At 38.0% G+C, this 130,591-nt stretch overlaps 1 protein-coding gene across 1 annotated transcript; it reads right to left on the reverse strand.

The window, feature by feature from the left end:
• Positions 1–26,225: 26,225 nt before the first annotated feature.
• NEK7 (NIMA related kinase 7) lies at positions 26,226–100,444 on the reverse strand. The gene is made up of 10 exons (XM_005140958.3): positions 100,262–100,444; positions 87,272–87,356; positions 81,505–81,645; positions 70,971–71,033; positions 70,321–70,431; positions 55,881–55,989; positions 53,462–53,569; positions 45,196–45,290; positions 40,561–40,674; positions 26,226–34,310 (listed from the first exon to the last, which is right to left on the reverse strand). Exons 2-10 carry the CDS (start codon positions 87,326–87,328, stop codon positions 34,200–34,202), a joined length of 909 nt encoding a protein of 302 aa, XP_005141015.1. The 5' UTR covers positions 87,329–87,356; positions 100,262–100,444; the 3' UTR covers positions 26,226–34,199.
• Between the last annotated feature and the right edge of the window lie 30,147 nt (positions 100,445–130,591).

Below are 130,591 nucleotides of genomic sequence, written 5' to 3' on the forward strand. Positions count from 1 at the left end.
CCTTGCTTTTACTGCAGAAAAAAAGCAAACAGAACCAGGCCCTGTATATGCCTGCACCCCATGGAAACTGGGATCCAACTCCAGATCTTTACTCCTTGTTGTCTCATGACTGCAAGCCTCTCACTCACAGCCAGCTGCAGCCATCCTCCTTCTCTCAGTCTCCAGCCCCCCTGAAAGACGGCTGCATCTCCAGGCTCTTTATTTGAACCAGTGCCACAATCTATAACATTTCCATTACCTCAATTAACGTGCAACTGTAAGAGTTACCAAGACTCAGAATAAAAACTACTTTCCATGCACTGACAAAGCTGCATTCAACTGTGATAAAGGACTTGTCCTTTCTTATGCTCTGTGAACTCCATGTGCAGCTTCCCATGCCCTTCTCTGCTGTGGCACATGACATACTTTCATAACACCCCAAAGTCCAACAAACAGAGCAAAAAAAAAAAAAAACCTGTAGGCACAACGGAAGAAAGGAGTGGCTTTGGAGAGGCCAGACTGGCCTGGTTATGAACAGACATGACAGAGAGTTCCACAGAAACTACTCATGATGACAGGTATGCTGTTCCAATGAGCTAAATGTAAATAATACCAAGAAGTTTCCAGCTGCAGCATGTTTCATACAGCTCTGCTGGCTCAGCCAGGAGAGGGTTCCCTTTGTCTGACAGAGGAAAAAGCTATCTGCAGAGCACAAGTATCCCATGAACAGCCTTAGCAGCACCAGTTTGCTGCACAAGCTTGAGAAGAAAGTCACTGGGTAAGAGCTGATTACATCCACCTATGTGTCTGCTTCCTTGAAGGCTAAAGCCAATCAAAAGGTCACTACAGCTGAGCTAAGAGAATATGTTGGGGCAGAACCCTGCTTTTCTTCTGTTTTCATCATCTCATACAGAGGCTGCAGGAGAAGACTGCAGCCAGTAAATAAAAAGTAAAGAAGCTCCTCTAGATTGGCCACTCTGTCCAAGTTCAGTTCAAGTTGCTCCTTGCAATAATTAAACAAAAAGTACAACTCTTTCCTCATGGAGGCAAGAGCTTTACAGAGTCCATCACAAGGTACAGAATATTACCTATGTACATAAAGACCAACCATACCTGGTCAGATGAGAGGCTGACCTCTTCTATAACTGACCTTTGTGCCCTTTCATTTAAGAGCCTTTAATGAAGTTTTCTTTCACCATTGTGCCCAGTCTCTTTCCAAGTCCATACAAACTTTCCATACCCACCACTAGATATCCACCCATTCCAGAATCATGATGCTCATTTAGGATATCTGTTGCTTTCCTAACAAACCATATAAAATAGCACAAAGTACAGGAACTGTTCCCACAGCCAGAAGGTTCCACATCTTGAACTCGTCTTATTAAAAAGCCTATGGAGAAAACATTAATTCTATTTTTTAAATGCTCAATAACCTCCTTTTGTATATTTTTTAAATTCTCCTGTATTCTTCCAGGGTGAAAGGAGCATTCCCTATTCAAGGATTTCTGTGCACAGAATTTGCCTAGCCAAAAGAAGCCCTGTGTCTCCCCTCCCTCTGACACACTTTATGTGGGAGCTCACTGTCATGGGCCTTTCATGCCCTGAATACAGGCTTTCAAGAAAGGTTATACCTGATCTTTTTAACAGCTAGTATGGATAGATTATATTCAGGTACAGTCTATGTCCAGTAAGGCACAAAGGCTTCCCCAACAACTGTTACTAAGGCCTGTATCCTTAGGGCCAAACAGTCATGCTGATTTCAGTGTGCTCCAGAATCTGCTTATTTAAGGGAGAAAAGGACTAAAAATCCAAACTAAATGTTTCTCTGTATTTACAAAGGGAATTTGCTCTTTGAACTAGATCTATATCTGCTCTGGTTGTCTTCCCAGGATTTACCTCTGATTTACAGCATGTTGAAGATGAAACCATCCATCTGACTCTAGTTATCAAAAAAAGCAATACTGATCCTCCTGGGCATCAGAGAGGGAATTACAAAGGAGGGAAGGGGATGCCCCAGCTGACTGGACACACCTCAAGATCCTTTCCTTTCCTTTCTGCATCCAGCATTTGCTTTTTGTTAAAGCAAAAAATAATAATGCAGTGTTTACTCAGTGCACAGGGTAGCTGTAAAATTTAATTAATCACTGTAACTTAGCTTGCTGAGATTTTTAAATGAAAAGCCCTATAAAAACGCAATGTTCATATAAAGAAAAACCCTCAAAATTGCCTAACTTCCAAACAGCTTTTGTATTATACCTTATGGGATCAGTGGATGGACACTGCGAATAGCCTTGATTCAGCAAATTACTTGGAAGTAAACATATACCCCAGGCAATGGACACCAAAGTACGCATTGATTCAGTTGACTAGAGAGGGACTTAAATTGGTGCCCTACAGACTGTCTCCTTCCCTATTTCCCATCCCCCCTCTGAGGGCATCCAAATTATCAATGGAGACTTCCTTTCTCACTCAGAGATTTCCAAATGCAGCTCTAGTCAAAGTATGAGCCCCTGTTTAATAGTACCTTACTTCATGAATATCCCTATGGGTCTGAATGAGCACACTTATTTCGAAGTATGCTATTGTGAAAAATAATTACATCTAGGATTGCTGATCTAGAAAAAGCAAGATTTCCACCCCCCAACAGCACTTGCTTGGGATTTGCCCCAAGGTGTAACACATGAATGCACATTGGTGGTAGAAAAGATGAACACTGTATTCTCAAGTGTTTCTTTTGTCTTCTGGGTAATTCAGTTTCATCATATGAATATATACTGTTACAAGCTGATAATCCCCACAGATCTCCTTTCTTCTAAATCAGATACGCTAGAACAGAGCAAATACTCTTTTTTGCCCTAATTTACAGCCTCTAATAAAGACTAGGACGTAAGGATGGGATGAGCACAGAATGCTTTCTCCCCCTACAGACATATTATTTTCACTGTTCCAATCTCAACAAAAAACTCTCATGGGTTAATTTTTTCAGTTACAGGGAAAAGCAGAAAAGGAAGAGGGCCCCTAGTGAGGTATAATAACACGTGCAGGTTTTCTTGGATCAATTGCCAACATTGACACTGTATCCTTCAGCTAGCAGTCTGTGATGAATAGTACCCAGTAGCATTGGAGAGAGCAACAGCAGCCAGGCAGCATGGGTGACTGCACGCCTTCCTAACCGGCTGATGAATCAGGAAACTCAAGAGAGACTCAGAGTGTGGGAGCCAGAGTGGTAAATGTTTTCATCTTTTTCTTTTATGATCTTCCCTTCTCCATTTATATAGGACATTTTAGAGATTGAGCTTTGTTACAAACTATTAGCCCAAGGCAGTGGGTTGGCGAAGTGAGATTTCATGGAAAGACAGAGCACAAGAACATGTGAACAACTGGAACTACATGTGATATTAGTGGTTTGTTGTTGAAGGAATTTCTGTTTGGATTGTAGTTCAGACAGTTGCCTTGATGCACTGGAATGAAAATCAGCACCCAACGTGCCTAGAGACAAATCGCAGAACTGTCAAAAAAGAAAAGCCACTCTCCTTTTTATCTCCCAGAATCCTGAATTCAAAATGAAAAGTCCACAATCACCCACAGCACAAAAAAAAAATCACAGTACTGTGCTACAGAAAACAAGAAAAGCAACTCCCCCCAGAAAGCGTCAAAGTGAGATACTGGTGCATCCCATTGCCCAGATATACTCTGGTGTAATGGGACACTGGTGAATCCTATTGCCCAGATACACTCTGTCTCACTCCATAGTACAGAACCTAACTTTAAGCCATTTCACCTCTGGTCATAACCAAGAGTGAGGGAAGCACCCATTCAGATTGACCAGGTATCAATCTAGGACAATTCTACTGAATTCAATTTTTATTCCTCATGTTCTTCCATTCAGTAGGAAAAAATATAGTATTCACTAAGAATATTGTGATGCATATATGAGCAAGGCTATAATCTCTGTGTGATCATTTTGTTCACATGTGTTGCAGGTTCAGCTGGTGTAAGGTCTCTATCCTCCATGGATCCACACCGGCTGAAGGCACATCTTTGAGTGCTATGAATTCCTCTGGTCTCTTACCTAGGTACAGCTCTTAATTACCAAGATGAGAAAGCTGGAGCAATGAAAACAATGTCTTTCCTAGCAGTGTGTGCTTCGGATGGTAACACAGAGGCTCCTGAAAAACAAACACACAAAAGAACACATGAGGAGTCTATACAGGGAAAGGAATATCCAGGGACAGCCCAGAAACACTTGATTTCTCTGACAGTAAGGCAACCTCGCTCAGATGTTTCAATTTAACTGAAGGTGAGTAATGACGCAATGCTATGAGGTATGCATGGTATTTGCTTGGGTTTACTGCTAACACGTCAAGGTGGGAGCCACCCTTGTGAGTTAATTCCATGGGCACATTACAGAACTGCATTAGATGGCTGAGTAATATTGCAGGAGCTCCATCACTGACCAAAATTCAAAATATTGTCTACAGCTTGTTAAAACAGTCCTTTTTGTCCCTTTACTGAGAGGATTTGTTGTGAGACTTCCTTGCTGTCAAATAAATGGTGCATTTCCCACTTGGAGGGAAACCAAACTGCCTACTGGGAGAGCCCTGCAATGGAAATGGCTGGGGAACAGAAATCCCAGCTGTGAGGAACTGAGGGCTTTAACCAAAGGGAAATGTTGTTTTCCTTATTAATCAGTTTACAAAATATGAGATCATGGAAGGGAAGGGGAGTTCCTCTTGTTAAATATTTACCATTAAATCTCTGCAGGGACTCCTACCACAAGTCAGGAATTAAAGAACAAGAGAATTAAAGTAATTTATTTCCTGCACCATGGTATACACAATGCCTGTAGGATGGAATAAAAACCACCCTCAAGGAGAAGCATTAAAGATGGAACTGCCTTCTCCCTCCAAGTACACCTTTGATGGTTACTCTCATCTTTTGCACTCCTTAATTTTTATTAAATTACTTCATATGAAAACTTAAGATCTTCAGACAAACGTATTCAGTTTCCAGTCTTAATGACAGGAAATTGAATACTTACATTTAAATACATAACTTGATTTTCAAAAGCATAGGCTACAATTAATGGATTTACAAACCCAACTTTAACTTCTATTAAAGTTGCTTTTTAAATGCTTTTTAATTTTGAGAGTATTATGTAGAACCATTTCATATTTTGTTTGTCTTTGCTTTTACAGAAGAGGGAAATTTTGAGTTAGCCACACACAAGTGACTTCCAGGTCCTTCAAGCAGATGGAATGGAACATGCATGTTCTACAAAAAAAAAAAACCCAAAACCAAACTAAACCCAGAAAACCCCACAAACAAAAACACAAAGGAAAAATCACTGTTTTCACACTTAGATAAAGATTTGAAAAATTGATATAGGAAATCTCCAGACAAAAAAGGGGGTTGCTGGAAACTTAAACAACAATAAAAAGTCTTCCCTAGACTACCACAGCCATTAGAACATTTTCCCATCACCTTCCTAACTCAATGCAAAGAACCTATCATCCAACGTCATTCATCCAGGGGAGCAGAAAGAAGGAGGAACCAAGACATCAGGGAACACAACAGAGAATGACTACAAAATCCAATAGCTTGGCCTGACAAATTACATGCCAGGCTGTGTTGAACAGGCCCATATTCTAACTGGTGTGGGTCATGCTAAGCAAGTGTCATTATTTTGTTTATTTCTACAGGAAAATAATGGAACAGAGGAAGAAGTGTCAGAGGAGGCTGACAGAGGAACCCAGCAAGAGTGATGAATGTTTTGGTTACAGTTGCAGGTCGCTCTAGCAACCACAGTTGATTCCACAAATGCTTTCACCTAGCTCTTGCACATAACAAAGCCTAAACTTGTCTGGAATATGTTTAGGTTTCATATAGTTCAGACACACCTCATTTGTAAATAGTCTGTGTCACTTTTAATAGAAATTCTTTTTTCCAAAAGAAGCCTAAATAAGGTTGTCAGAATGACTTCATTAAGGAAAATCAAGACTTCCCATAATTCTAGTAAATGGTGAATTTCTGTAGCCTTCAGCCCTCAGTCTGGTCCCAAAAGCAAGTCCCAGTACTGCAGCATTAGAACAATGGAGGTAGCTGTCAATGGTTGCATCCTGAATTATTCCAACAGCCAGAATGCATTGTGTATAATGTGAGCATGAGAATCAGTGCAGGACCTGACCTAACTCCACTAATCTGACTCGTGGTATCCTATCTACTGGTTCAGTTTAGGAACAAGGTAGAGTCCATTTCTCCATTAACTAACAAGAAGGCACCAGTGGGAGGGAAGAGGGTAAATCATTCCCATTGTCCTTGTGGATCTCTCTGCTACTGTGGTACAAAACCTGAAAAGATTAGGATCAAAACACAACATCAAACAAGTGTATCTTCTGGCCTTCAGTTTCAGTCATGCAAGAGCTACCTTTTCACTTGCAGGTCTCCATGATTTCAGGCCACAGAAGCCTGTTGTTGCCACTCAAGTGGTGCTAAATGGAGTGGACAGAAATTCATACTGAGCAAAGCCTGCATGCAGAACAACTGCTTGTCCTCCCAGCTTAGAGACCCAACATGCTGTGGACAGGGTAAATACAATGACATCCTTAAAGAGCCTCAAAGGCTGATTCTTCCAAAACAAGTATGAGGCAGACTGAAAAATGAGTACTCGCTATATTATAATAGCCAAAAGATATCAGACCTGGTCCTGTCAATCCTGCATCATTCCAAAGCACTTGGAGCTCCTTTTTTGCTGTATCTCAATAAAGACAAACTTCCAGAATTAGCCCCTAAATTTACATGGCAATGAAAGACAGGAAAAGACATATGTTTATTGATATAACTTAGGAAAGGTAAAATGATGTAACTGAGAATCAATCACTGTTAAAAGTAAAACAGAAAAGTTAAATAAAAGGACCTCACCTGCTTTTAATTTGAACCCACAACACAAAGGAGAAGTTAAAACTCAAACAGGTACATAGGTTCCTTTGAAAGGCTAGGTCTGTGCCTCAACAAAAGAAAGAGGCTTTTCACTTACCTCCTGTGGTATCAAAGAGCCCATTAAAAACCTATAAAATATTATGAAGCTTTTCCCTTTGTGAAAAAGTGCAATTAATATCCTTCAGCAGATGATTATTGATTTTTATAAAGCAATTTACAGGCTTCTAAAGTCATGATTATTCAACCCTCTGGGTGCCAGAAAGGAAGAGTTTTCAGAAGTAGGACTCACATTCTCATTTCCACATCAGCACAGCCAGAATTTACAGACTTCTGATTATTTCTTTGCCCCCAGGATATTTTTGTTGTTGATGTTGCAGTGCTGCAGCACAGGATTAACCCTTCTATTCCCTCCCACCTGAGACAGATTTTTTTCATGACCTGCTCTCGAAGTATATTGCCTGTCAGATATTTATCTGCTACTCACGGCTGGCGGGTTGGATGCTCAGCAGAGTAGACTTCATGTCAGAAAATACGCAGCTGCTCATATATCACACTGGTCATTAGTAGAGGATCATTCCGGACCTTTGCCCACAGCACCTTGCTATGGCAAGAGAAAGGCTATAAAACCCTAGGCCCTGTCAGCTGTTGTCATTTAGGTGAGAATTTATCAGGTCTCAGAGTGCCCTCTGACTGGATTATTATGAATAATGAATGAAGCTTTATGCCACACTGAGGCATTAATAAGACTGGGTTGACTGGGAGAAATTCAGTACAACATCATAGCAGTAACTTTCTCCAAGCAAGTACACAGCTGGTGGGCTTGCTGGATTTAAACTTATGTTAGGTACTGCAACTGAAATTAGGAACTCATTTAATTATTAGGCAAGTAGCACAATGCCTTCGGTTTAGCTTATGGGTGGTATTACTGACCTATTCATGGAAAGCTTGCAACAAAAGGCTTTATACCCTCTAACAAAACTCATTTTCTGCTCTTAGGGAGCTGAATCAGCAAACCACTCTCTCCCTCCAAAACCCAATGAATGTTAATCTCCATATTTACTTTTAATCAAAATTTTCTGAAAGGATACATAAAAGCAACCAGTTAACACCCTAACGTCTCCTAACACAAGTTGTCTAACCTGTTCGTGATGCTCTAGGGATATGAGTCAGAATCAGTGATTTTCTTCCTTATTTTTCCTCGGTTCATTCAACATGTATCCCTGCAGCGCACAAACGGGAAGCAGAGACTGAAGGAGACAAAAAGGCAGCCACTGACCTAAGCAGGGAGAAGCAGCAACAACAAAAAAAAGCAGATGCACAGCAGAGACTATTGGCAATAATTAACCTCTTGGTGCTGCAGTTCCAGCTGCACTCCAGAGCACTGAGCCCATGAAGCTGACAAGCACTCGAGGCTGTCATTTATCTTGGTACCAGCTTCACTGGGAAAATTATTTGATAGAGCTGGACACACTTTTACAGACTTCTCTGTGTCTTAGATGCATAATATCATTAAAACCTTATGCTCTTGGCATCTCACATCACCCTGTTCTCAGCAAAACCAAAACCTGCATTGTATCTTCCAAATAAACGTGTCACCTCTATACTATTTTTTTTTTACTTTTCCCCTTTAATTTGGCATGCAGTCCTCAGCAAATTTGATAATATTAGGCCAGATCTTAGTCCATCCAAATGGCCCTGAATAAGGAGGCAGCGAAGCAGGACCCAGCCTGAAGAGCGGCAACTGGAGACACCATGTCTCAGAAACACAACTCTTTCTCAGACAGAAACCCATGGAGAATATTGCAAGCTATTACTCATGCAAGCAGGCAGTCCTAGGACTTGGCCTAACTCTCACATCAACCTCTCAATTAATGGCTTTTACAGCAGAGCCACTGATGCACAGCCAAATGATGAACAGTGAGAATCTTCATCTTTTTAAAAGGGAATATGCCTTATTGGAAGGGCTGGACATAGGAAACACCCATCTGAAAAGGTTCAGTTTTCAGCTTATTCATACAGTCAGAACTGGAAAACTGAAGAGCTTGTGAACCACAGCTAATAGCAAACTGAAGGCAAAACATTGATCTGGTGTCCTTCAAGGACAGAGACAGACTTGGGCACACATTCACAGTGTTCACAACAGGCAATCATGTCAGAGAGGTTTAAGAAGCTTTTCTCTAAAATATTAATCAAATTCATTTAAATTAATTAATTGTACCTGGGTACAAAATTAATGTTACAAGTTCATAAATACAGTCTCACTCTAGCAACCCCCAAAATGACTATTAAGTAAATTAAAAGTCTTTGACTTGTCCCATCTCAGTTTCTGCTTTTTGGTCCTAATTCCTTGGACTTTACCCTCAGACAGAACACATTTTCTAGTTCAATATTCAAGATCTTTGATTATGTAAGAAAACAACTATCAAGAAAAAGACAGAAATATAACCCACCATAAACCTCAGACTTTTCTGAACACGCAAGTAAAGTGCTTAGCACAGCAAATTTCATTCTAATAAAGGAAGGCAGAACAAACACTGATCTGCAGTGACAATATGGCTCTTTTTCCATACTTTTGCTACTTTTCTGAGAAAAGGAAATGATAAAGAGGATGACAGACCCTTCATTCCTTTAGTACCTACAAGTAATGTAAAATTATTCCCTTTCATTATTTCAGTGCTAGACACCTCTATAATTAACAGAGAACTTAGCGTAATCTAGAACTCTGAAACCATACTGTACAACTCCTACTAATGCAAAAAGATTCCTACAGAATTCTCCTTTCACTGGATTTAAAATATTTATCATTAATATCACTCACTGTATATTTTGTGGATAATAATATCTTCATATTTCTATTGCTTTGATCTAGAATGCCTCATATTTGTATCCTGCCAGGTTTGCTATGTATAGGGAATTTAAAGGTGACAGAGTAGCCATGTATCGCTTTTGAACTTCATGATCTTTTCATATGTGTCCTTCTCACAATGAGTCAGGACTGTAAATAATCTATGCTTGATTCCACATTGGTGAAACAAGCTTTCAAAAGGTGCTTAGAAAGATAGGGAAAGAAACCCAAGTTTGCTCTTTTTTATTTAATAACTTTATGCCTTTAGATGGTTTTCATGACAGAACATCTTTATGCTCACAGCGTTTCTTCTGTAAGAACCTCTTCATTTGCTAATAACAGACACGGCCCCATTTTGGACAAACAGCAGCAAGAGTGGGAGTAAATCACAGAGACCCATAATTAATTGAAGCAAAATGGTTACAGGCTTGGGGTGTTTGGGTTTTTTTAAGGGGTCTATGGGAATCTGGCTGACAACAGCAAATGGGTGCTCACCGCACTTGAGTTTCCCACCTGTATCACATAACCCTGCTGAGGCTAAGCCCTGTTTGTAACACTGATGTTTGATAACCTTCTTTCGATCCATGTCTGCTGAGGGTTTTCCCCATTACTGCCTTCTCTGATGGAGCTTCCCCACAGGCAGTTTGGGGACAGCCAGTGCTGCTTAGCCCATTTCAGACATGACATCCACATCCCTCCCAATTAGAGGGGTTCCCAGTGCTGCAGGGGGGCTTAATCATAGTCTCTACATCATGATGCTCTGTACAGATTACATGAAAATTAACACAGTATCCCTGATACCACTCCATCCACTGCACCTCCTTGTGCCTCCCTTGGCTCACAACACACCCTGCTTTTCTAACATTCTATTTCTACAGTACAACAAACTCTATGCACGTGATTATTTCCACTACAATATTTAGAGGCAAGCCTACAAATGCACTGCCCACCCAGCGCAAGGACTGTTTTGCAGGGACAGGTGCCGCTTTGCTGAGGGGACAGTCATGGGCTGGGGCACCAACATCACACCCAGCTTTTCTGAGCTTGTTAAAAGACAAAGGAAAGTGGCACTTCAGATACCAAGTGTTTGATTAGAGCTTATTTATAAATGAAGTTACGTAACCTTAAAAAGACAATCCTTTAAACAGTGGTATAGGACTGGAAGAAACCCAGACAGTCTTGGCAGTGTGAATCCTCCTCATCTCACAAATAATACACCAGAGATCTGTGGATCAGATTTGTACACCAGACGTCAGTAGAACTGGCATGAGGTTGATGCTGGTTTCATCTTTGTTTTTAACTAACCATTCAGAACTTAAGGTCCTTTCCAATCCTAACTATTCTAAGATTCTGTGATTTCTGATCTCTTGCTGCAAATTATCATTGTCAGCAACACCTAAAAAGTGAGAAATCAATGAAACATAACCACATCTCCCCACCCCCCCTTTTTTTTTTTCTGTTTTAAGTCATTGCTCTGAGGTAGGTGAGAGTTTACCCATGCACTTGTTCCTGAGCAATTGCAATGTTTCAAGTTGCTTTCATGTTTAAAAAGTGATGACCACAATTCACCGAAAAATGATATTCAGAGGCAAACCCGCTCTAGGGGTCTCAATGGCCAGGACTTACACAAAGCAGAACAGACTGATTCTTGAGGAGACAAGGAAAAAAAAGTCTGTGACCAGTGAATAATGGCAAAAATAGAGCTTTGGAGCCATTGGTACAATGAATTCAGCTGTGTTTTGACTACTGAAAACAACCAAACACATATTTTAACATAAAAGTTAAAGTTGCCTCTTTGTGCAGTGCTGATTTTTCACATAGGAACTTACATTTTTTCTGATGTACCATTATAACGGAGCAGATACCTTTGGAAAAACCCAAAACCTCTCAACAGAACCCCCTAGATCAGTCCATGCTCACAGAGAAAGCACATCATACGTACACAGTAGGACACCTTTCATTTATTTGAGCTAACCAAGATTTTACAGTGCCTGTGAGCATCAGGGCAGAGTTGATATTGCCACACATTCAACATCCCCTTGGAAAACAGTATCCACTAGTGAAACTGAGACAGATTCAGGAAACACACCTTCCTCATCACCCCTCATCCCTTCACACAAAACATTAGGTACCTTATAGTTGAGGTGTCACATTTTCTGGCTCACTCCAGAGCTAGTTTTTGCTGTCAGTAGGGTTCTGTATCGCTCCACAGGGAGTTTTGGAGGTCTCCTTCCCTATTCTGGGCCAAAAGAAGTAAGAGAGATCAAGTCCAGTTGAGTTTCTCATTGCAGAAGTCTTTCAAGTCTTTCAGCAGAAAGCACAGTTACAAACTCTTATCCCAGAAGGAAATGCAGAAATCCCTACAGAACCACTGCAGTAGAAGAGCTAAAAGTCTGAATTTATTTTAATTTTTGAGCATTTCGAACTTTAATCCATTTTCTCCTGCTTGCTGCAGCTATTTCCCTTTCTTTAGTACTTCAAATGCTGATTAAGCTGAATTTCCCTGAGATCTGTTTTTAGGCACACACTCCACTTGCTTCGGATGAAAGCTACAGGCAGCCAGACTCACAGCTCTCATTTTAAATGAGACTGCTCATGCAGGGAGACAACACTATATGCTTTTATTTTTAGGCTGCATAACCTAGGAACATTGGTATAACAGCCAATCAAACTGCCCTAATGGAAGCATCTAAGAACACAAACACTGGCTTACTGATTTTATTATCAGCAATAACGAGTAGCAACCCATTAATTTTTAAAGTCAGGGTATACAGTGTAAAGTTAGTACGAACCTGGAGTCAATTTAAATTAAAACAATTAGGGTATTTTATTGATATTTCATCTGCCTTTTATCTGCAGCAATTTTGTGGCAAATACCACACTGTTCTTGTAGCTTCCATGGAATATCATTTCCATTTAAAAACTGCATTTACTTTATCATGATTGAGCAAAACATGCTGTTTAAAAAAAAAATCTCTGGTTTACTCTTACATTCATCTAACCTAGGCCATTTACTCTGTCTTGTGAAGCTTAAAACCATTTTTCAGGCTTAAAATGTCTTAAAACTTGGATTAGTAGACTCTGGGATAGGTAGAAGAAAATAATAGTCTTAACCAGCCTATATTTTGTATGTGTTAATTCAAGGTTCTCTTCTGGAGAACTTTGTTTTTTCTCCTAAATTTATTTCCAACTACTTTTGTTTTCCTTGAGGGACCTTTGAAACTCTATATTGCTACTTTTCATGTTTTTTATTTGCCCTCTGGAACAATAAAGGCTCAAAGGTTCATAAATATGCATTCTGTAAATGTATTATGCTGACAAAGTGTTGCTCAGATAGCTGCTCTTGCCTTTAGGGAATGAATAAGTTTACAGCATGCTTAAACAACAGTGTAAGGGGGAACAGAGAGAAGGAGAGAGCTGTGTCAGCGTGTGGGCTGGAAATGGAACAAAAGAGTTATCCTGAATGCACCAAGAAAACAGAAAAAAATGAAGTTAAATAAGACACCACAGGTAGGAGCTTGCAATAAGCAGGGGTGGGGATTTCAGGGTGTTACCCACCAGTAATGTGCTTGAAAAGACATCATACATTGTCTTCCAGGAAAGGCAGGCAGCCAAGCCATCATAAAATACCAAACTTCATTTGCTAATTCTGGCTCATGAATCAGGATAACTCCTTTGCTCCTCCCAGAACACTTGGGTCTTTGCCCTGATTAATTCTCATCATATCAGACACAGACCTAGTTCTGCTTTGCTCATCTCTGTCCCGCTGGAAGCTTAGGGCTGATGTTTATCAATACACACACTTTTGGCAGGAAGAAAGCATCTAGCAAATTAAAAAAAAAAAAAAAAAACATTTAAACACATACCCCCAAGTTGGCATATTAATTATGTTGATGGGACAGTAAATTTTGACAGATAAGCCTCAGGACCAGTGATTGGGTTTGCATGGTGAGGTTTCAGTAGTGGGAAGGTTACAGGGGGCTTCTGTGAGAAGCTCCCAGAAGCTTCTCTTTGTCCAATTCCATTACATTCTTTGTAACAGGCATTTCTTAAATGCTGGAAGTTCACGCCCAGGTTTAGGACCAAGGGCAGCAGAGAGGCACATCACAAATAGCAAAATGTCACATATTTTATTACACATCAAAGTGCAATAAACCTGCAGATAGCAGCATATCACAGTGATGTTTCTCCAGTTATGAGCAGCCAATACAGAGCCAGTCCAACTCAACCTGCTTCCATTCCCACATGACAGAATATGTGAATTCACAGACCTGGTACACCTCTGCTCTTCACAGGACAATGACTTCTCCAGAAAGCAGTATCTTATGGTTAAACAAACATGCCAGTATTGTGAGGCTACAGATGATCTCTTAGACCTACAAATCAGAAGTCACTCACATTTTGTACGGATAAAGTCCAAAGGGACAATGTAGCCCACCAGTTGCTACCTCCAATTTTTCCATTACCTTTGCACTATTGGCTAAATGTCTCCAAGTCAAATATATTTTGCTACTTCATCACCTAGGCTTGTGTTTGGTCAGCAGGTGTTTTGGGATCACCTATCATATATATCAATACTGGATACTAAAATTATTCTTTGTGGACCGAGATTATCCTCAAACTAACTTGGTCTTTCAAAAGACCTGCACCTTTCCTGGTCTCTTTCACTCCATTCTTCCATTTTATGTTCCATCTCTCTTAGGCCAGGATTCATATCTAAAGCTTCTTGATATTTATGTCCTAATAATTTTTTTTCCATTCTCATTTTAATTCCTCTTATCAATCGTAAGCAAAAGCAACTTCCACCTGAAGAATTAAAGGAGACTTTAATTCTTTCTAGCCATATAAACAATCAACAATGCTTGCAAAAAACAAAACATCAACAGACTGAGAAACCCCCTTCAAATTATGTTATATTGTATTATACTATAATTATACTCAAAAATAACCCCCTAAATTGAATCCAAGTTAAAAATCTTGTATAAACTATGTACCATGAAGTAAAATTATAGTTTCTAATCTTAAGTTGTTCCCTTCAGAGAAGGCAAATCTTTGCAATAATAATCATCAAGCTATGCCTCATCAATAACTTCTCCAACTCCTGCAAAAAAAGCATTGCAAAATATATTTCCTGATAACAGACTCTCGAGATACACAAGCCTGCTTTGCTGTCTGGTGTTCAGTGAAGCCCCAGACACTGCTCAGGGTAAGTTTGGGTGTTTGAGAACACAGGGTCTTCATTTAGTCATCTGATTATCTACAAGACTTACCCACGAGGGAGAGCCTGAATTCAGTTTACTTCACAGATCCCAAACTGGGGTGAATGATGCACATCCAGCTCTAAGTCTGGAAGGGTATCTCTGCTAGGCACAAAAGGACTCAAAGGGAGTGGTGAAGGCTGAGAGGTTTGCCCCAAGAACAAGGATGAAGAGGCAGTCAAATAATCACATCTTCTCTTGTGAAGATGTGAATTGATGTTCCGACTTCCCCCCTCTCACACAAAGCTTTCCACGTGAAGCAGCAGGGGTCTAACAGCCTACGAAGACTCAGTTTTAACCAGAACAGCTGAAACTCTCTGACAGGCATGTAAAGCTTAAAACAGAAAATATAATTATTTCTCTGGTCCTCTCTGTTCTAATAACTCCACTGTGAGCTGGTACAGCTCTAGCAGCATGCAGCCAAACCCCAAATCCTGAGGGGTTTTTTCTTCCTAATCTCTGTCTCAGGTCAATATATTACTGCACGTTCCCTGACACTTCTGCCATTCCAATTTTGCTTTGCTGAGAAGCACTTCATCTGCTTCAGCACATATTTATTTCCACAAAGTTCATTTTTTTCTTAGTTAAAAATGATCAAAATCGCAGTCTTTGATGTACACTGTGCTCATAGCTAAAACTGAAATGTTTGCCCAGTTATTTCTCAGCTCTTCCCAGGCAGTGACTCCGGATTTAATATAAAACAAACTCACAAACAAAAGCCTACTTGCAGAGCACAGAATTAAAAAGGATTTTCCTTGCTTAAGCATGGAGCAGTCTCCCCCCTTTCCCAGTAGTACAGGATCAGTAAGTTTTCTTAAAAGTTTATCTCAGAGCAATTAAGAGATTAACTTGTAAAAACAGAGCAGTGCATTCCAGAAGTAAATCTGGGGCAAAAGATTTACAGAACTCCCTATAAATATATTACAATATTATTAAGCATAAGGGAGCTTTACGTTTTCAGACCAAATCTCAACACACATTCAACTGGCAAATTAACTTAGTACTTCCTAAACTCTTGTGTAACTCTTGTGACTTAGACCTAAAAACAGCTGTTGCATTGATAGTGTCATATTGACACTACGTAGGGGGCTTTTTGCTATAAGCCCTGAATTGTGTCAGGCATTTACCCTGAGCTTTGTCTGTAGTCACAGACAACATCAGCTGAGCATCTCTGCATGATTGCATGCAATCTATTTCCCTGAAATGGCACTGACTGCAAGTGAGTGAATAAAGTTAAATTCTCGGCTGCTAGTTCAAATCATGCCCCTTGCTAGTGAAATTTTCCTGGTATGGGCCAGGCTAGGTATTACACTGATACTGTATGGAATAAATCTTTGATAGTCAATCGAAGATGAGGGAAAGGGGGATATAACAATCTGACTACAAGCCAGGTTGCTTGGTGTGCGAGCAATCAGTGGCACAAGAAAGGGGAGAGTCCTAGAACGAAGTGGGGGGTTGCGGGTAAGAAATAGGCTTCTGGGCTATTCAAGACAGACAGACATACTGTGAGGGTTTCCAACAGAAAGATAACAGATCAAGACAGGGGATACAGATGCACACATATTCTGCATCTCCCCCATAGATCCAGTTAAATAAAGCACAATTGATGATCATTTTTTCTTTTCTTTTTTTAATCTATTATTAGGTTTTTCAAGTGTGTAAGTGTTTCTTAATCAAAAGAACAGTTCCATACAGCCCTTGACATCAAAGGAGAGCAGTTCCAAAGCTATTACAGTATCAAAGTAATATTCTGTGCAGAATCTAAGGTGAACCATTGGAATAATCCTTCTGGGACAGAGATAAAAAAAAGTGCTGCATTCAATGTTGCCCAGAAGCATCCAAAGCGATCTATCAAAAAAGCCATAAAAATACTGGGCCACACTTTACTTGATGCATGTACTCACCACTACTATTATTTTCCTCCATTTTCTCTTTCTCTGGTTAGCCACTAATCTTACCTTTGTCTGAAAGTTCCTGCTGTATATATGAAAGTACCGGAGCTGATTAGTGAGTCACAGGAGGAAATGACCTCTGATGTGCTTCAAATCCATATACCTTTTATGTAGTTGAATCATTAGGGAAAAAAGCATTATGGCAAAAATAGCAGCATTGAAGCAGCACTAAGGTGAGACTGCCTGATATCAGCAATCCTTTTCATGTGCCCTTAACAGATTTATACTATGTCAAAGTCAGTTACTAGTGACTTCTCTTCTGCTTATTGAACATGCATTTAACAGTAACTCTATTTAACAACAGAAGTTTAGTTTGATAATCCATTTTGATAGATGACTCTGGTCACCCAACCAACCTGCAACATAATTATGCACACTATACAATACATAGACTTTTCCCTTCACCCATGTGAGTGAAACAGTGGCTTATTTGCAGAAGGGATGGACAGTTTGGTAGCAGCTGTGGTTAAATGAACCAAGGAGGTGGCAGAAGAAAGGGAGAGAAGGCAAGGAAAAGCTACCAAACAGGAAAAGCTGTTCCATCTGACAACAGTTGTTAACTTGCTCCTTGAACTCAACATCTGGCAGCATTTTCATCTTCTGTAAACTTGTAAAACATTATGGTACTTTAGACAGTGGGAGTTCATTTCCAAAAGAAAATTTTAACAGTACAAAGAGACTACAAAATCCATTTCTTAGTGGGACATAGGGTTTTCTAGCTATGGGGCTGGGGAGAAGAGGGGAAGAAACACCTTCCCACTCCATCTGAAGGGTTCACATTCTCCTGCCACTACAGTAGAGAGGCAGATGGAGTGGGATGCTCTGCCCTTCAGTGAATGCAAAACAAAGCCAAAGAAATGAAGCCTCTTAGAGGTTATCCCATCCTAATCATTCTTCCCTAAGAGTACTGCTAAAGCTATACTGGAGACTGAACTAGGGGTTAAATGAAGCCAGCAAAGGTATCAAATGAGCTTTAAAGAAACTTCAACACTGCCAATATGCAAGCAGCATAGAGTCACTCAGCCACAAAGACTCAGACCCACCGTGTGTGTTGCCAAAACTTTTCAATACCAAGCTTCACTTAAAAACACAAATGAAAAATACCCCTTTCAAATGGTTTCTTTCTTACATACTCATATATTGCTGCATGATGGCTGCCCCCAGCACATGGAATTAACACCTACTCCTTCTGGGAAAGCATACATTTTAAAATGAAAAATATGTGATTAGGTGAGGATGCCTTGATGACTGCTGAGTAGCTGCAGTGGCAGTGAGCACTGCATTTGCCACTCTTTAAATCAGTACCATTCCAAAGCATCAAATGATCATTAAACCAAAATGCAATCCAAGCCTCCTGTAACCCAAAATAAACATTCCTTCCTCAGTCTCTAATGAGATAGCATGTAATAAACAGCAAACCTGGAACAAATACTAGGCTTTTGTATAAATTCTACTGTAATTAAAATGAGGTTGAAGTACTTGCAAATACTACAAATTCATTAATAACTGTCAAGACTGGAGAAAACCGGGGCCAACTGCAAAATTAATTTATCAAAAGGAAACAATTTTTCACTACAAACACAAGATAATGCACTATAGGAAAAAGTATGGAAAGTGTAACATTTTTCTTGCTAGATTACATTTGTCCCAAAATTTGTCATAAATTAACTGTAGAAGCAGACATACCTGCAGATGGGTCTTAAAACATTAAGCTCCTACCTCAGATAAAGGAAGTTCCAGAACAAAGGAGCCAGACTGCAGTTTTAACAATGAAGAAGCAATCTGGAAGACACTGATCCTGATCAACCTCAAGCACCAAGCTTAAGTGCACTTAACCCGTGAGGCTGTCAGAAGATGAACAACACCTTTTGAAACAATGTTCATCAAACTCAGAATCAAACCAATCTTTGGGAAGTTCATCTGTTTGCTACACAAAGGACTCCAAGGAAATCCCTTCTGAACCGGGCACTCCTTTTTCTCATCATAACTGTATTTTCCTTAACCTGGAAGAGGTTAGCAACCTCTTCCACAACTGGGGATGGATCCTCTGCTGCAGACCCTAGGAGCATCCAGAAGAGGATGCAGCTGAGCAGCTCACAACATGAGAAAGAGCTGCTTTGAACCTGCAGTGAGCTTTCCGAGGGAGCTAAATTAGTGATGCTATTACTTCGTAGGACTTATTAAACTTGCATTTGCCTCTTCACTCATGCCTGCTGTGCACATACAGGGGAAGAGCATACTGCATATTTTCGGAGGCAGGTGAAGAAATAACACAGGCTGCACCTCCAACTCTTATTCTATGGCTTGTGATGGATTTAATAAAGCTTTTGTAGATCTCTAAACTTCAGGAAAAACAGAATATCTGAGGGAGAAATGGACTACGTAGTTGTCACCATGCTGTCCTAGAGGGATCACAATTTGAGAAACATGCTCATATAGCTCCTCCTTAAATCCATGCATGAAAATTGGTGCTTCTAAACAATTTGATGAATTATTGAGGCCTCTGCCTGAAACAAAGTGAATAATCCTATGTGGTCAAAAACCAAGCAATTACTATGAAATCACAGTGAACTAAGTAGTACTTTATAGCAAGATATGTGCTTACATACATTGCATTTAGCATAGACCATAACACTAAAAATCATAATTTATATCTTTACTGCCTTTAATGGCTTCTTACTTTCACTACAGAAAGCAAGCAAGAATCTTAACAGAAGTGAAATTGCACATGGAACTATTTATTACAGGTAAAATGTTTCACATACTCACAATACACTAAATACGGTGCAGATAAAAGAGCACAAGAAACTGAACTGCTCTGGGAACAGGATGGAGGAAGGCAGTTAAAGGAAAAGATTTCCAGCCTATGGAAAATGTCTTTTTTTTTTGTCTGCATATTTAAGACTCATGTATTCTCTTATTTCCTCTGCCTCACTTGTCTACAAGATGACAAGTGATGCCCAGCTACTTTGGCATATCATACTGCATTATGTCATTCCACCACCTGCCAATGTCAGTGGTCCATCAAGCCTGAGAAATCAAAAGAAGCAATTTCTTAGAAACCAGGAAAAGGGGGGTTGGGGGAATTTCCACATTTTAGCCAAAAATAGAAACAGACCTTTTGTATCAATAAACGACCATGAAGTTCTGATCTACAAAAGCAAGCATGAGTAATGTAAGTATCAATCTCATAGGCAGATTCAAGATTTAATGGCATTTCAGTATTTGTGTATTGATAACTGTGTGGAAGACAACATCTATCTCAGAACAAATACAATCCTGTGAAACACTGCTACTCTTTATACTTTCCTTTAAGGGTGGTAGATCTTCTGATGAAAGAAAAGCTAAAGAAACTAGAAGCTTGTTGTTTTGCTTTTACAAATGTTATGGAACTCCAAGCAAACATGCAGTTACCTTTGCTGGCAACAACAAAAGCGTTCTTTTAAATATCACTGCCTGGATCCTCATTTGTTCCTGAGGGTTAGTGCTGTATCACAGAGAAGTACATTTGTTATACAATTACAGAGAAATCCTTCATTTTCATACAGCCCACATCTATCAACAAAACAGTCTTAATAAAAAAATGCCTAAAAACCCCACTATTTGCTTCGCTCTGCAGTGAATACCAAAAGACAAAATAGAGAAAATGGCAAGTTTACCGGTACTAGCCAAATCACTTCAAAAGGTGCAGTCCTTTGGGTAATTGTTTTACTTGCAACGCTACACAAGTACTATTCATAAGAGTGTTTGCTTAAGACCTAATCCTACTCTACACCAAGCACTACTCGAGCTCTCCAGTCAGATAACTTTTTTTCCCCTCAAAATCCTGCATACTGTGGCCTCTCAATTTTCTTGATAGCCGTCATGTGCAAATTATGTTTTGCAATGAATCCTTTGTGAACAACGTAAGTAACACAAAGCCTGCTCAGAGACTCCTGCTCCAACTTCTGCATAACTGGGACTGCAAAGCAGTTCGCAATGTTATCAGATTCTCAGAATAGAAAGGGATTTGAATGTCCCACTAGGGACATGGGGAAAGAAACCACAAAAGCAATCTCTTCCTCCAGTCACAGCAGAAGCACATGAGAAAGCAAGCACAAAATTACTTGGAGAATGAGAGAAGTACAAGGTTACCGAGCCAGATGCTGTGAAAAGTGCGTAACATTAAAAAGAAAGATTCTCAAAGCACAGAACCACAGAATACAGCAAAGCTAAAAGGTAAAAGGCAGAACTGAGAGCTAAGCCTGGTGTGAAATGCAGGCTCCCACAGAAATTTGGGATCCTAAAAAAAGGCCAGAAACACTGAAGGAACTGGCTACACTTCAGAAAAAGAATTGAAACCAGAGCTACAAATATACAAGAGGAGCGCAGAAGTTGAGGTTTGCATGCTGCTCCAAAGTTGCTGGACTCCTCTAGGACTCCTGCTCACTTACACAGTTTGTTATGAAGTATTATGCCTGAGAACATCTGTCTGTACACGATAGAAACCCATACTGTGCAAGTTGCATGGAAAAGCAGAATGGAAACAGAGACGTAACTGGGGCCAGCCTGTACACTCAGGGTCATTATGGTAGGAAGTGTGCCATGCTTTTCCGTATTGAGCAGCAATTAGGGCTTTTCAATAGCAGTAAAATGATTTTTCAAACATTCAGTTTAAAAGCATCTATGATACCCACCGCCATGTAATAAATACTTAGTACATGTAAGTGCATCAAGTTCCTTTATAGCACCCAAAGACGGGTGTCCATTGGCAAAGTTCAACAGAATAGATATCCCTATGCCATACATCTTGAAGAGGAGGCACTATCATGATAAAATAATTTTTGGCCTGTTCTTTCTTAGCTAGGAGAAAAATAATTTGACTAACATGAGTGTGGGCAGAGGTGTACAGGAAGCACACATGGCCAAAGGAATGATTTACTGTGCTTTTTTAAGGAGTTCTAGATGCAGAAATTTCTTGCACAAATGGGTACTATAGCCATTAGCTAATTCCAATAAAGATGACTGCTAGATATGCTCACTCATTTTGGTAAGACTGGTAATAACCAACATATGAATAAATTGAGCACAGTGAAGTAGGCCACAACATCAGTCATTCAGTTATAACAGCTGGATGCATATGCAAGACAGCCTTAATTCACTAAACTAATGCTACAGTGCATGTAACACTGTACTAGCAGGTAAGCATGTGGTTACAGGCTACACATGCCAAGTAGCTGCCATTGGGTGTGTTCCTAACATAGCCTCCTTTGGATAGCTTGTTCAAGGGTCAGTATTCTCCTTGCAGGTGAACAAACAGTAACACTGACAGTAGAGATGGCCAGACCTACTGTACCTTAATTTATCTGGACAGACTGAGCTGAAAAGTATCACTTTATTCACCTACAAACTAAACAAAACACTACACAAATGAGACTAGCCAGAGATACGATGTTAGGTCATGCAATCATTATCTGTTAGAGTCTGACACTGAACTTTCTTCAAAAAGAAAAATATTATGTCAACAAAAATAGGCCCATAACTATGACAACTTATTTGTTATATGACAGTTATATAAACCAATTTCAAATGAGACGTGTATATGTTTTCTATTTATGTCCTATAGCAGAGCAAAAATGATTCTGATAAACCTCCAGCAGTGTGTGTTCACTTTAGGTTACACATAAAGTATTTGCAGGGGATAATACATCTCTGAAGACATTTTCATGGACTAAATGTCAGGAATGAAATACTGCATTTCAACTTAGTTAGGACCTTAAAGAATGTACATAAAAACAATTATTGAGAGGTCTGAAGAACACAATTGATTTCTTTGCAATTTCAACTCTGAGGCACTTTATGCACTCAAGCAAAAATAATGTCTCTATTTCAGGCTTTCATTACCTAAAATTATGAAGTTATGTAAAGATGTAACACTGACCATATTTTAAGTTTAGGAGAGTACTGCAGAATATCCAGAATATCTGATTTAGAAGAAAGTTGTGATGTAGGACTGCATTTTAAGCACAAAATTTTAGACTCAATTACTGTGAAATAAATCAAAATTATGATCTACAGTTCTCTTTGCAGTAGCTTGATGGTCCTATGCAACATCAGAAATTAAAAATCAGGATGAAATAAAAAGGCCAAATTCCAACAAGAGCCCCATAAAGCAGGCAGAAGTTACACATTTGGAAAGTACTTTGCTGCAGGCAAATGAAGGCCAGTATTCCAAATCAACATGTGAGGCAGCTTACTGCTAAAGTTTGGTTAATCAGATGACAGACTGTACTTAATACAGATAATATTCTCACATAGATGCACTATTTAGTTACAATGGGATTTTGATCATTCTTATGGCAATTGGCTACTACTCTAATAACAAAATCATACCATGTCTAATTTAGATTTCTTACATAAAATAAATACAACTCATTGCAAAATTCTCATAGCACACCATATTAGAATACCTATACTGTCCTTAAAAAAAGCTTGTGGCAATTTTCAGAGCTATCAGCACTGTTTAAGGAAAGCATTCAATGCTGAAAATAATAAATGAGGAAAATATTTTATCTATGAGAAGCAGCATGTTCCATTTCATGGATATTAATCGTAGAATCATACCTCACCTGTTCTTCTCCATTTGGGTCCACTGTCATCTACCTGTGCTCTTTCAGAAAATGAAAAATAAAGCAATTTTCAAATAAAATATTATAAAGAGATTACTTAATATAAACTTTTCATTACTAAATAGGCAGAACTTTCTTTTTTAAAGTATTATAGCTCAAAATAATCATCACCTTTTTGTATCATGACAGCTTTAAAAAATGACACCTTTCTGAATACTGCATTGGTGGAGTTTCATATGGTCTTCTTGGGATCTGTGACACTGTAAGGGATGGCCAAATGTCACAGCAACAGAATGCCAACAACAGATAAGGGTCAACTGCATGATCCTTTGCCCTTTTAGCTGAAGCTGACAATTCACATCCAACTGCCCACTGCTTCTAAACTCCAGGCAAGTGGGTCATTTCTTCCAATTGGTTATCCCCAGAGAGAAGTAAGAGATGGGGGAGGAAATACTGTGGCCCAGAGGCCCTGTACTGGCTGTTGGATCCACAGCCAGTGTCAGCAGGCTTCTATTTAATGATGCTCAAACCAGCGCCAGCCTTGCTAACGGCCATACTCACCACTGATATCCACACGCAGGAAACAGGGCTCTGGAAAGACCAAATAATTGCCTCATTCTGCAACATGCTGATTTTTTTTTTAAAGGTGTACAACTTGCACTTTATGTTCACTGGATAGCTCCTCAGATTTTAACAAAGAAACATGCTCACACTCACAACAGTGCAATGTGACAGTCAAGGGCAGCAAGTAAATCTGGGTGACTATGGATCAATTTACAAACTTTTGCTAAAAGAATGCTTTATGTAAGCCTTGCTTATGTATTTTTATATATATAACATATATAAATCATTACTTCATATATATGGAACATTTTTAAATTATAATTTTAAGGTGAAAAGCGTTTGACTAGCCAAAAGCCATGAAAAAATAATAGTCACCAACAAAAACACAGCAGGAAAACACAAAAGCAAAATAGGGGAATACTTGTCCTATTTCTGCTAAGAGGACTGAGTTGTTGAAGTCATCTCCATACCCACATATAAATTACAAAAACAAGATGACTGCACATGGTTCTTCAAGTTACTGGTTATAGTTACTGGATATTCCATGCAAACTATCCACAGACTATCTCTCCCACCCAAGGCAGGATTTTTCAACCAGACTGTTTCAGTCCCCAAACATACAGTACAGATCTCAGCTAAAGGAGGAACGACAAGCAGCCTTTTCACTGAAATCAGCCTAGGGCATACTGCAGCTGCAGATACCCAGATTTTCAAAGCCTATCACAACATTACAAAGACATTTCAAGACCCCTTCTTCCTTGCAAACTCACTAAACTTTTTAAGGTGTCCTCAGAAAACTTATGTCTGTCTAGAAGAGCTTCTGTCATAGAGAAAACCCTTTCCAGCTACAGGTGGAAGCATTGCAGCTGCTCGGAACAGACTCAAACAAGAAGTCGTTTCTTTGGGGGTTGAAATCAGTGCAACTCTAGTTGGCTCTCCCTGTGCTTCTGAAAACAAACTTTGAATTTCTCCCAGTCAGTGAGGAAAAGCTTAGCAAAAATAATTTTAGTCCTAACAGATCACAGTTTGGAAAAATCATATTCCAAAATAATTCTTTGGCTTAGAATAAGCAAAAATAATTATTGTTAAAAATGCATACTGAAACCTGCAAAACTAAATTTACCTTTTAAGGCATTCTTCCACAAAAGTAAAAGCTCTGAATCATTTGCAGCTCCTTTTGTGTGTTGGTTTATATTAAGTCCTTACAAATGACTGAAAATCAGAAGAAATTCTACCCTGGTGAACTTGACATGTGGTTTACGCAGTACCTCTAACTTTCTTGTTTCCCAGCATCAGAGGGTCTGACCAACAGGGCTGATGCTGGGAAGCAGAACAGAGCAGCATGCATAGCTTCACTCTGTGCCAGTACCTGCTTGGAAGCAAATGCTACAGGAGGCACTGTAGCTGTCTGTGCTGCACTGATGTGGAATGAGGCAAAGGACCCCAGCTGCCAGACAGCTGTGATATCCCATGAGCAGGTCTAGTGAAACTCATGCCTTGTAAAAGCCATAGTACAAAAATCATACAGCACCACTAGATCAATAACTGTTAAATGATAAAATATCAGTATTGCTGGTTTAATGAAATTGTCTCATAAGGTTGAATTTCTGACAAATTTGGAACTGAAGATATTTGTCATATTCTTTATTTGATTCCAGTAAATTTGTGGTCAGAAGTTTCAAATTTTGAGGTCTCATTTAACACATGGAAAATGTAAAGAAACGAACTAATACTCTGGAAACTGACTCCTGTCTTCCCTCCACCCCCCATCATTTTCCTCCTACACTCAGTTTTAATAAATATCTCTAGGCAAGTTTCCATGAGTACATCAGAGTAAAAGTAGAGTTTTCATAACCACCAGTTATTCTGATGCCTGTTAGCTTCTTTCCTATCTGATACCTGGAAGTAAGCTACCTTCTCTCAAGGCAGGCTCCAGAAGACTGGAACACAAAGTTGTGTTCAGGATCCAAACCTCCCTGCTTCACCAAGGCAAGCAGAACTGTGCTGTCAGGAAGCATCTAGTAGATTTAAAAGGTAACACTGAGAACATCCAGGCCATAAAAATCACAGAACTTCTAAATCAGGTTTTACTGCCAAAAACTTTATTTTACACTCAAGTAGTAAATGAATATAGTGCGCATATCATACAGAGTGCAGAAATACTACACAAACATTTATTCATTTGCAACAACAGTTTCAGAAAATGAAACAAGTTCTGTTTGTTTCAGTATTTCACTTACCTTTCTTGCAATAAAAGGACATCTGAGGAGTGGCAGGAGGAAAAAAAGCAATGGCATAATTTGTAACTGAGGAGTTTATGGCTGAAAACAAAGCAAGCGAGGTTTACAGTGAAGCTAGCTAAGCACTGGTGGAGGCTGACCAGAGAAACTGCACAACCTCTATCCCTAGAAGTTTTCAAGAACCAGCTGGGTGAAGCCCTGAGGCCTGGTCTGAATTCAGCATGGACTCTGCTCTCAGCAGGACATTGGACTACAGACCTCTCTCAAGGTCCTTTCCAACCTGAATGAGTCTACCATGCGATCCAAGCACAATACACAGCCAAATTCAAACAAAACAATGAACACTTCCTCCATTCTTCCCTGTCCCAACAAAACCTGACCAGAAAATGCAATACTCATCTTTAATGATCACCAGACCAGTGTGACTGAAATCAAAGAAATAACCAGCAAATGAAGTGTACAGAAGAGTTCCAACACCACATTAAAAAGCAAACTAAGAGCCTTTGTGTGATTTAAAATTCTCTTTGTAAGAGCAAATGCATCTTTAATGCCAAATATGTAAAGAGCAATTAACAACTGTGTAACAATACCAAAGATCTTTCTAGTAATTTTTAAATGGGAGATTTCCTATTCATACTGAGAAAGGACACTACAGGAACATAAGCAAGGTAGCATCACCATTTTGCTTTCTAAGTATCTATAAGCCCTCAATATACTGGCAGTGCTATGTCCCCAGCAAGTTCCTCAGGGAAGCCAGAGAATGAGGGGCTAGGAGTTGGAGAACAAGCAGCAAACCCCAAAATATCTCTAGCTTGGGGGCCATTTCTGTCCAGTTTTAGACCTCTTTCTATTTCTAGTATTTAAATGTAAGGCAAGCGAACTACCAGGAAGGACTCAATGCACTCAATTTATTAATTTATTTTTATTTCTTCATTTATTTTTATTTCCATATGAACAGAAGAGTTCAATCAGACCAAAGGTGCAAGGCCTCCACTCATCATTAAGGCAGTTGAAGAACACGCTAACTAATGGTATGACATGGTATAAACTGGCAACAAAACCCAAACATAAAACCTGAAAAGTACTGAAAAAAAAGTCTTGTTTTGTGCCAACAAGCAACTGATCCTCTATAAGAAACAAATTATTCTGGTGAAAATAAACAGTGATTAACTGCATGTATACCCACACACACCACCAAATAATCTGACATTCAGCTCTACATCCTACAGTCCCAAAACCCCAAACTTCCTAGGCTATGGAGAATTTTGCTTCTCGGTATCAACATATATATGAAGATAATTAAGAGCAGTCAAAGGTCAGACATTTATCAAGAGTTCACCTCTGCAAGCATACAGTCTTCCAAATCTGAAAGCCTCCTACAACTGTGAAGTCAGTTTAGTACACCTATATAGAAAACTATGCAGTGCACCACACATGCAGATCTGATTTGGCTTTAAATTAGGGTATCATAGACAGAGAAGCAGCACAGCACAGAGCTCAGTTCTAGACCTAGCACAGCACAGAGCTCAGTTCTAGACCTAGGACTTATTCTACAAGACAAGTAAAGATTGTGCTGTTCATAAGAACTTGCAGTACTGCCTTGTTTACTGCTGGCTCAACTGTATCTACACTACCCTGCAGTGTAATACAGCATATCTTCAGTTAAGCAAGATACAGAGAACAGCAAATTAGAGAAGCCAGTGCAATGGTAGAACAGTAACAAAAAGGATCATTGCGCCTAACACTCTGGATCCGTCAGTGAAGCTCTTAAGCACATTCTTATTTCAATCAATGTAAAAGCACTGAAATCAAGTTGCTGTAACAAGAAAACAAGTGAGAACTGTATGTGCAGAAACAAGACAAGGCAAAGTTGTACACAGTAAATACAAACAAATGAAGGGCAAGAACTTTGTATCTGAAGCTACAGAAAACTAATCAAAGCCCAAACAGAATCTAATCCAGCCCTACCAAATTTGGTAACAGGCTCAAGTCTCTCAAAACCAAACCAAATAGTAATTTGGTGGCATTCCTCCTTCAGCACATGAAACAGCTAAAGCCCAATGACAGCTAGTCCTGTCAACTTTGAAGGGAGAAAAGATGTCAAAATTACATAGATTAAAAAAAGTGAAGATAAAAGATAAGAAAGAACACAGTGAAGAGGGCTAGAATCTGATACGACATTTGATATGCAGGAATGGGAGCTGTGTCAGATATAGAAAGGTTGCAGCCTTGGAAAACAGGCAAGTAAAATTGTCAGGGATGCTAAAAAACAGTCTTACAGAAAGTCAGGAAGAAGAATTAAATTTCTGAATCTTAACAGGTCTAAGACTGTAATTGGATACTCAAGGAATTGTGCAGAGACAGAATTATGGAAGAAATAAACTGCAAAAGGAAGCACTAGATTTTGGGGCCATTCAAATTACAGTGTAAAGCCAAAAACTTGGAAGCAAACTGGAATGAACACATTCAGTTACATGAAATTAGTGGATGACAAACAGAGACTAGAAGGGCAAAGAATTAAAAAGAGAATTGGCTGACAGGTGCCATTCCCTTCAAGACAGAGGAAACAGAAACTTGATTGCTAATGAAGGAAATAAGAGGAGGCTTTAAAGATGAAGAAATTGTTCAATTTAAGGTATGAGAGGCATAAAAGATACAGAAATAGAAAAGGCAAACCTGTACATACAAGAGGGAAAGAAGCCCAATTCAGAAACAGATTCTGATAATGAAAAACAGTTTGTAAAAGGATCTAGCACGCAAAGTATCAGGTTTGGTTTTGAAGATACATTTTGTATCAAGAATGAATAGAGTACCAAAATGAACAGCAAATCCACAAGCAAGCTCAACAAGAGAAAGGAAGTGGGATAAAAATGGTTAAAAGTCCATTTGGAAAGAGAATCAGAACAGGTTAAGCAAAGCTGAGTCCAAAGCTGTGTGGGCTGACATATTCTTTAGGGATATTCAGAAAGGCAGGAATGGAAATTCATAAATTAAAAGAAAAAATGTCTGGGGACAGGAATGGAGACAGGACAATGTGAAACACAACCAAAGAAACCATGTATAGAGAAGCAGACAGAGATGAAAATAAAGACCAATGAGTCAAAGGAAGTAAGCCCAATGAAGGAAGGAGGCAGCTGAGAAGAGTGAAGGAGTCAGAAAGGTTAATAGACAGGAGATCCCAAAAGGAGTGAGTGACAGGGTAGAGAAAAGAGAAAGACAGATAAGCTGAAAGAGAGCAGGTAGTGATCAGAGAAAGGGAATTTAGAAATGAGAGATAATAAAGTGAACAGTATTTAGTAAAGACAAGGTCATGGGAATGATAGAAGCAGTGAGAGAAATCTGTCTAAAACTAGAAATCAAAGGCATCAGACTGGAAAAACAGAATGAAGAACAATGGAGTTAAAGTAGTTATTGGGGCTTGGGGGGAAATAGGGATTGCCCATGGTGACGGATAAAATTTGAGAAGACACAAATGGGCTGAGTTTAGCAAAGTCACAAAGTAGTAAACTAATGGTGACTAGGAAAACTAGTGAGGACAGCAGACAACAGGAGTGATGAAACAGATGACAGGAATCACAGAACTCCAGAACTGAAAGTGAAACAATTTTTTAAAAGCATCAGCTCTTAAAAAAAGGTTCAGGGAAGGATGTGAAGTTCAAACAAGAACCTTTAAAATTAATATTGCAGTTTGGAAACATAAGTAACACTTCAATGGGCATGCTCAGCACCTGCATTTCCTTCTTTGGTATTACTAGCCAGAAATGTTTAGTTCTTCACCCAGATCAAAACAGAGATCAGAAATTCAGAAGACCAGCACTGCCACTGGCTAGATGATACAGGGATACAGCAGACTTGGAAAAACTTTTGACTGTTAAAGAACATTAAAAATTATATGAAATCTGTGATTTGAACTCTGTTATCCAGCACCTCTACTTCCAGATTAAATTAACTGTCCACAGTGAAGGCCTTCAATGACTCTCCTTCACATCAAGCTCCTGCTCCTAGGAGCTCAAATACCTGACACAGCATTCGCCACCAGCATTCAAATTCAGCCATTAAGATTCCCACCTTGCTTTATAGTGGCAAAGACAGAGACTAAGTGGACAGATTGTTGAAAACAAACGTCACAGTGATTTTAGGTCCCATGCAGAGGTATCTGAGAATCACTGGCATAAGAAGTCCTTTCTTTCCAAGTCTCTGTCAAGAATTTGACTTTGTGGCTTTCTTAGATGCTTCTAATACTATATTTCATCTTCTGGTAGATTGGCATGTTCTTAGTTTCTGTTAATTACAAAAAGATTACATACTTCTATTGCCCGCTTGTACAACTGGTAGCTGGATCATTAGAGTGCAACAGAAGAGGGGAAAAAAAAATCCCATTATTCCCTGCTACCAAACCACTGACACAAAGCAAGTATAAAAAATGAGGTGAGCACATAATTTCTGTACACCCTACTAATTACTATTTATTCGTGTTCATACACCAGGTTCACTCAAAATTACTGAAGTTACATAAAAACAACCTACCTATAAACAAAAGTTCACAGGACTGGGGCCATACTGGGAGCTCTTTATTATTCTCATGGGTTTCAGATATTATTGTATGTTTTGAAAATAACTAGATTTTGAAATTTAAGATGCCAAGAACCCAACTCTTTTGGGTTAACTGTGACTATATGTGAATGCTCCATCCCTGGCGCTGTTCAAGGCTAGGCTGGACAGAGCCTTGAGTGACATGGTTTAGTGGGAGGTGTCCCTGCTCACAGCAGGGGGGTTGGAACTGAATGATTTTAAGGTCCTTTCCAACCCTAACTATTCTATGATTGTATATCTAATGTAGTTTTTTAGATAATTTTTTTACAAATAGTATGAACAAGATTTTTTTAATGTACTATCTTTTCTTACAGTCAAGAAAACTCACCTATAATCAACTACCAGAAGCAGTAAACTGTTCACAAAATGGGTAGTATATACTGTAACATAGATATTTATCTGTAACAAGTTTGAAAGTATCATAGAAGTACTATATCTTTACAGTATATTTAATATCTGTGTATTTTATTTCTATTAGACTACTGCACAGCAGGGAAGCTTTCAAGACAAGGCAAAGATTTTATGCAATGTCATTCAAAGCACGAAGTTCACTCATGAAGCAAGTTAATACTGTAACATTACTGAAATAAAAGGAGGAACTAGTCAGACATTTTGAGTAGAAACATAACACATTCTCTTTGAAGAAAATAAGCATGTAATGCCATAGCCCAAAATAAATAGTGTAAATGTCATCAACAACATATGAAAAAGCAAATGGTGTTTTATACAAGAAAATATTTTATAAGTGTATCACACACATGGGAGTGTTATAACAGACTTATTCTCATGTTACCAGGTGGTTTACTTAATGGATAGATTCTACAATCCCCAGTTACACAAGCAGTTCTACTAACCTGTACAGGCTTCTTCATTATAAAGTTTGGTACCAGAGTCAGCTGTACCATTCCCTTTACAGATTTTCAGACAGGAACAACTTTTCCTCAGCACAAAATTTAATCATGAATACTAAAAAACCAGCAACAACATTTAAATGCTAAAGTATGTACATCTGTTAAATCTTGACTCTATTTCGTTACTCAATGTATCCTTCAAGACAGTAGGAGTAATAATAATAATAATAATAATAATAATAAGCTATTAGATTTCTTTTAGGGAAAGTTCAATACTTGATGCAAAGATTAATGCAAATAGCCTGACTGTGATGGGGTTTTTTTTCAGTGATTTTTATAGTGGTTTTATATTTCAGAAAAAGAAAAAAAATTAGTTTGAGTACTTGTGCATATTAAGAGCTAATCCTGTCAGTCAAGCGAGTATTGTCCTACCTTTTCCAATACAAACCATTTTGTTCTATGATATAGGGACTACTATTATAGAATATAACCGTAATTTTTAAAATTCAATAATCAGATAATAAGTGAAAGCAAATCTAAAGGCTACTAGACACAAACCAAGGTTTCTCAAATAATTCCTCCTACAAATTGTTCCACCGAAGTCCTGCAAGATTAAGTATACACAGAAGCTAGAAAAAAAAACCCTAAAGATCCATTCTACAAAATCTGGAAACACAAAGAAATGTTTTATAAAAGTATTACGGAAAGCTGATGATCTGGCACATACTATTTAAAAACCCCTCTATTTTGCCAAACACAGTTTCCATAGTATTTGCAGTTTTAAAAATATAAAACCAGAAAAAACCCTCATCAAGCTTGAACATTTCATCCACAAACCCCGCAGCTGGATTTTTATTTTTTGAGCACTATAGCAAATCAAAAATGAAAGCTGCACAGAGAAAGAAAAAACAAAACAAAACTGAGAATGCAGGGACTGATTGCATACACAATTTATACTACTGCTTCTGTTTGAACTAACTTCTTTTTCCCACATAAGAGAAAAGATTTAACTAACAGCTTCTTAACAATATCACTGGTTATAATTATGCGTTAATAGTTCTGTATAAAACATTCAGTCTTGAAACTCAAGAAATTTCAATCCATTATCCATATTTACCACATTTAAAAACAAGGCACCTTCCTTAACAATAAAAATATTATTTAAGCATATCCAAAAAGATCCAACAAAAATATTTTGTATTTCCTTTTCAACCAATAATGTATTTATAAAACATTTTGCATACTTATTTCTCAAATAAAGAAGTGGCAACTTTCTCTTCAACATAAAAGCTAAAAATTACTTCTGCTAAATAGAAAACTAATGATCAGGTTACAGTATACAAAACCACATATTCATGAAGAATATAATTTGTTATACTACTACACTATAATATTTTTTTCAAAATATTTGTGTATTTAAGAAAAAAAAATTAAATATAACTAAAGGTCATTCATATTATTTTAAACACAAAAATCTACAAACAGTGACATATATATATAAACAGTTGGGAAGCTGTAAAAGACCATGTCTTTTAATCCAACCTTCTCACAAACGATAGCCTCAAAAGAATCTTATTTGCTTCAAGAAGCATCTGCATGGTTTTAAGACGTAACTATGCAGACTCCTATTGCCCCAGGGAAGTGCTGCACAAGCCTATTGAAAGCGATCAGATCGCAGAATCAACACCTCAAATTTTCCCAGAAAACCTCCAACAAATGTTTTATGTGCATTATGAGAGAAAAACAAAATAAAAAGGGATGTTCCAAAAATATCAGCATGGCATTTTTCCTAAAACTATTTTCCCCATCACATTTGGCAAGCAGAATCCTATCACCTGTCTACTCTTACACTGAGAACTGAAAACTACAATTCAATATAAAATACAATAACCCTCTATAATAAACATGTTCCTCTTAGAACAAAGATTAAAAATCAAGATAACTGGGCTGATTCATACCTTCCATAAATTACTAAAAAGGAGAGAGATTCAGACATTTTGCTTCTGGATAATAAGCCTAATATCTGTATCATGTGCAAAAGTGCAACTGTGTTTTAGAACTGAGGCCAAACCGAATACAATTTTGTTATTAAAGAAAATTACCTTGAACCCACTTAACATGGAAAACAGTGGCTCTTGATATCTTTTAAAGTTACTTTTTACATATTTAAACCTGTTGTATACCTGCAAGTTAGTAAAAAATAAAAAAAAACAGAAATCAACAGAAAACAACAAAGCTTGTATATAAATTTACAATTCAAAGCACAACAGTAAGCTTCAAATAATTACGTTTGTGTAGCACAAAGAGGTGGGATGATTTGTTTAAAGTACTTGGTTATTTCTGCTGTTTTCTTCATGATCTGATGTCTGTTTAGCTGCTCGCAGTGTGTGCATGCATACGTTTCGCTACATCATAGACATAGGTTATGTCTGGTCGCTTCTCTGGATCCGGGTTGATGCACATATTAACTAATTGTCGCAGCTAGGAAAGGAAAATAACATGACAGGATCGTTGGCCTTCTTACAAGCAGTATTTGTGTGTTATCAAACTCAAATTAATCAGACTGACAAAAATTAGCCAAACAGCAATTCTGCATAAACACACACTCAACCCTCCCTCTCTCAACACACACTGCCCAGTTTTATGCAAGCATGAATGAATGCAGCATACTCCCGCCACTTTTACATTTTGTACTGTTGCACAAACTGATGAGCAAACTTAAGTTCTAATAATTTTAGTATACAATTTTAGACATGCATTTAGTCCCATTACACATAGTTTTCTCTGCTTTTGGAGGGCTACACCTGCAAACCCTAGAAGGCTGAAACTAGTATGGAAAGAAGGTAAATTAGGACTGCTTGCTCCTTCACACCTGACACAAGAGTTAGCCAGCAGTAAGTGGCATTGCTGTGTGACAGGTTCCAACAAACAAAAGGCAACAATTCGCCTTATAACACAAAGTTAACCTGCAGGACTCCCTGCTGCTAGAAGCTACCAGTGCACACACACTAAAAAAGCAACTGAAAAATTAAACCCATTTAGGGTATTTAATATAAAGACTCCATATTTGAGGAAATATCTGAACTAAAAACTGGAAGCCAGAAAAGTATTTTGGGGAAATACCACATTATGCTGGCCCCATGTTGCCCACATTACCCTTGCCCAGTGTTGGAGACATGATACTGAATAAACAACTTTTTGTCTATGCCCCTATATCTATTCTTAGCATTAGATCAGTGATTTTTTTTTCTTTATGGAAAGAAGCACATAATTAACAAACATGTTCACAGAAACCTCTATCTGGGAATAAACAAAGCACTTTGACTAGAAAGCCCCATGCTCCCACAAGCACCATAATTTTTTGGGCCTTCTATAATGCACATATTCAGCAGAAGCAATCCCAAAGAGCTTCCACACTACCTGGATACTTCTCACTGCCTTCACAAACTGGCAGAACAGTTGCAGGGTTTTCTTCCTCCCTTGATATGCCTAAAAAACTTATGACATTAGAACTTAATATACTGTCTGGAGAACCTTTTGATGGGGCATCTCCTTTCAACAGTATTAATCTCCTAAGCACTTTTCAACATGGAATACATCTGCTTCATGTTGACTTGTTAAAATTTTTACCATCCTTTGCAAAAGCAACTTAACTCTGAAACTCTTCCTTTATGCTTTTTAGTAGCTTTGACAAATACTCCTCTATCTCCTTATAGCACTGGGGAGGGCAGATGTGCACAAGCAAACAATAAAACACCTTGCCAGCCACCCTTCTATGAAAAAAATGTAAAGTTTGGCTCAGTCTCCCTCCCAATATTATTAAGTATGATGATTGAAAAAAAATCAATAATTACTGCAACTAACACAGAGCGACCTCATCATTATCATTACTCAAAAGTAACATATCCTGCATATTCAAACCTGCCATTAGAGAGCTTCCTTCCTGCTTTTTATAAAGGACCGAGAAGGATTTTCAATTATAATTACATTCCTTTCACTTTTCAGAAGATTAATTTAAATGCACAGGAAGTCCAGAAGTAAAAAATAGTGTCTTCCACTATTGATAACTTCCTCCATTAGCCCTTCCAGAAGCATTATGAACTGCATACAGTGCACAGGCTTTCACATTTAACAATATAAAAATGATATGACTAGACATCCACCTTCTTTGAGAAGAGCTCAATATTTAAAAATGAGATCATTAATTCTGAAGATAGCAGTCAGATTGCTGGATTTAAAAGAAACACCAAATCAAAATAATCTGTAACACACTTGCTATTTGAATCTTAAACATACTATGCCTATTTTGACTAATGGAGTTATAAAAGCCATCATATTGCTGCTGGCAGCAGCAATAAATAAAATACAATATCACTGACAGAAAAAACTATTAGCCTGTACTAACTCCTAAATATCTGGAGACTAGAACACTGGAAAGCATGAACTACTCTAAGGAATAATTATTTCCTACATGTATACAAACATGCAAAGCAAAACTACTGTAGAAAAAGCAGGTGGGCCACAGTGCAAGCACAGGCACAATGTACTAACAGATGAGCAGCTTGCTATTGCAACAACTTAGCCTGCACAGAAAAACAATGTCCAAAGAACATGTAAAAACTTCAAGTCTGGAATTAGACTTAAATAAGTGAACTTTTTGTAAAAAAAAAGAATACCAGTGTAATTTATCTGCAGAATACGCTCAGAAGTACATGTCCTATTAATCCCTGCAAGTACACTTGCAAAAATCATTCACCTATGTGGCTTCTCAACTGTGGCTTTTTGCAGCTTCTTATTTCTTATTCTTGCTAAAATGCATATACAGCTATATGTAGCTACCTTTGTTAGGATATAAGAAAGGATATACAAGTGTATGTTTACATTAAGGCACAGTCAGTGAAGCAGTTTACTCAGAAATTCTCTTCCCAACATAGTGCAAGTGGTGAGAACAATTAGCAACAAACCTTCACTATGAGTGTAATAAAACAAAGCAGAATGTCATAGACCTCTTTTGCATATGAGTCTTAACATTTAAGTGTTAGCCACTGCTATTGCTGCAAAATCTCCTTCCCCATCCCCAGTCCAGAATCTCAGTTGTAAGGCAGGAATGCTGAGCTGACTATGCCTGGGACACTGCACAGTGACAGTGCAGATTCCAGAGTAACCTCAAAATCCTGAATGAACTCTTTTGACCCTTGTTATTGAACAGCAAACCTTCAGGAAAAGGTGAATTAATTTTGCTGTACAGTTTGAAAACAATTATGCAGGAAGACAGTCTTTTAGGACTGAAACTGGGACTACGATGGATACTAATTCTTGGTTACAGTACTATTCCTTTAACTCCTACAGGAGTATCCATTTCAATAAACCTGGAATCCATTTGCCAAGCCTTCTAGTATTAATAACATTTCGAATGTAGCAGAAGAGCCCAACAGTACCATGGGAAGAGGCACTGGGATTCTGAAGTCAGACTATCATTAGAGTTAAAGTAATTTTTATTATCTGGTACAGACTGGCCAACAGGCAGAGTAGACTTATGACTGAGCTGGAGGGACCTCTGGTTGCATCCCCAGGCTGCAAACTTCTTTGGCTGCTTGTTGTTCATAACCTCCTCAGTGTACTTAGCACAAGGAGTGCCTTTAGCCTGGAGCTTGGCCTGACATCGGAGCAGTGGGACACACTTACTTTAACTCTAGCAGGTTTGTCAGCTATGGAATAAATAATTATCACTTGAGTCAGGAGAAGGAGGGAGAAAGACAGAAATAGGACAGGCAAGTACATTGTATTGTTAGCCAGCTGAAAAAGAAACTTTTAGATATGAAATTTTGGATGAGAAAAAAGCCCTATTCTGACTTTTAGTAGGAGACATTCTTGAAGCCTGTCCTCAGTGTTATTCTCAAGACCTTCTGCTGGCAACTAACACTGCCATTGTGAACTTGCTGGCTCATTCAGCTTTCACATCTGGGTGGGAGGTTGGCTATGGACTTCAGAAGTGCACCTCAATCACAGGAAGATTTAAAAACTTCATTTGTTATGAAAGCAACATGATATTGGCTGACAAGATTTTAAGAGTATTGACTGCGGGTGGCAAGGAAGCCCCAGCTTTTAATTACCTAAAGCAGAACAGCTTTCAGTAAATGCTGAGCACTCACCTAAATACCTGAGATGCCCAAAGTTGTAAAACATTTGAAAAGCTTGGCCTGTGACTCTAATGCTGAAGCAACAGTTTGTGAAAGTAGGATTTCTAATCAAAGGTTCTTAAAAAAATATCCATCTGTCCATCGATGTTAAGGTACATCTTTCTATCACTCTATCCTCTGATGGCACAGATGTAATACACTACTAAAAGGCTGGTCTTACAGAGAGTTCAAAATTCATAAACAGTCATATCTTAAAACTCATTAAAATTTACCTACGAAGTTTCTCTAAAAAGCACTTGTCCTGTATTTTTGTGAGTAAAGTATTGACACCCCTATAGAGGATGCAGAGATCAACACTCAGTGAAATTCTTCATTCAGAAAATTCTTTGTTATAAAATACAAAATGAGTTTTGCTGTTCAGTGATCTCTGTTCTTTACTGCTCACTGAGTGTGCTTCTAATCCGGTCAAAGGCTTGATACCTAAATTGCCAATAAAGGTGAAACATTAGATAACAGATAACACTTCGTTTGCCTATTATTTTTTATTTTTTTTATTTTTCAGTTCATGCCAGCACAGTATTTTTTCATACAAGTAAAAAGTGTATTTTAGGTCTATTTTGGTGCAATAACTAATAAACATATCTGTCTTTCCATTTACCTTAGAAGACACATAAAAAAAGCATAAAAATGATTAGAGACTCCATAGTTGATTACTCCTTTCAAGTAACTATTTTCATACCTACCATAGCTCTGATCCTGTCATGTTTTAAAGTAACTTACACGTATTTTGTAAATAGCTGTTTATCCAAGGTGTCTGCTTTGAAATCAAGAAAAATATAGTATGTTTTGCTTTGAATCTGTTCTCAACACTAGAAATTATGTGGATGCAAGTAGAAGGTGGAATCTCTTCCCCCATTCAAACCTTCTATCTGGGCCAGAATGCGATATTTGCCCCTTGGCTGGGAATCCACATACCTAACTTCACACTTAGCTGCAGTGAAGTAGCCCTGCAGGCAGGACAACTTCAACGAACCACTAGTGGTATCATCATTAAAATCCTGCTGAAGGTCACCATGGAAACCGCCTGCTGAGGCTTCGCTACTGCACTCTGCATCTCCTAATCAGCTACCATGTGAAATGCAAATTCAGACAGTCTGAAAATTAGTCAAGAAGAATAGAGGATGAGGATGCAGATATGTGAAATATTCATGCGCTTCATGGAAAAAGGAAGACAGCATGAATGACACAACAAAGAACGGCCCCTGACATTCTTGCTATCATTTTGCATTATTGTTCACACCCTACTGTATTTCTAGGCCTCCGGTTCTGAAGTTGGTTATGTGAACTGCCATATTTATAGTCTACAATAAATAATAATTAAAAACGGCCAAAGTAAAATGACTAATTGGAAAATCCACAAAGAGGTATAGCATATAAATTGCACAACAGATCATTATTTCATCCTTTGCAAGATCACCGAATTATCTTTTTAAGTCCACTTTGTTCCATAAAAGGGGAAAAACTGTCACTATAAATACAAAACAAAACACTGGGCAGTAATGTTTTATTAATAGTCCAATCACTGTCTTTGAATGCAAAAAAAAATTAAGGTGGAGAATTACAACCCCTATTCAATAACTGAAATTGCACAACACGTTATGTTTATTAAAAGTATTTCACTGCTTGTGCTTATTTGTGTTTTCAAATTAATCTTTAATTCATGTAGGCTGAATTCAATTAGAATTGGTTACTAATAGGTGTTCGTTGGTTTACAGCTTCTAGCCATCTGCCCTATTCTTTTCAAAGTGGGAAAGTATTTCAAAACTGGCATCTCAGAACATTAACAAGCAAGCATTTATATTTTTCTTTCCATTACACTAAGAAAAATATTGATTTTTATTTAGTTTCTTTTCATTTTAGGGCTAAAAAAGAGCAAGCACCCCTTTTACATGTATTAATGATAGTAAAGAACTGCTACCTCTCCACTTAAAACACTGCTGCGATATGCATGAGTATACTGTTCAAATTCAATTACACTATGTCTGCCTATATTTCTCTGAAATTTACGATTAGCGTTGTCAAGAACCACTCTCTTGCAAAAGAACTGCCCCCCAGCTGTATCAAACAGCATATCCCAGTTTTACAATGCAGAAAAATAGGAACTAAACAATTCATTTTTACTAGTGAGTTACATTATACCTATTTTAATGCAACCCCCTAGAGAAATGAGGCTAGTGAGCTAATTTATTGTGCAACATAAGCTTGCATAGTTGTGCTTTTAGAGAAGCACACTATAGATGGAAGACTCAATCCCATTCTGGCACGTGCATTCTAGGAAAGCATTCTGTCATACTTGCAAGGAAGCTCAATGAAATTAAGTAGCTAACGGTATGAGGTTTCCGCCATTAAACCCCCCGAATATAAAATCTTATCAGAGAGTTGTTTTGACAGGAACATTTGAGTGAGTTCAACAAGCAAACACGGGCATAATCTGGAAATAACATAAAATCACACAAGTTCATTTACTTCCCTGGCAGTGTGCCAGCTTAGATAAACCAAAGATCTAGCCCACGAAAAGGGGAATTACTTACTTCCTCTGAATAGTGATCTGAAGGGAGAGGTGGGTAGTCACACTGTTCTATCTTCTTGCACAAGGAGTACAAGTTCATTTTATCACCATAAAAGGGACTCTGCAGTGCAGCCATCTGTTGAAGGAAAATGTACAGTTTTCTTTTGTGGTTTTAAGTAAACCTGTTTTGTCATAAAATCTGTAATAGTAGCAAATAAAAAGTGACTTTTAACAACTTTCAACTCCCTGCTTAGAAGTGTCAGTGCTAAAAAGAGAACTCACAAAACTGTAACTGTGTGTACTTATTCTGTGTCATGCAGCTGTACCTGTCACAAATCCAAATGTTGCAATATTTGAATTTTATACCAATAGAGTTTTATTAATAGAGTATGAAGAAAAATTAAATAGTTTCTGATACTGCTGTAGGAGTAGAGGACCCGCTCACCACAAGAGAGACAAACCAAAACAAAATCCACAATGGAATTTTCCTCTGAAGACCCTTTGGAAAAGAAGCATATACCTTATTTGAAACCATTATCTGATCTAAAGCAATAATTTATGTTGAAAATGCTGGATAACAGTGGAAGATTTTGTAAACTTCCATAGCTATTACACTAGACTTCTTAAAGCAAGACAACTAAAGCTAACATCTACACTTCCAAAAAAAACCCAAACCCAAAAACTTTGCAATTCAGTACATTATTTGAAAATAATTAAAAAAAATAAATCCTAAAACATCATCAGAAGAGCAGAACTGGCACTTATGACTGTGATTTACAATTGTAATACAAAAATAAGAATATGTTGGAGAGCTCTTGTGTACGTGATCAGCTTAAACCCAGCATTAGTAAACCTACACTTTATTTCAGACTATGTTAGAACCTGACATTTAAGGTGGAAACAAATGCTATGGTTAGCAGCATTACAAATTTAAAAATTCATTTAAAATCTCTCCATTCTGTTCAAAGCCTTCTAAGTCTTTGAACCGCAGCAGCACGAACGCTGCTTTGAGTGCAGTGCTGCCCCAAAGTCAGTCACCCTTTTCTACATGTGCTAATAAGTTTGATTTTGGAAGGACAATGTGTACATTCCCCAGACAGGCAGAGTGTGTGTGAAACATGCTAGTCCATGCTGTGCTACTCAGTGAGCTTCAGCAGGGACAGGACAAGCTGAAAATGGCTCTCATCTGTCTTGTGGTCTTCCATATAGCAGTTTAACTCTTTCATGTCTAAGCACCAATACCATGGGGGGAAACATATGAAGAAAATTACCAAAATGCCCTTACATTTACTTTATATCTGATAAAAATGCTCTTAAATAGCTCAGTACTTTTTCCTATTACCTTCAAGTAAGGATAAGTAATTTTAAAGCTCCCAATACAAATATCATACTATAGTTCCATCTTACACTCCTCCCAAAAATTCTGTATTACCAAAACAATGTTAATTTTTGGATTTACACAACATAGTCCCTTACGTTAAAAAGAATGTTAAAAATGCAAGCTAAAGACCAAAAAAGAAAAGAAAAGAAAAAGAAACACCAACTGCAGGGTGTGTACACATGCAGAAATGCTAAATAAATGCACAGATACTCATTTTCGTACTCTAGGTGTTCATTAAAAAGTACTTTTGTTTGAATGCTGCCAACTGTTAAAAAAATGCCGAATGTCCCCTAAGGAGTTAAAATAGGAATACTATATTTTCATGCATCTCCTGCTTTGACAGATGAAAAATGTCAACTGTCCTGTTTTTATTTTCAAGCTTTTGCACTATTCATCTGGTTCATTAGTGCACTGCGCTGCTGCCCCTGACAGCTGCTCGCCCTCTCCTCCCAGCAGCTGAATTTTTCAGGCTAATTTGATCCTCCACACTGAGACGCTCGCTGGAATGATTGACTTGCTCCCTGACCTCCAGGGTCTGACTTTCCTGATTAGTATTCTGGGGGTGTCTGAGGGACGAAAGCCCACTGTCTGTCTTCAGGGCTGGTGGCAGCTCCCTCACTCTTTTTTTTTTTCCCCTTCCCCCCCCCCCTTTTTTTTTTTTGAACTGTAAGCCACCAACCTACAACCCTGTAAGGATGCAATTGCTACGCTGAACAATAAAAGGAAATGTGTAAGACCTACTTTTCCATGTTAAGGTCCATGTAGCAAAAGCACAGCATCTTGATTTTAATTAGTAAAGTCTACTTTGTTGCATATCAATTAAAACTCCAGTGGCAGTGTTTTTTGAGGTTTCAGAAATACCTGGGGCTCTAAGAAAAACAGACTTTAAATTATACTTCTGAAAAATCTCACTGGCCACATAGTTAGCACTGAATAATAGGTTAGAAATCATTATTTTTAAAGACAACATGTATTATAGCAAATTAGTATAAACTTAAATTAAAACATAACTGAAAAGAGTTTAGCATTAATTAAGCATTTGTTGAGCAGTGATAAACATGCCACAGCTTTTCTCCATTAAGCTGGAGAGAATCCAGAGCACATATGAGCACAGATCAACATGAAATCAATAGAATAAAACATGCCAAAATGCATATCACAAAAAGACACCCAGCACAAAACTGCACGGGTAATAAAAATAGCATGCATTAGTCCACACATCCTGAAGAACCTTAAGTAACCACTTTCAAATAATTTAATACCAAAATAATAAAATGCTAAGTATATATTTTGAGTTTACTATGCTTAAGATTTCAAAATTACATCTCAATACTAAAAAAACCCAAAACCTCACTACAAACAGTGTAGAATTAACTAAAAGAGATAAATGTGCCTCAAAAAAATTCATGCTATAGTTAAAGACACTGCCATAGATAATATGTATAATAATACTGTATACAATAAGTATCATAATAATTATCTTTTTTGTACAATAAAAACCACACACACAACACCTTATCAGTTTAAATACCATCCTTGTAAGACTTCTAAAATAAATAAAAAGAGAATGATATTTAAAGCTGCTGAGTTAATCAATGGAATTAAGGTATTTCACTACTTTGGAATTATTTACCAGATCAAAGAAAATCTTAATATTCAAATAGTTATTCAATGTACTGTACGAGCATCAAAGCAGCAAGCTAAAAAATCTTTTATAGGAAAGTGCTACTGATTTCTATCCAAAAATTCCATATAACATAGAAGAGAAATTAACCTTCAAACATGCTTATTTTATATATTATTTAGTTATTCAGCGGGTTTGTTTGTTATTCCCAAATGTAAAAAAACCTCAAGAAAATTAATGTGGGGAAAAGAAGTAATAATACTGACAAATCCCCATCTACCTTTATGCTATCTTTAGGCTCCTGCTTGTGCAAGTGCGTGAAGTAGAGCATTGAAATTGATGGCAGTTGCCATGGTCAGTACTAAGGAATCCCAATACAGGATTAAGTTTCAGTTCAGGATTTAAGCTTCTAAATGCTTGCTATCAGGTATCAGAATTCACTCCTGTGAATTGTCCCCAAGATTTAGAATCAAGAGCTATACATAGATCTGTAAACTGTGTGGAATTGCAATACAGCTATTTGCCCTTTCTATATTTAAAGCAACATGTTAGTAACAGAAAGTAAACTAATACTACTGGAGACAATTCACCAAGTAGTAACATATACCTTTAACAGGGTGACAATGTTTTCTACAAAATCCTAAAGTAACAGGAGGTGCCAAACCTCTTGAGTATGTGTTTAATGCATTCTGCTGACTCACTGAGGCAGGTAGCTTGTACATATGTGAAAAGTGAGTTGTGTATATTAGTTTTTATCCAAAACGTGACTAGAAAGACTTCACTGCAACTGCTGATGGAATTAAGTTTTTCTGCAGCATCCTTCAACACAAGTGTTTAGTCTCTTGATCAACAAATGATATCCCAAGAACTTCGAAGACACAGTTGCTTTAGAATTCTACCTGCTCTTCACACCTTCATTCACCTCCATTGCTACTTGTCCTAAATCTGTATTTTCTCAAAACATAATATTTAAAATTATGTGCCACTTCCCAATCTTGACTGTATGAATACAGAAATTAACCAACAATTATAGCAAGCCATTTGGAGGTGAAGAAAAAGTAGATAAATAAAATAGGTCAGTGCAGCAGAAGTCATTATCTTGAAAGTTAACCCCAGCTAGTAGTAATAGGTACATAGTAGCTCATTTTCTTTATTGTTTTACTTGTCAATAATTGTAAATAAACTTGTATTACAATTACTATATTACAGTTTTTGCAATATAGTTGTATCCTCAAGTCAGTCCTACTATTTCTCAATGTATTTATTACCAAAATCATTAATCAGGATAGGCCACTAAAATGCCGTGAACAATTTTTTTTACCAGTGTTTGCCATTATTCATCCATTAATCCTGCAGTTATGCCCAATCTTTAACAAATTGCTTTAAAAATCTTCATAACAAGCCCAGTAAAAGGCAAGTGTTGAATAACAAACAAAAGTATTTCATATGTATGCTGAAGTTACATAAGAGTTCTTATGGCAATATTAAAGACAGACATGTAATAGAGGAAAAGTAGCTTTTCCACAACACTACAAATTTCCCTAAACAACAAAAATATAGCAAACATTACTTAATACACTGGGGGGGGTGGGGTGGGGGGCCAAGGAGAAACACAACAGTGTTATTACGTTCACTGTATATATCAACATTACCTCATACAGCAGACAGCCTAGAGACCAGATGTCAGATTTGAAGTTGTAACCATTTTCATGTATTCTCTCTGGAGACATATAATAGGGTGTACCAACTGCAATAAATACAGAAGCATTTTCGAATGAGAATTTCTCTTATACAGTAGTAAAAGTACAGATTTCCTGGCTGAAAAACTTTTTCATCTTCTATATGTCTCATTTTTACACATATAATTTCGATCTGTAAGTACGAGTCTTCAGTTTGATAAAAATACACGAATTAGATATCCATTTTTTCTAATGCAGCTTTGTTTTCACTACTGATATCTAATTACCAGAATTATTCAGTTGTAGAATACTTCCACTTCCAAAACAAAATTTTTGCTTTTAGAGAAGCTCAAAAGTAATTATTTTCTTCTGAAAAGAACCAAGGGAACACAGTACATGCACATGCATACAAGTCCTCACTCCTTTACAAACTGTTACCACTGTGGCTGGAAATATCAACAGCTAGAAATTCTTTTTGTGGCTTAGTATTAGTATTATTAGTAGTATTATTTTTGAAATTAGCTGTCTGTTCTTCCTTTTGAGACTATGCCAATCTGGAAAAGCTGCTTTCAAAACTGATAAACACAACTTAGTTTGAATAACTGAAGCTAAAATTGAGCCTGAAATCCAGAATCTTCAGCTTCCCAGAGAGGAAGGCAGGAAAACCTCCTAGCCCAACAGAAGCTGAGGTTCCTACAAGCAATTCAGCCATCTGCTGCAGGACTAGACTCTGCACAGGCTTTTCAGCTCCCAGATCCGTGGCTATCCTAGCTTAATCCTGCCTCAGAGCTGTGGACTCTGGAGACGTTTGCTCTTCAAAAGCAGCACTTACTAGCACTGTCCCAGAGCAAACTGAAGTTGGATACTGCAGGACATCTCTTCCCTTGATTTTAATCAGACACTACCCATCTGTATTGCAAGTTACTTGGAAGCGAGGAATTGTGAAAGATGATTAAGATCTGTGAAAAAAAGCCACTTAAAATGGTACCCGAGAGATGGGTTCATATGTGACAGATCAACAAAACCAAAAGTTATAGAAAATAACAGGAGTGGCAATTTTGGTGCATTGTCTGAACTTTCTCCCCATATTCCCCTAAAATGAACTGCCTAATAGCAAAAAGTCACAGCTATATATAGAATTTTACTTCAGTTTTGTGTGGACAAATATTTTCTTTAGCACTGAATCCTCAGGATGAAAATCGCCTGAATCCTGTCAATTCAACAAGAGTTAACCTTATTTCAAACCTAAAAATCTTGCTGCGTAGCCAGAAATTAACATCAGCACTCTCACTGCAAATTATGACCCTCACACTGTTTTATTTAACACAGAGATCTGTTATTACTTCCACACTTCAGAATTAGCCTCACCTATTCAGAGTTATCTCTGTATGAAAACTGGAAACAGATATAGTGAATATGTAAGTAATTCCAAATCTGAATAATCAAGTTAATGGTTTTAATTTATCAAATTATTAATTTTACTCTAATCACTTCCCAAAGTCAAGGGTTTTGCTTTGACAATGTACCCTATCTTTTAGAAGAGCTGACATCCCAAACTATGTCATACTTTCTTAGGGAGGGGTAGAATATTTTCCTACTTGCAAGACCCACCTTAGAATGGGAAACCCAGTACCACCTTATAGCAGGTCAGGCCACTACTGCTGGTAACCCATAATTTCAACTGACCTCCTTCTTAGAAAACAATATTGAAAAAAATATTCCAAACCCATATAAACTAAGAATATGCTTCTCTAACAGATGAAGTCCCGTATCACACCCTACAATAGTTTTGTTCCCCTATATATTTCAGGGGAGGACTCTCACCCCCAGGTTCCACAGCCCCTGTCCCCAGAGGCTCCCTTAGCACAAGCCTGAAGAACCACTGCAGCTCTGAACTGAAACTGAAAGAGATTAAGAGCTTAAAGGAGAAAATGCTAGAGAAAGGCAACTCAAAATGATGGAGTATTGTGAAACCGTTTCTCTCATGGGATGTTCATATTCACCCATAACAGAGAAAAGAGTAAGAGGAATGATCTTTTCCCCGTAAAACAATAGGCATGCAGATTGGTGGTCTGCAACACTGAAATAGCTACCAGAATATATAGAAGCAACTCTGTTATTCTGATTTATCAACAGCAGTAATTTAATGGGCACTTAATGACAGCTGTCTTAAAATTGGAAACTGTAATTAAACAACACTTGGCATAACAGAGCTCTCATACCTTTACTACCGTTATTGTTGGACTCCCCCCTCCAATTTTATTTTATTTACTTCCCAAGGATTTACAAGCTTGGACACCTCTGAAAACTTTCAGCTGGATTTTGCATCCATTAATTACTGCACCAGCTTAGTATATTCTGACATTTTGTTGTCAGAATTCATCTAACAATGAAAAAAGTAAGTTCAAGCATAATCTGATTCTTAACTGGTTACAGCAGCACTGCCTTTGCTGCTCTGAGACATCACACAAGTAGCTGGCAGTGAGTAATGTGCCTGAAAGAGGCTTCACAGAATCCGCAGGGGGCAGCTGAAAACACAGAGGTTTGAAGGTTCATAGTTTACCAAAAGCAAAGGTAATTTTAACCAGTAGCTCTGGGAAGCCTGCTGATACACTAGGGGTCTGATATGACTGTGAAAGATTGATGATAGTGAAAGGGAAGAAAAAATGCTATCATTTTACAGCATTTAGTCTGGCGTAACACCTTAACTGCAATACAACCTGAAGCCCCAAATGACGAACAAATGAAAGGAACTGAAATTAGTTATGTTAGTTATCAAATCACAAAAGCAACCTAAAGATCTAGACATCATTACTACTTGTAAACTTTTTAACAGATCATGACAGGAAAGATTCATTATTCTGACATTCAGGAACTACTAATGGCATTGCAACTATTCTTTAGAACAGGGAGCAATCCTGCTCTCATCAGACCTCACTTGGGAGTATTGTGTGCAGTTCTGGTGTCCTCAACATAAAAAGAACATGGAACTGTTGGAACAAGTCCAGAGAAGGCCATGAGGATGACCAGGGGACTGGAGCATCTCCTGTATGAAGACAGGATGAGAAAGTTGGGGCTGTTCAGCCTGGAGAAGGCTGCGTGGAGACCTCATAGCAGCCTTCCAGTATCTGAACAGGGCCTATAGGGATGCTGGGGAGGGACTATTCATTAGGGACTGTAGTGATAGTTCAAGGAGTAATGGGTTAAAACTTAAACAGCAGAGGTTTAGATTGAATATAAGGAAGAAATTCTTTACTGTTAGGGTGGTGAGGTACTGGAATGGGTTGCCCAGAGAGGCTGTGAATGCTCCATCCCTGGCGGTGTTCAAGACCAGGTTGGATGAAGCCCTGGTTGACATGGTTTAGTGTGAGGTGTGCCTGCTCACAGCGGGGGGGTTGGAACTAGATGATCTTAAGGTCCTGTCCAATCCTAACTATTCTATGGTACTATGATTCTATGAATCTGGATCCATAGCTGTATGCTGCAATCAATTACCACATGCTATTATACATTATGGAGGGTTTTTTCCTGTTCAGCAAAACAGCACCACAATACTACAAAGACATGCGACTTTCTTTACTCATCTGAGGACTTGGAAGTGAGATAATACAAGACAGAGACATAAAAACATTAAGATGCCTATTTTTTTAAGAATAAAATTTGTAACTTTAACATTCTGTTCACTGCATTTGCATTATCTCTGATAACCTGCAGGTCTGAACGGTAATCTCCTTGAAAATGACCTGGGTCAAATAAACTGCTTCCTCACAGTCTGCTGCTGCTCTGCAGCTCCCTCCATTTAAAGATGCTGCAAATCAAGAAAGCGGTGTTTCTTTGCGCACACCTTCTGTTATTGGGACAGGCAGCAGACATTATGAAAATGGTGGTTGTTAGGGGGCAGGAAGCTGGATCTTAAGTATCTTAAGAGGCAAAGAAAGTAATATGAAGAAAGAAGTTATGATATAAACAGCCCATCTTATTAAATACATAAACACATCCCATTGCAGCTGAGTTAAAAGAGTGTATTCACTTAGAAACCAACAATGCATTGAGGAGCTGCACACAGCACAGTAACTAGCTCTGAATACAAGCATTTTTGAGCTACAAGAAAAATCTACCAGGCAAATGTTAATACTACTCATACAAAACAATGTAATAGCTGATCCAGAGATGCTTAATAGACTAGTTTTCAAAAAAGCCATGTAATTTTTACTGACATTCCATGCATGGGAACACAATTATCTGAGGTCAGGAAGCAAGCTAAAAGCACTTCAGGAAGTCTTCTTTTTCAAAGAATTCCAAAACAAGACTTCAGTTAAAAAAAAAAAAAAAAAAGGCCAAATTTAAGTAATCTAACAATACAGTTTATAAATAAGTCCATGTCCATGACGAATTTTACAATGCAGGGCTCAACACATGCAAGTGTTTAACAAGATGAATTGTTCATGCTGAAGACAAACTAAGATGCAGTATGGAACACCGAGGGTAACAAACCACTGACAACAGATTCTCCATTTTTTTCTTTTTTTGTTACTCCTTTATTTTAATACAGGTGTAGGAGATTTCTAAGCCATAGGCTCATCTTCAGCAACAGATACAGGACCTAAAATACTGCAATCATCCAAAGTAATCTGCAACCTAAGTACATGATGCAAATAGTTTACTGCAGAAACCAATCTGCAACTCTCTAACAACCATACTATAGAACCAAAGTGATTTTTTTTTGTAATTGAAACTCTAAAATACTGAAGGACTAACTTAAGGACTACCCTTAAATCCACTGAATGACTAACAAAGATGGGAAAATGCACATTTCCATGAGCTAGCCTCAGAACGATTATTTCAGAGAGCATAAGGCCTAGCATTCAGAAATCAGAAAAAAAACAGGACAAAACTCAAAAACAGATCCCTCCCACACGGTCATAGAGAAAGGAATAAGAAGCCTTTTGTGGATCATCTTCCCCTTTTTAATATAGTCTTCTGAAAACGAGATTTTGTCAAGTTTAATTGTATCAACAATGCCAAATGCCTCCACTTCTGCATTTGTGGAGAAGATATTTTCTATTTTCAAAAAGGTACATACATGGCATAACTGAAAATTCTACTGTTTTGATAAAGCTGTAGAGAAAGAATTAAGAGCATCAAAAAAACCCTGACCAGTGCAGTATTACCAGTTGTTTCAAATGGACCATCAGCAAGTATTCTAATTAAATCAGTATTATTCATAATTAGCAGTTAGAAGCTGTAGCTAATAAAATTTTTAGTACATTTCTTTATCTCTGAAAGCCTGAATTTAGTTTGCTACTGAAATTTTTATAAAGCCTGCAAACAAGTATAAATTGCTGCATATATGTTTGTACTTCACTGGGTTTTGTACACCAAAGGTTTATGGAATCATAAAAAGATACAGATTTGAAAGATACAACAGGAAAACCAGTATCAGAAACTGTAAGAAAACCTCATTTTAAAAAAGTGGTCCCTGCTAGTGACATGATAAATCAGGATGCCACTGCCTTCAGTGTAGCCTAAATTAACAGCTAAACAAAGCTTTTTTCATACGCTGAATTCTGACATTAGGTTGTAAGTAAGAGGGAATGGGAGAAAAGGAGATTGGGGAAAATAAAAAATAACAGCTCCTCTACCAAGTCACAGCATCCAACATTAGAAACAAAGCTTCCATCTCCCTATCCCCCACTCTCTGGTTGACTCTTGTAAGAGACGAAGTTAAAAGGCTTGAGGTTTTTACACTGTTCCTAACTCTAGCTCAGTCTTCAGTCCCCTGGCAACCATTCCCCTACAACAAGCAAAAATAATCCAGAGCTGAAGCAGTTTCTTCCTCTAACTTCCCTATTTCTGCCTCAGAACTCTAGCTCTTCTACTCTCACAACCGACTTTTGCCTTCTTTGTGCAGTCCCACCCACAGATCAGAATTTAGAGCTTCCTCTTCACACTCCTCATTTACATTCTTCTTCCATTCGCAGGCAGTAGCAGGACCCAGCTACAAAGATCACCACAGTGCTACCACAGATGGCCACTGGGCTACTTCAGCAGAGCAGAGAGCAGCACTTTTAAGTACACCATGCCATGAAGTATTATCATCTGATAATCTGTAGGGTTATATCTGAACTTCAGTATGGAACTCAAACCTATTTCCAGTCTGGTCTCACTGCTTCTCCTCTGTCCCTTTCACTTTTTCATTAATGAAAGACTGTAGATCCATGCCCAAGTTTTACCTCACTCCTATTAAGATTACAGCATTTACTCATGGTTTTGATTATACCAGTATCAGTATGCACCAAACATGATAAAAAAAAAAAGCAGAAATGCACAAAAGCATGATTAAAGGCTTTCTGGAAGACAGGGAAGTAAGGATTTTATCAAAAATTTACTTACAAAAATAGGCTTTTGGGCCTGTTAACACTAGGATCACCCACACCTCATATGATATAAACATACTGCACATCAATCCTCTCTTTTTCCACACTGTACTGAAAACCAGGACTATCTTGAGTAAGTTAAACTAAGAGGTGATGATACAATGAACATATTTTAATCCAAAAAGTCTGATATTTCTTCGTCTAATTAGAAACAGAACCATCTGAGCAAATACAATTCTTTGTGTGTCCTCCCACGGCCTGAAGACAGGGACTGTATTACTTAACCATTCTTGGCTTTCTTAGATACTATCTTCCTTACAGTGCACTCTTATCAAACATATGAAAATAACTAAATGCCTAATTACAGAATTGTCACTGTCATTTGTGAAAGATTCTCACTGACAGCATTTGAATTAATTTTACCTACCTGTATATTCAAGTACCACTAAGGTATTCTGCCTGCCTCAATACCCTTTATAAGGAACAGGAGACAATTCTAGATGCTGCCATCAATGGCTCTACTCTTGAGGGGTCCAAAAGTTCATTTCACAGCCTTTGCAGTCAGTGAACAGGCTTGAATGCAGCAACCATTAAACACAGCCACTTCAGCAGGGAAAAAAGGTTTCTTTCTTAACTAAAAAGCCACAGCTTTACCATAAACACTAATTCTTACACCTCTCTTTAAAGCAGATGCCACTCTATTTATAAAGCTTTTCTCTTTTAGGGAGATCCTCTTAGATTCTGTCATTTGTCCATTCCCTACATTTAAACTTAAAATAGCTGCCAAACTTTTACTTATTCCTCTTTAAAGGCCATTTAATCATCTCAGTCTCCACATGATACTCAAAAAATGAAAATTAAATGAAAATTTCATTTGGAAATAGATGATGTGCCCCAGTTTATTATTTTTTTTGTTAATAATGTTATTTTTGTAATGTGCTAGCAAAAAAAATCCAGTATTTCAAAAAGTTTTCCGTGATTCATGTGGTTTGCTTTGGGTTTTTTTTTTTTGTTTGGTTTCTGAATTCTTTATGGTTGATAAAGCCCAGTTCTGATCTCTCCTTGATTTACTCAGCTTATACTGAGAAACTCTACCTTAAAACTGGGAAGCTCCTCTGTATAGCTTTTTAGAAGTATATAATCAACATGTCTTCAGTTCTACTCACACTGGCACATTGAATTACTTTATTTCCAATAGTGATTAAAGCTCAAATGAAGTTAAGAAAATGCATATCTTATAGAATCATGGAATAGTTTTGGTTGGAAGGGACCTTCAGAGATCATCTAGTTCAACTCCCCTGCAATAAGCAGGGACATCTTGAACTAGATCAGGTTGCCTGGAACTACATTCAGCCTAGCCTTGAATGTCTCCAGGAATGGTGCATCTATCATTTCTCTGGTCAACGTATGCCAGTGCTTTACCACCACCATGTAAAAAACTTTTTCCTCACATTCAGCATTAATATCCCCTCTTTTAGTTTAAAACCATTTACCCTCATCCTATCTCATTTTCTCCTAGTGTTTCTAGAAAACAGTACTATCATTAAGACTTGTTTTGATCTAAGAATGAACATTAAATGATTCAAACAAGTCATTGCGGAGTGGAGGGGCAGGAATAACAGACCAAACCATGCGCTGTACAACTGAAAAGTGTTACAGCTTCTCTGTATTTGTCTATGGTGCTGACCATTACTTTCTTTTTAAATATATATGTAATTACATATATATTATAGAAATTTCTTTATTATAAAAAAGCTTTAGCTGGACCAAACCTTCTTCTTCCACCCCATGAGTGTGCATAGTATTTTCACCATGTAAAAAAAATATACCTTCCCAAAACCTCTACTTCAGAGAAGGCTTACCCAAAGAATGTGCAGCTGTTGTTTTGGAGCTGAAAAATCGACCAAGTCCAAGGTCTCCAAGCTTTACTACACCTGTAGCTGTAATGAATACATTGGCTGGCTTTATATCTGGGGGAAGAAAAAAATAATAAACTTAAAAGTCACAATGAGATTGCAAAACCAGCTACTGTTCTATTAATAATAGACTGAAAGAGGCTTTTATTTACAGCTAATCCTAATAAAATTTGATTGTGCTGCTCAGAAAGAGGAGTCTGGGATTCAGAATTTCAAAGTAACTATTTTACTAGCATAACCATCACTCAAAAACAGAAAATCAAGAGCTGTGGAAAGTGTTTAAAAGAAAAAAAAAAAAACAAAAAACAAAACAAACAAAACCACAAGCAAACAAACAATAACATCAAAACACCAGCACTCACCCCACACCCAAAGCAGCTTATAAAGGGAGTTCATTACAACTTTATATAAGCTACATATAAGGTCTTCCATTAGAACTAGGTTAAGTCTTAAGTAACAGACCAAAAATGTTTAAGAACTGTAAAACATTTTTCATCACTTTTGCTGATCAGATTACTCACAATGGCGTGATGTTATTTATTTGACATAGGTAACTGATTCTCTTCAACAGCAGACATTGAAAAAAAGAAACAAGTTTAACTCATGAGAATGGTTATTTGAATTGAATGGAATTGAGCTAATCGAGTAGAAACAAAGAAAAATAATTATGTATATCTAGAGTTATTTTTCACAAGTAACACTCAGTGTTAATCCAAACCTGTAGAGATAACAGCAAAGATTTTCATTTTATTTTCAACAAGGTACCTGTCCCATTAGTCTTCCAAACAAACTGACCTGGTATTTGCTTAGCAAGTGTGCGTGCTTAAGGTGTTACTCAGCTCAACAGCAATGCACTGTTGTTTGAACTTAAAAAGCAAATCTCTTAACTTGGGCAAGAGGGGGTTACTGTTTGCGTAAGATATGGGTACAGTAAAAGGAATGGTTAACAACCCTTCACACACCAGAATTCTCAGGTTTCCAATAAAAAGTTACAAAAGCTTATAAGCCTAACAGAGGAATACAGAAACAATTATGTTATGCAGCTATTTGACCTACTTTTCAGGAGTTTGTATCACCTTTGTTTAACAGTCAAATACTGATAAACAGCTAAACTTAAAAATAGATTCAGTTGTCATTGGCTTTGGTGTGTAACCATGGAACTGTCAGATTTGCCAGAAGCTCTGAAGACTGTATTTCAGTTTAAGGAGTTTAAATTAATTCTGTTTTTTAAAGAAAATATACTGAAATAAGCCAGTTTAGTTATAAAAGCATTAAAGGAAGATACCTATACCCTATGGAAAGAATTTGTAATTTTATGTCCTTGTCTTTGGGTATTTTGCAATTGCAGATACATGTACAAACGGGCAAAGGAGAAGAAAAAGGAAAAAAGAATCGCAAGAGGAAGCTACTAGCAAGGGCAGAGGCATCTAAATTGATCTCCTGAAGACTGCAATATCTCTGGTTGCAAATGACAAAGCTCAGCAGAGATAGATGACTTTTGTTTTCAGACAGCTATTAACATCCCAGCAGAAGGAAGTCACCAACCTAAGACACAATTTCACCTGAACCCAAAGAGATAGCCCATATACAGCTTGAAACTCACAGCCAGAGGGATTTCCAGAGCAAAAGAAATGGTACATGTGAGAAGCAGCTACGCCATGATCTGTTTTATTTGACTCTGTTACAAGGTAAAACGAAGACAGCATACAGAGGAGACAGCAGTAGAGAGGTTTAAAATGAGTAAAAGAGATTTAGTACCTGACAGATTAGCTGGCATCTACAAGGGCTGTTGGGACACAGGTACTTGACACAGATTGGAAATAGCAGAGGGAAGCAGAGAAGGGGAGAAAATTCTCATAGCTGGACATAAGCCAGTAGATAAGGGAATGGGAGATGGGCCTATACATCACCAAAAAGCATGGCAGGAGGCAAATACTTTCATAAGAAAAAAAGGTGCAAAAGGTGAGAAGAATAGATGGATAGCTTTGCAAGAATGCAGGCAATGGGAAAGAGAATGGGAAAACACAGAAGAACAGGACAGAAAATCAGAGCCAGAAAATTAATTGACCAAGCAAAGAGGTAGCAGTGCAGGGTCTCCATCACAGTACTATGACTTATTTTGAAACCTTGGTATCACAAGCCATTGCTGCAAACAAATGCACAAATCCACAACAAATGCAGAACCAAGAACTTCTGTCACACTTTTCCACTGCTTATAAAAAGGTTACAAAAAAAAACATACAATGTGTCAGCTGCCAAAATCAATTCCAGTATGATGTTATTTGCTGTCAGTGGCATTGAAACAGCTTAATTCTCACAAAGTAAAAAGTTTAGTTAAGACAAATTATCATTGATCCTATATTACCTCTATGCATAACACGACGAGAATGCATATGTTCCAAGGCACTGCAAAGCTGAACAAAGTACTTCCAAACTGTTCTTTCAGGAATCAACCTCTTCTGTTTCTTAAAATGCTTAAAGAAAAAAGGATGGACACTGAATATTAAAAGTTAAAACTTACACAAAACATATGAAAAAGATAGAAAATCCTTTATGTAAAACAATAGAGGCTTCCAAGCTAATGAGAAAAGTTTAACAAAAATTCTTGACATAAAGCTTCTCCCTTAAATACTAACACATGTATCATCAGTGTATGTGCTTGTCAACACAGAGACACGCATGACATTAATGAAATCAAGCTGCTACCCCAAAAGAAATATTTATATGCCATTTAGCAATCCTCAGTGCAGGATTAACTCGGTCAGAACAGTCTAGCATAGAGTAAGCAGCTACAGAACAGAGGTCAGATACAATGGTATGTGCCACAGAGCTTCCCCAATTACATACTTTCTTACACCAACATGGATTTCCATGCATTTATTTTCTAAATAGAAATAAGAAACAGTAGTGACCCACAAGCACAAAGATCATGTAAGAAGAGTTGATCCGGTTAGTCTTGGAAATTTCTGCTATATATAAAACGGCACTAAAGAAACTATGATTTCTGACAATTTCACAGTTAGCTAACTCCTGCTCAAATATCTTCCATCCTGTATGAATGACCATTCCCAATTAATGGTCACAGTCCAATGGCCTGTTAAAGCCTGCATTAAACACAATTATGCTCTGCTATACACATCTCCTTCAAATACTACATTCAGGCACTGAAATGACACAGTCCTCCAAAAATACCTACTGAAAACCCAGAATTCAGCCAATACTAAAACATTCAAGTGTGATCACTAAATTTTTCAGCTAAAGGTAAGACAACTGAAAAACTGCTGCTCATTTAATCTTTTCTTTTAAAAAAATCCCATTTTGACAGATTTTTAAATTAAACATACTAAGGAAATACAACATTAATACTAGAAAAATTTTAGATGGAAAGAAAAACACATCTATTTTAGCAGCATATGTACACACACATACGCTTCACATGAACACCCTAAGAAAGTTCATATAGCAAGCATTTATTATGCTGGAAAAATAAAAATATTTTCATATACTATATTAAAGTGTGCAACTGAGAAGTTGACAGATGCATCTATGAATTAGAGACACATGCAGGAGTAGGAAAAAGATGTTTTTAAGCTAAACATAGCCAAATGTATCAGTCATACAAAGGATCATAACATTTCACCGAAATGTGTTTAGTTATAGCAATTATTTCAAAATGCATTTTCATTTAAATGAGGCAAAGCATATAAATTACTTCTTTAAATATAATTCTCCTGCAGTGTTGGACTGAATCCAAACAAACCCTGTGTATCTGTTCTCCCCATAGCTGGATTTGCATATCAGAGGATTGTTTGATGTCAACAGGAAGATGGAGACCAGGTTTCTTTTCATTTAAAAATAAATACACAATACATGTAAGTATGTGCACATGAAAGCAGAGTTCCTTGATTTAAAATGCATTCTGAAATCATCATAATTATAACTAGGTACTTTATTTAAACATTCTGATTTAATTTTTTTAAATCTAAGCACAGTGATGAGGCACCATTCACAAAATGTCTGAAACAGGAAGATTTTCCATTACAAATTTCCATTTCAATGTACCTAAAGTACATCAACATCCTTTTAAAGTATTTATGTACAAGCATTCTTTTGACATTTTATTCATTTGCCATCTATAACACTGTAGCCGACTGTACACTAGAAGAATCGGCTTCAGTTCTTACAGTGCAAGCATGAAGTATAACAGATTTTTAAATGTAGTCTCACTCTACTGAAGGCATTAATAATTTTGCATAACAACTCTTTCCTGACTAAAAGCATAGATATTAATCCTGTAGAATTTATCCAACTAAAGAGGATGCAAAAAAAGAGCTGCTAGATTTGCTAACAACGTTTAAACTAAACAAGAAATAGGTACCATTTTCTCTTGTATAGGTTTGAAAACAATTACCCCTAAAATAAACTCAGCGAAAATTGTTTTTTGTACTAATTACACTACATCCTTCCATCAAAATATATATTCTCAATGTTTTCTTGAGCTGCTGTCCACCAACAGCCAAAGCAGTGATGAAAAGACCGATTTTGCAGAACTAGCTCTTGAAACAAGTTATATGTTTCTAAGAAACAGTCCAGCAGGCAGAGTTAATTCTGAGAAAAGTCAATAAGGAAAAGGAATCCCATTCCTGATTAGAACTTCTGACAAGAAATATAGATCAAATGGAAAGGATGGTCAAACCTATTTTATGCCAAACAGCGTAACTAAATTTATATATATAGCACATATTAACTGTATTGAAAGCAAGATCCTTTTCACCCTCCTTCATTTTTAAATAGTCCACAATGCAAAATGCAGTTCTAACGGTTGTGGGGTTTGCCCCTCCCTATGGGGAAGCCAAAGTGCAGATGACGATGCCAAAACAATAATTTTTAACCTCCGCTGTAGCAGTGTAGCAGCACCACAAACTGTTAATGCTGAAACTAATTCTCTGCCTAATGCTTTAATGTCTCAAGCATCCTAAAGTCTACATAATCAAGCAAACTTATTAGTCACCTTCCACTGTATAAGAGTTGCTATTACCTGCTCAAATTTGACCTCCACGGAATACAGCCTGACAGTATTTCTATATATACAGCTTTCTGCAGCACTCTCATCTTCAACATTTCACTATCCTGCTTCTTCCACCTGTCCTGATGTTCCTCAAACCACTGACCTCCTAGGGTGCAACATTAAAAAAAAAAAACAAGACATACTCCTGTTACAGATGAAGCATCATTCTCAACATACTTGAAACTGGGCAAAAAAGGAACTGTTTGTACATGTGCATTAAAAATTTCGGCAGTGTTGCAAGCTAGTGTTTTATCAGGTAAACAGAGAATACCAGACATGCTCAAGCAGCAGACTATCTCCTAGCAAGAATTATTTGTTTCAAAAGACATATCCCACAAAGTTTCTGTCTCTGTCTTTAAGAATGGAATCTCAAAAAAATATTTTGAAGAGTTTTCACAATGGCACCACAGAGGAAACTGCAATTCAGTCATTTAATGCAACTGGAAATTTTTGTGGTCATAAATCTGCTATTCAAACACCTTAAAAAGCTTCAAGGTAGGCAGGTTATATCACCAGTTTGTCTTTTTGTCCTTTTTCACAGAATGACTGAACAGCTTGTTTATAGGAAAATAGAATTCTCCTGGGCTTCTCCAATGAATTATAAAAAGAAAAGTTAAATATTCTCCAAATGTTTCCATCCCAGTTCAGTTAAATATAGTTGCCCTGCACCTAAACAGCACATGCCATTCAGCTTCTGGGAGGGATAAAAAAAAAGTAAAAGGTAGACAGGGAAAAAAAGTTTTATATCAATATAAAAGCATAGAATGATATTATACTGAACTCCTAAAGATGATGCCTTAAAGGTCGAATTCTAAAAGCAAAAGTGACAGCAATTAGCAAATGGTCTTATCTAGGCTTAACAAGCACAGTCCAGAGAATACTCTTAAAGGACTATGTTTCACTTTTGTAAGAAAATTAAGGATTTCCTGCTGATGAGTAAAGAACAGTGAGGATGGATGATTTCAGTGCAATTGGAGACCTCAGTGAATGGAGAGGGGGGAGGAACATACTTTTATGAAAAAAAAAAAAAAAAAAAAACAAAAATAAAGAGAGGATTTGGAGGAAAAGTAAAATAAGAATGATCATTGCCTTGCTTTATTTAGATTCCTTTTACTTTCTTTCATGGTTTGATGAGAAACTCGATTGCATCTGTCTATTCCCATTACTTCACTTCCAGCTTATAAAAATATAGTGTTCTGCTTTGGTTTTAAGATGGGGGTGGTTTTGGGGGTTTTTGGCAGTTTTGTTGTTTAGTTGTTTTGGTTTTTTAAACAAACTTGTTAGAATAAATCCGAACGTCATCAAGAGGTAAGCAACACAGAAAGGATTATTACAAGGAACTCCCAAATAACACACAATGAAGTTCTGGGACACTTCTGCTTGTGTTTTCTTGGGAGTCATTTTTAATGTGGTCTAGCAGAAAAAAAAGAGGAATGAGTAGGTCAGGCAGCTGCAATAGGAAATTACAGAAGTGTGAGCAAGAGTTCTCATTGTGAATACAACAAAAACAAAGCAGAACTGGCAATGGAACACAGGGTCAAAAGATAGACCAGTGAAAATGGACCTCAACATCTCTGCATTTTGAAGATCAGAGACTCATGTATATAGAAATTAAGTTTCTACATGGCAATTCCTATTTAAAAGGTGCTATAATTCTAATAGGAATGCAGTGTCCCTGGAGTTTTGCCTGGCTCTGTGTATTCATGAATTCAAGCTGCCCACCTCTTTAGACCATTCTAAGTTTTCTGCTATTTTTTCTTGCTTTCTATGCAAAAACACAAATAGAACTTTTCACCACATCTTGATTCATTCATCCAGTCTGATCACAAATTTGCCTACATTTGAAGAGTAGCATCTGTCTCTTAACTGTAAAAATAGAAGAAATATTTTAAAAATCCAAATTATTTGTCATCTACCAACTGAACACACAGAAACTAAGAAGTACTTGACCAATAAAGAGACTAAAAAATTAATTAAAAACAAACCGGATGTTTTTCCACTTTTGATTTACAGTTGCTTATGTTACAGTTTTCTCTTCCAGAATCCATCAAAAAATGCATTTTTTAAAAAATAAAGAATAAATTCAGTCTTTCTCTGTTAGTGGTCTTAGTATATGCCAAATAACTTGATTAAATCAATTGCACAAAAGCGTAAGACATAGTACAAAACCTAATGCACAAAATAATCGTGCTAACAGAAGTACCTACTAGCATCAGAAGGATACTAGTAGAATTACACTATGGTCTTCCCTAAACTAACTAAAAAAACCACCACAAACGCACCAAAGAATCGAGATGGAAACATCTTCTCAAACACAATCTTCTTTCACACATAATCAAAATAAAGACATCTACGTATAAGAAATAGAAAGCCTTGTAAGAAAACCCAAGTCAAAATTCTTGTATTTTCCTCTTCTAGTATATTCTTTCATGCTAATAATCTATTAATGGGACTGTTAATAAGACTCCTGATTAAATGCAGATTTCTCAGAAAGCTCTGAACAAAGTCACTTATTTATACATATTTTTATCCAACTGCTTTTGTAGGGATTCATTTTATTTTTCCCTTCCAAGTAGTTAACCTACAGCCACTCTGTCCCACCTAATATTTTTGCCCATGCAAAAAAGAGCATCCAGTGTTCGGAGATGAAGATCACCTACTGAAATCAGATCTACTTGCTGAGCCACTAAAATAAAATTTTCAGTACTGCACCATTCTCATTGTCTCTGCTGTCACCCATGAATGGGGCTTCTTAAAACTCACAGCCATATGTTTAAATTCAACAGTATTTATTTACGTGCATCTCTCTCCAATAAACCCCCTTGGGAAAACTGGTACAGCATAAAGAGCTGAAACTCGTGCTTGAATCATTAACCCTACTTCCAAATAAAAAGCAACAGCATGACACAGTAAATACAGAGGCTACCATCTTAACCTGTTTGTCTTTTTTCTACAAATAAAGCAGACAAATTCTTCTCTCTTCCATCTCACCAAGTTATTTATGTAGCACAAACACTGACACTGCAGGTTTTCCAAAAACAGTTGTGTGAAAAACCTCCAAGTATTGTTAGCAGGGCATTTGTAAAAAGAAAAGCCCATAGAACTATTACTTCCAAGATTTTTCCATTCTCCCTGCTCTTTTAGGGTTTATGGAGTGAAACAATTCTAGCACCAGTGGGCAAAATGGAGATGAAATACCCCAAGCATTTCTGCCCTTAATTAGAGCTATTTGAACAGTCTGTGTAATACTTAAATGAAGTTCAACTATTACACACTATTACATCAAGTTAATTTTTCATAGCTGACTGATACCACTACTCTCTGCAAGCACAACCAGTCAGCTTACACAATAGTTTCAAGCGTGACATCTGTGAAGGGGACTGCCCACGAGACAAAACAGTGTTGATAGTCTAATTATTTTAACAAAAAATCTGCCCACTTACTCTCATTGTTCCAGTGGCAGACACAGCCAGTCACTGATTCACAGAAAAAATAAGGTGGCTGCCTGACACTTACCCAGTCCAATTACCCCACTGGTCATATACTGCAGGACCAGTCAGCTTCCTTTCCACCAGCACATGTACCTAACTTGCAAATGGCAAATCACTGCCACTGCTCTCATTCCAGTTAGCTGTGGTTGAAAGCAAAGGTGACAGTAAAGCACCAGTCAGACCCCTCAGTAACACACATATATGGGCAGCAAAAGCTTACCAGAACCAGCTCTCCCAGCTTGGCAGGGCTCTAGACCTTGGCTTTTTTTTTTTTTAAGGACTTCACAGCTCCATCGGCAGCGGGGCCATTTCCCCTGTGAACATTCAGCCTTCCCTTTTTATCTGCTACACAGTTGGCATATACACAAAGTTGAATCAGGATGCACTATTTTTTTAGTTACAAGAGATAAAAAAGTTAAAGAAGAAGATTCTTAGCAGCTTTAATAAAGGCTAGTGGCAAAATTTAGCCTGACTGATTCAAAGCCCCTGGTTTCTCCTTTAGGAAAAGGCACATAAAAATAATTCAGCTTTGATCTGTAATTAGCACATACTGTGTTACAGTATCCTATTATACCACATGCTTCTTGAAGCTACACGCTATCTTTTGAAAGTCTTTTCAAAAATGAGGACACAAAAAAGCTAAAAGTAAAGGTGATACAGAATGTGAAAAAAAATTGAGAAAAAATATTTTGACGCTTTTAACATTTATCAATGATGTAGCTTCAGCAAGGTGCCAAGCTGTTCTGTTATAAAACATAACCATATGCTAAACAAAAGGAGTATGAGTCAGGAGGCTTGGTACTGGGGTGGGGGTAGTGGGCTTTTTTGTTCTTTAAATAAAATCTAGCAGTCATGGGAAAAAGAAAAGAGCGCAAGTGAGACACAGATACTGCTGAAAGCCAAAAGAACCACATTCCTCATTTTAAAACTGGCATTTACAGACATGGATAAGTCAGTATCATGAAAAGAAAACGCACAAACATGCAAAAAAACCCTACTTTAAAAATACTTTCTCCACAAACCTGATGTCAACTGTTTGGATATAAATACACATATAAGAAAGATCTCAGAACTAAAGCCACCATAAGTTCTTCCCCTTCAGAGTGTGTGCCCATGCATGCAGTTTTCAATTCAGTGTTCTTCGTGTCAAAGGACCCCTTTCTCATTCATTCATGACACTCAGCTAATGAGCAGCTTGAAAATGTCTCTAGGCTTTATTTATGGTGCACTATTCGAAACCTATTATTAAATATAATTTCAGGGAGGGGTCTGGCTTCCTAGTATGTATAATTGGAATATCAAATTAATAAAATAAATTCGGCAAAGTTTATCTTCACAAACAGCCTTAGAAACAATGAGGTAGTATTATCCCCATTTTACAGATTAGAATGGGGGCAAGGAATTAAGATCAAAAGCATTAATTAATTCTAGCACTAATTTAAGCACCTCGTACTTATGCTGCTTTATGAAACAGTTCATCTTCAAAGCACAGTTTCCACTCAGAACAGATGAAGCTGTGAACATTCAATACTTCTACAAATCAAACCCTAGAGTTTTAGCCCTGATATCAAAAATACAGAACAAGCAATTAAAATTCCCACTGAAAAACAGTGACTGAAGTGCTTTATACAGTATCTCTTCGGAACAGTACCACAAACAGTAAGAAAGAACTGTCTTCAGGAGACAATTCAACTGTATTAACCATGAAACCTTTACCTTTCTTGAACTCCCCACCTTGAAAACAGCCACTGCAGCAAAGAAGGCATCACAGATGCAACAAATGGTAGTGCATGTACTGCATCATGATTTCTACCCAGAATAGTTGCACCATTAACACGAAATAGATCCGTGGTTCTTCAAAGAAGACAGAAACCTGTAATTTGCTGGAGTTCAAGACACTTGGCTGTAGGAATTTCTAGCCTTTGAATGCTTGGTTTTGCAGATTCAGTGTTGCTTCCTTAGGTTATAAGCAATTCCCTAGATTCAAAAAAAAAAAAATACCTGCAGGAATTCAGGCTATGCACAGCTTACCAAACCTAGCACTTTTAGAGCCACAGCTAGTATTGCAACTAAGTAACTTGCACAACAGAGTACCATCCTTCAAGCAGGTAATGGATGGGTACTGCCAGTGGACTTCATTCCCATTTGCCAACAGCAGCAGAACAGCAACACTCTTGAACCTTGAGTCCCATTCCACACTCAATGTGGCAGCATGCTACTGGACACATTCTTCATTGTGTGTAGGAAGAAATGATTTTCTGTGAGAGTAGTGAGACACTGGAGCTGGTTGCCTAGAAAAGTTGTGGCTGCCTCATCCCTGGAACTGTTCCAGGCCAAGCTGTATGAGGCTTTGAGCAACCTGGTCTAGTGGAAGGTGTCCCTGCCTGTGACAAAGAGGTTGGAACAGGATGATGTTTAAGGTCCCTTCCAGCCCTAACCATTCTATGATTTCCTCTGTATTTGATCTGTAACTTCTACACAACCTGCCTCTTATGCGCCCCCATCCCAGACCTGTTCCTTTCCTACCTCTGTCACTTAATCCCATTTTTGCAATAGCAACCTGTTCCTAGCCGGTCTGAGTTATCCCATCCAGGCTCCCTCCTTGCTGGCAGACAGTTTGTCTGTCTCTAATACCCTTGCCCAATCTGTCTTGTTCTCTGGCAACACACCAACTTTTCTCTATTCTCACTGTGCTCAAGTCCAGTACTGGGACTCGCATTCCATAGTTTCCCAATCCATTACTTTTATACGCATTCTTTTACAACACAAGGCAGTAAAGGCTGAGGAGTAAGATTTCCCAGTCTACCTTCTGTCAAAAACTGCTAACCAGCAATCCACTTGTCTTCCCTATTCCCAATCAGATGTTTCTCTTCCCCCTTAAGGATCACTTAGCTGCTTGTCCCAGCCTACTCTTCTGGCTACCTAGCCTTTTGTCTTCTCTACATTAATCTCAGAGTACTCCCTTCCTTGTGTTGCTAAAAAGAATAAATACCCCCTGAGAGACAGGAAAGCTTCAGCCCACCCAAAGCATCCAGAAAAAGCTATTTCAAGCAAAGCCATTTGAATCACCTGTACTATAGGTCAAAGCACTCATAGTCACTCATGTAGTATACAGTGCTGTCAGCACGAGGAGATGCAAGAGGTTCATGCAGCTCTATATGTACAGAAATTTTCTACTTTGACTGCTGTGCTCCAGCAATTTCTCTTAATCACCTATGAACTCTTGTGTTAGAAGAATTTAATTTTAGGTGAGTTTTCACAGCCATTATTGTAAGAAAAACCCCTTTTCCAAGTTTTAAGCCTGTTTCAAAGCACAAGCAGCTTTCAATATTTCAGATACAAGGGTTGTTATATTTTAAAATAAATAAACAGAATGAAAAACATACATCTCAAAACATCATCATATTTTTCCTAAGCAGCCTACTAAATCATACAAGATTTTTGGAAACACACACCCTCAAGCAGACAGCTGTCATGCAGCATTTCATGTTGTATTTTTGTATTTTATACCTAATTGTTGTATTTTAACAAACATTCTTACACAGCTAAATCTTTGCTTCCCCAACAGCAAGCAGTGTTTCTGTCATGCTGTACACGTGTGCACAGCAGAACACAGCTTCTCCAACACTGCTGTTCAAACTACATTGGAGACATTATAATTGTCCCACCAGCCTTCCAAACATGAATGGCACCTATCTCCTATGATTGATAAAGTTGTAAATCAGTATATTGTATAATAAAGAAACAGTTTGAAAACACAAGTTTCCGTTCCCAGCAACATGGCCAGCTTCACTGCACTGAAAATGGTGAATCATGGACCATTAGCATTCAGCAATCCAGTGCAGCTAGTTCAGACAGAAAAAGTAGCTTTCGTAGCAATAGGTGCACCCTCCAACTCTGCCATGCTGTAAGAACAGAGGGGCAAGCAGCACTGCTAAGGAACACAGAAGCAACTCATGCTGGAGTTTCTGACCTGCAGTTTATCACCACCTGAGTTCAGAATGATGTGAATAACTCTCCATCCAGTGCTGTCCATTCTCACAAACACCACTGAACACTTAAGATAGGTCAGACTGTAATAACTACCAAGTGCCCCTATGCTCCTTCCAAATCCACCTCCATTGCAACATGTCTATAAATCCCCAAAGGCCACCTCACACAGTTAACACACTCGGGATGCAGTCACAGGGATCCTGCAACAGAGTTATGGTTGCTTCATACAGGTGGGAACAGCACCCTAGGCTGACAAAGCTGCCAATGGCTGACGCTACAATTGCTTCCACGCTTAAAAAAATGGTGGGCTATTCCATAATGCAGCACAGCAAGTTAAGTCAACCCTGGAGTACTGCAAATAAGTTCCAAAACAAAAATCACTGCTAATGTATTTTAGCATGGGGAGAAGAGGAAGGGTCTGCATCCCAGATCATGCAGAGAGGAGAAATTGTCTGATGCAATTTCACATAGTGAAGCCCAAAATATTCACCACTGGTGAAACCTGAGAATGCTAATCAATGAGATTTCAAACAAGTCTAAACAGAGCTCCAGCTACTGCAACAAGCAATTTAGATATGTGCCAGCTGCTTGGAAAGAAGTTACTATCCCTGTATTTTAACTGTACTATAAAAGCCAAGCATGTTTAAGGACACAGAATTCACTGTTCCCAACTACAGAAACCTGAGATACCAATATGAACTTCATATTGATGAGATGTTTTAAAGTATTTGTCTTATTTTACAGAGCTATCTATAGGTTTGTTTGGGTTGTTGTTTTGTTTGGATTTTTTTTAATACACACAAAAAGTATTCTCTGAAGAGCAGGTGAAGTGGGTAGGTGACATTTTGTAGAATTCACATTATTTGCTATTCATGTTAAGAGCACTGTAAAGATATTCCTGACTTCACATGAAAGCTTCCATGCTTGTTCCCAAAACATTATTATTTTTAAGATCTGTATGCCATATTCACTTTAAAATGTGCAGGGCTTTGTGTGGTAAGATTATTTGCCAAAAAAAATATATCTGCAGAAATTAAGTAGATCTAGAATTGCTGATTAAGAAAAAAAGCCCACCACACATTTTTGTATCGATAACACCCCTTCTTATAAGCCTAATAACTTCATAGTTAATCATAATAATATACTAATTATCCTGCAAAATAGTTCTTATTCTCTTGTATCAACATCTTCAGCACAGACTTGACTAACCAGTTGTTTTTACTGAATCATCTGCTTATTACAGAACAATTTTTGCTTTGTGGTGGTGAACCACAACTAATAAGAAAAAGAATCAATCTCTAAACCTGCCTTTCAATGCATTTTTGTATTGCAAAAGGAGGTAGTATTACAAGGTAACAACAGGACTTCTCACGAACAACCGTCAACCTTAATAGCCACGTACTATCACTATGGTCCATAGCAGAGACCACAGATTCCAGCAAAAAGGCCATAAGCAACAGGGAACTAGCACAGTAGTTACTAATCATTTACTTGTAAAATCTTTGATGTAACAGTATTCAGCAGCCACAGATACAGAAAATCAATAATTTTTCCTTCTTTCACCATCCCTACACAGCATTTACACAGTACTGAGGCACATATTCCAGTGCAAAACCAAGTGCAATTCAAATGCAAGTATTTCCCCCTCACTGATCATGTTTCCCATTCAGTATTACTGACATGCCATGAACCAAAAATTCTACCACACCATTAAAAGCTGTGAGATAAGGAATCCTCAATTTGGGATCCCCTCACTTCTGCAAATGGAGGCTGTACTGAAATATCTCCCTGTGACAAGGAAAAAGAAAACATTAAAGTGAAACGAATTCAAACTGTGTATGTACATACATAAAGACACAGAACACATCAGATAGAATGAAATCAGAGGCATCTGTAAATGGCAATGCACAGCTGCTTTTTCTTCCCTTCTTTTTTTAAATCAACAGATTCTATGAATTCTGTTAGAATCCATATGAATGCATCAAGTGATTTTCCTCAGCTGTTTACTCAATAGGGACAAAGAGAGTATTATTCACAGGTAACAAGAGGGATGGTACAAAAGCTGGGCAGCAAGTATGTGGTTCATTAAGGCAAGAACTAAAGAATTCATTAAGGTGCACTGTGAGGTACAGCAGCTTTGTAAGTATTCTTTGATGTGCCAATAACATCATAACAAATACCTAAGTAAACTAGTTAAGTAGTTTTCCCTCACATTAACATTGGTTTCAGTGTCACTCAAGCTGTGGTCACCTACAAATTAAAAAGTATGCTTGATCTTTTCTACAAATCACAAACAAGCCTGGCACCCAGACACTCCTCTGGGGATACCTCTGCATCTTCCACCAAACTCAGAACAGCATTCTAGCAAGAATGCTATAGCCATAGCATGGTTTGTTTGTTTTAACAACAAAACATAGTTACTTGTCTTAGTAGTGTGACAGGCAGCCATTCTGCTAGGAAGTTTCCACATATCATTTATTTTTCAGGCAGTTTTTAGAATACCTCTTTACAAAATGCAATATAACTGATACATCCCACATTTCAAATCATACCATCCAAGCAGTCTACCAAGCCATTTCCTCCACCAGCAGCATGAAGACAGAGTGCATTGTGACACCTCATACATATTTAATAATAGCCTGATAGGCTGTCATTAACATCAAACAGCAATCTAAGTTTGCTACATTAAACATGATCCCTGTGTTAGGAGGACAATCACAAAGTGCCTCCAAGATTGAGGCTGTAAGAAATACCCACTGACTTGGACAATGAGGCCAACCGCACTGAAGAAGCCATTATTCACACATTGGATTTAAAAGGGGGAAAATAAAAAGAAAAAAAAATGCAGAGGAAAAAACCCAAGAAAGCAAAGGGGAAAGGGAATAAAAAAAGCAGAGGAAAAAGATAAAGCTTCAATGGGTCACAAGACCAGACATACCATAAGGCAATCTGTCACACAGTACTCATATTAATAACTGTTGTGTCAAAACTGAACATTCAAAAGAAAAGACAAACCTTCCTTCATGTTTTATGAAATGTAAGCCCACAGAATAATAAAAAATATCAGATTTGGGTATAAATATTAACAGAATGCTGTCAACCTGTTAAGAATCAAATTTTTACTGTCCTGCCTCACAATTATCCATCTGAAAGGGAATATTCTTCAAAAGCTAAAAATAAAAAAAAAAAGAAACAAGAAACCCAATCAGTATGTAAGTCATTAATGAAGAAATTAACATTCTCCATTCATGTACATCCTAAGCAAAACAGCATAACTCCATCCTGTGCCTGGCTGCTGGTGAGTGAATGCTAATCGACAGGCAATATTTGTTCTCAGAGTTACCCTGCATTGACAACAATAACATTGGTGTGAACACAGAAGAGCACACCAAAGGGACATAGTTAAACCAAGACACCAAGACCCAGTGCAAAACGGGGTAGGCAAAGAGAGCAGTAGTTGTCAGATGACAGATAACTAAAAGTTAGTGTAAGTTTCAGAATACAAAGCTTTTACACTGGCACTTGGATAAATTTTCACGATTAACTAGAACACAAACACTTAAGAACTGTAAAAGAAAGCAACTAACCCATAATGCACAACCACATTTTGTTTAAGTTCACTGCGTGCGACTTCAACCAAATATGAAATGTATTTTCAGAATGCTTGTTAGTCTCAAGATAAAGAAATATTCAACTAGACCTATAAAATAATGCAGTTCTTTTCATTTTAATCTTTGTTGCTAAAGTGGTTAGCAGTTGAAGTTCAAGATCTAGAAGAAACTTCTACCTTATGAAGCCAGCCCTCCTCTGCTTTCACTATCATTAAAGGGGATAGCATATTGGAAGACAAAACAGAGTTGTGCTGAAAATCAGGAAGGCAGTCAAAATGCACTGATTTAAAAGGTGGTGACAGTACTTTTCTTTACAAGTTTGGGTTTTTTTCTGGATGGGTTTTCTTGTTGTTTATTCAGGGCTTTTTGTTTTCCTTTTGGGTTTTCTTTCCCCTTCTCCCCAGCAGTGATATCATTTTGGTCTATTTATGTCTCCATCTGCACTTACATTTGGGGCAACAGTGTTAAAAAATACTTACATAAGCATCAACACTGGGGACACACAAAAGTCAGTTTAAACACTCCACTTTTCTCCACAGTTCCTGACATTTTCACTGCATTTCATCCAGTGTTGAGCACACAGAATGACAATCCAAGGAAGTTGAACACTACAGGCTTTAATTTTTTCAAGTTAACACCTACCTTTATCATTCTAGAAAGATCTCCAGCATCTGCTAATTCCAACACTATGTTCAGTTCATTGTCTTCAATGAATGAGGCATAATATTTGATTACATTTGGATGATTCAGTTGCTAAGAAAGCAGAATAATAATGCACAGTTTAGTGCAGAGCATTCCTTATCTATCTGACAAAAAGAAACATTCTCACTTAGGCAAAGCCCTCCCCCTTCAATCTATTTCAGTGTGACACAAAAAGTGGATGTTTATGAGAATCATTTACTGATTAAGTACTTTTGCAAGAACATGATGGCATTTTAGAGTCAACATCATGACTGAACCTTCAATTTTAGAAGGATTTTGCTTCAATGTATCTATTCAATAGTATGCTTCACTGTTACTTGAAAGGCAAAGCCAACTTTTAAAATCAGTACTTTACTGTACACAGAACAGAGTTATTTACAACACTGTGGGTTTCAGCAGAAGCTTCTACTTTAGGAGTCATCCATTTTTTTCTATAGGATTTACTTCGTAATGTTAACTTTTAAAGCTATAAATGTTACAAAATTCCTTAAGTGAAATGTATCAAAACCCTACAAGTGGACACCTCCAGTATATCTATGAAAAATAATGTGCTTATATGATGGCCGCAAATTTTTAAACAAATCTTTTACCTTAAGAAGATCTATTTCTTTGATGCAGTCAGCACGGGCTTTGGCATCCATTAAATCAAATATCTATGCACAAGAGAGAAGACATTTTTATTCAGTGAAAAAACAGAGCAAATAGAACAATCATTATCATTATTCCATAGCATACAGAAAGCAATCAGAGTTATGCGTATCATGGGCAAGGCATACCATTGCTATAAGAAATACCCCTAATGCTCTGATGTACTGATTTACTGCTAGATCAATTATTTTAGCCCCCTCACAGGAAACAAGTCCAATATAAGTACAAGTTTCCCAATGACTAATTGCCACCTCTGCATATCTGTTCAAACATACTGCAATAATTCAGCACATTTCCTTCTTCAAGTTGTTTTTAACCCAAAACTCAGCAATCTCTCCTATTCCTGCCACACCATTATCACAAACTGATTCTTTTTAGTTACTGAGCATACCTTTTTTCACTGTTCTCTTGCTATAGTCTTCTTTTTCTATTCTAAATAATGCATATTTTCACTCACCTCTCTCAGGATCAAAATTGCATTGTCACCTCCAATTCTTTCTCTCCCATTTCCTTCCCTTCAGCAAGCAAAGTGACTTGGTTTCTGTAATTTGTTTACTACTGCACTTTTTTCTAAGCCCTCATCTGTCACCTTGACTTTTACAGCCTTTTACAGTTGGATATCTCTGCTCTTCATTTTTTTCTGCCTTCCATCTGCTCCAAATTACTTTGCAATGTATCTCGTTTTTGCCTCCTCCAGTTAACCACATTACATTCCACTAATTTCATATTTGGAGTAATTTTTTCTTGCTATTATTCCTTGTCCACATTCTACAAATTTATATTTAATTGACTATTTTTAGTCCCTTTTTTTACCCACCTTTGGGCTTCCTTCCCACTTCACTTGCTCAGATGTATACTGCCACCAACTAATTCCCTTAGAAATGACCAAAATGTTACTTCTTCAAGGAGGCCTTCTCCTGTCATTTCAAATTACTTTCTGAATAAATAAATCTTAAAAGAAACAAAACAAACCATCAAGTCCTGCGTGGTCTGCATAATATTACATTTCAAGATATCCATTTCCAGAGAAGAGTAAGAGACACGTACTGTGAGTTTTAGTAATTGCCGTTACATTTATGAAATTACTTTTTCCAGTTGTATCTTTTTAATGCACTTTTCTTTCTAAGATAGTCTCAAGGAAAAGATGTATTATGTGCTGTGAAGATTATTGATAACTGGTTCCATCAGCTCAAAATGATCAAAAGCTCAACAGCTGACAACTTCTATTTCATATATTCCCACCAACTCCAGAAACAAAAATAAGGCTTCACAGCACTGAGTACTCAATGTCTGCAAAGAGGTCACCTTTGAAACTGATTGCATAACTGCCCATGTAACCCACACCTTCTTCCACCCTCCCCTAAAAGATCAAACAAAACAGGAAGTTCCTATATGATCTGCTAAACCTCATCTTCATTTTCTATGCCACTATTTACAGTAAGCTTGTCATTCTCCTCCTCGAAGTCAGAGTCTAGGGATTCCATGCGTGGAGTACAGTCCTTAAAGAACACACATGTGCTAGCCACTACTTCCTTTCAGACATCCAATCTTCTGTCTTCAAAGCCAGCATAAGAAAAAACGGCCTGACTGGATACAAGATTCACTTTGGGGAAAAGACAAGTCAAAGTCAAAAACTGAAATGCCAAGCTTGTAAATAGTACGAAGAAAAAGGGGATGAGGAAAGAAAATAAAGCAACCTAACAAGAAAGGGAGTAAACCATTCCACAACTACTGGTATATTAGCACCAGGATGATGGGAAGTAAACAGAAGCAATTATTCAAGAAGATTGTAGATAACATAAACACGTAAGCCTGAGAAACACAGCAGGGTTAGTCACAAGAAAGGGATGCTAACACTGAGAAATAAAGCAATTTCAGATGTAGTAGGAGAAAAAAGTTAGTGCTATATATAAAATTACAAGTATTAAAAGATCAATAACATTGATGGAAAAGAAATGTTTATGAATTAAGGCTGGGAAACTTAGTGATGAAGGTGAAGTAGACTGCATCTGTTATAGATCTCAACTCTGAACAAAAAGAATAATAAAACATTGCTCATTAACCTTTTTGACAATAGATTAAAGTGCTAGTGTTTGGTACAGTCATGAAGGACTGTAATGAATTTTTATCAGGAAACACTTAGGAAAGTTCTAGATACACATCAACTGAGGAAGTACTTAGAATCATAGAATAGTTAGGGTTGGAAAGGACCTCAAGATCATCTGGTTCCAACCCTCTGCTGCGAGCAGGGACACCTCACATTAAACCATATCACCCAAGGATTCATCCAACCTGGCCTTGAACACTGCCAGGGATGGAGCATTCACAACCTCCCTGGGAAACCCATTCCAGCACCTCACCACCCTAACAGGAAAGAATTTCTTCCTTATATCCAGTCTAAACCTCTCCTGTTTAAGTTTCAACCCATTACCCCTTGTCCTATCACTACAGTCCCTAATGAAGAGTCCCTCCCCAGCATCCCTGTAGGCTCCCTTCAGATACTGGAAGGCTGCTATGAGGTCTCCACGCAGCCTTCTCTTCTCCAGGCTGAACAGCCCCAGCTTTCTCAGCCTGTCTTCATATGGGAGGTGCTCCAGTCCCCTCATCATCCTCGTGGCCTTCTCCGGACTTGTTCCAACAGTTCCATGTCCTTTTTATGTTGAGGACACCAGAACTGCACACAATACTCCAAGTGAGGTCTCACAAGAGCAGAGTAGAGGGGAAGGATCACTTCCTTTGACCTGCTGGTCACGCTCCTCTTGATGCAGCCCAGGATACGGTTGGCTTTCTGGGCTGAAAGCACACACTGAAGCCGGCTCATGTTCATTTTCTCATCGACCAACACCCCCAAGTCCTTCTCCACAGGGCTGCTCTGAATTTCCTTTTTGCCCAACCTGTAGCTGTGCCTGGGATTGCTCCGATCCAGGTGTAGGACCTTGCACTTGGCATGGCTAAACTTCATGAGGTCGGCATCAGCCCACCTCACAAGGTCCCTCTGTATGGCATTCCTTCCCTCCAGCATACTTAGAAGACATCAGATTGAAATTGACTTTCCCTGTAACATAAAAGACCAGCAAATGGAAAACTGTATATCCCCCCTCTCCCCAAAACAGTCAATGAAGGTGTGTATGGCGGAGCAGGGGAAAAAGTGTCAAGTGTAGCGGCACATCTTGAAGCTTCACACTTCTGCTAAGCTCCAGATAATAGCCGGATAAGAATACTCCTTATAAATGTTACAGACATAGACAACTCCAAACACACAGAAGAACCTAATTGCTGCAGATAGAATTCTAGACTGAAGATTGGCCCAAATTATCTACTTTTAACACTTGGAGAAATTACCCAGAGCACGATTTCAAGATTCAAAACCAAAAGAGCTTCCCTGTGTGAAAACACAGGGCAGCTTGCACCTGTTAATGACTGTTCCAATATGCGCAGAGGCAAATCAACATACCTATAGCAGGAGTATTTCCCTACACACTTAAACAAGCAAACTTTGCAAACAAGTTTTAGTCTAAGCTATGCTTCTAATAGGGACATGAAATTGTTACCTCTCATAAAGGAGTAACACAATAAAAATAAAACCCTAGACTCAAGACTGTGAAAGATTTAGGACTAAGGCACACAAAAGAAAGACAAAATTGTGTTTGTGTATTCTGGCTAGTATTCCCAGTACTTCTAAGTTGTTATTAAACAGCCCAAAGTAGACTACACCAAGCAGCTTCTCTCATAAAAGGACAGACTTAAGTTTTATAAACATGACTCCCTATACTTTTGCTACACTTCATACAGCTTAGTGGTAAAATTACTCACTTTACCTGAAGCTGTGACATTTGAAATGTTACCTGACTAAAACAAAGTAAGACAGAAAAAGTGAATCTTATCTGATGCTTACAATCTGAACATTTACGGTATATCACTCTTGAGGTTCTTCATTAAATTTTGGCCTAGATCTAACCTCAAAAGACTACAAACAGCATTTCCCAGAAGTCCGGAATTTCAGTTTCACAGACATGAACCTCCTCCAATAATAAGGTTTGGAGAACCACACACAACAAACCCAAAAAACCACAAACAAAAACAAACAAAAACAACTGCACCACAAAACCTACCAAAAATCACACAGTCATGGCCTCTGAAGAGCTGCTGCCCTGCCATACCAGATTCAAACAGCTTACAGAGATTTTCTTTCTGAATAGATTATCTTTCCACTTTGCCAAACGGCTGCAGTTCAGATCAGAGGCCCCTGGTGTAATAGGCCATGTCAGCTCACACAAGGAAGCTACTGTAAACGCAACAAGAAAACCTCCGTGCTTCATCACCAGAAGATGACTCAACACTGAAGAACGTCTCATACTGAAAAACAGAAGCTGCAGTGAAAGATTTTAAGAGCATCCTTTCAAGTGCATGTCAAAATTACACATGGCACCTGGCAGTGCTCAGCTTGTTTTGCAGGAGCTGCCAGGGACCAGACAATGGTGCAGGAGAAGCTGTCCTTTGCTTGTGGTTTCCTGTCGGCTGGCTATTGATGTAACAGTATGAAGGATCTCAGTACTTCCATTTACAACTGTAACAGCTTATAGCATTGCAAGCAGACTAATTCCATCTTCAGCTACTATTACTCAGCAAGCCAAGCTGAAAGGTCAGCTTATGCTCCCCCCTCCCTAGCATGAGTGCTGCACACAGATTTATCCATCTCCCACCTTGTAAAAACAGTACTGCCATTGCTGTTAGCAGGCCTCAGACCTCAGACTGCCATAGAAACTAACTGCCTAAGGACAGGCAACCTTTTGTCTGGACTTTTCTTGGCCTGCACTTATTTTCTGCATTTGGTTTTAACTGTAGCAGCATATGCCTTGCAGCTGAGTGACTGAACTGCAACGAAGTCACTACAGTCAAAAGACTTCTGCTTAACTTGCTCTTTGACTCAGCTCAGCTTTGTGCAGCTGCACAGTCTTAAGGAAATTATAGCAGATACAATAAAGGTCTAACAAAACCAGAGTGATTAACATCTGTAAGCTTTTGGATCAGCACAAAGCATCAGCAACCACCTGCTAGAAAGCACCTAGCATAATCCAATGTAGAGCCACCACCAACATCCTCCTGCCAGAGCTCAGGAGATGGTACTCCATATATCAATTATTGGAAAGTAGTAGTAACTAGATTACAAGTGTTATCATCACTGTAAATGGCTACCAATAAATACTGCTGCATTTTTACTAGGCTGGCATTAATTAGACTGACAATAAATACTAATTCTTAACTCCACATGAGGTCAGGATCACAGAGTAATTCTGGTTGGAGGCGTGCTTCTCTAGTCAGCACAAATTGCACAGTGTAATACACTTATTTAAAATTGTAATTATTTCCCCCAACTTCTGTTTTCAAGGACTGCCATAAGCATTTCTACAAATGAATTATGTTTGCTGTGGAAAATCTGATAATAAACAACAAATATAGTAAATACGTTTATGATGTGCCTTTTTTCATGAAGAGTGTAATCAAATAAAATCTCATGGTAAGCACTATACTTCAGTTCGCATTTACTGTGAAATCCCTGAAATCAATTAGGAAAATACAGCTGAAGAGACTTAAGAGCATTTTTAAAGCCCTTAGCCACGTTTTTTTCCACTCAGCAAGAACACTAAGTGAAAGAAAAAGCCCATTTTTAGTTCTCAGTTTTTCATCTCCTACCACTATCAATATCATATGAAGGCAGAGAAGGACAAGTCTATATAGACACTTATTCCAAAATATTCCCCTATGTGCTATGCAACTATGGAATCTCTCTAGCAACTTTGCATTGAATCACTTTTCCAGTACATTCATGTGGGCACAGGTTATAACTTTATTCTTTCAGCATTCTAGAAATGTCCGATGTAAGTACTGTCAAGAGATACTGGTATTTTTAGAATAGTTTCTAAGCTACTGCAAAATGCAGAGCAGGAACCTCCCCTGTGCAGCCATGTAAACTAAACAAAGAGATTGGAACACATGAAATTAACTTCCTGAGTAAAGTTCTTTTGTACATGCTCACACACACACCTAGAGCTCAGGGAAAGCTATCTGCAGAGCAAGAAGGTTTAGAAACATTTAACAATCAGATGGAAAACAGCAAGCCTTAGCTTTTAAGTGTAGGCTGTATCTAATTAATTACTAGCTACAAACTTAACTCATCATCTGAGGTAACATGCCCAGTTGGGAATCTACTTGATTCCTCTTGCTCTGAAGTATATAACTTTTCCAAGCTTACCTTTTCAGTATTGAAAAGAATTAAAAAAAAAAATTAAAAAAAAAATCTTTCTAACCTCAGCATTTCAATGTGAATTTTACCTATTTCTGTTTGAAATTCTGTATAAAATAAAAATACCAAAAAGTATCTCTGAAGCAAAACACAAGCACGGCTGCTGTAACAAACCTGCAGACAAGTAAGCAAGATAAAGACTTGACTGCACATAAATATTAAAAGGTATACTGAACAGTAACAAGGAACATTAGAGTATTTTGCCACCACAGCATTACTGTGCTGAGACAACTGTGCTTCATAAAGTGTGAAATTACAAGTGCTTTCCTAAGATTAATTATCTCTAATTCAGGCCTGAAGTAGCAATCCATTGACAATGCACAATGAATAATGAATGTAAGTGCTAGATAAAAGATTACTTGTCTGAATCTCTAACAGGGGCCTACAATTCCAGAATGAAAGTGTAAGAAAGGTGGAATAATATAAGGCAGAAAGGTAATGAATTTGGGATTCTTTGCAATACACAGTTTCACATACTTTAAATTTGAGTAGCTAAGGTTTACTTAAAAAACAGCCCATAAAGTGAACTCATACAGCCTTACAGCCCCGACTTTAGATATTTACAACTTTTCTGCTCTTTAACAATGCTTTGTGAGTGTTTACTCCAGTATCCAGGAGCTGCTTATCTCATCCTTGGAAGTGACCATGGGAGCACTCATAGCTCAGCATGCCACCCCATACCTCAGGGTCTTATTGATAGTTCTGTTGCAAGGGTTACCTAGGGTCGCAGTAGTAAAGCTGTATTGCTTGTTCCTCTGGCACATCATTCAGTATAGTTTGGACTCTAGACTTAACACATTACAAAACTTAGCAAGAAGCAATTTAAACTTATACTGCTGTGTTCTTAGATTATCTGTGGTTGATCAATCCTGATGTTTCTTTGACTCAAAAGTGTGGTTTAGAATTAGGGAAAGTGAAGTAATGAAGATTTGGTTTTTAGTTCTCATTTCATTTAGGTAATATTTCAACAGCATCTCAGAAAACATGGAAAAAGAAAGAACCTAATTATTAAAAATACCACTTCCCTAATTACAAGAAAGCAAGCCGCACATGGAAGGATGACGCACAAAGGGTGAGATGAGAAGACCCAATGTACTATTTTGTTTATTCTGCTTACTATAAAGGAACGGCAAATTAAATAGTTTTCACACTGCTACATATCCTATTGGAAACCAAATCCAGAATTCTACTACTTCATGTCATCTGGACTCAGCAACAACTACAAATTCAGAAAGAACGGTTTCTGTCACCATCTGCTTGTCCTTTCTCCAACAGCATCTTACTGCCACTTGCTTCTGCTCACATTTACTTCCACAAACATACATTTTGTACACATTAATATAACATTTATCAATATTGTACATTTTTCAGCCAAATAAATTTTTAATAGCAGAAAATAAACATTCTTGTTGGAAAGCTTCATAAGACCTCAAAATTGGCAGTCCTTTTGAAACAAGTAATGGCCTGAGATCCAATAACTCTTAAAGAGAAGGCAACTGAAGAATTGTAAGTCACAGCAGCCTTTGAAGGTAGAGACAAACATGGGGAACCACTGATCGAACAGGCATAAAGAGAACTGCTATACACCCAACCCAGACAAGAAAATGAAACAGGGAGGGATGGAATGGACACAACTTGCAAGATCAGAGAAGAAAGCATGTAGAGATGAGAAAGGTCAGAAAATGGGAAAGTGGAATAAAGTCCAGATCTCAGTTATGTTATTTAACACAAAATACAACATTTAGAGACACTGTCTCAACATGGAGATGTGGAAAAAAAAAGTATCTGTGCATGGGTCTAAAACAGAGACTAGAGCCTCTCCCTCATGACAGAAAGAAGCATTCCTCCTATTTTGTCTATGCTCAGCTTCCACTAATGAGGCATCAGGAAAGGCAATATTTTAATTTGAAATAAAGAAAATATGACCGAAATTAACAGCAAGAAACACTATCATAGAACAGGACCACACAAACTCCTCCAAAAAACAACTGCTTGTCACCAAAAGACATATATGAAAACAAATTTGATAGTGAAATTAAGCATGGTGACTGTATTTTATAAAAACATTTCCAGGGAATCTTAGGGAAGTCACAGAAGCACAGTAACAATTAAGACAGTCTTCTGTCCAAATGGAACAGCTTTAGGCACTAGCTATGCAAGCTAAAACACCTGTGCCAAACACTCAGCACTGCCACAAGCCTTTTATTTCATCATACACTTAGGAATTTTTTCCCTTACAAGTCATCCAAATCTCACTTGCCATTCAGATAACAGTCTCCTACATACATCCAGCCTTCATAGGGAACGTGGTTTTACAGATCACGAACACAGCTCCTCCTGACATGCACTAGGCAATAACATCCAATGGAAGACCAGTAGCATGCTGCATACCTTCAGACAATCAGAACAGTATCAGGTTAAAGCTATACTGGAGAGCCACAACTCTCTATTTCCTACCAACCACCAAGTATATTCTTAAAAGTTTATTAAACACAGATTAAACAACAAATCTTTTCTGCTGTAGAAACTATCATCCGTATATGGACAGCACAATGTCTTCATCATGAGCTGAAAAGAACTTGTTTGTCAAATTGGAAAAGCTGATGCAAGAATACAACTATACGTAAAGACTTCTGAAGTACTGTTAGAAGCAAACATGCTACAATGCCTCAGTATTCTTAATGCAAGCACAGTTATAAAAATTTCATAGTTAACAGTGAAAGGCTGAACTTTACGAATTTCTTCAAGTACCCACGCATTCCACATCCACCTTAATTGACAAGCATTTCAAGTCACATTTGACTTTTTTGGTTTCTCACACACTGAAAATGAAGGGAGAATTAGTCTAATGTTTTAAGACTGTTGATCAAAGTTCTTAGAATATATTTCAGCTTTTGAAGTAGTATATATCTGGCAGTTTTCCCAGAAGGGGGAACCAAGTCTCTCTTTTTTATGACTGCTAGGACTAGCCCTGACTCCTGGTGCTGCACGACACAGGAAAGCACAGAAATGGAACAGCAAGTCAAGATACTACAGGGAAATTTACTGTGCATATATTAGCACAGCAAAAATAAAATTATTAAAATCTAGGAACACTAGAACAGAATCTAAGGAATCTGACACACACTGTTTTGCAACACATAAAGGTAACAAGAAAACCTCGTCAGAACTGATGCCAGTAGCCCTTCAACTAATACGCTAAACATATTTCAAGAGATCAGAACTGAAATGACAATTTCTGTTTCAAAACTAAACACATTGTCGGGTTAATTTCCAAAGTAAAATGAGTAGAGAATTTTTAGAGGGTAATAGTGTTGTAACAAAAATCTCTGAACAGCTGCAAATCGTAAGTGAGAACAGAAATAATACTGGGCAGAGCCTTAGTTCAAGCTACTTTTGCCTGTGTGACAATGAAAAAGCAAAGTTTTTTCATTTAAACTGCCCCTTTTGGTTTAAATACTTTAAAAATTGCTAACTGCGAAGACAAATAATCAGTCCATTTCTTATGCTAGAATTTATAGGGTCTTAACATTTTTTGGCCTCAGTAACTTGACCAGCTTGCTGCTCTTCTGTGACACAACTGCTGTTTCTCTACTAGTTAAACTGTGAATCTTGGAAATACTCAGGGTCCTCAAGATATTTTCACCAATGCAATTAACTTAATTCCACTTAATTGCATTCGCATTTCATTACTATATAGAGTCCCATACACAGATATATTATTCATAAACATGATAATATTAACTCAGTTTTATGTTGAAATCTGAAGCAAACAGTGAGCTATAGATTCAAGCAGTTTTGGTTTATATTTGTTTCAGGTCATTTTCAGTATTTTGAACAATAATTCCTTTCAACTATTACAACTTCGGTTACCTATTTGATATACTTCATTTATGCCTTTTTGAAGCACGGTAAATTACTTTAAAATATTTAGGACTGTTATTATATGTATATATGTTATCTTTTCCCAACAACTCTGCACTTCACTCAATTTCAAAACACTGGCTTGCGAAATACCATACTAAGTTATGTCATAAATTTTCAAAGCTCTTAATCTCCTACTCTTTAGATGCTAAGCATTTAAAAATTCATTAAGATCACATCCAAATGTCATATACCTTTAAACTGAACTGTATAAAAACCTTTTAATATTGTACAAAATTCAGCCTTACCTGAACCTTCTTTAGAGCCACTGGTACCCCGTCCAATAGGCAGGTTGCTCTGTAAACTTCACTGAACTGCCCACGGCCAATCTTTTTCTCTATTCGGAAATTAGCAAGTGTATTATAGCCCATGTCAGGTCGCAAGGCTTTCTAGAATCAAAGATATTAGAGAAAAGTTTGCATTTAAGTCAGTAAAACTAATTATGCCAGTGTAAAGATATACTTGAAGGAATACAGTTTAAATTATTAAACTTCTTCCATTCCAGTACATTAAAACCAAAACTGTCCCAGACTAATTACAAGATGTTCTAAAGAAGCACCTACTATACCACTTGTGGAGTGAGAATTTAAAGTTATAAATCGTTAAGATATATTTAAACTGTTTGCAGCCTGTCACGAGTCTGAGACACAGAAGAAATCCCATCAGGATTTAATTTGCCATGTTTCCTTTTTCATGTTTTAGCTCCCTCCATCCAAAAAACTAAACACCAGGGCACACAACCACCACCCAGTAAACAGAAACACTAGAGATGAAAGATCGGCTCACATAACAGTATTTTAATGTCAATATTTAAGTAGCTATGCAATATATGTTTATATGCTCTTCTGTTGCTCCTGAAATCAAAATACCAGACTCTCATTTTGACAAGTGGGGCAGCATTCTTGCTAGAATGCATTCCAAAACTCTGAACCTATCTTAATGACATATTTATAGGGCTTTTGGGGAGAATGTCTAAAATTACACATCGCTAAAAGATTTTAAGTTCTCTACACCGAACTACAAGAGACAGACTCTTTAAATAGGCTGTCTTTAAGAAGCATTGTGTACTTCCCATTTGAACTGGGAGTTGCAGCCTCTGCACAGTTACTTGACAAATATTAGCATGAACTACTAAGGGAGTGTGACAGCCGCATGCTGAGAGCAAAGTCTCACTAATGTGTTTTGGCATGCAGGTTTGTAATCACACATTTACATATGCAATGACCTACATTTGCATGTCAGATCGCACACTGTCTTGCTTTATTAAGACCGGGCACCTCCCTGTGCTTGGCGGACAGAGTGGCGAGAGAGGGCCAGAGGGCGGTGTTTTTTGGCAGTTGAGGGATGAACTGCCACCAAGGATTAGGCTGATATGGCCTGAGCATTAGACACTTCATTAGAGGTAATCTGTTTAACAGTGGGCAGTGTATGTAAACTTCACAGCCCATTTGCGGCACCTTTCCCCCCCCATGGCCTTTCTTCAAAGGGCAGTGTGGCTGAGTGACAGCTTGTCTCATCTGCTCCCCTGTCCTGTCATACAATTTAGATGTGGAGAGCTGACATGAGAAGCAACATAGCTGCACATCTCCAACTACCACTGCGTCTCTCCTCGCCACAATGCAATTTGTGGAGAATAAGCTTGTGCAGGATAAAGATTTCCTTCAGTCTGAGACCATAACAGAACAGATTATATACACTTCACTAATGATCACATTACACTGTATTCACTGAGTAAATCAGCAAGCACTGGGAATATTAGTTTCCATGGAAGAGATATCTATCTTACAACATTAAAATAAACAATGAGTTGCTTCCTCTACTCAGTTTCATTTTTTTAACTTTTGCCCAAGCAATGTATTAAAGCTGTAAGAGTATTATTCTCTTTTCTGCTCCAAACAAGAGTTCTATAAACTTCAGTTCTCAGCCATATACTGAATTGCAATCCTGAGCACAGAAGAAATGAGAGGAGAGGGAATATTCATTAAAAAATTCTACCTGAAAGAGGCAAGACAGCCATTGTAATATACTAATTCATTAATCATGGTATGAAGAGCTCATTTATATGACAACCAATTGGAGACAATCTTCAACAGAAACCATAATACTTATCTTCAGATTTCTGGTTTTAGTCTCAGAAAAGACCTGATACACATTCTAGCCGAGGACTGCCAGGGAAGGAAAGCGTACATTGGTGAAAGGCCACAGCAGTTAGTAGAAGGCATTCCTGGTTAATTTTTAAGACTATGCCTGAGTAGCTCCAGCTTAGCCAGAGCTCTCAAGATATGTCCTAATTCAGTGTTTTTCCAAAACTTTCTATTTGCATGCAATCACCATCACCTCTGAAATTCAAATCTTCAAAAGCAGCTAATGCTCCATAAAATATTAATGAACTTCAGTACTGATCTAAGGCAGCAGCCAAAAAGACAGCACATTTCACAAATCTTTTAGAGACCATTGAATAAGGCAGTGAAGTCTATTTGCCAAACATTCTACCTTAGAATGAGTGAAGTATGCAGTGAACATTGGTTTCTTCAGTGATCAAGCCTCCCGAGGATCTGTCCTTGTCCTCTCCCAGTACAAGCTCCTCCTAATGGAGCACTGCTCCATTACTACGTGCCAGTGAACTAAACTGAGTCAAAGACTGATGGCGATTTTAAGAGAGAAAACTCGAAGAACAATCTGTTTAGTTTTTAATTATTCACAGATTCGGTTCAAACGCGGCCAAACAAATAGCTGAATTGCAGCAATTCAGAGATTCTAATAAGCAGTTAAGAGTGGAGTGAGGCAGGTTTTCCCTAATTGGGCTTTTCTGCTGAAGAAATCACACCACACATTCTTAAAAATGTTTAACCAGGCTCCTTCTGTGAAGATTCCTGACTTATAAAACTAAGCACAACCCTAATAGGATGAGAAACAGTAACAGAAAAATTATTTTATCAGAGAAAATACAAGCAAAATCCCAAAGGAAACTGCACTATTCAATAGATGTAATGTAACAATACAGTTTTTTTTACAATCCAAAGTTATCCAAGACAACCAGCTCAAAATGCAACTGCAAAGCCTTACAGATGATTCTCTTAGTTTTCCACCCTGGCACTCAGTACTATCATCCAAAGATGAAGAACTTAATGGGAAATATAACCCTCAAGACAGAGAATCATGATTTTAAGATTATATATTAGATATTACAACACAGGAAAAAGATCTATAAAATACCATTGAAGAACGTCCTTGAAAAGTTATTGGTCAGTCACCCTCAAAAAGAAAGCTAGACATTTTTAGGAAAAACATTTGAATAAAACAAATCAAAATACTTCACTACAGTAAGTCTACTGTATGCACACTGAATACCACACAGGGCTCTGACCTCTTGTTTTGAGAGGAATAGAGGCAAACTAGAAAACAAAGAGAAGAATAACAATGTCAAGCAGAGATATGCAATGTTTTGCATATAAGAAAAGACCTGATAAACTGTTGTTCTTTAGCTAAGGAGAAAGCCAAGAAACAACTAACTGCAAGGGACACATGCTGCCTTTGGTTTATGGTTTATCAAGCCTAGCAACAGTCACATTTTTGCCTCTTCAGATGCTAAAAAGCTCCTACTCTGCTTTTCAGGAAGTTCTAGAATTTAAAGTCTACTTTATCAGACTACTAATCTGTACTTTTGTACCTTCTTGCAGAATCCTTTTTGCAAAAGGCTTGTGAGTACTTGGACACCTGCACTTTCAACATGTCCTTACGATGTAATGAAGTAGTGTTTTAACTTTATAGGTAACAGGCTATGACAGAGCTTTCAGGCACTTAATTATACATAGAAAATGGACTTCTAATAGCACAAAGTTTAGTTAGAGGCCAATAACTAGCAGTGGACCTCAGCAGTTAAGACTGGGTCCAAACCTGCTCAACATGTTCATTAATGACCTGGATAATAGGGCAAAGTACACCCTCCACAAGTTTGCTGATGATGCAAAACTGAGGGGAATGGCTGATGCTCCAAAGGGTCGTGCTGCCATCCAGAGGGACTCCAACAGGCTGGAGAAACAGGCTGACAAGAACTTAATGCAGTTCAACTAGAAAACAAAGCAAAGCCCAGAACCTGGGCAGCAATAACCCCATGCACCAGTGTATGCTTTGTGCTCACCTTCTCCAAAACAGCTTTATGAGCCAAATCCTGGGGCTCCTGATGAACATCAAGTTGAACATGGGCCAGCAATGTGCCCCTGTGGCAAAGGCAGCACATGGTGTCCTGCCTTAGGAGTGTTGCCAGCAGGTGGAAGGAAGCACTCCTTCCCCTCTGCTCAGCTCTAGCTGGACCATACCTGGAGTGCTGTCCAATTGTGAGCCTCCCATACAGACATATGTCATAAACATCACCAAACAACTATTTTAGTATTCCTCTGGTAATACAACTATCAGAGCTTGCTTAGTCCCCCTGAAATGCAAAACAGTAAATATTCTGATGCAGGTCCAGCTCAGATCCACAAGCTGAAAACCTTTCAAGCCAAAAATCAGATCACATCATGCTTCATGCTGTTTACACATATAACCTTGACTGTAAAAACAATGAGATACAGATTATGAAAATGCTTGACAAGTTAACCAAAGCTGAGAATCATAAACATTAGTTTCTTCTTGTATAGAAAGTGCTCAGTTGATTATGGCAATACTGCTCTTAGGTCTAACCTTAGTTTACCAGAGAGGAAAATGGATACCTATAGATGAGCCATAGTACTTGCAACAGTAAAACTAGAATCCTATTTTATTATTATGAATGCATAAACTGAATTTGTAGGCTACAGTAATACTCTTAAAATTGAATCAGACCTCCAAAAGTGGACTCTGTCAATCAAAAACAGGTATTCAAATACTCCAGAGACAGATGAGGAAATATGAAACCTGTCTGTAGTCAGCAAATAGCAAACACAGAAAGATTTCCCAGAAATACAGAAACCTTAATCAGCTGTGCTCTATATTCTCTTCAGTCAGGAAAGAAAAAGAAAAAAAAAAAAACAACCTATAATAACAATGGGGACCCTTTATGATATTCAGAATGAATTAAGTATTTTTATTTGTTTCAAAATTACAGATTATTTTCTCAACATATGTGTATGCATAGTTAAACATTCATCTTACATTTAACTGTTTTGAATTCGTATAAATGCAATTAAATCCACCTTTTTTTGTTATCACAATGCCAGACAAACTGGAGCTAAGGAAAGTTGGTTATTATAATTTTGCTAAATTTCACAAGCTATAACAATTCACCTCAGTTTTTGCAAAATAAAGGGCACAAAATACCTTATCACCTATGTTGTTAACAATCACAAAATTCAGGTTCCAGCTTTTAGGAATGGTCAGCACAATGAATATTTTTAGGGTACAAGGAATTACCTCCTAAAAATGTCAAAAAGCAGTATCTGAATATTAACTCTTTTCAGATTATCTTTTATTTCACACCATCAGAACATATTCAAAGATTAAATTCCTTACGCCTCCTCTTTCTAAGAGAGCTACAGCTACTCGGAATTTCTCTTGCCTGGTTTTAACAGGTAATGGTGTTAATTCATAGAGTATCACTGTCAGGAGGTGTAAGAAGAGAAAATCATAGAATTGTAGGAAGGTTTGGGTTGGAAATGACCTTAAGAGATCATCTAGTTCCAATCCCCCGCATGAAGGTTAACAATCTGGAATAAATATGGTATTTCTGACACAATTTGGAAACATAGAGTGTTTAACAGCTCACCATTTCTCAGGAAAACAACTGCCTTCATCTTTGCTTCCTACTCCCACTCCAATTCCAAACCCTCAAAGTTAGTGAAGCAGTAGGAAGCAAAACAGAAAAGTAGTTATTCACTATGAAATATAGGACTGATATATAATTAATTTCCAGATCACTAGAAAACATTCGATATTTACAGCTTTTGTCCCCACAAGAAATAATGTTTTCTACTTTCCCCCATTTTCAATTTAAGAAATGATAGCATTAACTCTTGAGTAACTTTAGAATAAACGTACCTGTGGCTGAAATGGTGGAGCAGTTGGCCCCTGCATGCCTTGTGACTGTTCATCCATTCTGTCACGTAAAAGCACCCCTTACGTCCTGGAAAGAGAAATACGGTCATTACACTGTAATTCAATCTGTGTTTATGATCAACAAACATCAGCAGAACTGAAGAATTAGCTTTCCCATTTGCATGCTTCAGTCTATGAACATTTAACTATTGAAACCCTGCACTGTTTTGGGAAGAATATTTTATTACATGAAATAAATCACTATACACACCTGATCTTCTTATTAAAAGATGGGCATTAAACTACTTAAGCCAGACAAATAGTTCTGTCTTATGAAAGCTGCATCACCCCATTATTCTTTTATTCTATTATAAACCACTTGTTTAACTACACAGATGCCTGCTGGCCAGTACCTCTGACCTATACGAAATAGCAGATCAGAAGAAGAATTATCACTGCTGCATGCATACTCTTTATGATGCATTAATTTAACTATAGATTTCAGGAAGTATGCTACAGCAGTTCCATCTAAACAGGAACACTTCCTACTTTCTGACAAGCTAGCTAAGAGAGCTTTGAGATAATCATGTTAGGTACACAGCCTCTATTCCCAGTTATGAAACTCTCATATCCCATCAGCAAGATGGGAGGACACATGCCTGCCAAGTTCGCAATACAGAGACAAAGCTTTGACCAATAATAATGGTTGCAAAACATGCCAAATCATTACTCAAAGAACCTGAGACACTAAAATGCAAACGCTCACAAGGCTTTTTTTCTCAGCTAAGTGAATTCTTTCTCCAGCTACATGAGATGTTGTTGATGGGGAACAGGTGCAGCATCCAGTTTTATTGGTGCCTATGAGGGCCATTTCTGTTCAGATGAAGACAACAGAAAGTTCACCGGCACCTTTGAATGTAAACAAATAAAAACTTTTCTAACCTTTTAAATACTTTTATTTGTATAAACACTATCAACAGAAAGCAGCAAACCACAGAAATTGTTTTCAAAGCCCACTTCAAAATCCTTATGAAACTACGAAATAGCTTGTGTTTGCTCTTGTCACTCCTCCAGCGTCATTGTGGTAACATGACTAATAGATAAAATAATCACAAAGCAGCTTTGCAAAGTTCCTCAATATATGGCCCTAGGTAACTAAGCAGTGGACTGGATAAAAAACCCAAATTATTAGCAATCTGCTTTCATTCCCCGATTTAAAGCTGTCACTCCATGCCATTCCAGTACTAGTACCTATTCTTAACACCAGCTACAATGCCCTTCAAAGCAACTAAGGGTTCTCATAGCTTTGCCTTCTTACCCTTAAGACACCAGTATAAAGCATACAGTTTGGGACTTTCTGTTGTGTCCTGAGTATTAATCCAAAAATAAAAGAGATTAAAACAGATCCAAAAAAACCACAATTTCTGGCAGGTCACGGGGAAGAAAAACAAAAAATCTAAAGAAAAAATAAACCACCAAACAAAAAAAATCAACCCAAACACAATTATCTCACTGAGAGGCACAGAAGAAGAGGTAGGAATTCCAAAGAGTCCTGTCAGAACAAGCATGGTGAGAAAGGGTGAAACAGCTGGCAGAAACATGCAGCACACCACTGGCTATGCAACCAGTTAGCCAGCCCCAGGACACCAACACTGACACTTCTTCCAAGTTCTGTAACATCTCACATATAACATCCCCACCAAGGGAAGAAATCATAACACACCAGCACTGCTGTTGTCACAAAACTGCACCTAAGTTCGCCAGTTAGATTCACAGGGCTTTATGCAATTGCAACAAATTCTGGGAAAGGAACACATGGAAATCTTGCGGGATGTTATCACAGAACCATGAAATGGTCTAGGTTGGAATGGACCTTAGACATCATCTAGTTTCACCCTCTCTGCCACAGGCAGGGACACCTTCCACTAGACCAGGTTGCTCCAAGCCCCTGTGTCCAACCTGGCCTTGAATACTGACAGGGATGGGACAGCCACAGCTTCTCTGGGCAACCTGTGCCAGGGCCTCACCACCCTCACAGGTAAGAACTTCTGCTTAACATTTAATCTAAATCCACCTTCTTTCAGCTTAAAACCATCCCCCCTTGTCCTATCACTATATCTTCTCCTAATTTCTTGCTATAGAAATCCATCACTGACAGAATGTTTTCTGATGTGCTGTTTTGAAGAGGCTGTATAAGAATTTTATTTTTGATAACATCGATATTTCTACTGAAAATGTTAGTGTGTTTTACTAATAGTCTTGACCACATAATGCACTAAGATAATTCCATTGTCACAAACACTTGGTTCAAACTGCCCAGGCAAAAGAAGTAAATACAAAGCTCTTCATCCTCCATTGCAGATATTTATCCAAGATTAATGAAATGTTTAGTTGATGCAGATTGATTCAGGAATGATACAACCCATTTATCTTGTCAGAAGCACTGACTGGAAGTATTCAAGAATATATGTGGGTTTTTTTTTAAATTTGGGGAAATATTAGAAAAGGAAGAAGTCTTATTATTACCAGTGCTAGTGGCTTTGCCCTCTGTGGAGGTTCATTTGTTACTGAATAGGTAACAAATAGTATTTACCATAAGAAGCTCAGAAGATTTATTAACTTGTGGATTTGTTGTTGCTTTTGCAGGGAAAAGGCAAAGATTGATATCTTCTGCCCATATATGGAAGTTCTTTTATTTTTTTAAACTTGATTTTGTCTTTGAAGACTGTATGATAGATTCACATTTTAATGTTGCATTTTGATCATACCAAAAACCAAGGATGCAAAATAAATCATTTGTACTGTTTGTCAACATAAGCAAGAATTAGATTTTGCTGCTTGAAGGTTGCTTTCACAGCAAGGCATGACTTTCACCTTGATAATAAACTCCAGAGGTCAATACAACATGGCACAATAATTATAATTTAAAATTAAAGTTGAGACAACTACTATTACTCTTCCAAAGATGGTTTTCAAATTCTAATGTATGGTGAAAAGACACTAAAAATACTGACAGAGTCATGACTTGTTGTTCAAGTTTGAAAAGCAAATACAAAACACATCTAAATGTGACACATCTACCACTTCTTCAAACAATTTGATGACCTCCTCCTGCAAATCAATCACCATGATATACACTGGTTTATGGAAAACAGACATATCAGATGAAGTGAGAGGCAAGTCAGCTACACCACCCCACCCAAAACCTCCAAACTGCCAAACATATCTAATGTTTTTAAATATTCTCACACTGATCATTCAGGAGGAAAGGCCTCTTTTCCTTCAGCATGCCACTTGCAAAGATAGGAACAGTGAAAGACTCAGACTCGCTTATCTTGCAAAGATGATTCTCATAATTTTGGTGATGCAAATCATTTGGATTCAGACCAACCTGTACACAATAGCAATCACATTAGCACAAACATACACTCTTAATCTTATACTCCAGTTATGGTTGCTAACACTTTGCAGGCATGAGAAGACTTCTGGTTAACTACTAGTATTTTAAATCTTTGTCTTTTCCAGTTGACTGAAACAATAGGTGGCACCTACACATAAAGGATGCAGGATGAAGTGTCTGAGGATACAGACAACATGACCAATTTTTCAATTGAAACTGAAATTGCATAGCAACTCTTCTGACACTATTTACTCCACACATCAAGTCCACAAGATCGCAGAAGGGTGCCAAGTCCTCAGCAGTTAGACTATAAAACTACAACTGCCTGAACTTTACTCATCTTTCCAGGTGGCTTCCACCAGCCTGCTAGAAGAGAGTTGGGACTACCCACAACTCCTCATGAAATCAGAAGAACAGGAGCCAGAGCTCATCAACTCTGATGCCATTTCACCGGCATATATTTTAAAATAGAATTTTTTTTGAAGAAAAGAAAGATACCTGGGAAAAAACTTGAAATCCCTGGGACACTTAAAAGTCTTGCAATTAAGTCTTAATAAACATGATCAAATTATTTCAGGAGGAAAAGCTTCAAATGCGCTATCAAATAACATGAAACATACTTTTTAAACACTGGTTTCCTAACTCAAAGCCCATAAACCATTCATACTGAAATGCATTTAATGATATTCACGGAATAATGCTACTGTTTTGAAAGATGGCAGTTCAATAACAACAACAAAAAAATACAAAGCCTTCCTATAGAGAACATCATTAACAGTCTCATTGATAGTTTCCATTAACTACATGCTACACACTTGCTTGCTAATTTTGGACCTTAAGTGGGAGCATTAAATAATCAATGTCAAAGGAGGAACAGCTATACCTTTTCCAAAAAGTACACAGTTAAAAGAATATTCAGTGTCACAGTTCTGTTCAGTCTGAAATCCCAGTCTTCTTTTGTACAGAATACAGATGCAACTACTCCATATTAATATCTAACTCAGAGTACACTGTTCGCAATGTGCTGATGAGGCACACCATCACTTCAGTTGTTCTTCACAAACAAAAGAATGTACTATGTTTACTTCTGGACTGCACCATTAGTTAAGGAAGGTAGTTTTAGTTTTCACTATAACTACTAATTCAGTTAGGTTACAGCCAAAGCCCTCCAGAGACAGGTACCATTTAACATTCCACACACTCCTTACTTTTTCCTGTCAGTATCTTAACACATTCTTCAGTATCTAACACTGATTTTAAATGACAAATTTTAAACCCATAAACTTTCAATTACCTTTACTAACTAAATTTAAAGATATGGATCATCCTCAGCTGAGGAAAAAGCAAAACCACATATATTAATTTCCATGTAAGCATAGAGGCTAAAGGAATATTCCCATTTGTTTATATCACATGTTGACTCTCAGCTACCCAAAAGCACAAATTAAACCTAGGTAGAACAGTCAATCACCCTGGCTGAAAATTTAAAAAATAATAAAATAATTAAATAATAATAACAATAACAAAAATAAAGCAGCTGTGCTCTGGAAGCAAGGGTGTAGATTTCCAAATGCCTTACTGAATACCCAAAACAATTACCCAGCCCACCACACCACTGTTAATCCCAGCAGTTAATGTCAGGGAGCCCAAGCATGCTGGTCTGATTCCAGCTCAGCTCTCCACCACCTGAAGAGTCAGACTGACACAACTACAACTCTTCCATTCACAGATCTAAGCCACACACCTTTTGGGAGGAGATAAGCTTTAGACCGAGCATTAACAGCTTGACCCTTAAGCTTGACACAAGCAGCTTAAGAAACAACCTACAGGTTTATGAAACATTAACAGTCATTCTTTACCTCTTTAAGGTTGGCTGTTTGGAGGGAACTGGCTTGCTGGTCAAACCTGGCCTGCACTGTGTCAGGTCACCAGCACTGATCAGCCCTGCTCTGCATCTAGGGTGCAGGCTGCAAATTTTCTAAGTGATTTTAAAAGCAGGGGCTCAAGATACACACAGGGAAGACCCTTGATGAAGCAAGAGAACATCAGCAGTTGTAAACCAAGCATCCCAATATCATTCATGTTACATTAAATGACAGCACAGCTAAGGTTTTCCAGAGAAAAGGGAAGTCACGTCAATAAGGAAAACCAGTTTGGAATCCAAATCTATCATAACACTTTAAAATGTAATCTTTTCCCTGGTGCTCTGCATAAACCGTTAAACAGGAGAAGCACACGGATTTTGATGTTGTAATAGAAACATTTTACTTGGAAAATGAAAGTCACTTCAGTTTCATAAATACTATTTTTAGTGCATTCCTGAAGACTGGGAAATATTTAGAAAACAGCCCACAAACAGTACCCCAAAAGCAGCTCTCAGCATGCTGACATGTCCAAAGCCTTTCCATACTTCCTGTACCTGCGTAACTCCAAAAAGCACAGGAAAACTAACACTTCTAACAGTTCACCTACAACTCTGTTCTCTTACTTCGGACTGGTTTTGTTTCAGTTTCCCACCACCCCAGATTGCAACTTGAAAGATGAAAGATGTAGTTTAAGTGCTAAAACACATTTCAAAAAATTAATAATCCACATTTATGCCACTTCTATTCCAAACTCAATATTTAATATGGGTGAATTTAACACAAATGACAAGAGATCCTAACTGGAAAAAAAATCCAGCTAACAGGAATGACAGCACATATGTAATGTCTTTTCAGTAAATTATTCCTGACTAGCACAGACCAATAAAATCAGATCTAGTTAAACACACCCACATTACAGTGCCATCCATTCATAAAGTTACACACTCCAAGACAGCATTAGAAATAATGAAATAATGCTGAAACTATATTTAATGCTGAAAATATATTTAAAAACAATAGCTAATCAATGCCTTTCCATTAGCCAACAGGATCTGTGACTGGCCATGCTCCTGCCCAGGTCACATTGCTTATTCCTCAAAAATACTAAAAAAGAAATTACAAGAAATATACAATCAACAGTGTAATATTGTCAATGAAATACTACAGTGAGTTACTTAATTTAGTGTACTGCAGTGCTGGTTATTTAAACTACTCATTCATTCAAACAGCAAATGTTTGATATATGCCAAACAATTACCACACCAGCTCTTTTTTTTGCACTCTAAATAGCTAAGTTAGATGTATCCTTTAATAAGGTAGAACACATTTTTGTTGACGCTTACTTGAACTCTGCCAAGACAATCAAGACCTTAAGTGGCAAAGGATAAAGCAAACTCAAGACTGGAAGACTGAGTTAATCATTAGCACAGTAAAATATGTCAGTTATCCCAATTAGTATACACACATACATATACACATTGTATAAGGATACATAATAATGTATAAATATGCGCACACACACATATACATGTGTCTATGCATACTTATAGAGTATTCGTGTATACTTACGTGTGTACACACAGAATATTTACTTTTAGCTGACAGTGGTAAAAATTAAATATTTGCTTCACATTGTAAAAAAAAAAAAATCCTTAAAATGTGGGGAAATAAAAAATATATAAAATCCTCATCTGTAGAATTCTCTGCAGAAGCACCTACATCAGAGAAAAGGGTTTTTTTGCAACTTTCAAAGCATTGGAAGCAAGTGAAAATAGATGCATATGCAGAAGTAGAATTAGCCTTAATTTTAGAAGCAGTCTCTAAAAGCATTTGATGTTTTAATACACTACCAGATCCATACTCCCCATGGGATGGCAGGACATTTCTTCTCTCTGCAGTGACCCCCTTGAATGTGGACAAGACAAATTCTCAGCACTCGTTAATCTACGAGAAGCCATCATCTATCCATATGGAAATAACTAATACTGAGTTTTTCAACAAACTTAGGTCCAAATTCCCTACTCATTGATGGCCCAGGCAAAGAAGCCAAAACACACACACAGAGTAGCTACGCTGGGTTAAAAGTTGGTTTTAACAAGAGCAGAAGTAACCATACACAAATAAAAAAAATACTTTTACAAAGTAGGAGAATACACCAAGAGATCACACACAATTTTCTCATCCATTCATTCCTATTTATCAGGCATATTTTCATTCCAACCCTGAAAACACACATACCACTCACTGTCATTCCCTGGCTACTAAGAGCTGGGTCTCTATCAGTGCTGTCTGACTAGAACATGGAAGCCCAAGCTGTCCTGCTTTACAAGTCTGCTTCCCTTTCAATTCATTCACTCGCACAATTTAAGAAGTTATATTCTGTTTACTTCTCCCTACCCATTTCAGTTATGTCATTCAAGTAAATAGCTTATCTTGCAAGGTATTCCCAAAGGGTTGTACATGCACTGACTTGCCCTTTTGGAAACCATTTGTTTGTTATTTCACACAAACTGAAGAAACAGGAAGTGAAACTGCTCAAGTAACAGGCTTCTTTGTTTTCACTTCTGTTCACCTGGAAAGAAACTTGATAATCCATTTATTCATACTGAATTGCCAGTTGTAAATCCACATAGGTGGATCATGATCATGTCACAGCAATAGGCTCTGCAGGGAATTAATAAGAAAGCAAATCCTCGGCCCACACCATGCTCTGCTTTACTACTCCCTCCGTAAGGATGTGGTTCTAAGGCAACACAAACCAATTAAGCATGCTGCTGCTTCCCCTGCCTTCAGCCATACCTTTGAGACCCTATTCCTTCCAGTGGGATTGCTCTGGCCACCCAGACTCCTGGTGAGGTAACTGAAACCAACTGAAAAATTGACCTTCCAGTTCAGATCCCCAAATTGTTCCATTGCAGTGATAAGGGCAGATGGCAAAAGACAGAGGGGAAGACATAGCTGGGGTAAAGCAGCCTAACGTAAACCAGCTAAATCTATTGTCAAATTATATCAGTAACATGAAGTTATATAAGCCAGCTGAATAGCTCAGTGACACCAAAGGTCTTGCTTTCTCAACCCTTTGTTTGTCAGATGATCCTGCATAGCCACCTTGAACTCTTCAGACTTTTTGCTGAGTTGATTTAATCCCCTAATGCAGCCAGGTTCGTGTTCTGCAAGCACTGAGCTCAGTCAGTGTGTACTAGAGAGTGCCAGAGGAAAATTAAGTAGAGGAAGTTCAAAGATGGGAAATGTAGGAAGGGGATTGTAGAAGAAACAAAACACCTCCCTTCTGGCAGCAGCACGCTAGTACTACGTTTCATTTTACTTCGCCCTTAGGTAGGGATGCTGACAAGTACTTAAATTCAAAATAGCTATGACAGGAAGTCAAGGGCCAGCATAGAAGGCAATTTATTCAATACCAAGCCAAGAGTTTTGACAACAAAATACTGTATGGAAAAGTAGAAATAGGAAACTAAATAAATTGAAAAAGTAAAAAAAGCAATTATTTTCAGAGAAAGAAAGCCAAGACATTATTTGGAAACCCTTAAAACCCCAAAAGTTTGCAGCTCCAGTACACAGAGGGAGGTTACCTTTTCTTAATGAAGGGACAGTTAAATACATCTGTAAAAATAAATTACTCATAGAGATATTGCAGTGATTCACTAAAAGTGGACTTCACACAGCTTCACACAGGAATTAAAGATTCAGGACAAATTAAAAACCAGATAAACCTATTACTGCCAGGCACACGAGGGAAACCACCCAATTGGGAAGGCTGGCCACATGCAACTGTGCCACAGCTATGGCTGATAACATCCACATTGCTACAGGTGAAGTAGTACACATTTAACAATTACACATAATCCTTAAAGAAATGTCTAAATTATCTCAGAAAGAAATGCAAGATAACATCTTGTGATATCATACTGTAGGTGCTACATGCACATTTGCAAGCTGAGAAAAAAAAAATACATATATACACACCTGCAGTATGTAGTTTAAAAATCTGTGCTACCCCAAACATGATGAAATCAACGAAGTACTACATAGAATCACAAAAGAAACACCATCCATATTTAACAGGCTTTCTGTGATCCTCTGACTATCATTACCTTTGAATCCCAAAACCATGCATGACAGTAGCAAGTAATCCAGGATGCCCAAGTCCAGAAGCAAAGCAGCTAGCAGCCAGCACATTTGCTTCAGAAACAGCCCAACATTCAAGCTCACAGCTGTTTCTATGTTTTACATTAAACCACCACTGGATAAAATATGCACAACCCATTCCTGGGTTTGGAGTACCCTGGATGACTAGCTGTTTGCTCTGTTTGCAGGCTGCTCGATGCTCTTGTTCTGAAGGCTTACTTATCTCCATGAACTTCCCAAGCACATACCTAACACACAGTTCTGAATTTCAGTGAGAGCAAGCACTGGAAGTTCACTGCTGCAAAGACAACTCCTTTTTTGGATCTGCTTTCAGATGAGGATGGAAAGGGTACAGAAGAAGGGCCTCTACAGGACAGAATGCTGTGTGCTTTCCCACCACAAGTTTTTACTCATTTTAGATTTACATTTACCTGTGATATTTTTGCCTTCCAGCTTTCAAGGAAACAATAATTTAGTAAATACTATACACTGACAACAGGAGATTGAAATGAACTGAAAAAGTCTGGTTCATCAACACTTCACAGCACCTAACTCAAACCTCTCCCAAAGATTTCACAACTGAACTGCAGTTACCTTTCACATGCCAGACACAGACACACAGAATTACCTTCAGAGAAGCAACTCATTATAATAACAATGCTCCTCTTCAGCTTTTTAAACTAACCTGACAGGAAGAACCCTTTCAGTAATTACTGAAAAGGAAACAGGTTGTGATGCTGTACTTCATTCTAGGGCTGAGTTCCTTCCCATGTGGCCAGGAGGGGTCAAATGGTGATAAATACAGCAAATCAGTGCTCTAAAGGATGCCCTTATCACCACTTTGGTATTTTGGTCAGTTATTTTCAACTCTGTTGCAAAGCACATGGAATGTAGCTAAACTACAAATTCTCTGGAAATTAGTCAGTTAACTCCCATGACTATCCATAGTATAAACCTGCATAAAATAATCCTGCCCTCCCAAGTACTGCTTTTCTGGACTCAGGAGGATTTTTTTTATAAGCCCCAAATAATCAAAAGAATTCCCTTGGAGGTACAAGTTATTGCAGTTTGACTTTTCCCAGGAGACTTTCCAAGGTAACATGAACTCGACCATTCAGCACAGATGTTTGGAACAATGTCAAACTTCAGACAGCAACAAGGCATCAATGATAATACAACTGAACACAGGGCAGTATAAATGCAGGATACTGTATTAAAGTTTACTATACATGGGGGGGTTTGCATGCATGAAGGAACCGTCTCACCCGATTGTCTGTGTAAGCAAATATACTGAACTGGCTACATTTTCTCCAATTGAGCTCAACTCTGTTGCACAAAAAAGAAAGGTAAGGGTGGGCTATATGGCTCTATCTTACATCTCAAAAGATACCACAGGCCACCATAAAATGAACAACTGACTTCTTGTACTCTGTCATTTGAGTTTCTCAGGCACTCACAGATCTTTAGATGAACTCTGAAATGTTATATTTTTTTCTTCCTTGGAAACAAGTTTCTATGGTGGGGACAAGATTCTACTTGTCTAATTCTTACAGACCCTGGAAGACACTGAAGTAAGTCAATCAAAAGGATTTTTAGTTGGCTAGGATTCTGTGATTTGTTCTCAAATTACTTTTAATTCCAGTGACTAACTGGTATATTGAATACAAGATATCTATGATAAAGGCAGTATCTCTGCCCTTGCAGTTAAAGTCTGTAGGGTGTGCTTTCTTAACTACTCAACCATCAGATGTTTATAACAGGTTCATGTTTTGAAATTAAAGAATGAGTGTTCTTAATATAGCCTTTCTTCCAGTACCAAAAAGGGGGGGAAAAAAACACAAAGCTGGAGGGCTTTCTTACTTTAAAGCTGTTGGATGTTGCTTTTAAGTTTCCTTCTTTCTGCAATACGAAAGTTTTCCTTCCTCTGCCCAAGTTTTTCATAGCCCATGAACTAATGACTGTTTTCTACTACATTTTACCTCTCAAGACAGCCCAAGTCCAAAATTTCAAAATAAGACATTTCTAAAGTAATGCAGCACTGAACTGTCTCCTAGATAGCCTTGAGAATTAAATATTTGTATATTTCATTCTTCATCATTTAGCAGAGCTGCAAACATCCACTTTGCATCTAATCATACAAAGTACCTACCTTGTAGATTAACATATCATTCACTGAAATTTCTGCATCTCAAGCCTGTAATACAACTTTAGGCGGGAAACATATCCAGCTCATTTAGCAGAATCACTATGCATGTGTGACCCTTCCTGAGAAGTGATGCTGTCATTGCAACCTGAGAAAACAGTGCTATCACCTCAAAGGTGACAAAAATTTGTCATTCAGTTGGTGCAAGAAATGAACCAAATACTTGTGTGGTTTAACGCACATACCCCTCAATGTCTTTGATCAGAACCCGGCTTAACATCCTAAGTAGTTTTACCATCAAGAAGTGATACTCCTGACAAAATGCAGAGCAAAACAAAGCATGATCCAGCTCAAGAACAATATTATGAATTTCTGAATCCTAAAGCCAAGCAGCTATAGTTCTCATAGGCAAAAAAAATGAATTCTGGGCCAGCACTAGTACAACCGGTGAAACGTAAAGTAAATAGAGAAGAGGGGGGCAGACGAACCCAATAGATGGAGACTGCCTCAGTTCCAGCTTTTCCCTCTAGGCCGCAGCTCCTCGCTGAGCCGCTGGCACTGCCACCATCTGGGAGCCTCATCAACCGATGAGAGAAGGAGGTTGGTAACCCTGGCACCTGCAAGAAGGACCCTCATGGCCAGGCACTTCCTGCCCTCAGACTGCCCAGGCGCTGCCGGTGCCCCGGCGGCTCCCTCAGTCAGGGGTACTTCCCGGACGGGAGGCACAGGGGCAGAACTATGGGCTCCTGCCTGGTACGGGACAACCTGGACTCATGCCACAGGGCCGCGGCTCCCAGTGACGACGCTGTTTTTACTGAGCGCTGTGTGAAACCCTCCAGACTGGGCTTTCCTCCTGCGCTACCCGGGTGAGCATCGCTGACACCGAGCTCCAGCTGAGAGGAAGGCAGAGAAACCTATATGGAACTGCGGGAAATGAGGGAAACTCCGCGGAAAGAAGCTTCGTTTGCGCTATGAACTTGGCAAAACACTATGAACAGGGCAAATGCACTGCAGCCAGGCCGCAAGCAGAACCGCCACAGCAGCCCTCCAGAACCGCACCATACCGCCCCGTGCCGCCTGTGCTGCCCGCCCTGCCGCTGAGGCCGCCGGGCAGGCGGCGATACGCCGTACAAGGCACAGTCCCCGCCGCGGGGCCTAACACCGCTACCCCGCTCCCCCCGCGGCGCAAAAAGTTTCTCGCTTCCAGACCCGCACCGCTCCCTTCGCCTGCAGCGGGCGGAGCGGCAGCTCCCGCGCCCAATGGTGCTACGGGAGAGAGCCCCAATAACCAGTGGGAAGAAGCGGGAGGCGGGACCCCCAGCAACTGCCCACACGGAGCGAAGGGGGAAGCGCTTCCACCAGCAGGGGCACAGCCACCGGGACCCTCGTTCCAGCCCCGCACCTCGCCCGCCCAGTAGCCCTGCCACCGCCCCGCTTACCGAGAAGCCTGGCTCCGCCTTCTCTTGGCACAGGAGCCCGGAACCGGCCTCCTCCGCGGCTTCTGCGGCGCCTAAGGGCCGGCACCAGGGCGGCGCTGGCCGCGGGCGCCTAACAAGAATCCTGGCGGGTGGCTCGAGCACCCGCAGCACCACCGACCTCCTCTCTGCCCCCTGCTGCTCCTGCCGGGCCCGTAAACATCCCGGCATCCCCGAGGAGAGAGGCGGGGCGGCCACCGGGCCCCGCCTCGCACCGCTGCTACCCCTTCCCGGCCGGCGGCGAGGGTCCCATGCCAGCAGTGGCTCTTTTCTAGCGGGAGCCACCCGAGGGACCGGGGTGCCGGCGGAAGTTTCGGTGCGGCGGCGGTCAGCCGGATCCGCCCCGCATTGCCGAGTAGCCTCGTCCCTCGGGGTGCCCAGCCCGGCTCTGGCCAGCAGCGGCAGCGCTCTGGTCTGGAGCTCGGCTGGCAGCCAGTAGCAGGAGCGCCGGCCAGCTTCCTCTGCCTTGGCGTGCGCGCGAGTACGTGTAGAGAGCTTGAAAACTATTCGGCTTGTATTTTGAAATGGGGGCCACTCGTCTGATACGTGTTTATATTGTTGACCACGATGAGGGCCTCCATCTGCACTGGTACTGCGGTAATACATCAGTTGAGGAAAGCGCAGAGCGCTCCTGGCAAAGCCAGAAGTGCAAGAGGCAGGAAAAGTAGAAGCTCAAGCCGCTGAAAACCAGGGATTGGCTTGCTTGCAGTTCGGTGAGCAGCACAGGTGTAAGGTTTTGGCCCACTCCGCTTTGGAAAACAGGCTGTCAAACAACATACTTTTCATTTGGTATGTAAACTGTGATAATCAACAAGACATTGGCAAGTACATCAGCTGGAAGTGACCTAAACACCGTTTTGCTATACTTGGAGAAATAAGAGTGTCAGGAACTTCTACTTTTGCAACAGCACAGGGTTTAAGTAGATAAAAAAATATTGAATTCAAAAATACTACACTTTTTCAGGTTCCTGAAAGTTTAGCCTGCTTCGGGATGAGGAAATTCCCTTCACAAAACAGGTCCTAAGAACCAACAGCAGGGGAAAAGCGTGAAAGCTGACCGCAATTTCCCCATTGGGGATATGGATTACTGTGGCTTTTAATGTGGACCATTTCAAATGGCTTCTTCCTCAGGGGTGGAAACCTTCCGTAGAAGAGATCTCTATCACTTCAGTGAGATAATATTGTTTAAAGTAATTTAAAACTACCTTGAGTCAGAAGTTATTTTTTACAAAGCAAAGTCTCACAAGGGTTGGGCAGGGTTTTTTGTTTGCTTGTTTTCCCTTGTAACAAGTAAAGTTATACTTGATTTAAGTGTTTTGCAGAATAAACAGGAAATGGGCCAGCATGTCTGAGAAAAGTCTGTTCACCTTCCTCTGTACAAAATTGTACTGTCTGCTTTTGAGGCAAACTTTGATAAGCTTTGATAAACCTGCAGTGTATTCACTGATACAAAGTCTGGCAAAGTTTTAAAGGAATTTTGATGGTTCTCATTTCTCTGACATTAACACACTTATCAATCATTCTTCACATTCCCTCTTCATTAGCATTGGGTTATTTGATGTCACTAGCCAAATATAGTGACAAGGTGACCACTTTGCTTGTGGAAAAAGACATACCCTACAATCTTCTTCTTCTGTCTTTGAAGTGCATTTTGTAGTCTTGAAAAATTACTGCCCAAAAGAATAAACTGGAATTACAATTAAGAGATTTTTTTTTCTTTTTCATGGATGCTCTGTCTTGCAAACACAGTTTCTTGAACAAGAATTCCCTGCACTGTTTCCTTGTAAAGAGTGCAATACTTCAGGTTACCCCACATACCAAAGAGTGAAAACTTTATAGATCTGCCACATAATGTTAAGAAGTTAAAAAGAATTACAATCCACAGTTCCACTGAATGGTTTACATTTTCCCTTTAGTCTCAACCTGAAATGTAGTTGTGCAAGACAGTCATGTATTTGCAAAACCTCTGTTGGAGAAAGAAGGGGTTTTTGTGTGGTAAGTAGCTGACCACAAAATATCGAGTCTTATTAGGTATATTGTTTTGCAAGTAAAGGCTATTACTACTATAATATCCAGCTATTGCTCTTTTCTAGATTCTTTCAGGTGGAAAATGAGCAGTTCACAATGACCAGGGGAGACATGGGTAGCATTTGAAGCTTTCTCTCATTAAAAAAGAACAACCCAGAGCTTACTTGCCATTTTTTTCCAGTAGGTTTTGCACTGTTTTCCTTTGCTTAATTTGACATGATTGGGCCTTTTAATATTTCATCCTATTTTTTACTTGCTGCCCTTTCATTATTTTTTCTTTATTTTCTCCATGTTGTTGTTTGACTGTACATGTCAATAATATTTTGACTTCCGTTTTTAGTCACCTGGCTCCAATGGCTACTTTATCCTGACATTACCAATTGTTGCAGCATCTTATCTTTCCTATATTCCAGCCTTACCCTTCTTAAAGGGTGATTGTTTCTATTTCCTTTTAGTGCTTGAGAATCAGAAAATCTAAAAATTAAGAGGCTGCTTCAATTAATTAGTTTATCATCATGACCAGGCAAAAAGCCTTTGATATAAATTAAACAGGGTGCCCATTCATTTTAAATCTCCAAAGTGACAAATCTTCCACATACCACAGAAGAATGTCTTCAGACCTGTGCTGTCCAAAATGTTTATTTACAGAAGGGTATTTTTCTTGTTTTTTCAATGCACATTTTCAGTTAAATAAATTCATCTCGTATTCCCTGTAATGGAGCCTTTATACCAGACAGAATCAGAAAGGCGGAAGAGACTCCAGATCTCATATCCTTAGGTGTTGTTAAGGATCAGGCTTATCTCTGACAACACTTCTCTTGGAGGCTGGAGGGGACACTGCCTAACCAGCTAGAAAAGGATCAGAGAAAATGGACAAAGACATGCTGAAATTAGGGATCTGGGAAGCAGAATGAACATGGCTTGTTCCCTCAGTCTTGTCAGCTCCTGAAGGTGCTGCCAGTAAATGCTCTACACCTAGAATCAAACAGGCCAGAGGCAGAAAGAATGAGGACTTCACTATTCTTCAACTGACGCTGCACATCACTAGCCTTGCGATTACGAATCTATTTATATATCAATATTGACTGTAGAAAGCCCTACCAGTCCTTTTGAAATCTGTGAATATATATAACATAAACGTGGCCAAGGTTCAAGGATATCAAAAAAGTCAAACAATGACATAGGATATTATTTGAAATGGCAATGTTATGCTTGGATTGTCCCTGAACTAGAAAACGGCATCCTTTTCCAGGACTAAGCCACTGGACTTAAAAGCAGCTAGTGACTGTTAAGTAACGGCATAAAAGTCAACTGGGAACTCAAATGTTTAGACCTACACCCTGGATTATCAGGACCTCTGTACATCTAGATTCTTGAGCTATTCATTAACAGAATAAACTTAAAGCTCAGGAAAAATACAGACTTTAAAACTTTCAGGCAGAACAGCTCACTAGGACAGTGGAGGATGGGAATAGATGACTTCAGGGTCACAGAGGTAGGAGCATAACATAACAGCTTACTGGTTAAAAATTCTTTAGGTTCTTCAAATCAATAAACTACAGGAAATTAATCAAAAGGAGCAACTGCTCTGCTCTAAGTCCTTGAAGCCTGAAAATTCAGGCTTCAAGTTTCCCTCTACTGTGGTTCTTTGTTACTAACAGTAAAAAGGCTAGAATAGCTGCCTGTGGCATGGTTGGGGAAATCAGAAAGGCTGTGAAGGCAGACATAAAGCAAGATCTGTTATATCTGCACTGGATAAATATTGTGATAGGGCTTTACTAAGAATTTAAACTTTTAGACAACATAAATCATTAAATAGAGTAATTCATCAGAGGAGCTTGTAAAAGTCCTGATTTGGACCAAGAAGGGCATCAGACCTTCTTCAGAACTTACATATCAAAGAACTGTTTCAGAAGTTTGATCATAATATATTCAAATTCAACAGTCTTGTAGAAGTGAAAAGGCCAAATAAATTTACCGTAGCAACAGTGAGCATTGAAAAGAGGATGACATAAAATCAAGGAAGTTTGTTAAAAGTAAATTAAAAGGAATAGCCAAAGGGGGAAATGACTTGTATTAGAATTTCTGAGTATCTACCATCTGTCAAAGCCAGTAAGAGTACCTCTGAAGGATTAGCAGAGCTCTGCGTAAGAATAAAGGGTAGTATTAAAAACAAAAAAGCACTCATAAAAAAATTATGTTCAGATGAGGAAAACAGAAAATACCAAAAACTCTGGCAAGTTAAAACTGCACAAAGGCAGGCCGAAAGCATTTGGAGGAAAATAATGGTAATGGTATAAAACTTTATTGTAAAACCTCTTCCAAACACATCAGAAGCAGGAAGCCTGCTTTTGTCGATTTTGCAGGGCTCATAAATGATCATGATTTAAAGACAGAAGGATTCAACAAAGATAAGGATAGAAAAAGTGTTTGCTTATGTATCCTATGAGATGCTCGTACAGGGGAGTAGTAGGTTTGTGTATACGGTTTTGTAAGTACACAAACCTAGGAGAGTTTTTTGAAAGGTATATGGAAACACTGAGCTTGGATTATATAAAATCCTGTATTTTTAACAAACTCCCTGATAAGTCCACTAAAACATCTTGAAGAAATTAAGCTGCCTTGCAATAAGAGGAAAGTACCAGTATTCGGGTAACAACTGATTTCAGAAAAGAAAAACTTGAAGTAGGGGGAGGTTCCTACTAGAATCTTACAGGGATTTGTGTTGGCTCCATTGCTGTTTACATAATAATATAATTAATGAATTAAAAAAAAAAGATACTAAAATGATTAGGTTTTCAAGTGGTACAAAATTATGCAGGATAATAATATAAATAAATAAATAAATAAATATTTTCAAAACAGGAAGGGTGAAAAGGAAGATTTCTAGTAATCAAAAACTTCTTTAGGAGGAAAAATAGATGGAAAACTTCAGCTTAAACATAAATCACTAAATGGGATGATTTAAAGTAGATGGAAAATGGATATGTCAGCCTATGAAAAGCATAAAAAAGATAATTGTTATTGGTTTACTGGTTAATATTGATAAAAGAGTAATTAATCCTTATCTTCCACAGTGAAAGAATTATGTGCCATTAAATTAAAATAGTATGTAAATATTTTAATTTAAACAGATGAAAGCACTTTTCTATACAGTGGCTACTGGAACTGTGCAGGTGACAATTGTGCATGGATTAAAAAAGTTCATAGAAAAGACATAAAGACCCATTTAAGCTATAAATGAGGAAAATCCCGTAGGATTGACTGGCAGCTTCAACCCTTTTTAATTTTGAAACAACAAATACTGAGGAATGGGATTGATTCTTACATTTTTCCAGAGATGATTTTGTTCACCACTCACAGAGATGAATTATGTTCCAATGAAAATGAAGGTATTCTTTTTCATGTAACTATTGATTTAAAAAAGGGCTTCTGAACCCAAGGGCTGACAGCTATTTCAAGTGATGTCAGAGACCACTAAACCCTTGGTAATATTGCTGTGTGGGAAGGTGCAGCTATATAAAAAGCTATGAGGATATTGAGCTTAAGGAACCTAAAACCATGGCAAAATTTTGGTAAATAATAATTAATACAATGTTGTCAGTAAACAGCTAGCTAGCTGTGCCTATTTTATACCAGCACTAATAATGATTCAAAAAGTTCATCTAATTTAATTCACTATTTTGAAACAGAAAGATTTTAGTCCTTTAGAGTCCTCAAAACATTATTAATACAATGTACTATTTTTGATTCTTTCATGTTTTTTTTGTCACACACAGGGAATTTTGACATTTATTGGAAAAGAGTATGGACACCAAAATGTGAGAGTCAACTGAAAGTTGTAGTCTAAAATACATTCATCCAACCAGTAAAATATTTCTCTTTTTCAAAATTTTTCTTTGCTCTATCATACTGTTATTTCCATATATTATTATAATACCTGTATTTTTAACTAAAGGAAGAAACTATTTCTGTGTTTACTATATTTATCTCAACAAGCCCAACCTAGCTTGCTCACTGGTAATAAAGTAAACCAAAATGTGGTGCAGGATGATCAGCTACAGTACAGGACAGGCTGTTCTGTCCATGCAGAGTCCACCTCCATGGCGGCTGGATGAGCAGGTTTCAGGTTTTTTTACACCCCAGGCCATTCACATCTTCTCTTACTATGTCCTTAAATTGCCATGTTCCATGAGGGGAGAACTGCTCTTCTTCATTTTAGAAACTGTTAACAGACTACCCAGCTAGCAAGTTCACATTCAGTTTAGAGATCTTTGTATCATGCTTAAGTTGTACACACTAGCACTGACTGTTCAAGAACCCAACAACAGGCATACTTGTCTGTATTGTATCTTACCTAAGCTGTTCGTATTTAACAAATATGCATCATAAACCATTATACATCAAACTACTGATCTTAATTTTTTTTTTATTATTAATTTTTTTTTATTTATTAGGACACCATTTATGTCTATCTAAAGGTCCAATCCATTGTTACCATTATAAATTTCTTGGTAACTCTGTGACAACAAACCTCTAATCTGTGACTGGGAAGTATTCCCTTTATATATTTTTTAATTTTCCATCTTGTAAGTTAATTGATTACCCTACTCTGAGTGCCACAATCTGTCTACTAGTATATTTTTCCAATGAGGGAAATTGTCTAACTTGCATCTGGCAATAACCCTTCATGCATGAGGTTCTTTCACTGAACAGAAACATGTGCATATAAGAGAAACTCTTACAGATGTGTGCCTTTCAGCTTCTAGATAATTATTATGTCTGTTTGTCCAGGGCAATAGTGTTTACAATATGACACAGGATTAGAAACTGCTTAAAGTCTATAAACATGTACTTGCCAGTAAAACCTATAAACTGTATATTTGGTGTCACTGAAGTCCATATTCAAAGTCTAGATTCGTAAGTCAGCATAGCTGCTCAGACTTCAGTGGAGTCATGCTGATTTATACAGTTGAAAACCTGGGCCTTTGCTGTTGCGTCTGGGAATTTTAACCAAAAAGAGAAAATTCAGTCAAGTTTGTCCTTTCCTTCAGTAAGTCGTAGTTGCCAGAAATTGTGTTATGTTTGAGTCATTATTACTCTAAAAGTACAAAACAAAAAATGTAGTAAATTATTAGAGAAAATCCATGGCTGTTCCATTTTAAGTAAAATAAATATCCATGTTTATGGATCTATATGCAGAATCACATTAGTTTCAGTGGTGTCTACAAGATGAAGTAGTATCTAAATAATTAACTGAAACCTTAACCATAACTTTTATTTCCCCCTCCCACTTGACTAAACCCTTCGGTAGAACAGACATCCACACTGTTGTACTCACAGTGTTGAGTCCCTGAGGAATACGTAGAAGCAACTTATTATTTTTACGTAGTAAAACAGATAAAATTTTGAAGAAAGTTTGTAAAATATATTGGGATTTTCTAGTTGAAAGTAATAGATAGATAATATAAAAGCATTTCTTGGCTATTTATAGCACACAAGTAAATCATGAAGTCACAGACCTCATGGGGTTGCATAGTCAAATATGTTATGTTATCCATGGTATCATACCAGGTGATACAACTGGGCAGCTTTTCAAAATGCACAATTCAGATCTCATCTGAATTCACCAAAATATACACCTTTATAGAAAGGCAGTCCCAGGTTCATGATTACTTGAACATTATTTAGTGTTTACGTTTATGTCCCAAAACATGTTGCACATAGGCTCTTTGCCTAGAGACTAATGCAAGTCTTCAAATGTTCTGAATTCCAGTGTTACTCAATAAATTTTGTTCAGATGGCTTTATTCAGTCTTTCATATAAGCTTGACCAAATTTCCTAATCCCTTGTTCCAGCCTTTCAGCTAGAGAAACATAATTAAATAAATAAAGATAGACCAGCATTCATTTTCCTGGCATTCTTTCTCATAGCCTGTGTCACAACTGGTTAGAGTGCAACTGTTCCAAACAAGAATTGGCTTTCACCATGTCTTTGTACTTTGCCTGGTCGAATGGAGCCTATGCCTGTGCTGCAATGCAAATGAATAGTCATTTATGATGATGTTGGAAGGGTGTTGACAGAAAGAGCTAACAGCACTAGCAGGGAATAAGTGCATTTATAGTAAAAATAACTATTGTCAGTAAAAAAAAAAATCAAACTTAATTTCCAGTGTTTAACCTTTATTATCTGGAACTCCCAGTAGAAAGAACATGATTTTCAATAGCAATTCTGCTAGAATAGAGACTGCAGAATTTTTCTACCTATTTCAGCATACTTTGGAGCCAGCTTAAGAAGAGAAAAAAAGAAGAAAAACCCCACAGAACAAGTGAAATAAATATTGTTGGCATTTTACAATAAAATGGGAGTGCATTTTATAGGTGGCTAGCAGCTTGTAATTACCCTTAGTAAAACTAATCCTTTTCCTGTGCTTATTAAAATGTTTCATGTATCAGCAAGCCATGAAAAGGACTCACTACCAATCTCTTAACTTGCACTAAAACTGAGAAACATCCACTTGAGTCATAGTTCCCAGTGCCAGTCCTGTTTCTCTGCCTGCAACTGGAATTCAAAGCCTCTTAGGGAATTAAAACTAACACATTAGATCCTAATTAAATCCAAAAGGGATGTGAAATGTAACCAAATAACTTTATAGTATTTCTTGGGAATATGGTGTCTGGAGGATAAGGAAGGAGCAATGGCTTTCAATTAATTATTTTCCTTCTCTAACACACAGAAAACATCTGCAATGTTCTTTGACCCTTTTTAATTTCTTTAAGGGGAACTTTTGACTCATCAAGCTTCCTCCTGCAAATATATTTTTTAAAGTTGCTGCAGGTTTGTAATAATTTAGTAGAATAAAGAAGTACAGTCATTACTATTGCAGTCCTTTTTTCTTCAATTAGTATTTCTAATCACATCAGACATGTTTTCAGTATCCAGAGAGGATGCCTGATCCCTACAGCTATCGTGAACCATTAACTTTAATTAAAATTTACAAGTCTAATGTTGTTACATCTGCTAAAAGCATTAACTGCCATGTTAATTACCAAAATGTTAATGTTGTGTTAAAATATGAATGTTCCCTTTTGACAGTTCATCTGTGGTTTAATTATTTATTTTTGGTAGACTATCTCCTAAAAAAAAGAGAAAAAGACATAAAAGCATAAATCCTGACTGAAATAATGAGACATATAGGGAAAAATTCATCTAAATAGAAAACACTACTTTAGAATACTGTTAGCAGAAACTTTTTTACATTCTTCGCTGCATCTAAAAAAAATATGTGGTGCTTTTGTCATGTCCAAGATGTTATTTATAATTGCAGCACATTCTTTTGCTATTATTTTGTCAGGTTATCTAATCTGCAGGACACAGTTCTTAAATCCCTGTAGTTGAGCATTGTCGTTGGTTTGGCCCTACGACAGAAATTTCCCTACAACAAGATTTCAGGACTTCACATGAGAAACTTCTATTGAATTTCTGAAGGTTTCTCCTTATAACTCAATTTGAAATAGTTTTATGAAAGAAGATGCCTAGAACTCAGTCCTTAAGTTACTGTACTCCCTATCCCAAAAGTACAGGATCAAAGTGTAAGACTTTTTAAATAATTACAATTAACAACATGTATAGCAAAGTCTTTGCAGTAATTCAACTAAAGAAAACAGAAACCTCTGGTTAAAAGAAAGCTGTCATTTGCTGTATTTCATGGTAAGATATTCCTCTGTCATATTATTCTTAAAAGTATTGTCATTGAAATGAATAAATTAGAAAGTTCTGATGAATGTTAAATGTAAGTTACATGTTTCTCTCACATTTAACAATTATTTTAATGGCTGAAGTTAACAGTCTGCCAAGTAATTTTATAATGCAATTGCAAATAGGTGCTGTTAGATTTTATGCCATAATCTATTTTTGTTTTAATTTACATGAGAAAACCTTAATTTTGCCTGTAGATCTATGTTACACGTCAGATGCACTTTCCTCACTCTGTACTCTGTTGAATGTTGGAAGTAGACAGCTGTTTAGTGGCAAGTGCTTAATTGTTGTTGTAGGGTAGTGGAAGATGCATTTTTAGAGATGAGATGTCCAGTGGACAAGTTTAGACAGTTTATAAGAATAATAAAATATTTAAATGTACAAAAAAAAAACCCCAAACCCAACAAATAAAAAACCCCCACATTTTCCAGGTGTAAAACTCAAGCCATGGCTGGTTTTGTTCTTGCAGATTTGAGCCATACTGCTTTCACATTCAATAGGACTAGCGATAAGACCCTGATGTGCTCTGATCCCAAGGCTTTTTAAAGTACTACTACAAAGAGAGAATTTTTCTGTTTTAAATTAGTAGTTGTTATTATTTTGAAGAATGTAGCAAGCTGCTAAAAAAAAAAAATGTTTCCTAACAGTCTGCCAGAAGGCAACCTATCTCCTGGGCTTTGTCTGCTTGTATAGATTTCATTGCCTGCAGCAGTACTTCTTGAAGTCAAGTTTACAGAAATTTTTGTCTCTCCTGAGGACATAAATACCTTCCAAAGTTCAATATTTATCTGGGAATATTCAAACATTAGGAAAGACTGAGAAATATTTCAAATTATTAATTTGTAGTTAATCTAATACTTTTTTGTTGCAGAGCTCTAACTTGCGTAACTTCTTCCAAAGTTCTGTATTAACTCCAGTCTTGGAGCATGGAATTCACCCTTCTCATTTGGCATCTTCAAATTCTTTCAACATGGGGAAACTACTTAATTCCTTTTCTTTTTCTGAGGAAACATAGAAATGCTTTGATTTAGTTGCTTGTGGCTGCTTGCTTGACTGGCATTATGAAGCAGAGTGTGAAGGAAAGTGTTATACAGGCACTGAAACATAGAGCAAGAAGCTTCCCTTTTTGGCAATTATCACAAATCCTTTTATTTTTGTGAAATGAAGATTAACTCCACTGTACCATGCCCACAAAGTGACTCCAGCAAAAATGTTGCCTTTTCTCTGTCATTCTGATTAAGGGAATGCAGGATCTTATTCAAGGATGTAGCATTAAGGAAACAACAGAGCACCTGTATTCAACAGGTTCACAGAATATACAAGAAAAATGAAATAATTTGTGTTTAACAGTAGTACCTGCCTTATAATTTGCATATCTTTTTTCTCTGCATACTTTTATTCTCATAATGCATATACTAATAAATGGAAACTTTAAAAGATTTCTTCCATTCCCTTCACCAAACCTTTGGGTGAATACACACTGTGCACACCATCCACTGAAAAACTACATTATTGAACTGTAAAACAGTGGAATCTTATTAAGTTAATTAAAAGGTCAATTAAAGGGCATTATTTTATGATCTCTTTCCACGTATGTTCACAACAGTTTTTATCAGATAAAACATCAAAAGGCAAGCTGCACAGTTTTGTGGTGCATCACTCTTTGATAACTGACAGACTGCTTCCACAGTAAACCTTTTTCTGACCTTTCTTCTGAAAATACTTACATTCTTGAAAGAACACAGTGAAAACTCCTCTCTTGGAGTGGAGTTCTGAACATCTCTCTGTTGCAGAAACATGTCTATAAATCTAGATTTACTTTAGAGGGCAATATTGATCACACATACCTGATGTTGTTCACAGAGGAACTCCAATGTATGGTACAGAAGGCCATACCTGACATCACGGATCTGATTAGTATCAGACTACACTATGCACATGTTTAATTTGGGCATATGGTTTATTTACCTTTCAGAACAATGCAGGTTTCTGGTTCATTACATGTATGCATCTGTGTTTGCATATATATGTGGTTTTGTGTGTCATTTACACATGTATGTATATATATTTAAATAAGATTTTATAAGTATAATTGTAATTAGCATATCAGAAATAAATACAGTATAAGTATTGTATCACATCAATGAGTACTGAAAACAAAACTTGAAATTCCAAAAGTGAAATTGTGGCTCATTAAAAGCTAATGGAAATTTTCATTTATTCATTTATGACCAAGATTTCCCATCAAAGACTTAATATCCATTTAATATCATGCTTTCTGTTCTAATTACTTACTCTTCTGCAGTTATGCACAATAATATTGTAGCAGTGGAATAAACACTGTTTACTTGACATTTGGTGCACATCTTCTGTCAGCCATTTTTCAGATCTTAAGCTTATGCAATTCTATTGTAATTCTGGACTCTTGAAAGAACATAGCATCAACTGCGTAAGGCAGTGCTTCATTGTTAGGAAACAAATCTTTCGGACTTTTAAACAAATCTTTGTTCTTCATTTCATATCTTAAACACAGAAATCTTTATAGTATCTCCTCATCTGCTCTAAACTTCAGAGACTCTCAAGACTAATATGTGGGAATAATTTCACCTTTTTTGTGTAGTCTCACTGAACAACAGTATTAATCACTCTTCTCTGAGTATCTTATACCTAGTGTACCAAAAAAAACTCTTAATCTGTTCAAGGCTTCTTATGAGCTACTTTATTCTGAATATAACTCTAAGATTAATGCCTTGTGTTTTTTTAAAGTGTAAATTTATATTATTTTTGTAACTTCCTATATAGCCAATTATATGGTTACATACTGTTACATACTATATACCTAATTTTCAGAGTTCACAGAGCAAATGTTCATACAAGACCTGTTAAGCAGTGATATATTAGGGCTCATTTAATATCTGCAAGCAATCCAATGCCCTGTTCTAAAGCTGAACATTGTACCATTTGTTTCACCATGTACTGAAATACCCGCAGCAAGGTGCCAGTGTAAACAAGTGTCATATAAAAACAGTGGTCAGGTACATGTAATTCATACATAGTTTTGTCAATCTGATACAGGAGTATTTAATGAATGGATTGAAAATCCATGCTTAATAAACAGGGGATAAACCTCAGCAGAGTTGAATGGAACATGATAAACCTCAGGAATAACAAAGTCTTCTGGCATGAGCTGGAACTTAGTTCTTGGAAAAATCTGAGGAGGAGAAGGATATCCATCTGCTTCTTGACTACAGAATGACAATGACCCAACAAAATGCAATGTAATGCAAATACATTTCAGGCAATGAGAGGCTACATTGGGAGATATATGTTCAGAGATCATAACAGTAACATTTGACAAAGCTAATGCAGTCTCAGGTGGAATATTTCAAGCAATTTCTTGTCATTTGTTTTCAAGGAAATTTCATTCACATTGAACCAGATCAAGGGACAAGATACTAACATTATTAAATGATATTAATTTATTGGAATATCATATTTTTTCTTCAGTTAGATTAAAAAGAAGAAGACAAGGAAATGGGAAAATACTCCCCCCGTTTAGTTTAGCAGGCCAGCAACAGAACTAGGATGAAAAGCAGTCTCTATACCAGTCACTTTAGAGTCAATGAAAATGGCTCTTCATAGCTGTAGGCTTTCCTACCACTATATGGTAGAATTTATAGTTCACAAAAAATTCACTGAACTGAGAGGACGATACTAAACACAAATTAAAAAGGACATTGAGAGGGTCTATGGCCAGAAGTAGTTATTAAATTAGCTACCTTAAGCTTTATAACAAAGCAAAACAGAACAAGTTTCTTCCTTTTGGACTGCTGCCTCTAAACCCCCACTCCAATCCTCTTGAACCCTTGCCATGGTCTTAATACATTCCAGAGACCACTGGGAACAAGATCTGGAAACACATCAGCAGACAAACCAGTTTCTGAAAACTGGAACTTTTGTTTCAAAAACACATCCAATACAAGCTCACAGAAGGCCTGAAGTTAAGAGCCTCATTCTTTCTTTCCTGGACTTAGTCCAAGCAGAAAAAAACTTGGAGAGAAAAAAGAATGTTTTAATGATCAGATACAAACAAACAAAATGTGTATGAAACATTGGTATGCATCTGCACAGATACAAGAAGCAAAAATTAGCATTCATTCAAAGCTACTTTCTGACAGGTAATAATGATTGTTAATGGGACTGACATTTCCACTCTACAATCAAAACATATTCTTCAAAACCTATTGCATAATTAACATTACCTACACACAATTCACATTGAATAACATCAAATTAGAAAGACTTATGGGGCTAGAGAGTAGCATCTTGAAAAGCATCTTGATATCATAACCCAAGGCCAGGCTGTGTTGCTTCTCTCAGTCACAAGTCCTCACTGTATTCTGCCTTGCTAATAGTAAAAGGTTGCACATGCAAATACAGAACTTTCAGGACTCATTTTCTTCCCACACATTTTCCCAACAGGAATAGTAATTCATTAATCATACAGAAAACATGTTGCTGCATCTGGTAACCCCTGTGAACTGACAGGACAGATAGCAAGAGAGACAGCAGGAGAGGCAGGAGCAAGGTTCATGTCCTCACCTCATGATTAGCGAGATGGTGTCGCCTGAGCCACCTAAGATTAGGTAACACAACAAAGGAATTTAAACTCTTAATTTCATTATATCTTTATCAAATCATACTTTGATGCAAATTCTATTTGTCCTCTAAATAAGCTTATTATTTTTTAGAACAGAAACAACTCTATGCACACATCTGTGCACAGCTATTTTCAGTTGCTGAAGTAGAAACATAAAGCCTGCAACAGCTTCCTAATGAAACAATAAGGCAAAACACCTAATTACTATTAATGTGGAACTTAATTATTACATGAGCATCATTGTATGCTGTAGTGCCTGAATGATGACCTGGAGGGTGCCTTCCAAACCCAGAGTTTGTATGATTGGAAGGAACCTTGGAAACAGTAACCAATCATTTGTTGTTCTTTGCAAACTCTAAGGAACTTGACCTATCTTTTAGGTTTGTGGTGGGAGAGGGAAGGAGGAGGAAGAGAGGTTGCTACTACACTTAAACCATGACACAGGCGGTTGTTAGAAACATGCTAAATAAAAGGTCTAGGAAAAAAACAAAAAAAACAGAGAAAGAAAAAAAGAACCTTCTTCTGCAGGCTTTGATGTTTCCAAACATTGATTGTAAATTGAACCAGAAAAAAACTAAAGCAAGCTGAAAATGTACTGTCAGGACTTTTACAACACCAAGCTTTTTTATGATTTTTTAATGCTCTGATGACAGATATATGAAAATGAGTGCAAAATGCACAGAAGAAAGAAAAAATCTCACTGTAGAATTTGCATAGACAAAAAAGAAAGTATAAAATCCTAGCACTGACAACAGCATAAGCACAGAGTAACTTTCAGGAGAATTATTTTTGCAAAACACCAGTATGTTTCACATGTTTCCGTTTCTAATATGTCATTGTTAAATCAAATAAGCTTGGTTTGCTTTTTTTCAAGCATGTAGAAGAGTTAAGAAATGTGAAGCAAATTCTAACACTACCAGTAAGGCTTTTAAAAGAATAAAGCAACTTGTTTATATCACTCCTATAGATCAAGCTAACAGATAAAATAGCCTACGGATTTCCAGCACAGTACATGAGCGTGCACAAAATATGGTAATTAAATCTTGTATGAAAGTTTATATAAAGTGTAATTATATCTGACATTTCAGTTTATCACTTTTTGAGGATTTATGCAGGAGATATGAATTGTGTACCATCTATCTTGTTACTGAATCTGAGCAAGACTAAATTTCATTCAATTTACTCTGTTTCTCTTCTCATTTTGCATACCAAACCTTAAACGGCTCAGGCCAAAAGTTAGGAAAACAGCATACTTGTGCCTTCTTAGAGCTGAGAGCTTTTCTACAGGATGTTGTTTCAGACTGCCTATAGTGGATCAATCTATGCATGGAACACTCAAGTATAGAGACACATTACTCTGTGTTAAGAAATTATTCAGAATTTTGCTTCATATATTGCTTTTATATCACAGAAAAGGATCTGAACATATGTTTCCATTTGAACATCTACAATTCAGCAGCAAATACTGAAATTAATGTCACTGTTGATAATCATAATATTGTACTAACCTTCACATACAATAAATGGTTCTAAATTGTAAGTTGAATGTTATATTGCTAGCAGTTAATCCAACATATTGTTTCTGGCTATCATTTATCCATACAGTGTTTTAAGCACTGTAGTAAAATCAAAAAATATAGTAATCAAAGAAATAAGAGTTCAGTTCCTATAGAAGAAACTTAATTTCATTGAATGAAATTGGCTTAAATCAGCAGTCTAGTTCCCAAAAGCAGTCAGCAATGACTGTCAATCAATCTACTGAGCTTTCATTTTGTGTAGATTAATTTTTGCCTCCAAATTATGTATTCTGTCAGAGTACTGCTCTGCTGTATTTCCCAGATACAATGTATATATAGCTCCAGTATCCTACTATATTTTACTACTTATGAGTTGTACATCTCAGATATTTGGGGCACTTAAATGGATGCAGGTATAAAATGACATTCCATAGTCTTCAGCAGGAAATTTGCAGTTCTATGGGGGAGTAAAGATACTTTAACCAAGCAAGGTGTTGGTTTTTTTAAGAAGTTAAAATATTTAAGTTAATGCAAAAGTTCAGCTGAAAGCATGTAAAAATTGGGGGTTAATGAGACTAGATAAAGAAAATATTGTACTAAGGAGGGTTAAAAAGAGACCTAGGATCAGATTTCCACAATTTAGTCACTTTGTGTCAGCTTGTCCAGTACTTGTACAGTGCCGCAGAATGGACTCAGTCAGAGATCAATATGATCAGACAAAAAGTCATTTATTGCAAAGCATTAACTCCTTATATACTATTGCTTACACACACCTACAGCAATTTGGCATATCATGATTGAATACTTGTCCTGAAGACCCTTAGTGACTAACATATAATTGGTTAAGCACAGGTGTAAGAACTCGACCTCGACAGCTTGCCAGCAGTCCACAGTTCTCATCACTGAGTGAATTCCAGCTTCTTATCTTGCTTGCTTAGGCTTCCTCGGGCCTCTCATGGCCTTGCTGTATCTTTCGGAGTTCTTCAGAGCTCATGTACCAAATATCCGTTCTCCTTTGAGAACATTGTCTCCACAGTACAGTACTTGTCCACAAGCATCTTCTTAGCCAACAGGAAATAGATAATTCAAGCAGCATCTCTCCCAGAGAAAAACTAAAGTCAAATTACTTTTCCAAGAGCAGGCACAGACACTTTCAGGGCCAAAACTTCACAATGTTTTAATTCAGCATAGCCTTATAGAGTGTCCCAGCCCAAATTCTGCAGAAACACAATGGTTAATGGACTACCCTACAATATTTCTGGAGTTCAGATACCCTCTTGTCCCAAGAGAAAATATCCCATCCATCTGATCTCAAGCTGCCACTGACAGAAATCTGCAAGTAGGTCATAACCATGTTGCTAAACTTCATCTCCTAGAAGGTGGGAGGGAGAAGTAGGATATTAGCCACAGTACATCATGAGTGTATTGCTCAGAAGTTTCTAAAATTAGAAGCAGTTACATATCTAAATGATAGGAAAGAAATCAGCAATAAGGCAGAAACTGAGCAATGGAAAAAAAGAGGTTCATACTACCAAAAAAAGGAAGAAATGAAACCTTAAAGCTAGTTCCTGAGTTTTAAACTTCAAAGGACAAAATCCTGAAATTCAAGGCCCAAGTTTACCTGCCCCAAAGCTATCATTAGGGATGTTATACCTAAAATTTTACGTAATTTTGAGTTTTACTTCCTGTAAAATCCATTTTTACATCTCTGTCAGCACTCTAGTCAGTCTGAAAAAACTTTGTTTAATACGTCTACCATAACAGTCACTTCATATAATAAATGGGTATTTCCAAAGTGATTGAAGAGACTAAAATGTATTCTAGCCCAGACTGAAGCTAGCACAGTGACACCAAATATTAATTTGGCCCATTCCAGTTTCATTTGTGGTCTCTTGTATTTGCACTTTTACCATGAATATAACTTCAAGGCAAAAGTCTCCTATAATATATTTATTGGTTGCCAAGACCATAAATCTGAGAATTCTGTAAAGAAAAGGAAAAGGATATCAATTCCAAAAGCAGTTTCTTATGGTAACTTTCCTAGGTTTCCATGCAGTAAAAACAAGCTTGGAAGCACTTAGGATCCATCTTTAGATTCTTCCTTGGCATTTCTCCTGCTCTGGAATGCCTAGATGAATGGTCCAATAGAAGCTTGTGACAGATCTCACTGCCTGTGACAATCTCCGTGCAGTAAAGATTAGTCCTGTCTTCCCAGATCCCTACAAGACTTTGCACACTCTTCACCAATTAATCAACAGCACTGCCCACACTCTTTCCCAGGGTAAAGCATCACCTTTCTTTGCTCCTATGCCTTTCTCTAGGAAGGGAACATTATACCACCCTGGGTCCAAATCACGCCTTCCTTCCAAGAGTAATTTTTAAAGTGAAGGCAACTCCCCACAGATTCCCAGGAGGAAGAATACAGGCAGGCTGGGATACATCACAGAGATATTCAAGCAAGGCTTAAGCAAGCTGAATCAGCATTGGAATCAGCAAACTCTTTAATGCAGGCTCATTTACCCAGTTTCTCAAAGAGTGCTGGAAAGATTTAGTAGTTAATTACGTGCCGAGGAAGCACACCCAGGGCAGTATGCTGTGACAGGAGACAGAAGGACCTGTTCTCTGCTCTGTAGCTGATCTACTCCATAACCATGAACCATTTTGCCTGCCTTCCCTCCCCTTGTGAATCTGTCTTGCTCATTAAGACTGTAAGGGGTTTTAGGGCAGGGAATGTTTCTTGTGACAGATGAAATTCTTGATGTGTTGCAGTCAACAGTAAAACTCCAAGCTCTAAGCATTCCAAGTTTTAATTCTATGCATTCATAAACTGTTTAATACAGTAAGTGCCCTAATTGCATTTCTAGGTCTTATAATGCAAACAAATTATATCTATAAAGCATCTTTTAAATTACAATTTTTAAAGCATTTTTTAAGGAATCTTTCCTACCTAGGAGTGTATATTTATTTATCCAACAATTTGATTAAATCCCAAGCCTTCCATAGGGAAGGAAATAAATTTTAATCATAAAAGAAATAGATGAAAAATAGACAGAAAAATAGATGAAAAATAGACACAGCTTTCCTTACCCCTGACCAAGTATACTTCAGATATATCAACATCATATATCAAAATCCAGACTGTGAGTTTAGAAAACCGAGGGGAGAGAAAAAGGGGTGAAGTTAGAGAAAAAAGAAACAACAAAAGCAGACCACATGTTTAGAAGACATTTGAATAGTGTGGAATTGCTTTGAATATGCTGCTCTGTGCTGTTGAGTTACGGCAAATTTTGGCTTTGTTTTCAACTGGCATAGCCTGCTGTTACTGAGAATGTTTTTATTATTTCAACTTAAAGATATTCTTTAGGGTGACACATTGCAAACATGTTTTGTTTTGTTTTGTTTTCAATTTTTTTGTTGTTGTTGGAGTTGCAGTGTAAATATGCACCATATTTTTGTCTTTATATTCCTCATTATATTCATTTTAAAGTCTTCTCTGTGAAGTATCTTCCTCCTAGCACCGTAGCATAAAGGAATATATTCTGAATTTGACAATGACAATATTCTGAGTAGTTTAACTGTACAAGGGCAGAAATCAGGAAGGTAGGCAGCAACATATAAAACTCATTTGCAAACACTGAAACTGACTTCCTGAGCAGGACACAGCAAAGTGTGACATAAGCAAATGATATGAGAGGAGGGGTACAGAGAGGAACTCCCATGTATGATAAAAGCAAAGAGAATGAAATGCACATTTGTTGGTACAAAGAGGAAATTCCTACTTTTGTTTCTTCCTTTCTTCACCGTGGCTCTTGTTTCTTCTGGCAAGTCCCTTCTTTCCCCCCACCCTTTACTTAACATGAGAATTAAAGAACTCAGGATTCCTTTAACAACCTATCACTCCGTTCGCTCACCAGCTACTGTAGTCCATTTCAACAGGTTCAGTATCAAGACACATGCTTCGCAGAAAGTCTTGCTTTCCTTATTTTTCATGAATTCACTCTTAATTCACCCAGTCAGCACCAATCTGTGCTATCCTATTTGAAATCGAAGATGAATTAATTATTACTATGTAAGCAGGTCAGTGGCTAGCAGAAATGAAAACCAGAAGAGTGCTCCCTAAGAAAGGAAACCTACATTATATTGTTAGGACATGTTTCCTAAATCATGCCTTTTAGACTGCAATATTCTTCGATAGCTATTATGTTACCATAGCAACTACAAGTACTTGCTGTGGACCATTGTGCAAGGGACTGTACAAAACAGAACTGGTCCTTGCTCTAAATTAAAAAAAAAAGAGATAGAGATGCTTGGAAGAAAAGTACGGGTTATTGATCCAGAAGAGAGTATGTGATATCACTGTATCAGCAGACTCGTAACTGGCAAATTTATTGTAGATATCACAGTAAAGGAGAGGTTTGAGGAAGGATGGAGCCTAAGGGCACAAAAATGATTGTTTGAATATGCTAGCTGGTGCCTGAACATGCATGGCGGGTTGTCAGAAGTCAGGATTTGCCAGTTTTAGTAACGAATTAGGTTTGATAGGATTCAACACTTTGCTAAAATTGCTGAATAATACTGAAAAACTGTGTTATTCATGTTGAAATTTATTATCCATTGTGGGTTTTTCAATATCGTATTTTAACAATTTTAAAAAACTTTGTATCACTATGACCCAAAGTATAAAATAAAGGAATTATTCCACCATACACCTTATAATTTGTACATTAGACATTACACTGACTTCAGGTGTTGAAATTTGGTATGCTATTTTTGTACTAGAGCACTCATCATTGCTTTCTTGAATTTAAATTTCACTATTAAAAAAATCTGTCATTTAATTTTTAAATATGCTTGGATTATTTAATTTTGAAACAAAGCAAGCAGTGATTTAAGTGCTAGGGAAAAAAACCTCAAACATTAACTCAATCTGTCAGATTCAGAATTGTCAAATGCATCACTCTAAGCAGCACTGGTTTTGTCATTTCCCTGTGTACTTTTAATATCTTCTTTGAATAATGTTTAACTACACTTTTTTGCTTTGTTTTTCTAAGAGAGCAAAACTGATCTTTTACCTTGAATTTATGGGCACGAATCAAACAAATCCTGTTGTTCAGGCATGGTATCAACAGGGAGGGGTTCTTAGCGTCCCACTACTTAATTAAGAAAATGACAAAATTTCATTTTTCTCATGCTGAAATACAATTCACATACTTGTTTCTGCTTTTTTCTGGCCCAATGCCACTACTAAGTAGAGAGTAACCACACTGTCAGATTTCTGGAGGCTGTATTAGAGTAACTTTAATAATTTGTAAGGCTCAGTGCTATTTTTAGTGTTTTATTTCTTGTAGGTGGATGAGGATTGCACCGGATAACATCTGTTTCCCAACAAATCTCTGGCAGTGTTGTTATGTCTGATCAAGCTTACTGTTGTAATTTTTTTTTCTGAAGGTCAGGGAAGGTAATCAACCCCTGCTAGAAGGTAATTAATTTTTATTTATAAAATCATTGGTTACACCCAGGATATGGTGTGATTTTATGTTGTTGCTGCGCTGGGTGAGGGTTTTCTTTTTCCCAAATATGCGCATTTCAAGAATTGAAAGCACAGTTTTACCTAGATTTTTATTTTTGTCGTATCTCAGCAACTGTTCAGATACGCTGGTCAGTCTGTTTGAGGAATATTGGTTAAATTCTCCCACAGTTGTAATTTGTCATACTGACTCCAGATAGAAAACCCATGAAGCTGGAGCCACTATTTTAGGAGATGTGAGCATTCTTTGTAGCAATGCCATTTACAACATCAGAATAAGTCTGACTTTGTTTGCAAATGTGAATATTAATATTTTAACAGGAAGAAGAAAAGCAAAGCACTCTTTAGTGGAAAATTAGCCCGTTCAAGAGTGCATTGAAAAATATGCAGACTGAGCCTGGTAAGATTTAGACCCTTCAACAGTTTCTACACACCTTCCACCAAATCACTGTTGATTGATACAGTTTTTGCTACCTGCCTTACATTCTTCGAAAACACTAGCCAGCAAAAAAGCATAAATAGAAGTCTATGATGAAGAATTATAGTCTGGGAGAGTTTCTATATTGACTAATCTTTTAAGTGGCAATTACTGCTAAAAGTCTTCTCAGTACTGGTCTTTTCAAATACTCCTAGCAGTCTATGTATATAGAAAACAGACAATTCTGCAAGCCATTCGTCCTTCCAGCACTTAAGGAGGGGGGATTTTAATGGTGCTTTCCTAAAAAGAAAAAGGATGTGTTTAAGAAATTGAATAGATAACTTGACACAAGAATAAGATAATTTACTCAAACCAGAGGATACATTGAAACATTTAAGAACTCTGCAGCAAAATTTGCCTTTTGGCAAGCTGCTTAAGCATATTTCTATGAGTGATTTGTCTTTTTTCCTTCCCCTGACACTTCAAGAGTCAGATGGTAGATTTCTAGCACTTTTAAGTATCTGGTTGTTGTGCTCCATCATCACGATATACACACACTAAGTATGAAATACTTGCTTATACCACTTTTCTTCAATATCTTAAAATCAAACAGCTTTTCCCTGCAAGGTATTCTAATAATCCATCCTCACACCTTTTTTTTTTGTTGTCTCATCTATACTAAACATAATTCTACTCATCCTGTTTGAAGACTACAGTGCAGCAAAACACCTACATTCCCTAAAGAATTACTTTGAATAACAACCTGCTAAAACGTGAAAGTATGTATATTTATTTATGTACACTAGGCTGTAATTGACATGCTGCTTTTTCATAGAAATTAATTTCATTATCTCATTTGAAATTGAGAACTACCCAAATATTGATCATTGATGAAATGTGAAATTTACAGTTATTGCATATGATGTGAGGGAAAAATATTAGGTTAGATGGATTTAAAGAATTAAGCCATTGAACAAGTTAGAATGAAAAACATTTCACAGCACATTGAGCAGATGTAAGCAGGAAAGAACTGAAAGGAATATTGACACAATTAAGCAACTTAATTTTACATTCCAGTTGTGTGAATTAATAAAAAAAGAGAAATCTCAATTAGTTATGAAAATATATGCAAGACTTACTTAATTGTCACTGAGGTGTTGGAGATCACAAAGGAATGCTGTTAAAACTATTCCTTCATAAATGAGAAAAAGATTAATTTTGTTTACAATGATTAAAAAGGAGGAAAGGAATAACATAGTGAAAACACTAAGGGCATTGTTTTAGCCATTTTACATATGAACTAAACTCCAGCCATCATAAGATTATGTTGGAATAGCTAAAGCTTTAGTTTGGGTGGAGGGAAACAAGTGTGAGGGGACACAAGAGTGAGAAGATGGACCTGCATGTCATTTGCACATCAGCAATTCTTGAAGGACATATTTTCTGGTTAGTGAAAAGAGTTGAGAAAGCACAAAATCAAGAGGCCAGGCAGAACAAGGTTCAAAGGAAGGACACTAACCACTTTCAGAAGGATACCACAACCAGTCATGAGATTTTGCCTGGTTGAAGTGGAAGCTTTGGCAAAATATCTCAATTATGCTTAAGGCATAAAAGTGTACTGGAGAACTGCTAAGATGAAACAGAGATATGTTATCCCCATCTTTTCTAAAAAGAATGAACAAATGCTTATGGGTACCTTTCTGCATGAGAAAAATTCTCACTGTCTGTGTCTCAATTTCCCTAATCCGACAGCATTATACTGGAGGTTTGAGAACAAGTTTGATGCTAATTGTTGTTTGATCATACAAATTTAGAGTGCATTTATAATGAGCACCAAAGTCCGACTCTGATTTTGGCATTATTTTCAGTGAGATCTGGCTGTGTACAGGTGTGACAAACTGCATCTTAAGACTTTTACTGCAGATTTTAATTTCTAATATTCATGTGCTCATTTGCAGGACTAGACCCATAATGCTTTGTTAGCTTGAACAGCTGTGGTTTTACGGCTGGACTAGATTTGAATGAAAGTTTAAAGGCTGGTGTGTACTTATTGTATATGTCCAATTAGTCTTCACTCTGCAAAAATGAGGTTTGTCACTTCTTTTTGCTACGTCACATTTCTTATGCTTGTTTTGGACTGCAAACCTGGCTCACACTTCAAGTTAACAAGGCTAAAGTACTGCCCTAATAATCCCTAACATGTTTAAACAGATGTTTATAGCTGCTGGTATACCTAAACTCCTGTTTTAAATTCATGAAGTTACTTGTTAAAGCTGAGTAAGACACAGGATGTCTGGTGATAAAGTGTGATTTTTTTTGCTGTATTTGATTGCTGGTATATGAATGCCAACACCTGAAGTGTCTCAAACTGTTCAAAATAAATTACTAGTACAGATATATGGGTTTAAATTCTCATAGCAACACAGCAGAATAATTTTATCTTATGCATGTTATAAAATGTCTCAAAAAGTCTTCATTGTGCTGTGCACTACATGCATTATAAAAGTACTTTTGTTCTACATCAACAGACTAAAGACAAAACTGATGTCTCCTCTCCCATTTTATAGACAAGTAACCAGACAGGCTAAATAGCTTGCCCACAACCATGCAATAGACCACGGCTGAGCAGACTGAGCACATCTCTTCAGCGTGCTGGCAGAGCCGTAGCCTAGATCAGTCTGGTTTCCTGATCCTTTGCTACAATCTTCCCATCACTTCTGATAGTGCAATTCGGGCCAGTAAGTAAGCTTTAGGGTTTAGATTCATAACTTTGCTCCTGCATACTTATTGCAGATGTTCACATAATATGTGGTTAAGATGGGCCTCTATATGCTGATATTAATACCACCATTCACCATAATTGACATGAGACAGAAGACTGGCAGATCAGAACTTCTGCTGTCAATGAGGTCACATTGCTGTTTTTAAAATCTTATTTAAAATACCTCATGTGTGTATATATATATCTCAAATTAGGACAGAAGATCAGAAAGGAATATATAATCTGACCAAGACTGTCACCCTGTAAGGCTCTATTTTGTGATAAATTTTGAGGGAGGCATATTTAAAAATCCAGTTCTGGACTTTTAAAACCCATATGAACCTGCTTATTCAAAAAAGGCCAACAGAAGGTCTTTGTAACTCCTCATTTAATTCATCAGATTGCTCTGCAGATGGCAATAAAATTTATTTTCTATTTAAAGAGTGTCTCGCCTCATCATACTCAAGGAAATACACTTTCAAAGTTAACCAAAAACTTGGCAAGGAGAAAATGCCTAGCACCAAGTAATCCCATACAAAAAGCCTGTCTCTCATCTTACTTGTTTTGCTGTGCCAGAAATATTTCTAAAAGACCACAAAGTAGACTTTTCATATTTTACTGTGAAATATTCACACTCACTTTTAAACACACATGCTCTCAAGACTCCAACAATTGGCTCAGCCTGGCCTGCGCCACATCAGACATTTCATTTCCCCACAGACAGGTCCATGGGAAGTTAGAGCATCTCTAGGCTGTCAGGAGAGGAGCAGAGAAGTATAGCTGGATAATTGCCTGCTCAGGCCTTGGGGTGCGAAGGGGAAATGTCCTGGGAGGAAACCAAGGTCTTCTAGAGCACATCCTCTCAATGATACAGCTGTTGAATCATTTTTCCACAAAGGAGAGAAAGTGAAGAGCTTTCCCAGAAGACTGGGAAATTAGAGCTCTCGGGTTAGGTGCCATAGGATCCAAAGCAAGGATGGGAAGGTAAAAGGGGAGAAAGGCTGCACTTAGCTCCAAGATGAGTACAGAACCACTAGGATAAAGTATCCCACATTCAAAAGCAAGTGACAGCTGGTGGACAACAAATCTGAGACATTTCCCTGGAGCCCTGGGACAGGAGAAGGCTGCAGATGAAAGTCTGAATAAATGGCATTACCAGAAAGTAAGTTCTGTATCTTACTGCACTTGCACGCTGATATTTGACTGCCTTTTCCTGGAAGCATCTCTGAGGAAGAAAACAGCAAACAAGGTGAATGCAGGTGACCATCAGGCTTTGGAGTTGCACTTAGCTGAGTGGTTTGCAAAGATGTACCTTTCTTTACTTGCACTTACATCTTATGACAGTGAATTCAGGACAATTATCATTCAAATATTTTATCAACTCTAACTCAAGAATTGTCATCAGTTCAAGCCAAGGGGAACAATCAGCATTCTTATTTGTACAGTTCTCACTTTCCAAAAGTGATTTCTACATGAACATTTTCACACTAAAAAATTAATGATTAGAAAATAATTAACTGCACATGCCTTCTTGAGATGGCTAATTTGCTAGCAAGCTAAGAAACAAAATCTCAGAAAATGCTGAAGTATTTCTGGTGACTCTCCAAAAGAGTATTTAACCATGTTAATTCATCTGCTCAGCAGTTCAGCTTTGCATTTTCCTAATCAGGTGGTTCTTGGTTTTAAATGGGTAAAACCTTCTTCATTAAACAATATTAAAGGTCTTGGAAATAATTAAAAAATACAGCTACAGATCTGACAAATATTTTCTCACTGCCAAAAAAGGATTAATGATATATATATGTATGCATACAATTATAATCTATACAGCAGATAAATCCTTATAGTATAAAGTTTTGTAGCTCCAAACCTGCTGTTAAGAGTGAAATGCTCAAGACAGAATCAAGGTAGATATTTAGGAAACCAATGGCATGAGCATATATTGAACTGCTGGGAGGTATAGCATGAATATGCATAGATTAATAACAACAAATGACAAACAATGGCCTAATGTATGTAGCTAGAATCTGCTCACACCTCTTTTTTCTTCAAGGTACAAAAATTAAAAATTTTTTTTTCAAAGCCTTTTATTAAAATAGGTTTCATCTTAAATTTGCATTGAGAAAGTATTTACATTTAAAGAACCTTTTCAGGTTTCATTACTGCAGTGTACTAGAATCATAGAATAGTTAGGATTGGAAAGGACCTCAAGATCATCTAGTTCCAACCCCCCTGCCATGGGCAGGGACACCTCACACAAAACCATATCACCCAAGGCTTCATCAGGATATAGATAGTAGTAACCTGAGGAGTATAAAGAAGGACTACAGAGCTCTGGGAGAGGTGGTCAGGGGTTCTGGAGCTCAGATAGTCTTTTCGACAATTCTCCAAGACACGGGGAGGACCTTCCAAAGGCAAGGAGGATTGGACAGGTTAATAAATGGTTAAAAGGGTGGTGTCATAGTCAAAGGTTTGGGTGTCTTGGACATGGGGCCCACATTTGTAGGCCAGGCCTACTGGGGGCTGGTGGAGCTGCTCTGATAACGAAAGGGAAGAGTGGCTTTGCTGGGAGGCTTGCCAGACTTGTCAAGGATGCTTTAAACTAGTTGTGTTGGGGGAGGGGAGCATCATTCCATCCCAACACACCCAGTCAGTTGCCAGCACTTATAATAAATACTCTGAGCAATGTAGTAATATTCTAGCCACTCCAGCCACTGAGCCAGCTTCATTTGGAGCTTGGATCAGATGCCTCTATACAAATGCCCATAGCATGGGGAATAAACAAGAGGAATTAGAGATGTGGGCACATCTATGGGGCTATGATATAATAGGAATCACAGAAACATGGTGGGATGGCTCCTTTGACTGGAGTGGTGGAATGGAAGGTTACAGGCTTTTTAGAAAAGACAGGCCCAGTAGGAGGGGAGGGGGAGTTGCCCTTTATGTTAGGGATAGGCTGGAGAGTATGGAACTCTGTCTGGGGACAGGTGATCAGTTAACAGAAAGTTTGTGGGTCAGGGGTAAGGGGAAATCGGTGATGGGACACATTACTGTGGGGATATGTTACAGACCGCCTGATCAAGAGGAACCTGTGGATGAAGAACTCTACAGACAAATAGGAAAAGCCTCACGCTCACAGGCCCTTGTTCTCATGGGGGACTTCAACCACCCTGATATCTGTTGGAGCGACAGTACGGCCCAGCACAAGCAATCCAGGAGGTTTCTCAATTGTGTGGAAGACAACTTCCTTCTGCAAGCAATAAAGGAGCCGATGAGGAGAGGTGCCGTGCTTGACCATGTGCTCACCAACAGGGAAGGGCTCGTTGGAAATGTGACTCTCCAGGGAAGTCTTGGATGCAGTGATCACGAGAAGGTTGAATTTGAGGTCCTCAAGACAGTGAGAAGAGCATGCAGTAAGCTCACTGCCCTGGACTTCAAGAGAGCAGACTTTGGGCTCTTCAGGAAACTGCTTAGTAAGGTTCCATGGGATATAGCCCTAGAGGGCAAGGGGGCCCAGGACTCTTGGTTAATATTCAAGGATCACCTGCTACAAGCTCAGGAGTGTTGCATTCCAATTAGAAGGAAGTGCAGCAGGACGACCAGGAGACCTCCTTGGATGGATAAGGAGCTGCTGAGAAAAAATCACAGGAAAAAAGAAGCTAATAAAAGGTGGAAGCAAGGACAGGTGGCCTGGGATGAATACAGGGATGTTGTCCAGGAAATTAGGGACCGGGTTAGGAAAGCTAAGGCCCAGTTGGAGCTAAACTTGGGAAGGGATGTTAAAGATAACAGGAAGGGATTTTATAGGTATGTAGCGGCTAAAAAACAGACTAGGGACAACGTAGGCCCCCTCCGGAAGCTTTCGGGAGAACTGGCTACACAGGATTTAGAGAAGGCTGAGGTTCTGAATGGCTTCTTTGCCTCGATCTTCACTAGCAAAGGCTCTGACCGCAGCACCCAAGTCTTGGAAGGCAGACACAGGGACTGTTGAAAACCTAGACCTTGGGCCCACTGTAGGAGAGGATCTGGTTTGAGACCATCTTAAGAACCTGAATGTACACAAGTCCATGGGCCCTGCTGAAATCCATCCGTGGGTCCTGAAGGAGCTGGCGAATGAAGTTGCAAAGCCACTGGCCATCATATTTGAAAAATCATGGCAGACAGGTGAAGTTCCTGATGACTGGAAAAAGGGAAATATAACCCCCATTTTCAAGAAGGGGAAAATGGATGACCCAGGGAATTACAGACCAGTCAGTCTCACCTCTGTGCCTGGCAAAATCTGGGAGCAGATTCTCTTGGAAGGCATGCTAGGGCACATGAAATACAACAAGGTGCTTGGTGACAGCCAGCATGGCTTTACTAGGGCGAAATCCTGCCTGACCAATTTGGTGGCCTTCTATGACAGGGCTACAGAAGTGATGGACAGGGGTGGAACAGTTGACGTCATCTTCCTGGACTTGTGCAAAGCATTCGACACTGTCCCACACGACATCCTTGTCTCTAAATTGGAGTGTCATCAATTTGATAGGTGGACCACTCGGTGGATAAAGAACTGGCTGATGGCTGCACGCAATGAGTTGTGGTCAACAGCTCAATGTCTGGCTGGAAACCAGTAATGAGTGGTGTCCCTCAGGGATTGGTGTTGGGACCAGTCTTGTTCACATCTTTGTCGCTGACATGGACAATGGAATTGAGTGTGCCCTCAGTAAGTTTGCCGATGACACCAAGCTGTGTGATTTGGTTGATATACTGGAAGGAAGGAATGCCATCCAGAGGACCTTGACACGCTTGTAAGGTGGGCTGATGCCAACCTCATGAAGTTTAACCATGCCAAGTGCAAGGTCCTACACCTGGATCGGAGCAATCCCAGGCACAGCTACAGGTTGGGCAAAAAGGAAATTCAGAGCAGCCCTGCGGAGAAGGACTTGGGGGTGTTGGTCAGTGAGAAACTTCACATGAGCCAGCAGTGTGCTTGCAGCCCAGAAAGCCAACCATATTCTGGGCTGCATCAAAAAGAGCATGACCAGCAGGTCAAAGGAGGTGATCCTGCCCCTCTACTCTGCTCTTGCGAGACCTCACTGGGAGTACTGTGTTCAGTTCTGGTGTCCTCAACATAAAAAGGACATGGAACTGTTAGAACAAGTCCAGAGGAGGGCCACGAGGATGATCAGGGGACTGGAGCACCTCCCATATGAAGACAGGCTGAGAAAGTTGGGTCTGTTCAGCCTGGAGAAGAGAAGGCTGCGTGGAGACCTCATAGCAGCCTTCCAGTATCTGAAGGGGGCCTACAGGGATGCTGGGGAGGGACTATTCATTAGGGACTGTAGTGACAGGACAAGGGGTAATGGGTTGAAACTTAAACAGGAGAGGTTTAGACTGGATATAAGGAGGAAATTCTTTCCTGTTAGGGTGGTGAGGTACTGGAATGGGTTTCCCAGGGAGGTTGTGAATGCTCCATCCCTGGCAGTGTTCAAGGCATCACCTATACTAATGGCAATGCGACTAATAGTTACAAAGGTAACATAGATGCACATTTTAAATGACATTTAGTAAGTTTTACCGTGCAGGAAGAAGGAAGGAACCTGAGGGTAGCAATGTGGATCATATGCTACTTTGAAATCTAAC

The sequence above is a fragment of the Melopsittacus undulatus genome, chromosome 6 (genome assembly GCF_012275295.1).
Source record: "Melopsittacus undulatus isolate bMelUnd1 chromosome 6, bMelUnd1.mat.Z, whole genome shotgun sequence".
NCBI classification, from domain to species: domain Eukaryota; kingdom Metazoa; phylum Chordata; class Aves; order Psittaciformes; family Psittaculidae; genus Melopsittacus; species Melopsittacus undulatus.

Bases quoted from the DNA above. Each gene is read 5' to 3' on its own strand.
- NEK7 (XM_005140958.3), bottom strand. From the start codon at position 87,328: ATGGATGAACAGTCACAAGGCATGCAGGGGCCAACTGCTCCACCATTT. The intron at 71,034-81,504 runs GTAAGGCTGAAT...TCTTGTGCATAG, and splicing joins TGGCTCTAAAGAAGGTTCAG to ATATTTGATTTAATGGATGC. The intron at 55,990-70,320 runs GTAGGTGTTAAC...TTTTTCTTTAAG, and splicing joins ATCTTTCTAGAATGATAAAG to CATTTTAAGAAACAGAAGAG.